The 140168-nt window shown below is 38.0% G+C and overlaps 1 protein-coding gene across 1 annotated transcript; it reads left to right on the top strand.

Annotated features, from left to right (window-relative positions):
* The first annotated feature begins 25313 nt into the window (after nucleotides 1-25313).
* On the top strand, nucleotides 25314-113129 carry PPA2 (inorganic pyrophosphatase 2). Its single transcript, XM_044224363.1, has 12 exons — nucleotides 25314-25526; nucleotides 37951-38015; nucleotides 39848-39892; nucleotides 45428-45481; nucleotides 47359-47478; nucleotides 56568-56654; nucleotides 62771-62897; nucleotides 83392-83519; nucleotides 86349-86434; nucleotides 95778-95847; nucleotides 111626-111662; nucleotides 112925-113129. The coding sequence occupies exons 1-12, from the start codon at nucleotides 25346-25348 to the stop codon at nucleotides 112951-112953; spliced, it is 1029 nt and encodes a 342-aa protein (XP_044080298.1). The 5' UTR covers nucleotides 25314-25345; the 3' UTR covers nucleotides 112954-113129.
* The last annotated feature ends 27039 nt before the right edge of the window (nucleotides 113130-140168 follow it).

Below are 140168 nucleotides of genomic sequence, written 5' to 3' on the forward strand. Positions count from 1 at the left end.
GGGACTAGTACTTTCATTGCCTAGGCTGCAGGAAGGCAGAAAAAGGGGTTCACTTCTCAGCAACTGCAAGATGACTTCCAGGACAACACTTTTGTTTCCATCTCATTGGCCAGAACTTCATCATATGGCTAAGCCTTGCTATGGGGGAGGCTGGAAAATGATTCATTCAGCTGGACATGTGCAACTATGAATAAATCTGGGGTTTTGTTATTAACAAAGAACTGGAAATGGTTATTATGTAGGTAGTTACAAGCCTCTACCACCAGAAACTAGTTAAATAATCCAGAAAAATAAACTAGATAACGAGGGCCTGAGAATGGTTAGGAAAAGTGATAGATGATGGATATTGTGAGAGATGGACAGGGCTAGATGTTAATGGTGGAAAGGGACCTCCTAGTATCCTCTTTATTTCACAGTATTTGACTTAGATTCCTTCTGATTTAATAAAATATTATTTCTCTAAATATAGAACTTTCTAAAAGCTATTTGTTGAGGGCTTCTGGAGAAAACAACCAGGAAAATCAAAACCATGATGAGGTATCGCTTCACAGCTGTTTGAATGGTAGTCACATAGTTTAGTGATACAATAATAAAAGAAAAGAAATAGGGGCACTTGGGTGGCTCAGTGGCTTAAAGCCTCTGCCTTCAGCTCAGGTCGTGATCCCAGGGGCCTGGGATAGAGGCCCGCATCTGGCTCCCTGCTCAGCGGGGATTTGGTTTCCAAATTAGAGCCCCATCCAGCTTCCTAACCTTATTTCCATTTTATTTTTAATTTACTCTTCCTCAGCTTCACAGTTCTTCTTAATTCCTTTCCCACCTCCATACCTAGCCTTCCTTGTCCTTCTCTTTCCTCTTAGACTCTATCTCTCTGCGTGCTGGACTTGTTCTTTCACCTCCTCCCTGGAAAGCATTTGCTATCTCGGTTTCTCTACTTTTCCTACTAACCCCACGACCACAAGACAGCCATCTGTTTTCTATCATTTTTTGTGGCCGCTCCCAATGATCTGTTTGTATCTTGTTTAGAATGTAAATACTTATTTTCTTCTCACAGGCAGTCCTTCCTGAGAAACAAAAATCAAAGGACTGTTCAGTTTTCTGAGGAGAAAAGTGCTTATCCCATTAGTTTTGTTTCTGGTGATGTTCTGGTGTTCAGTCCGTTCAGGCTGCTATAACAAAATACAACAGACTGGGTAGTTTATAAACAACAGATTTTTATTTCTCAGTTCTGGCAGCTGGGAACTTCAAGACGAGGTGTTAGCATGGTCACATTCCGGTGAAAGCCTGCTTCCTGGATCATAGGTGGCACCTTCTCACACTGTCTTCACATGGAGGAAAGGGCTAGCAAGCTCTCTGGGGCTTCTTTTATAAAGGCACTAATCCCAATCATGAGGTCTTCCCCCTTATGACCTAAGCACCTCCCAAAGTTCTAACCTCCAAATACCATCACATCAGGCATTAGGATTTCAACATATGACTTTTGGAGCAATACAAACATTCAGTCTGTAGTGACCAGTGTCTCTTGAAAGAGTGCACACCATCATGAGAACTCTTCCAAACAATTAAATCACTAAGCAAAGAAATGGTGAAAGAGCTGAAATGAAGAATAATTTCAATCCTATGAGGGAAAAAGAGAACTCAGTAGACAAATCATTCTCCTCTTCTGAAATAAGGAGCTGATTATAGACAGGGGCCCTTAGGATTCATGTTAACTTACCCAGTGCAAGGTGGTTACATGTGGGAGGGTGATCCCAGATTTCACTGATGGTGACAGAGGTTTGGCAAGATTCAAGGTTTGGGGCTCTGAATACACTAAACTCTCTGTTTGTTTGAATCAGAGGAAGCTAGTTGCTGTCTAGGGAGTTAGGACTCTTGGTTGCAAGAAATGCAACAACAGAAATGCAACTGAAATGTGAACAATAAAAAGGGTTTGTTGACAGGGTACCGGTGAATCTCCCAGAGCCAGTGCAAGATTTAAGCAACCCCCTCTCGGAAAGACAAGGATTAGTGCAGCTCCAGAAATTCCAGTAACTGGAACTAAAGATTTGAAAGCCATCAGCTCTCCCTCCGTGCTTCCTGTTCTTTCTGCTTCTCACTGCTGCAGACAGTGTTTTCTTCATATTGTAGAGCAGTGGGGGCATGGCTCTAGATTCATATATTTATTTATTATGTACTACTCCAGTTTTGACAATCCCGGGGAATGTCTTTGACTGGCCCAGCTTGAGTGGTGGGCCCATGTTTAGCCTTCCCAAGCCATGGAGACAGGACCACACAGCTTCCTTTAGACCATATGCTAGAGTGGGAGGGGGCACAGAACAATCAGTCCTTAGAGAAGCGGAATATCAAAGGATCAAAGGATCAAAGACTGACGACTTGGGAGATCCCTGTAAGCCAAGTGATCATAACAGTTACTGTCTACTGCATCTATTTCCTGAAGAACCTCCAAATTTTTTCTGACTGGAGGAACCTCACCATTCCAGACTGAGATAAATCTATAGTCAAGAAGGAGGGGTGGGAAACTCTTTCATGGTTCTAAAGAAATAGCTGAAAATAAGATTTTCAATAAAATTTCAATAAAATTCAGCTGATTTTCAATAAAATCAGCTGAATTTTAGACTATCCCAAATGGTCCCATCCAACTCAGAGTGAAAGGAGAAAGGCAGGAGAGTTGGGTCCTGGCTGAGCCACTGGCAACCTAAAGAGTACAGTATCTGCTCTTCACCCACCTCTTAGAGAGAAGCAGCCAGAGTGACAAATATTTCCTCAGAGGAAGATCAGGAAATTCTGTTTGTTATTTATAACATTTACTGCTTTCCTAAGAGGGGACGAGGAGTAGGTGTGGAGTCTGATAGCTTGATGTTGCTTTCATGGTTGTTGCTTTCATGGTTGAAAATGTAGGACTTTATCACTTGGGAACTTTCCTCACAATTTTTGTAAAGGAAAAGGCAAGTTTCTTTATTTTTTTAAAGTGTGTTTATGTGGGGAGATCCATCTTTTAGGACACAGTCCGTTTTCTTGCAATGTGTATAACTTTTCCTCTGTAAAGTGGAAACAATGTGCACCAGCAGCTTAGTGTGGTTTAAATACAATAGAGAGAAGACACCACATGATAGTTTCATTTGTTTCTGTGACAAAATGGGCTGCAAGCTGGTATTAGTGAGGATTCTCCAGAGAAACAGAACCAGTAGGATATATACAGATAGAGAGAGATTTATTATGACAGATTTGTCCATACAATAACAGAGGCAAAGTAGTCCCATGAGAGCATCTCTGTGCAAGCTGGGTGCAGGAAATAGGATGGCGTGGTTCTAGTCCAAAGGTGTGAGATCCAGGTGGCCAATGGTATGAATCTTGGTCTGAGTCTAATGTCCAGGGGCAGGAGAAGATGATGCTCAAACAGAGGGGGTAAATTCACCCTTCCTCTGGCTGTTGGTTCTACTCAAGCCCTCAACAGTTTGGATGATGCCCACCCATGTTGGTGAGGGCATCTTCTTTACGCAGTCTACTCGTCCAAATGCTAATATCTTTGGAAACATCCTCACAGACACATCCAGGTATAATGTTTTACCAACTATCTAGACATCCATTAGCCCAGTTAAGTTGACACATAATATTAGCCATCACAAGGCCTATAAAGGGGATTTTGATTAAAGATGTCTCAGAAAAGGGAGAGAACTCCCAAGAATTCACTGACTTGTCAAATCATATATTACCAAGGAAGGTCTATTAACGTGCTTAAAGCTGAAGGTGAATGTCAGTAGAAACTTACATTAAACTGCTCTGCAAAAATGGGTTATAAATTAGGCATACAGATATTAGATAATGTCTCAGTGATGATTACTGACAATTTGGGGGTCAGTCAAAAGATACTAATACATGCTGTGCCTTCACCATAAACTAGCCACTATACTAAATGATTGATGTGTATAATGGTCATCTGGGGAACTGTTTTATCATACTCCTACCTGTTAGTGCCCTTCCCAATGCAATCTACTATCTTCCTCTCTCTGACAAATGGTATATACAAGAGCTGCCACCTCACAGACCATGTCCCTGTCCACATTTGGTTGATTCAAGGTAGGTAACTTGACCTAAGAATGGCCAATTAGAGCCCATTACTAAGAATTTTGAATGTAAGGCCAGAGAGAATATGGTGGTAGGAATGTCAGACTTGGGAGCAGTTAGCAGCCTGCTCACCTTACCTGCTTTACTGAGGAAGCTGTTAAGGAAGAATAATAAATGATATGCCAAGAGAAATAGGTAAAATACCTGAGGAAAGAAAGTGAAAAGGAGACCTGAAGTCACTTAAAGACCTGGGTTTCAATTATTTTTAAGGACCAGCTGTGTTCTTGTGGTTCCGTTGCTCAATACTTCCTTCAGTTCTATGCAATATCTTGTCAGCTAATGGCCATTTTTTTTCTAGATTAGTTTAGGTTGTATTCCTATCACCTATAACAAAAGCATAGAACTAACACCATGGATTATCTCATTCAATTCTTTCAGAAGTCTTGTGGTAGGTTCTACTTCCTTTATACAAATGAAGAAACCAAGTTTAGAGAGGTTCCAGTCGTGCCCCGATTAGCAGCTTGTGAATAGTAAAGAGAGGAGTCACATCCCAGTTAACCTCAGCCGTACCTTCCAAAACAGAGGATTAGTGAATTATGACTATAAGATAAAGAATAAATTTTCAAAGAACAAATTAGGACTTATGCATAGTAATAAGTTGGTTTTTTTTGCTTGTCTAAAGAGGATATACATTTTTAAAAAGAAGGCCAATGTATCGGTTAACTGTTTTGCAAAACAAATCATCCCCAAATTCAATGGCTTGAAAAAAAATTCATTATTTTTCATGCATCTGCAGATGTGCTAAGGATCAGCTGATCTAGGCTGGACTCAGTTAAGGTAGTTCTAGATCACACGTCATTTGGCTTCCTCAGACCAGTGGACTGGCCATAACCAAGGTATAGTCTTCTCATGTTGATGGCAGAGACAGAGAATAGACCCAAATATGTAAGCTCTTTTTATGCCTCTACTTGTGTAATATTTACTCATATCTTGTAAGCCAAAAGAAATCACATCGCTGAACTGACAGGCAGGGAGGAGGCGAGATATGCTCTGCCTCCAAGAGCTACAAAGATACATGGGAAGGGCATGGAGACAGGAAGGGATGAAGAATTTGGAGCCAATAATGCCATCTACCACATAGACAGTTATCACAGATGATTTTTCTTAGTGACAGTGTTCTGGTTAATGATCACTGTAGATTAGAAGCTCCAAAAAGGCTCACCTAATGGTTCTGGCTCATGCAGGTTCTCAAATAGCTGCAGTCCAGTGATGGCTGGGGTTGGTACAGAAGGAATGCTGAAGCAGATGGCTGCTGCTGGGCTTCTTGCTCTCAGAGCCTTATCATGGGGTCTTTTATTTATTTATTTTTCCCATGGGGTCTTTTGACATGGGTTAGTTTGTGCTTCCTTATGACAGGCTGACCTTAGGAACTTTTAAAACAAGATTTAAGAACAAGTAGTCTAGCTCATGAAGTCAAAGCAAGCCTTGGAATTTTCTGTAGCTTCACTTCCGCCACTGTATTCTATTAGTTACACGTGCATCCCAGCACGCCCAGGTGAAGGGAGGCATAAGACTCCGCTTCTTGATAGAGGTGTGACAAACTTCTAAAGCATATGGAATGAGAGATTTTAGTTTAGAAAATATAATCTGCCACAGGCAGTTTAGTAGAGCAGAAGATTGTACCTGTGTCCTAGTTCTGGTTTGCTGCCTACTAGTCATGTAACTTTAGACATTATCTGATCTGATATTTACCATATAAATATCAAATGAATGAATGATTGGCATAGAATGACTTCTTCAGGCTTCAGTTTCTTCCCCTGGGACTAATAATACCTAAGGAAAGTCAGGAAGAATCAATCAGATGAAAGGCTTGAAGATGTTTTTGAAAATTCGAAAGGGCAAATTTCTAGGGGTATTATCTTTTTTTTTTTTTCTTTCTTTTTCAGAGCCTTCTGCATTCTTTTTGGGATATTCTCAGTAATGTCATATCTTTGTCCTCTGAATAATTTGGTTTTTGGAAAGATGTGAAGGTCATTTGGAGCAGGAAAAGGACATATGATTTCACTGGGTAATAACATTTTGGAGTCTAAAATGAGATATCATTATAATATGATGAGACTGGTATTTTTTAAAGTGGCTGATAACCTGGTCTGGATGACATTTCCAAGGAAAGATTACTGAAAGTGTTTTGAGAGAAGGCTGGGGGAATTGAAATAACCGTATGACAGCTGCAAATGCAGGATAAATACTCATTTGAATGTTTAAGAATGGGATTAAATGCTTTATCATCTCTCTTGCCCAGTGTCTGAGGAAAGACTCATGCTTCATTTCTAGGATGGGGAAATTTGAATTTTGCTGGTGATCAGTTAAAAGAAAAGCCAACAGGGATTAAGTGAGATAATTATATTGATAGCTAAGGACCAGATGTAGGTTTCTAAAAGTCACGAGAAAAGCACTTTCAATTGTCACTTCTATATTTATCTTTTAGGGTTCAATTACCTAGATATTATTTTTTACTTACACATTTTTTTTTCTTTTTGTAATCCTGGAGACAGCTGATGGGAAGTTATTTTTTTACTTTCTTTGAAGTTTTATTTTAAAAAAATAAATGGTTTCTCAGTCATTGAAACAAAAATAATTAAAAAGAAGGAAAGTGATTTCAGCAAATGGAGATAATCAGTACCAGCATTTTCCTTCTTAAAGGCATATGGTAGTGGTTGTTTTTCTCTAGGGAAACCTCATGTGATAAAGTAGATGGCACTGTGACATCAAAGCCAGCAAAAAACAGTCTTAGCAGACTAGTTAGGTAATTTTGATATTTATTTTCATTTGGGGTAAAGCGTAGGGGTAAAAGTGATTTAAAGGAGAAAATGTAAAATAATAAGAAAAAGAGTGAAATTATATATAATCAATAATATTCCACATAAGCTATATAAGTATACATACTAGTATTAGATGAGAGCTTTCATCAGTATATATACTAGAATTATGCCATGGACTAACATTCTAGCTGATTGCACACTCTCCTAAAAAGATTACTAAAGACCATTATATACCCACTCAATTCTTGTCATACCCAAAGGCAGTGAATAGCTACCACAGATACTTGGGCGGCTTATGGTCTCCTTGACTTTGTGGGCAAGACCTCCACCTTTTTTCTGTTGCCCATTCCCCTTTTCCCTTCTTCAGATGGGGCAAGACTCAGTCCTAGACAGTTCAGACAGCCCACATGTCACTGCTCATTGAGAGGCTGGTTCCTCAGACAGATGATAAAAAAGATCTTGTTGGCAGCAGCCTAATAGACAGTTTTGAGCCCTGCTCTGTCTTTTACAAGAAGGGCTGGTGGGTGAACACAGGATCAACGAATCACTCTGATAACCAAAGCTGGTTTCCATAGCATGAATAGGATATGTAATTGCTGCTTCCTTGTTCCAGGTCCTTCGAGACTACACATCGTAAACTCTAGGACACCGCTCCTTGGGGGCCTTTTAACCCGAGAGCCAGACAGGTCTGAGGAGAGTTATTTATTACATAAAATTTCTGTCTCCAATTATGATTACTGCCATGAAAGTCTTTTGATTCAAAGTATGTTAATTAAGGCATACTTCTTCCTGGTGAACATATTACTGTTTATCTCACTTGCTGTAGAAAAGTCCCTTATCGTAAAGAATATAATATTGCCTCTATAGGAAAATATTTTAGAAAGTAGCTTAGAAGGTAAGTCAAAAAAGACACAATAAACTAACTTCAGAAGTGTTGTCCTAAGTACAAAGTTTGTTCAAACGTGATGAAGCACACCAGGCACCACTGAGCATGTGGGTTACGTTATTTTGAGATTTTATAATAAAAGAGAAATTCTTCAACGAAAGGGAAATAAATGAAGCATGCGTAAATATGGTGGCAGATATTCATTTTCCTAATAAAAAATTTAAAAAGATACAATATTTAGTTGTTTTGAAAGTACATAAACATTTTAATGTTGCCTTAATTGGTGCTTAAAGGAAACTGTTTCATGGTTTCCAGATTACAGCCCCATCCAGCTTCCTAACCTTATTTCCACTTTACTTTTAATTTACTCTTCCTCAGCTTCACGGTTCTTCTTAATTCCTTTCCCACCTCCATACCTAGCCTTCTTTGTCCTTCTCCTTCCTCTTAGACTCTACCTTCCCCCCTGCTGGACTTGTTCTTTCATCTCCTCCCTGGAAATCATTTACTATCTTGGTTTCTCTACTTTTCCTATTAACCCCATGATCACAGGAGAGTCATCTGTTTTCTATCTTTTATTTATTTATTTATTTATTTGACAGACAGACATCACAAGTAGGCAGAGAGGCAGGCAGAGAGAGAGAGGAGGAAGCAGGCTCTCTGCTGAGCAGAGAGCCCGATGCGGGACTCGATCCCAGGAACCCTGAGATCATGACCCGAGCCAAAGGCAGCGGCCCAACCCACTGGGCCACCCAGGCACCCCTCTATCATGTTTTTGTGGCCACTCCCAATGCTTCGGTTGTATCTTGCTTAAATTCTTTCCATGGCCTCCTAATCAGACCCCTAGATGATATACTTGCTCTCCTCCAGTTAATTTGCCATGCTCCAATTAAGATGGTAGCTATATAACAAAAATTGAATCGCAGCATTCTGTACTTCAAATCTCTTATTGGGGTCCCATTGCACATAGGCTAAATTCCAAAATCTTTTAAATCTCCCATAAGGCTCTATGTGACTCGTCTACTACTCTCCCTTGTTACTTACTGTGATCCACCCAGTGGGGCTGTTTCCCCTCCCTCCTCATCTTCCTTCCTTCTTTTTTTCTGTTTAAACTTATTTATTTATTTATTTATAAAGGGGGAGAGGGTCAGAGTGGTAGTGATTCTTAATGAATGGACATTGGTTGGAAGGGTTGGATGAAGCTCTGAAAATGATTAGCTATATTGGAAAGCATCACTTTTGCTCGAAGATCAGCTAAAGCCTTTTTAAAAAACCAAAATAATGGGGTGCCTGGATAGCTCAGTGGTTTAAAGCCTCTGCCTTCAGCTCAGATCATGATCTGAGGGTCTCAGGGTCCTGGGATAGAGCCCCGCATCATGGGGCTCTCTGCTCAGTGGGGAGACTGTTTCCCTTCCTCTCTCTCTCTGCCTACTTGTGATCTCTGTCTGTCGAATAAATAAATAAAACCTTAAAAAAAAAAAACCCAAAATAATACATGCTGATTGTAACAATAATAAAAAACCATTCAGAAACAAGCTTCAAAGATGTCCTTCCAGATGTCTCCCTGCATTTATTAGCATATATGTCAACACAAGTAAGTTCTGTTTTTGGACAAACAAAAAAACAAAAATTATAATTCTTCTCCCAGAAATAACTGAGCCACAGGAAAGAAGTCTAGAACAAGAAACAACAGATGTTGGTGAGGATGTGGGAAGAAAGTAACACTTTTGCACTGTTGGTGGGGATGCAAACTGTTGAAGCCACTGTGGAAGACAGTAGGAAAGTTCCTCAGAAAATTAAAAATATAACTACCATATGATCCAGTAATTCCACTACTTGATATTTATCCTAAGAATATAAAACCACTAATTCAAATGGATGTATGTACCCGAATGTTTATTACAGCATTATTTACAGTAGCCAAATTATAGAAACAGCCCAAGTGTCTGTTGATCCATTGATGAATGAATGGATAAAGAAGATTTGTGTGTGTGTGTGTGTGTGTATGTTTGTGGGTGTATAAGATGGAATATTACTCAGCCACAAAAAGAATGATATCTTGCCATTTGCAACGACAAGGAGAGAGCTAGAGAGCACAATGCTAAGTGAAAAAAGTCAGAGAAAGACAAATACCATATGATCTCACTTGTGTGTGGAATTTAAGAAACAAAACAGATAAATAAAGGAAAAAAGAGACAGAGCAAGAAACAGACTCTTAACTCTAGAGAACAAACTGATGGTTACCAGAGGGGAGTTGGGTGGAGGGATGGAGGAAATAGATGGTGGGTATTAAAGAGTATACTTATACTGTGATGAGAAGTGAGTAATGTATAGAATTGTTGAATCACTATATTGTACACCTGAAACTAATATAACACTGTTTTTTAAGTTTTGTGGAATTAAAATAGGTAACTTAATTTAAAAAATGTGGGAGCCCTGATTGCAAAGGGAAGCCAACTGAAAGCTCTGGAAGAGGGGAAAAGACTATCGACATCAGCAAAGCTGTGTCTAAAAGGCAACTCCATCTGGAGGATTTACTTAAGATAATCTGATTTAAAGGAAATACATTGTTGGCATCTTTTGTAAGCCCCTTGTATTATTTTTTTTAAGATTTTATTTATTCATTTAACAGACAGAGATCACAAGTAGGCAGAGAGGCAGGCAGAGAGAGGAAGGGAAGCAGGCTCCCTGCTGAGCAGAGAGCCCGATGGGGGGCTGAATCCCAGGACCCTGAGATCATGACGTGAGCTGAAGGCAGAGGCTTTAGCCCACTGAGCCACCCAGGCGCCCAGCCCCTCATATTATTAAGACAAAACTTTGAAATTGGAAAAAAAAAAGAATAGGTAGCTGGAAATGGAGGCACATTTTTGACGAAACCCTGTAGAATGTTGTTTGCTTTTCCAGCAGACTATGGAGACAGTCACATGAACCTGTCCATTTAAAAATTAATTTTATCTCCCTCCCGTTTGCCCAGTGTGGAAACTCATCTTCATTACTGAAAACTTTGATACACTATCTAACCAGGATGCTCCTTCCCCAAGGGAACTACATCACATTGAGAGGAACCATTGTCCAGGAACCCCAGGATGAGCAGCAGCGTAAATATACCTCCAATGACTGTGGGTATTATCAGTCATTAAATTTTTGCCAATGTAAGTCACAAGAGAGCTCAAGGCTTCTCATTCCAGTTTGTATTTTTCTTATTGATAACAGTGGTTGAACATCTTTTTATGTGCTTATTGATAACTTGTGATTTTTCTGTGAATTGCCTACTTTTGTCTTTCACTGTTTTTTCTTGGGATATTTTTCTTTTTATTGATTTGTAAAACTTCACATAAAATTGCATATTGTGATATTCATGGAGAGGTGCCGCTCAGATCCCCTTCAAAGGAGGGACTTGTTTCCCAGCTGTTAGGAGCACTGTTAGCAGAAAGCCATCAACTGTTAGTCTCTTCAGGGATGGCAGGAGCTGCAGAACTATAATGGCTAACATCCAATGACTGATGTAATAGGGGAAAGGCTATAATGGTCCAGCCATTCTGGCCCATTAGACGACAATACTGAGAGGCCATTTTACCTCCAGAACTCCCTGTGTGGTTTGCTAAGGCTGCTGTTTGGGTCTGCATTATATCTGGACCTTTCCCTCAGACAAATCTTGAGTCCTTCCCCTGCCTTCCACAGGAATTGATCCCAGGGATACTTCCTAAAAAAATATTCTGTCTCAGATTTTGCTTCCTGGAGAATCCAATCTGTGAAAAATATATATTTTACATTGTAGCAAATATTTTCTTAGGAAATTTTCTCAGGCAAGTACTGCCTCAGGACCTTTGCACATTCTTTCCCCTATGCTATTTCCCCCTTGGCTCTCTCCTACTTCCTTAGGTATCAGCTAAGTTGTCATATCCTTACCAAGGCCTCCCCTGATCCTCAACCTAAATCAAGTCTTCCTATTATTTTCTGTCATGGCTTCTTATATATATATATATTTTTTTTTTTCATAGCTCTTATCTCAGATTTTAATCTTATCAATAGATTTATGTGATTATTTGTTGAATCCCCAAATCCTTTACCAGACTATAAACACTATGAGGGTAGATATGTTTAAAAATATTTTTCATCATTCTATTTTCAGTTACTGTCATAGTTCCTGAAGTATAATACATTTTTAGTAAATTTTAGTTCAGTGAATGAAGGGATGAATAAAGGGGTGAATGCAAGAATGAGTTATCTTTCTAAAAGCATGATTTTCAAGCAAGGCAAACTCCTCAGTTCCTGAGTGTCTAACACAAACATGACCAACTGACATTATGAAACCATTCTTCATTCTTTTTTGGGGTCCTGAAATTCTTTTGTGGTGTGGGCCTGAGGTTTGGTTATAAATTAATCCTGTCCATATTTTCTTACAATGGGTTACTTGAAATTTATTTCAAGGGATTGCCTTTGGAACCCAGGGTTCTTTTGAATCCAATTTTAAAAGCATTATTCTGTGTAATTAGACAATTATAAATGAGGGAAAAAAATAGGAGTTCTATGGTTAAACCATTTAAAAACAAAATTAATTCCCACTGCTCAAGGCCTAAAGGGAAAATCTAGAAAGTGGGCAGAGAAAATGGGTTGTCTCATTAGATTTTGTTCAGGACCTATTATTACCAATTTAGTAGCTCACCCTTGAATTGGATTAGAGTATTACCATGATTACTATATTTATAATATTACAAGGGATTTATAATATGTCATTTGCAGCTGAAATTTCTCATGATTATTTTAGCCTAGAAGCAGTAATAATACTTAATCAAGCAAAACTTTCTATTTTTTTATGCCACTTAACAATGTGTAGTTAAATCACATGTGATTCTTGTATGATGGATGAATTTTATTACATTCAATTTAGTAACTAGCCAGAAAGACTGAGAGCTTAATACCAAATGTATTCTGCATATTATTGGGACTTGGTTAAAAACAACTCGATCTTCCTCTTTTCTTCTTGTAAAAGATATATGGGCCTCAGAACATGGACTTGTGGTCACATATATACCTATTATCATTCAGAAAAGAATTTCTACATGCTAAAATAACTTTTTCCCCCCAAAATAAGGGGGAATAAAACTAATTTCTCATCTTTTGACCAATCATCTCTCTGTTGGGTGAGCCTGTTTCTTGGGCCATTTGTTTAATCAAAACTTGGATCAAAATATCTTTTAAAATAGGGAAGAAAAATATTTTGTAAAATAAGTAGAGGACAAACAGATCTCTTACCTGTTCTTTAATCGCGACAGTTTTTTTTTTTTAAAGATTTTATTTATTTATTTGTCAGAAAGAGAGAGTGAGAGAGAAAGAATGAAAGAGAGAGAGAGAACAAGCACGGGGAATGGCAGGCAGAGGGAGAAGCAGGCTCCCTGCTTGAGCAGAAAGCCTCAGGTGGAGTTTGATCCTGGGACCTGAGAGGAAGGCAGGTATTTAACCTTTTGAGTGTGCCACAATCATGACACATGCCACAATCATGACAGCTTCCCCCCCCCCTAATTTTATTTGAGAGAGAGAAAGGCAGAGATAGTGCAGGAGTGGGGAGGAGAAGGAGAAGTAGGTTCCCTGCTGAGCAGGGAGCCTGACTTGGGCTTGATCCAAGAACCCTGGAATCATGACCTGAGCTGAAGGTAGCCACCCAGGCGCCCCCAATCATTATAGTCTTAAAGAGAAATCTAGAACATCAACATATTTTTTTCTTTGTCCTCTAGTCTGCTATTCAGCTCTTAGCCATCCACCAAAGTACCTCTAAGGATAATAGGGAAAGAATACACACCCCTTCCCTTTGGTAGGTGTTTACCACTGGAGGCTCAGAGGGAGAATTTAGGAGATCAGTAAACTAGCATTTATAGAAAAAGGGGGGGGAAGACTGCATCTTTATTTTCACTTACTTCTAACTAACATTTAGCATTGATAAATGTAGGCAACAAACCCTACAGTAGCATGAGTACTATCTACACTTTTTTCCTCCAGGAGAAATGATATATAATTGTTATTTCATTTTCCCAATGTTACAGGTGTCTCTGTCATTTATAGTGATCATGACTTCAAAATGATGATAGTTACTAGATCTGCTGCTGGATCTAGTTGCTTAATGCCTCAGTGAAGAACCAAGTGTGTTATCAGATCACAACATTTTTTTCCCAAAGTATTTTTGCAGATATATTTTAATATAATTGGTTTGCTCTTTAACAGTGTATTTCAAGTATTTACAAACATTACTTTGAGAAGCATTTTGTAGGCTTCATAAGGCTGCGAAATGGGTCCATAGAATAGAAATGGTCAAGAACTCCTAACAGTTATTTTCCGAGTTATTAGACTTAACTTTCCCCTTCTTTCAGAATTGAGGAGAAATTCATATAACATACAATTAACGATTTTAGAGTGCACAATTCAGTGGCATCTAATGCAGTCGCGATATTGTGTAATAACCACCTCTGTAGTTTCAAAACATTTTCATCGCCCCAGAAAGAAACCCCATATCCTTTATGTAATCAATCCCCATTCCTCCCTCCCTACATCCTTCTGACAACTGCTAGTTTTTTTCCTATCTTTACTGATTTACCTAGTCTGGATATATCATATACAAGAAATCATACAACATGTGACTTTTTATGTCTAGTATCTTTTGCTTCATATTAATGCTTTTGATATACATCTAAGAATGTATCAGAACTTCATTTCTTATTATGGGTGAATGGATAAACTAATATTTTCTTTTAATAAGAAGTATTTTGTAAAAGTGTCTTTATGCTCTTGAAATTAATAGATAATAAAATCTACTATACATAATTTCAAAAAATCAATGTAATGAATAACTATCTTATAAAACACAAAAAGAAAAATAATTTGTAATAAAATCATGTGTATTTTAATATGAAAATGTTCAGGCACTAGTACTAAAAACATATTAAATAGTCATATGCTTGCATCCTTATACAGAATCACCATGAATTAAGAGCTAGAAATGTAGACCAGTACAGTGTATAGTATCAGAGTCTCAAATACCATGCACATATCTTAAAACAAAGCAAAAAATTCTCTGTGTTATATATGAAATCTCATTAGCTTTTAGGCTGACATAATTTTTTAGAAAACAGATTAGACACTTGCACTGATGTCTGTTGGGACATTTCAGAGCAATGAAGAACACAGGACAACACTTCCTTGTGTAGGGCTATCTTACGTGCTGGAGCATGTACAGCATCACTAAATAGCAGTAATGTTCCTCAGTCACTGTGACATTGGAAAACACCCTGGAAATTTCAAAAGGGCCTCTCTGGGGGCAGTAGTGACCCACAGAGAACAAGTGACCCGAAGTTTACTCCCTGAATCTTGACATTTCTCTGAAGACTCCGTGTTTTATCTCTAGCATTAAATGCATATCTATGTTCTGTGATACAGTGAAGTGTTCCTGGTTTGTTTGTTTGTTTGTTTGTTTTAAAGATTTTATTTATTTATTTGACAGAGAGAGAGATCACAAGTAGGCAGAGAGGCTGGCAGAGAGAGAGAGGAGGAAACAGGCTCCCCGCGGAGCAGAGAGCCCCAGGAAGGGCTCCATCCCAGGACCCTGGGACCATGACCTGAACCGAAGGCAGAGGCTTTAACCCACTGAGCCACCCAAGCACCCTGGAAGTGTTCCTGTTTGAATAGATATGTAACTCTGACGTATCTGAATTGCGTGGGGGCCAGTCCGAGTACCCTGCATCTTTCTAAGCGCAAGTCTAACTCCAGCAGCCTTCACAGTGGCATAGATGTCCCTGTGAGCTTCAAAGAATGTCTTGGAAAAGTGTTACACCTACAGCAAAACTTCATTACAATTCATTTTAAATCTCTGCTCCTTCTACAAAGTCCCTCTCTTTCCCCACCCAAATATCTATCCTTTAGCTTTTCCAGCCAGACTGGCTTTAGATCTTTCCACAATTCTCTCTAAATCTTATCCCTTAGCATGCTCCACCGAACAGAACAAACATTACCCATAAAATCCTGTGATCAAGTTTCCTGGTCCCTCCCTCTGGAGGGGCGTAGACTTTTCAAGAAACTATCTTGATAATTGTTTCCTTTTGTTGTTTCCCGGTAGAACAAGGTGTTTGGGCACCTGGGATTTCATTTTTGAGGCTTCTGGGCTTTAGGAACAGACTTTAGGAACACATGGGCCCTGGAATCTGCCCTCTGCAGCCCAGCCCCTGGCTTGTTCTGATGTGCAAGCTGCTGTGGTGTTGACCACCGCCCCCTCCCTCCGCCCCCCCCCAACCCCGCAGAGCTTTTCTTCAAATATCTGCTTAAAATTTGCTTTAAAACAAACAGATTTGTTCTCAGGGACTCTTCTGATGGTGGAAAGTCAGGTAAAGAACTTTGAAACAATGGCACTTCAGGGAAAAAAAAAAAAAAAAAAGGACAATTTACTGTTAGGCATTCTCAAGGCTGAACCCAAGACTGAGGTCACAGAGGTGTCAGACCTATTGGGAATTTCTTTTGCACTTGCATTAAATATATAGTATACTTTCTTGATTCAAGGTACTAGAGCTATGTCCCAATATTTGAGTTGAACAATCTTCTTGAGAATTTTCCTAAAAACATCTGCTGAACTACATACAGGCATGGTTCTGGCAGATATTTGTGAAATATGAAGAGGAAAATGATTACCAGTGAACTATTGCCTCATTCAGAAGCCCAACCTATCTATATTAAGAAGCCTTCAAAGTGGGAGCTAAAATTAGTTGCTCTTTAATAGCTGTATGTGTCGGAAACATGTATATTTCAAAGTAGGTGTTCAGTAAATCTTCAGAAAAGGACCTCTGAGCATTTAGGCTTTTCTATTAAGATATTGGAGTTGGGGGTGGTGGAAGAGGTGGGTAAAATTGTTTAAGGTTAAAATTAGATAGGACACTTGCTTAAAAATAAAGTGATACAAAAATTTTCAATAATAATAAAAAAGGATATGCTAGAATCTCCAGCAGAGCAAAATTGTCCATGGAATGCCCACAGGTGAACCTACTTCCTCCTGACATAAAATGATTAATGATTTTGCAGACAGCCTACATATATACCATTTTATGCCCACGCTAAAGCAACAGCAATTCAAGTTAAGAGCAAATGTTATATGCAAACAATGAATCATGGAACACTCCATCAAAAACTAATGATGTACTGTATGGTGACTAACATAACATAATTAAAAAATAAATAAATATTTTTTTTAAAAGAGCAAACATTACAAATCCTAAGGTAGTAATGACACTCTTATAGGCATTATTAGGAAGTTGAAATAAAACATGATTTTTATTAGATGATAAAGAAAAATAGTTAATAACAAAAAATTTTATATTTTCATGGTTTAAATTACCATACTTGATATTGTTTCCAAAGTTTTTGAAATGTTCAGTCTCTTGGAGTCATTTTTATCTTGTAGAGCGGTTTTTTTTTTTTAATATTTTATTTTATTTATTTGACAGAGAGAGATCACAAGTAGGCAGAGAGGCAGGCAGAGAGAGAGAGAGGAGGAAGCAGGCTCCCTGCTGAGCAGAGAGCCCGATGCGGGACTCGATCCCAGGACCCTGAGATCATGACCTGAGCCGAAGGCAGCAGCTTAACCCACTGAGCCACCCAGGCGCCCCTCTTGTAGAGCAGTTTTAGGTTCACAGCAAAACTGAGAAGAAGGTACAGAGGCTTCCCTTTTATCCCCTACCCCACACACATGCACAGTATTCCCCACTATCAATAATCCTCATCAGAGTGGTAGTACTTATATTACAATCAAACCCACATTGATGCATTATTGCCACCTAAATTCCTTAGTTTACATTGGTATTCATTCTTGGCCTTGATATTCTATGCATCTTGAGAAGTGGTTAATTGTTATGGAAACCCAAGTTCAGCTAGCTGCCTGTCGCTCAAAAAGACAGTATTTAAGAGATGAGTTTTGATCAGAAAGCAATATGGGCTTTATTTAAGATGCTGGCCATCTAGGGAGAAGACAGGCTCTGTCCAATGGCCAACTCTGAAGGTTCTGCCTGGCCCAGGCAGTTTTAAGGAATTTAGGGCAGTTAACATTTGTAGAGACTAAATAGTACCAGCTACCGACATTATCTCAGTGCTTGGAGGCTGTGCCACAGGGTTTGATTTCTGCTTTGTGTTGTGCAGAAGGGCTCTATTCTTTCTAGGAAAGAATGCATGATCTATAGATGTACAAAGAAAGGTTAGTTAATCACTCCGGTTAAGGGGCTTGTTAAGGCTGAAGTCTACTAGGTTCTAGGCTAGAAGGGCCAAGGTGACTTCATAGTGACATGTATCCATCATTATGGAATCATAGGCCAGTTTCACTGCCCTAAAAATCCTCTGGGCTCTACTTGTTCATTGTCCCCCCATTCCCAACCTCCGGCAACCACTGATCTTTTTACTGTCTCTGTAGTTGTGGCTTTTCCAGGATTTATACATTTGGAATCATACAGTATATAGCCTTTTCAGATTGGCTTCAATCACTTAGTAACATGCATTTAAAGTTTCTGCATGTCTTTTCACGTTTAATAGCTCATTTCCTTTTTAGCACTGTCTGGATGGACCACATTTATTATTATTATTATTATTATTACTATTATTATTATTATTTTGGACCACAGTTTATTTACAGTTTATTTACATCTTGGTTGCTTTCCAGTTTGAGCAATTACGAATAAAGCTGCTATAAACATCATGTGCAGGTTTTTTTGTGGACATACGTTTTCAGTTCATTTTGATAAATACCAAAAAGCCACGACTATTGGGCTACATGGTAAGAGTATGTTTAGTTTTCTAAAAAACTGCTCAACTGTCTTCTAAATTTGCTGTAGCATTTTCCGTTTGCATTAACAATTAATGGGAGTTCCTGTTGCTCCACATCTTGGAAGCATTTGGTGTTGTCAGTGTCTTGGATGTTAGCCATTCTGAGTATAGTTGATATCTCATTGTCGCTTTAATTTGCATCTCTCCAATGACAAATGACATGCAGTATCTTTTCATACTCTAATTTCCCATCTGTAGCTCTTCTATGGTTAGGTATCTCTTTGGAGCTCTTCCCTGTTTTTTAGTTGGGTCATTTATTTTCTTGTTGTTGAGTTTTTAGAGTTCTTTCAGGATATTTTGGATACTGGTTCTTTATTAGATATGAGTTATGCAAAGATTTCCTACCTTAAGTTTCAACTAAAATTCCCTTTTAATACCATTTCAGTTGGTTTTTAGAGTTGAACTTATATTTTTCTTTCTGATACAAGTAACTTAATTGAAGTACTTCCTAAGTAACAGTTCATGTAATACTTTTACAACATTTTGAATAAAATTATACAGGTAATAAAGAGGGGAGTTCTCAGTGAGAATTTCTCCTAACATATTTTCTATGCTAGAAGAAGAAAATGAAGATTAGAATTAAATTCAGCTGGGAGAGAAAACAGAAACAAACAAAAAAAGAATATTGGTGGCTAAATAAGATAGATAATTCTATCTCTTTCATGTAAAAGTTCCATGTATGTATTCTGGAGCTATTTGGACCCTCTGGTCCACAAAGTCCTCTGGCATGCAAACTTCTTTCAGCTCAGAGCTCCATTCGTCCAGCACATGGCCCTTATCTTCATGGACAAGGTAGAATGTAAGAAATGATGAAGAGGAAGAGGTAAAGGATGAGCTAACTGCCTCCCTCTCTTCCCCACCCCAGCTTTATTGAAATATAATTTAAGACCGTGTAAGTTTAAGGTGTACAGTGTGATGACTTGATGCATGTAATATTGCAAAATCATTACCAAAATAATGTTATTCGATAGCTTTATCACCTGACATGATTATCTTTTTTGTATGTATTTGTGGTTAGAATATCTAAGATCTATTCTCTTAGCATGACTATAGTTACCATGGTGTACGGTACATCCCTGGAACTTACAACTGGAAACTTGTACCTTTTGACCAACATCTCCCTATTTCTTCTAACTCCCAGTCCCTGGCAACTACTATTCTCTATTTCTATGAATTCAACTTTTCTTTCTTTCTTTCTTCTTTTTTTTTTTCAATATTCCACATTTAAGTGAGATCATGCAGTATTTGTCTTTCTCTGTCTGACTTATTTCACTTAGCCTAATGCCCTCAAGTTCCCTCCATGCTCATGACAGAATAATATTCCATTGTGTGTGGAATATACATGTATGTATATATACACACCAGATTTTTCTAGGGAATGTTCCTAGATGTTCCATTGGTGGACTGGAGTTACATGGTCACACCTATTGTAAGGAAAGCTGGAGAGTATAATTTTTATCTGGAGAAGTAAAAAATTCTTCTGCTGTAAATGAAGGGGAGGGCTGATGTTGGGGGACAACTGACAGGCTCTGTTACCCATAAACTTATTTAACCAATCTCTCACTGTTTTGTTCTTTCTTTTACCAATTTAAAAAAATAGGTTGTTTGTTTTTCTATTTTTCATTTTTAAGAGTTGTTTGTATAGTTTGGTAATAGTCCTTTATCAGATATATCATTTGCAAATATTCTCTCCCATCATCTTCTCTCATTCTCTTGAGGTATCTTGTCTTTTATAAAAATAGCTATATAAGAACACAACAGCACTTAATATAATATATTTAGAGATCTAAAGTTCACAGACAAAAATCATTTTGTTTTGTTGCATTGTCATGATAATAACTTTGCTCCTCAGTAGAATAAAAGTCAATATTTAAGTGAGAAATGATCTGGAACTTTGACCTGTATTTAGAAGAAGAAAAATGTGGATCACAAATAGAGGATGAATAGGAGCTCTAGGTAACATTTAGAAATACTTTTGCAACATTTTATGATAATATGACAAATGTTTTAAATGTTTGGTAACATGAAAATATTTTCAAAGTTGCCCTTTAGATAAAGTGTTCAAAAGACCAGTGAAATATTGTGTGTCCCTAAACAGATAAAGTAGAAAGTGTTCAAAATTGTTTTAAAATTCTCCTTTTATTGGCAAGGGAAGCAAGGGCAAAAATGAACTATTGGGATTTCATCAAGATCAAAAGCTTTTGCACAGCAAAGGAAACAGTTGACAAAATCAAAAGACAACTGACAGAATGGGAGAAGATATTTGCAAACTACATATCAGATAAAGGACTAGTGTCCAAAATCTATAAAGAACTTAGCAAACTCAACACCCAAAGAACAAATAATCCAATCAAGAAATGGGCAGAGGACATGAACAGACATTTCTGCAAAGAAGACATCCAGATGGCCAACAGACACATGAAAAAGTGCTCCATATCACTCGGCATCAGGGAAATACAAATCAAAACCACAATGAGATATCACCTCACACCAGTCAGAATGGCTAAAATCAACAAGTCAGGAAATGACAGATGCTGGCGAGGATGTGGAGAAAGGGGAACCCTCCTACACTGTTGGTGGGAATGCAAGCTGGTGCAACCACTCTGGAAAACAGCATGGAGGTTCCTCAAAATGTTGAAAATAGAACTGCCCTATGACCCAGCAATTGCACTACTGGGTATTTACCCTAAAGATACAAACGTAGTGATCCGAAGGGGCACGTGCACCCGAATGTTTATAGCAGCAATGTCCACAATAGCCAAACTATGGAAAGAACCTAGATGTCCATCAACAGATGAATGGATCAAGAAGAAGTGGTATATATACACAATGGAATACTATGCAGCCATCAAAAGAAATGAAATCTTGCCATTTGCGACAACATGGATGGAACTAGAGCGTATCATGCTTAGTGAAATAAGTCAAGCGGAGAAAGACAACTATCATATGATCTCTCTGATATGAGGAAGTGGTGATGCAACATGGGGGCTTAAGTGGGTAGGAGAAGAATAAATGGAACAAGATGGGATTGGGAGGGAGACAAACCATAAGTGACTCTTAATCTCACAAAACAAACTGAGGGTTGTTGGGGGGAGGGGGCTTGGGAGAAGGGGGGGTGGGGTTATGAACATTGGGGGGGGTGTGCTTTGGTGAGTGCTGTGGGGTGTGTGGACCTGGCGATTCACGGACCTGTACCCCTGGGGATAAAAATATATGTTTATAAAAAATTAAAAATTAAAAAAAAATGTGTATTTTACCGTAAAAAAAAATTCTCCTTTTATTAAATCCTACTATAGTATACATATTATATTACATCCTACCCATCCCTGAAGTTAACCATTGGCTAGCAAGCATAAGCAATGGCAATTAGCAGATTTTAAAATTTGTTTACTTATCGTGATATATAGGTAAGGATCACAATTAATTTTAGAGACATATGCTGCTTTTACAAAATATCACACATAAATGACTACTCCACAATTCCAAAATTCTTTCATTTTCTAGCAGGATAATCCAGCATTTCAGAAAATGACAACTCTATCCAAGTTAGATTTTATATTATACTTACCAATGCTAAAAGCAGAAACAGAATTTGGATTCACTGATAACCTAATTTTTCTCTAGCTCCAACTCCTATCTCTACCACAGTTTCCTAGCTTTGGGAGAGGCTAGTTTTGTGCCACCTTTAACGAAAGACTTTGCTTTAGTCGTCAGCCTCCTCAGGGCTGGCCTTTGCTGCCTTTTCCACATCATGCCCTTTCTAGGGAAGCCCTTATCCAATCAGTGGGGTTATAAAGGCCTAGTGATTTTGGCCTTACACTGGACAACTCTAGCCCCTTAAGTTCTAGAATATTCTGCTGGGTTTGGCCTTATTCTAAGAATCTATGGATCAAATAAAAAAATTAAAAAGTTAAAAAAAAGAATCTATAGATCATTAGAAATTAGCCTATAACATTGTCTCAGTAGGGTTTATCTTGTTGAAACATCTGAACTTCAAAGGTTAAGAAAAAAATTAAGCTTTTTTATTCTACTTGATGAAACAAAATTATATAGCCACTATGATACATGCACAAAAGTAAATCTCCCCTCCCCACACTTTATGGGAGAGTCTCCCTTACAGTTTAGCCTAATCAAGCTTACATATTACAAAGCCACCACTGTTGACAAAAACATTTTAAGATCTTTTTTTCTTTCTTTCTTTCCTTCTAGGTGAAATGAGGGTGTGATGATTGGAGCTGTAACAGCCATTTTGAGCTAGGAGGGGGATTTTAGTAATGGAAATTAAACACATTAAGACCAACAAGACAGAAATAACTTGTTTCTCTTACATGGGAAACCCTGTATCATCTACCTTCAGACATTTATGTTGATTAAAAATCCTAACCACTATCTAGATATAAGTACTATTATCTCTATATAAAGTTATATGATGGATATAGAACCATCTTGGTGAAATTTCTGCTTGCACATTTTTGTAAGTAAAGGTTTGTTTCAACCCATTTTTTAAAATCTTGTCTATCTTGTTAAAATTAAGAACCAGAGGATATAATTTGTAGCTATGGAACAGAGGGAGAAACTAGTTTAGACTAGAATCAGATCCATAATCAGACTTAATTAATATAAATTAATATAATCTTGGCAAAGATGTTTGTCTTATGCTATAAGAGCTAGGATTCTAAGTTAGAATTCTCTTTTTCATGAATTTACGTATTCATTGTGCATAGTAACTTAGAACCCGATTTTTATTACAGTACTTAAGGAGATAATTTTAAAAAGGCTTTCTCTTTTTTTTCAGTTAGTTTTTGCAGAGCATAAGTGCACCTTTTTTTGCCTCTTTCTGTAAAATTGCTACTATTTTTGTTTTCACTTTTGGATTGAATAACAGATACTGAAAGGTATAATAATGGGTCCATGATTAAAGGAGCGAGACTGATAAAAAGCGAAGGTCAAGCAAAGCTTTATTTCACACCAAGTATCAAGAATCAAACTGAACGTTCAGGGCTGCGCCTCTTACAGAGAGGGTGACCTCTCTCTGCTTCACAGATTAGCTTTCAAGGGCAAAGGCCACGTGGTTGGGCCTGGCCATGCACAGATGGCCAATGAAATTGTAACACACAGAGAAAGCTGCACAGTCATGTTAGGTCACACATTAAGTGACTAATTGAATTACAATTTACCCTAGTAGATATTTGAACCAGCCTATCACCTTGGTCAGAATTGGTGCCCAAAAGGTGCTCAAAGGGTGGGGCCCATATTCCTTGGTATCTACGGAGACAGTATGTGCCCCCTCCACCCCCCTATCGGATGTCTCCCCCTGGCCTGACCCACCCTTGTATTTGGGCTTTGTTACCTGGGACTGGTTTCCAGGACTTGTTTTTAAGTAAGTCCCCTGGGGGAAGGGAGGCAGGGACTGTTTAAGTTTTAAACAACAAAATTATTGTTTAACCAGATGGACACGCTCTAGCTAAATAGGTCCTTACAATACTTAATTTTCTTTAAAAGTTTTCATGAGAAAATCTTTTTTACTGCTTTCTTCTGGATTCTCTCATTCTGATTTATTGTGAGAATTGAACTTCCTATTGACTGGAGGTCACTGGTGATCTTGAGAAGGCGGAGGAAGGTCATCTGAATTGAAATGGGGAGAAGTGGAGATAATGCCTATGGAAAATTGTTTCTGCAAGTTTTCCTGGAAAGTGGATAACCAGAATTTCATATACTAATAAAAAGATCTGGTAAAAGGGACTCCCAGGAACAACTTAACTCCACAACAAAAGAGCCATTATTATGGCTGGGCATGCTGCTACACCCTGCCAAGGATACTAAATCTTAATTCCAGAGTGTTTGGCTCATTAACAAAACAGTGGGTTGATTCGGGTGAAATAGAAAGAAAACAGGACAGGTTCACAAACATATAGGTCTGGTACCAAGTGCCATTGTAGAAGTGAAAATGTAAGAAAAAGAAAGGATAAATCATCTCTAGTTGGGTTAAATAGGAAAGGCCTCACGGAAGAGGTAACCATTTGAAGAAGTTACCTTCACAAGGTTACCTGACAAGTCACCTGTCAAATCTTTTTTTTATTTTTTTTTTAAGATTTTTTATTTATTTATTTTTTATTTATTTGAGAGAGAGAGACAGTGAGAGAGAGCATGAGCGAGGAGAAGGTCAGAGGGAGAAGCAGACTCCCCATGGAGCTGGGAGCCCGATATGGGACTCGATCCCGGGACTCCAGGATCACGCCCTGAGCCGGAGGCAGTCGTTTAACCAACTGCGCCACCCAGGCGTCCCTCACCTGTCAAATCTTCACAAGGATGTCTGATCATGTCTCACCATGGTGTTTTTGTGTGTGCAATGCTTGCCATCTACATTGGACGGGATCTAGAGACGTGCCTGGCACAGAATAATCACTCAATTTTTATCACTGTAATAAAAATATTATGAGAGTAAATATTGAGTGGATGAGTGAAGGAATAAATGCATATACGCATTAATAAGTGGCTGTGAGCTCCTCAGGGGTGGTGGATGTTATTTTGCTCGTCTTTGCCTTGCTCTGGACACAGCGTACACACTGCGCGCGTCACTGGCAATTTACTGGGCGCTGTTTGCTCCCATCGAAGTCTCCAGGCCCAAGCCCCGGGCGGGAGGGATGGCTACAGCCAGTAGGGGGCACCGGCGCGCGGCTGGGCCGGGATCCCCCAGCGCTGCCCTGCGCGGAGCCCGACTGCCGTCAACGCCATGCGCGCGCTGCTGCCGCTCCTGCGCACGGGCTGGGGCTGGCGCGCGGGACCCCCCGTCGCCGCCCGCTTGTCCCGGGGAAAGAGTGCAGGGTCTGGGCCGCACGGCGCCATGGCCCAGGCCTTCTACCGCACGGAGGAGCGCGGCCAGCTCTACTCCCCCGATTACCGCCTCTTCTTCAGTAAGTAGCTCGAGAGGCCCCCGGCGGGCGGCGCAGCAGGGGAGGCTCGGGGTGGGGCCTGTGCGGCCCACGCGGCCTCCTCCCTCCTCCCTTCGGGCTTGCGGTGGTGGCCGAGCAGCCCAGGCCACCTCCCCGCATGCAGGGGCCCGCGCCGAGCCACGGGAGCTGTCGGCGAGGGGGGCGGCGCCGTGAGTCCCCAAACGCGGAACGCAGACACGCAGGGTGGTGGGCGGCCGGTGGCGCCGCGCTGAGTCGCCCCGGGCGCGGCCAACCGCCTTCCTCCAGCCGCGGGCCGAGCGCAGGGGCCCCGCGGTCACCGCGCCGCGGCCCCGAAGCCTTAGGCACGGCCCCGCAGCGGCTCAGGCTTCCGGTAATTTAGTTGTGCAAGGGCAGGGCAGAGTCCGCCAGCAGACCGGCCCTCTCGGTGGGCGTAACCGCGCTCCTCCTAGTGAGGGCTTCCTGCAATTGGAAAGACGGTCGGAACTTCGGAGATGCTTAGGCCAGTGGGTCTTTTTGGGGGGTGGGGATGGAGTTGGGGGAGACTTTGGCGAAGCATCTCCCAGAAGCACGATTTTATATTCACAAATTTGCACTTTGAATGCGGTGCTCGACCAAGAGCTTAGTTGGCTCCCGGCCAGCCCTACCTTCTCACAGTGAACAAGCCGCAGAGGGCAAAGCGAGTTGCAGGGCACTGAGCGGACTAGCTAAGTCAGGAAACGACCCAGGTCCCGGTTATTTATTCTTATTTTTCTTTGCACCCACGTATTTCCCTGTGGCGTGAAGATAGGGAGGTTGGTTGAGTTGCCTTCATGCCTAATGACTCCGAGCCCTGAGAGAGGTAGTAACTTTTTTTTGTAAAGTCGGCCTTGCCTTATAAGCCCATTTCATAGGAGCACTAGCTTTGGGGGCTTTCGGATCTGAGCTGGAATCCTGGGTTTTTCAGCTCTTCGCTCTGTGACCCCGCATGAGTTTCTTTACCTGCTCTGCTTTTTGTTTTCTTAACCTGCAAAACAGGGCTGTAAGAATTTCATGATAAAGTGTGTATTAAAGTGATTAGTGAGAGCGTCTACAATATAAATTATTAGAAATAATACCTGTGATTATTGCTGTCTGTAATTTATAAAATATTTACACTATCTTACGTGAACTTAGGGTCTAAGAGTATTTTTTTTTTTTAAGATTTTATTTATTTATTTGAGAGAGAGAGACAGTGAGAGAGAGCATGAGAGGGGAGAAGGTCAGAGAGCGAAGCAGACTCCCCATGGAGCTGGGAGCCCGACGTGGGACTCGATCCCGGGACTCCAGGATCCCGGGACTCCAGGATCCCGGGACTCCAGGATCCCGGGACTCCAGCCCGACGTGGGACTCGATCCCGGGACTCCAGGATCACTTCGACCCTGAGCCGAAGGCAGTCGTCCAACCAACTGAGCCACCCAGGCGTCCCGGGTCTAAGAGTATTTTATGGGAGAGAAAACAGTATACTTTATGGATTATGATGCAACCATTATTAAAATATCTTCAAAATTGGTTGCTCTTCCCCCCGCTCCATGCTACATATCCTTTCCCATCCTTGTTTAGTCAATCAAGACTCCTCAGGTGGAGAGGAACCCTTAACAAGAACTCCCAAATTTCTGAGCGGCTTGTGTTCCAGAAGGTTATGTATGATGTGTTAATTTGGGGCACAGAGCGTTATGAAATGGCAGTTAGGTTTTTGAGTAGATTAAAGCTTGTCTAAACGCATAACATGGTGAAAATATTCTAGATTTGCAATAAGTACAGTAATAATAGACCAAGAAAGTCAATAAGTGTTTACCAAGTGTGCTAGACACAGTTAGACATGGCACTGAGAAGATTTTAGTTACGGGCCCTGCTCTTCAGAGAGAGTCATGATGTCAGTATAGGTAATTAAGGAAAAAATATAAAAACACTAAAAACTATTTTACTTGAATGTTAACAGCAAAAAGTCTCGAGGAGCCTGGGTCTTACGGGGTAGTTGACAGAGCATTGGCTTTTGAAATGGCAACTCCTAGGCCTTCACCCTGTGCCTTCCATGAGCTCTCACTGTTATTTGGGCAGGTGATTCCTTCATTTCTTACAGGGTGTTTTTTTTAGCTGTGAAATAATGCAGTTGACCTAGCAGTGATCTTCAGGGTCCTTTTTGGTGTGGATCTTCTCTGAAGGCACTGGATAAATATTAGATATTTTAACATACTCTGTTGGACAGGGTCTCTTTGAGGGCATTTCCAAGGCTGTATTGACTTTACACTGTGGTTTGTTTTTTTTAGCTACAGTGTATTCACCTCATGATTTTTCTGTAACTTGAATGCCAAAAATGTTCACTGAGTTAGGGTAAATGATAGGAAGAGAAAAGGCAAGAACTGGAGGGGTGTGGTTTGGGGAAGGGGCCAGGTGGTGAGAAACTGAGTGGAAGGTATGTCAGGTTAAACAGTTCCTGGTCTAAAACGCCAGGTGGCATCCTTGGCCCAGGATGTTTCCTGCATGCTGGCAAGGGTAGGACAAAGTGAAAAGAAGCCCCTTTAGGGTAAGGGAGGCAGTGGAAAACAGTGAACAAATTGCTTCTTATAAAGATGATCTCAAATTAGGTATTTTGAGCGTTGACAGTGTCTACATGAAGTACATGAAGTACGAGTATGTAGTTGTACATAACTTCAAAGAAAAACAAGAGTGTAGCACTACTTGGCTGAAAAGTGTTACTCAGCGTTATTGCAGTGGAGTCATTTCCAAATATATTCCTGTTCTCTAAAATACTGCACTGGGAGGTAGACCATTTTTGAGCTTTATTTCTGTAAATGGTTTCTCTGTACTGCCATTTAGGAGAATCCGAATAAATGATGGCTTTATTACTTTTTTTTCCCTTTTAATTAGCACTGGACTTTGTAGAAACAGTACTGAAGTGAGATGGGATGATATAGGGGGAAAGAGCATCCTGGCAGGAATCATCAGGTCTCCTTGGTACTAGCCTTGGCCTTTTATTAACTTTCTGTGTGGCCTTGACTGAGTCATTTAACTTAACTGTATCTCAATTTTATTAAACCATGGAAAGAGGAGATTGAACTAGATTGTCATTTTTCCAAACTGTGCTGAGTTGAACACAGACATACCATAGTTTATTATTAGATTTTCTTTATACAAAGCACTTCATGGTTTAATAAATGAGCAGAACACTTCCCATTTTATCACCTTGGAGAGTCACAGTGTGCATATTAAAGATCTGGGAAATTCTGATATAAAGTAATTTGTAAAGATTTGAACCCCAGAGCCCATATTTCTTAGAACATTGTTAACATTTTAATGATCCTGGAGTTTTCATGGAATTCAGTTGGGGAGGCGCTGGGTGAGGTGATAACTGAAACTTCCAAAAGCAAGTGTGTCAGAGAAACAGTTTTAGACTAGTAATCAAAGCACTTAGATTGTAGGCCTAGTTGGACTATCTTGGGCATTGGTTGACATCCCTCAGCTCAATTTCTCCATCTGCAAAATACGGATAGTACTAATGATATTATCAAATTGCTTGTGACAGTTAAATGAGATCACGTGTGTAAGATTATCAGTGTCTCACGCATGGTGCATGGTAAATATTTAATATTATCATTTCTTTTTTCCTTTTGACTTCAAGATGTAAGACCAAAATTCTTGTCATATTTTGTGAAGGGTGAAAAAAGTAACGGAGAGAAGCAGATTCCCTGCTGAGTGTGGAGCCCTAGGCAGGGCTCAGTCTCACAAACCTGAGATTATGACCTGAGCCAAAATTAACCTCAACCAACTGAGCCACCCATGCACCCCCCCCAAGTCTTGGTTTTCATGGATATTGTCCTGCAGTCTTTTGAATTGTGAAATCATAATGAAGTTAGACTTGTTTATATGGGACCAAAGAGAGTGCTGCCTGTCAATATTCCTTTGATAGCCTGCAGGTCTGTCTTTGTTTTGTTAATAACTTGAAAATTCATGGAGTACCTGGGTGGCTCACTTTGTTGAGCCTCTGACTCGATATCATTGATAACTGTTTAGGTCATGATCTCAGTCAGGATCTTGAGATGGAGCCCTGGTTAAGATTGTCTCTTGTCTCTCTGCCCTTCCCCCTGCTCACACACTCTCACAAAAAAGGAAAAAAAAAAAATCATTCTTTTTTTTTTTTTTTTTTTCTTTTAACATTTTCTCAAAGATGAGTAGAAGCTATGCTTTCCATAGTTTGGATTTTTATTACTATGGGTAGGTGACTGATTCACTTTGAGTCGTTGTGCTGTAGGTAATTCATGTTGCTTTTATTTAGAGTAAGAATGAATCATATAGTTCTTTAACAGTGAATTTGTTTTATCATTCATAGTATATGCTTAAGTTGAAATTACTATAGGTTTTCTTTTTTTTAAGCACATCATTTGAGTGGTAGGTGATGGAATCTGCCATTGACTGTACCATAGATTTGTACTTAATAAAATATCCTGTGAATAATCCACACAATATGTGTTTGAGTCTTAAATATATGAGTTCTTAAAACTTTTTTTAAGTTGGTTTGTATCAGAGAATTAGAATTTTATAGACAACATATAGAATATAATGGTTATTGTGTGAATATTGAAAAATTACTCGTATCTATTTGGTATTTGTCATTGCTAAACTTCCAGTAAGAATCTCTATACATGGTTTTTAGTAATAATTTGTAATCGTGTGATGGTACTTGGCATACATGTAGCTGTTTGGTGTATACACATATTATCCAATACAAGTTTTGTACTCCGTTCAATTTTCTCACTTGCTAACACCATTAATAAACTTTCGTCCTACTACAACTTGCTGTTAGGAGAGAAAAACATAGGTAATTTACAAAATAATAGAATAAAATCTCATTCCAGTCTAGTTGAAGGGAAAGTTTTAACACTGTCTGACCGTGTGCAGTATAGATTGATGGGCATGACAGAATTCTTAGTTTATTATTTTTGACAAAGCAAAATACTGAGATAAGATGGCAGTTGTTTGTCTAATCTTCCTCCTAGTGAAAATCCTATTACAGTGATAATAAGTGAATAAAAAAGGATAATCCTAAAACAACAAATAAGAAGGATCCGTCAGAGCTGGAGATTTCAGAATGCATATAGAACATGAAAAATAGTTTGAGGTATTGTTATTGATGAAACAGCATGGAGGAAGTCCCAGTGTAAGTATATGTGCTGTGGGGGGTCTGTAGAGTAAGAAGCCAAACTCTGGTGCAGAACCCCACAGTGGTTGTGCGGAGTTAATGCCCAATAGGAGAGAGAGTGAGAGAGGGATGTGGAGCTTAATGCAGGGGGTCGGTGTAAGTTTTATTATGGAATAGCACATAGATGTTTATCCTGGAGGCTTGGGGCTTGTGGAGTGGGCTGGTTTCTTCTACAGAAATTGAAGACAGTGGAGGGTTGTAGTACGGCCCACCCCTCAGTGTAACAGCCAACTTCTTACCCCTGTGTCTCCACGGGAAGCTGACTTTCAAAAAGGCTTTCTTGGTGTACACATCAGTCTTTCTAGTCTCTTATTAAATATCAACCAAATTGTCAAGGATCACCATCAGTCAGGCTTTCACTCCAGCTGCTGCTATTGCTGCTACTCTACCAAACTCATTGGTCAAAAGGCGACTCGCATGAGGCAAATATAATGATCAATTTTAAGTTCTCATCTCATGTGGATTATCAACAGAACTTGTCGTCATCGATCACTTTGTCTTCCTTGAAACTTTTTTTTTTTTTTTTTTTCATTTTGTCTCTGGGACAACACTTTTTTATTTTGATGGCTTCTCCAGCAGTCTCTTTTGCTGGTCTTTTGAAATGCTCTAGGGCTCAGTACTTGGCCCACATCTCTGTCTGTTCTCTCTCTAGGGCAGGGGTTGGCTGATATTTTCTGTAAAGGGCCCTGATGGTAACTAGTAGGCTTTGCAGAGCATAGGGTCTCTGCCACAACTACTTAACTCCACCTTTCTAGCATATAAGCAACCAGAGAGAGTAAAATATGAATATGGCTTTGCCCGAAAAAACTTTATTTACACAAGTAAAAACGGGCCGTGGGCCAAAGTTTGCTGACTGTAGCTATTGAGCTTTTCAGCCCCACAGTTTTAGATACCATCTATGCCTCCCGGATTTGCAACAGCCTGAATCTCTTTGTGAACTCAAGATTGACAAATCCAGTAAATATATTCTGTTGTCTCCATCTAAATGTCTCAGAGACATCTCAAAGTTACCATGTGTAGTACTCTGGATTCTGGATTCCTCTGCCTGCTTGGTTATTTGTTCTGTCCTCAAATCTGTAACCAGTAACTCAGCAATCATTCTTGGTGCCTTTCTTACTCTTAACCCCACTTCGGATTCAGTAGTTTCTCCCTTCAGCTGTGCTTTTGAAGTGTATCCAGAAGAGAGTTACTTCTCCCCACTTCCCTCTTGCGACTTAATCCATCTTCCACCTGCCAGTTGTAGTAGCCTTCTGATTCTTCTCCTGCTGCCACCTGGTCCCCTCCAGTCTGTTTTCCACACAGAAGTCACCTTGATCCTTTTAATATGTAAGTCAGAGCATGTCCAGGCTCTGCTCAAAACCCCAGTGACTTCTCATTTCGCTCAAAATAAACTTAAAATATTCACCACAGTATACAAGGTTCTGTGTGACTAATACTGGACTTCCTCTCTGAATTCGTCACCTGTCACTCTTCCTTTTGATCAGTGTGTTCCAGCTGTCCTGGCCTCTCTGCAGTGTTCCTCCCTAGATAATCTGCTTGACCTGCTTCCTCACTTTATTTAGGTCTGTGCTGAAGTTATTACCTATCAGTGAGATCTTCCATGTCCTTTCCACTTAAATTTTTATCTCTTCCCTTATTCATTCCTTTCTTGTTGTCATTCTTTTGCTTTTTGATGCGTATTGTACCCAGTATAGTAAGAACATACTCCTATTCATTGCTTCTATACTTGACCCGCACGCCCCCCCCAGGACAGAAATTCCATAAGAGGAGGGAATTTGTATACCCAGGACTTATGTATTCAGTAAATATTGAATGAATGAATTTAAGGAAATCTTATAAATTAAATACAAAAGAAAAAGTAGAAGAGAATTTGATTTTTAAAAAGTCCAATAAATGTCCTCTGAGATTTTAGAAACTCTTGTATATATTAAAAAGGAAGAGGACGCTATGAAGAAAACATAATTACAGACCTTTCCAAAAATTGTAAAGACAAAGAACTCAATAGGTGGTGTAGTGGGACAAAAGGTGATCTGTTGTTTTAAGCCACCAGGTTTCTGATCATCTGTTATGGCAGTCCCGGAAAACTAATAGAGAAAAGTTAGAATATAAGGTAGAATATAAGCTAAAAAAATCTACCAGAAAAGTTATAAGGTAAAGAAACCTACAGAAAGTAGAACAAAATGCCAAGGAGATAGAAAAAGGAGGTAGAGGAGACATAAGACTTAATCTGTGAAGTCCAATATTTGACTAATAAGAGTGCCAGAAGGAATGGAGAGGTAATTATCAAAGAGATGGTAGAAGAAATCTAAGAATTTAAGGACCCTAATGTTCTGAGTCCCAGATACATTGCAAAATCTCAGAAAACTGAGACTTTTATAAAGAGGTTCTTGAAAGTCTTCAGGTGTGGGGCCCGGGAGGAAGGGAGAATAGCTCATCTTAGAAGGAGTGAGAGGGGCGCCTGGGTGGCTCAGTGGGTTAGAGCTTCTGCCCTCAGCTCAGGTCGTGATCTCGGGGTCCTGGGATCGGGCCCCGCATCGGGCTCTCTGCTCAGTGGGAAGCCTGCTTCCCCTTTCCCTCTCAGCCTGCCTCTCTGCCTACTTGGGATCTCTCTCTCTCTCTCTCTGACAAATAAATAAATAAAATCTTAAAAAAAAAAAGGAGTGAGAAACTAATATTTGACTTATGAACACAAATGAATGCCTAAAACCTTCAAGATTCTGAGAGAAAATAACTTTCCTCCTAGAATTTACCCAGGCAATCATCAATCTAGGGTGGAGACCAAATAAGGACATTTCAGACATTTAAGGACTTGGGAAATTTACCTCATATGCATCCTTCCTTACAGAATACAAGTTAGGGATATGCTCCTGCAAAACAAGTAAGTAAACCAAAAGAGATGAATGCATGGGATCCAGGAAACAGATCTGAGCTGGAGACCAAAGAAGCAGAGTCTTAGGATGCCAGAAAGTCATCCAGTCTTTATTGCAGCAAGGGGTTAGAGATTTTCAAAGAGAGTTGTTTGTGTGTAGAGAATCCATAGTCTTTGTGGAATCTGTGAGGCATTTGAATAATTTATAGATATGATTATGACTGACGATGGAAAAACATAATTAGAAGCACAAGTCAAAACAAGCTGAACAGGAGAGGAAATTTAATTATAACATTATACTTGGCCAAAAATCAACACATAGACAGTGCTTCTCAAACTTACTTCAGTGTAAGAAGTATCTGTGGGTGTTTGCTAAAATCTATCCAGACTTCTCTTAATATTCTGATTCCCTAGGTATGGGAGATCAAAGACCTGTTTAACAAACACTCCCAAGTTTTTCCTATCTTTAGAGACGTTTTGAAAATATACTAATAGGAAAAGCATAGAAAATTCAGTATGAATATAGAACATTTATCAACCTTGAAATGAATAAATAAAAGTGCAGAAGATAAAAATTAAGAGAAGCATAAAGGGACTGAAATAAAAAACCAGGTAGTACAGTCAAATACTGTGTGTGTCTGGTGGAACAAGGAATAAAGCTGTAAATGTTAAGATTGGTCAGTAGACGGGGCACCTGGGTGGCTCAGTGGGTTAAGCCTCTGCCTTCAGCTCGGGTCATGGTCCCAGGTTCCTGGGATCGAGCCCTGAGTCGGGCTCTCTGCTCAGCCGGGAGCCTGCTTCCCCCCTCTCTCTCTGCCTGTCTCTTTGCCTACTTGTGATCTCTGTCAAATAAATAAATAAAATCTTTTTTTTTTTTTAAGATTTTATTTATTTATTTGACAGACAGAGATCACAAGTAGGCAAAGAGACAGGCAGAGAGAGAGGGGGAAGCAGGCTCCCCGCTGAGCAGAGAGCCTAACGCAGGCCTCCATCTCAGGACCCTGAGATCATGACCTGAGCTGAAAGCAGAGGCTTAACCCACTGAGCCAACCAGGTGCCCCCAAAATAGGTACTTTAAAAAGCAAATTGGCAGCAACAACTTGGTTTCAAATCTAAAGAAACAACCAGACTGAGCTTCAAATACTGAAGTTCTAACTCAGGATTGTCACTGATTGATTCTGAGGCTCTGAGAAGGGACCGTTTATATCCTGTGCTTCAGTTCCGTCATCTTTATGGAGTGGCACACATTGCTGCAACGCTGCACGGACCTCATGTCTCCGTCTATGGCTCCTGTGTAAAGTATGGATTACCCTTTCCATTTTACTGAGGATCAGGATAGATAGCACCTGTTTTTACATCTAGCTTTAGAGAGTCTTAACACTCTGTGCAGCATGCTGGTATACTAATAGCACTGACCCCAGAAAACTTGATGGGGTCTCATCCTCCCTTTCTGCATTAGGTCAGTGATGAGCTTTCTGATTGTGCTAAGAGGACTCCTTTGTCTTTGCACTCACTAAGTGGTGCTGATGGAGATGAGGAAGTACAAGCCCTGGCTTGGCTGTGGGCTTAGCTCACTTTTTAGCACTTGTGTTCTGTATCTAGTGCATTACCTTTTACAAACTAAATTACATATTGCTCAATTGAAAAAAATTGAGAAAATTAAGTTTCAGAGAAATTGAGTGAGTTTATCAAGCTCAGTAACTAGAAGTCAGGTTCTTGGTCTCTGTATTCATTGCTCTGCGTGAGTTTTTGGTATATTTTCCAATCAAAGCATTATCATCTGACATCTAAAGCCATATTTTATTTTTGTTGTTGCAGATATAATTCTATTCTTTTTTCTTCATTACTACATTTTAATCTATACTATTTCGTGGTTCAGATGGCTGCTAGTAGGTATTGGTTTTCTAAGTCAGACCATTCACCCACTAATACTCTTACTTTCCAAGATACAAGTTAGACAACAGCGTAAACCCATGTATTGGCATTATCATAGTCTTTGAATATCATGTTTAGATCCCGATTTGCCTCAGCACACTTCATAAATCTTTAACTTTTAATGATCACAGTCCCATTTTCTCCTCAGGCTTGAGTAGTGTGCTTTCATTCTAAATCATAGTAAGTTTGTTGGGGCTTGTCCTCAGTTAACAGGAGCATTGGAGCTTTAGAGAAATTTAACACCAAGTCAATGTGCTAGAGGTATCATTTATTCTAAATTATAAAGGCAGCCCAACTGGTCTGTCAAATTTCCTATACTTTCTTAATTTTAATAACAAAGTTCCTTGCTTTATGCAGCTGCTTGAAGAGATTATTGTTAATTCCCATCATAGTGATGGGTCCCAAATGTAATGATTGACATAATCTTCCAGAGGATTGTATTTTTCTCAAAACTACCTTATCTTTGTGGCTTAAAGCTAGGAATCACAGATTGGTGACTGTTCATTGGAACAAGAGCTTACATTTGTACTTTTTTTTTTTAAAGATTTTTATTTATTTATTTGACAGAGAGAGATCACAAGTAGACAGAGAGGCAGGCAGAGAGAGAGGAGGAAGCAGGCTCCCCGCTGAGCAGAGAGCCCGATGCGGGACTCGATCCCAGGACCCTGAGATCATGACCCGAGCCGAAGGCAGCGGCCCAACCCACTGAGCCACCCAATACTTGCTTTTCTTAACCTATTTTTTTATTATTTATTTTTGAAATTATATATAGTAAAATTGAGTCTTTTTTGGGGAACAGTTAAGAGTTTTGATAGAATATAGATTCGTTTAAACACCATCACGATCAAGACATAGAACACTCCATTGCGCCTGAACAGTTTCCATGTGGTCTCTCTTGAGTCACCTTCACCCTCTGTCCTCAACTCCTGGCAATCACTGATCTGCTCTTTATGCCTGTAGTTTTGCCCTTTCCAGAATGTCGTCCAAATGATACTGTTTGAGTCTAACTTTTTTCACTTGGCATGATAACATTTTAGATTTATGCATTTTGTTGTGTGTATCAATAGTTCATTCTTCTTTATCAGGTACTAATACATCATTGAGCAAAATACCATTATATGGATGTAGCAGAGGATATTTATCCATTTACTGTTTTTAACTAATGAAAAATAACTTTGTAGATAATAACAAGATTGTATATACTTTGCCATTGTGTGCGCTTCTTTATCCTACCCTGTGAATGGGTCCTCAGGAGTTACCCTATTACTAAAGTGGGAAATATTAATAGAGATGTATTTATTGAATGCCAGCTAAGTGCTAGGCACTTCCTGGATGCTGGGGACCCAGTGGAGAGTGTAGCAGAACAAACAAAAGCAAACAACAAGAACTATTAAGCCCAGCTTTTGGAAACAGGTGTGTTCCAATATAAGTGTGTATTAAGTTCTCGTATTTTATTTAAATAATATATACTTTTAAAAGTATTTAAAATACTCATTTCAGTGTGCAGTGAAGATAAGATAGTTTCTGTGACTAAAGTTCATTTTTGTTTTAAGCTTACCTTGATATAAGCATCCTATCACTGAGTGGGACACAGTGATTTGTTTTTCTTTTAATTGGGTAGGACCTTTACATCTTTGTTCATGTGCATTGTAGACAGACACTGGGAATTCTCTTGTTAGGTTTGTCCTAGGGAAATTGACATCAGTTTTAATCCAGTCACTTACTAGAGAATCTCTTTTCAGAAGTGAGGTTTTTCATATTTGGGTGATAGTCAGTTTTAAACATTTTTCTACTTTGGATGTTTTAAGCTACAGAGAAAAGTACAGTTGACTTGAACAAGAGAGGGTTAGGGGCGCGTCGTGTGCCCACCACATAGTCAAAGATCTGTGTACAACTTCTGACTCCCTAAAAACTTAACTACTAATAGCTTATGTTAAACAGGAGCCTTACAATAGCAAAAACAGTTGATTAACACACATTTGTATATGTTTATGTATTATGTACTGTATTCTTACAATGAAGTAAGCTAGAGAAAAGAAAATGTTATTAAGAAAATTGGAAGGGAGAGAAAATACATTTACAGTACTATATTGTATCTAAAAAAAATCTGGGTATAAGTGGACCTGTGCATTTCAAACTTACACTGTTCAAAGGTCAACTGTAGACTATTTTGGCAAACCAAGATTTGGTTTATTTGGTATGTATTCCCTTTGGTCATCATATTGAGATAAATTTTAAAAGTTGAAATAAACTTTAAATTCAGAGTTAAGGTTAATTTGAAAAATCTTTGAACACATTTTTAAAAAGTTTAAAAGTAGATAAGGATGTAATTGTTCTGAAGAACAGGATAATCTGTTGCTTTAATTCTGTATTTTTATTTTTGTTTTTGTTTTTTCCCTTTGCAGAGAATGTAGCTGGTCACTACATTTCCCCCTTTCATGATATTCCTCTCAAGGTGGACTCAACGGAGGTATTGTTTTAACTTGCTTTTGGGGGGAATATATATTTCTAATATCACAAAATGCTTTTTGGAGGCATCTCGAAAGAATAAGATTGGAAGTCAAGAAGGACAGCAGAGTTGCTGTAACAGGATTGTAAGCCTCCTTCATGCATTAGAGAACAGGATCCTTCAGGAGGAAGATTATGGAACACTGATGTGTGATTTGTGCTTCCTCCAGGCCTTCAGAGGACTGGACTGTCAATAGGATGGCAAGAGGGAGAATAAAAGTGAAGATTTATTGACTGCTTGTAGTGCTTATCCACACTGTGCTCAGAACGTGACTTGCATTATCTGAGTACTGCTAGGTCTACTGTTACTATCCTTTCTTTGTTAATGAGATTCAGTGCTTTGCCCACGGTTGCAAATCTGTTGTCCATTGTGAGAGGTGGGATATGAATTTAGGTGCTCTAGCTCCAGAGGTTGCAATCTTAATTGCTCTTGTGTAATCTTTCCAGCTCTTTGCTTCTAAGTAGTATTCAGCTATAGTACAGGAAATCGTACAATTTGGAGAGAGAAGGAAGCCACAGACAGGAAGGAAGAACTCCCGTTTTACTGTGTGTGTATGTGTGTCCATGTGTTTTGTTTTGGCCAGTGAACAGTCCATCCTGAATATCTTGTCTCCCAACACCCTCCTTGCTTTTGGCCAAAAGTGCATGATTTCATTTGTTTATTTATTAATTAATTATTCTTTGAGTAAATAGTCATTGTGGCATTATGAGCTTGCCGGCATTCTAGGCACTAGACCTGCAGTGGTGAATAAGATAGAGTGAGATCTAGTTTGCACTTGATTGGAGAAGACAGACAACCAGGAAACAAGTCAGTCAGTCATGTTAAGTGCTATAAAACTAGAATAGGGTAATGAAAGAAAAACGGTCAGTGCTTCTTCATGTGGGGGTGTATCACGACAAAATCTGTTTACTTAGCAAAAGAATAATATTTGGGGGAATCATGGAGTAGGTAGGAGTGGAGCTAGAAAAAGAGTGGACTAGAAATAACCCAGTGGGCATGGTATTCTGCCTAAGAAGATGGGGTTTGGGGAATATGAAATTGAGAATGGGGCAGGGCAAAATACAACAGGCTAACCCAGTGAATTCTGGGCATGTGGAGATTGGTACACACGATGGTTGTGTGGATGGGTTTCCCCCATCCTCAGCTCTAATGTTTGCACCTCGTGCTTTGGAATGTGGTATTTTAGGAACAGATAATGTTTTAGGACCTACTTGGAATAATCATTTTTCTGTTTTGTTTCCTTCATTACTGGTTTTTTTGGTGTGTAAAAGTTATATAGAAGTGTGAGCATTTGTGAATGGCGTAATTTTTCCTCCCAACGCATCACATACTCTGTTTTAATTTGGAAGTGCTTGATGGAGGCATAGTAATCACACCTTGGTGGAATTTACAGGCAGGAAGGTGCAGCTGAGTACTTTCATGGCTTGTTAGTCATGCTCCCTAGAGTTTCATTTCAATAATGAAATGACTCTTTCAAGTGTAATCACTGGAAACTGACAGTCTTTCCTTAAAGACCGAACACAGCCTTTGCTTATTTTATAAAAACTAGGAAATATACTTGAAAGAGACTTAGCTTTTCTGATAAAATATTTTATGAAACACTAATGCTCCTGCACTGGGGATGCAAAGCTGAGAGAAGAGGAACTGGGCATTTGGTCGCTTCTCCGTGAGTCATGGTTCTGGACAGCCTCTGTAGGGAATGTTTCTGTGGTAGGCTGACTTCAGTGCTTTATAATGCAGCCGTATTCTTTGCTGAAATATTAAAATTATAAATACCATCTTTTCTTTTATAGGAAAATGGCATTCCTACAAAGAGAGCACGAAATGATGAACATGAGGTATATCTCTAAAGGTTTTTTTTTGTGAGCCATTTCTATTATCTGTTAAGGACCTTGATGATAGTTTGCGTTTGTAAAATCCTTCTAAAGTTACCCCCTTACAAGATTTTGGTGTGCATACAGATTTTTTTTTTTTCTTCTAGTACCTGTTTAAGGCAGCTAGGGATGATCTTAGTGTTTCACTTTTTTCTCTTGTGTTAAAATACACATAAAATAAAATTTAGCATTTATTGCACAGTTTTTAAAGTGTACAGTTCCGTGTAATTAAGCACGTTTCACATGTGCAGCCATCACCCCCATTCTTTGTTTCAGAACGTCTTTGTCTTCCCAGACTGAAACTACCCAGTAAACACTAACTCTCCATTCCCTGCTCCACCCAGCCCCTGGTAACTACTATTCTACTTTCTGCTTATGAATCTGACTATTCTAGGAACGTCCTTACCATTTCATTTTGTAACTGCAGAACCAGAGAGAATCAGGAAATAAACCCAGAGAGAATCAGGAAATGAACCCATGATAAATAAAAGTTATTTATTACAATAGATAGTCTAAAGTAAAGGTACTTTATGAAAATTGGTCCGTTTACCATTTTTTTTATTCTAAGGGAAAAAGGTGGTCTGAGAGGCTGTTTTAGAATTCAGAAACAAGTCTTTTGGGGATAACGAAGAAAAAAAGTTACACCAATTATACGCTAATAAATGTCTTCTGAATATATCTTAAATATGTGACTGTCAAACCTTTAATAGTTCTTGATTTAGGACCAGAACATTTGATTGATGCCTGTCATCCCGTCTCATGCTGTTGATGCCTTTTTGTCTTGCTGATGTCAGACAGTTTTTCCTGCCACCTTCCTCAGCCTCCTTTTCCCTTAAACCTTATTTCCATTTTTCTCTACTTCAGCTGAAATTTATGACCCCAGCCTTTGAATCTACTTCCAGAAATAGCCGTGAGTGCAGTTTAGTCCCAGCCCCTTTGCCTGCCATCCATATTGTATTTTCTTAAATTGGTGTCTGTTAAAATGGCCCTTAAACCATCTATGTTGGAATAACAAAGAACACTTGTTAGAATTTCAGATTCTAGGGTTTATTCCATATCTACTAAATCAGAATCTGCTTGATGGGGACTGGTTAGTCCACCTATGTAACAGGTGTTTCAGGACATTCTGTACACACTGAAGTTTGAGAACCTCTGCCCTAGATGGCGGTGAATAGATATTAAGGACTTTAAGGCTTTATAGATTCCTGAGGACTTGATGTATTCACCTGGAAATAGTTGTTTTTTGGTATTTGGTTTTTTTTTCCCAGTGGGAAAAATGTATTCTGAGTCCATATAGCCAACTTAAAATTTAATTCTTAGAACATGGTTCATACGTCAGAGAGCGACTAATTTGAGTCTGTAGTTTATGTGTTTGTTTATTTATAACTCTCTCCCATTTTTTCCAAGCCCTTGGCAATGACTTTTCTGTTCTGTTTCTATGAGTTTGGTCCTTCTTTCCTCCCCCCTTCCTTCCTTCCTAGAATTCCACGTATAAGTGGTACAATGCAGTAGTTGTCTTTCTCTGTCTGGCTTATTTCAGTGAGAATAATGCCCTAATGGTCCACCCATGTTGTCACAAATGGCAGGTTTCCTTCTTTCTCATGGCTGAATACTATTGCATTGTATATATTAAGCACATCTTCTTTATCTTTTCATCCATTGACAGACATTTAGATTGTTTGTATATCTGAGCTATTGTGAATAATGCTGTAGTGAGCATCAAAATGCAGATATCTCTTCAATATTCTGTTTTCATTGCCTTTTTTAAAAAGATTTTATTTATTCATTTGTCAGAGAGCACAAGCAGGGGGAACAATAGGCAGAGGGAGAAGGAGAATGAGAAGCAGACTCCCTGTGGAGCAGGGAGCCCCATGTAGGACTTGATCCCAGGACCCTGCATGACCTGAGCCGAAGCTAGCCGCTTAGTTTTCTTTGGATAAATATCCAGAAGTGGGATTGCTGGATCATATGATAGCTTTGTTTTTATTTTTTATTTTTATTTTTTTAAGGATTTTATTTATTTATTTGACAGAGAGAGGGAGATCACAAGCAGGCAGAGAGGCAGGCAGAGAGAGAGGATGAAGCAGGTTCCCTGCTGAGCAGAGAGTCAGATGCAGAGCTTGACCCCTAGACCCTGAGATCATGACCTGAGCTGAAGGCAGAGGCTTAACCCGCTGAGCCACCCAGGCACCCCTGTTTTTATTTTTTTAAAAAACTGCCACACTGTTTTCTGTAGCAATTTACATTCCCACCAACAATGCACAAGCATTCTCCTTTTTTCACAATCATACCAGCACTTGTTATTTCTTTTTTGATGATGACAGCCAGTCTAACAGGTGTGAGGTGATATCTCATTGTGGTTTTGATTTGCATTTCTCTGCCAGTTGTGATGTTGAGTACCTTTTCATGTACATTTTGACTGTCTCTTGGAAAATCGTGGTGGGAGGGGCAGAAGGAGAGAGTCCCAAGCAGACTCCCTCCTGAGTGCAGAGCCTGCCCACTGGGCTCAGTCTCGGGACCCATGAGATCATGACCTGAGCGGAAATCATGACCTGAGCAGAAACCAAGTCAAACCAAGTTAGCCGCTTAACCAACTGAGCCACCCAGGTGACCCCTGCCCATTTCTTAATCAGATTCTTTTTTTTTCTATTGAGTCACATGAGTTCTTTGAGTTTGGGATACTAATCTTTATTTGATATGTGACTTAAAATATTTTTTTCCCATTTATAGTTTACCTTTTTTACGTTGTTAATTGTTTCCTTTGCTGAGCCGAAGGTTTTTAGTCTGATGGTCTTACTTGTTTATTTTTGCTACATGTTGCCTTTGCTTTTAGTATCAAATCCAAAGTTTATTTGATCTTTTTAAGAGTTGGAGGAACTAAGGGTGATATCCTCCCATTTTTTTCCAAAGTATATAAAATTTACTTTCTTCATGTATTATGAGTTTTTCTTTTTGGTTTTTGCAATAAAAATAGAAAGGAAAAGTAGAGAGACAGAAAACACCTGAAGAAGGAGGTAAATGGTTCTTGCTCATATCCAACTTTCTCACATGAAATGTGTCCCCTCGTATCTTTCCTATTTTCTGGTAAATTTCAGCAGACCATTACTGGTTTATAGTTAATAGTAATCTTAGGATAACCAGACTAACATTGGCTTTAAAACATTACAAGTAATACGTATTTTAGCTGGAGGGAAGAAAATCAGGCTGGGGATTCAGTCTTCAGAGTCAGTAACAAGTGATGAAGGAGAGATGGTTTGCACACTTAAAATTCAAACCTTGTCTTTTGTTCTTTTGGCCTATTTCAAGTTTCTGTGAGTGGTTTTGGTAGGTGTCATTGTGTAAAACAGTTGTGACTGGCCTGGGTCTTCCTGTCACCTCTGAGGATTCATCTGTATGCATTTGTTCTCTTATAGCCAGGCTTTCAGGGATGAATAAATTATGTGAACATCTGCCATTTACTTAGGTCTTTCTTTTTAACAGCTACTTGAGACATATTTAAACAGGTGCTGGGGTACCTCATAAAAGAGCATAGAAAATGAAACATAACAGCAAGACTGTGTATAAAGTTGCAAGATAGGTATGAGACATACTTCTAAGAAGCAGTTGTGAATTCATTCTTGGCTTTGTTCTTTATCTCATTATGGTTTTGCATTTCTGTCATTGGTAAACTTTAGTCTTAACTAGAAAAGCTTAACAACCATCATTACTTTGGTGGCTCAAATGGCATTCTTTGAATTAATAGCATCCGTGTTTCACTAAGCCCCCGTGTATTGCTTAGCAGTGCTGTAAGCCAGAGGTTTGCAACTCTGGATGAGTATTAAAATTTGCTTGCAGAGCTTTTAAAAATAAGCAGTGCCCTGCCTCCATCCCCAAGCTATTGAATTCAAATATGTGGGAGGTGGGCTCTAGGAAACCTTTTTTTAAAAAAATTGATTAAAGCTCTCCTGGTGATTTTGATGCGTGGCACAATGGAGAATAAGTGTATTTAATCACTGCTTTCTCAAATGGTCTGTGCTAAGGAATTATTTTTTGGTTTATTTCTGATCTGTTGTGAACAGACACTTCAAAAAATAATAATAAAAATGAATTATTAGAAAAGTGTAATTCAAGGTTCAACAGACCTAAAAATGACTCCATCAAATTGCCATTAACGTGTCTAAATGAGCCAGTAACAATCAGCTTGCAGATGAGCTCTGGTTCTTGGCCATACTTGTAGCACTGTTTTCACATGGCTTTCCATGGTCAGTTGTTAGTTACTGATAACAAAATGGCATGCAAGTTGACTTTAAACTTGAGACTTTATTTTTGTAAGGCCCAAACTATGGAAAATTACAGATTTGTATACCTAAGTACTGTAGGCAGGTATTTTTACCCACCATTGACCTAGAGTCTTTTTTGTTTTAAATGCTCTGTAAAGTTCAAAAATGATAAAAAGAAGCTGGTTCTTTTATAACTTAAGGGTATCAGAAATCCTAGATAAGCAAGCTAAGTGTAGAAAGGTGTCAGTCTGACTTTTTAAACTTAATACCTATGCCAAAAGCCTTAATTTTACATGGTGATCATAATGACTTGTCTTTAAATATTGCATTGGTTTGGGAGTTGTTTTTTTAAGATTTTATTTATTTATTTGAGAGAGAGAGAATGCACGTGAGAGGGAACACAAGCAGGGGGAGTGGGAAAGGGAGAAGCAGGCTTCTCGCTGAGCAGGGAGCCGGATGCAGGCCTCTATCCCAGCACCCTGGGATCATGACCTGAGCTGAAGGCAGATGCTTAACAACTGAGCCACCCAGGCGCCCCTAAATATTGCTTTGTGATTTTCAAAATATTTTACTTTTTAATTTTTTTATGTATTTTCATTTAAATTATGTAATTGATCTGTGTTACAACCTTGTGTGGTGAATAGGACAGAGATCATTACACTTATATTACAGATTGGAAAAGTGAGACTTTAGTTTACATGATGGACCCTGTCTCTCACTTCTGTTTTAATTGGAAAATAAAAATTGAAACACGTTTCCATTCTAGTTCTGTCACTATACTGTGAAGGTAAAATATAGCAAGTTTTAGTGTTGCAGCATCATGTGACATGATGGCTTAAATCCTGCTGTGTTTTAGACAACAACTTTAATTTTTCAGAAGAAATTTAAGGCATGCAGATGTATGATGTAGTCTCCACACATTTTTGTTGGGAAAAAAATTACCGTATTCTTGCACAAGAGACAAGTGATACAAAGGATAAGTAAAAATTTAAAAATTAACTGGGTTGGGACGCCTGGGTGGCGCAGTTGGTTGGACGACTGACTTCGGCTCAGGGCGTGATCCTGGAGTCCCGGGATCGAGTCCCACATCGGGCTCCCAGCTCCATGGGGAGTCTGCTTCGCTCTCTGACCTTCTCCTCGCTCATGCTCTCTCTCACACTCTCTCTCTCTCAAATAAATAAATAAAATCTTTAAAAAAAAAAATTAACTGGGTTTTTTTTTTGTTTTTTTTTACCTGCAGAATTTGTTTAATATGGTTGTAGAAGTACCTCGGTGGACAAATGCTAAAATGGAGGTATGGCTATGTTCTTTCAATATCAAGTGGAAATTACAATTAAGACTTAAAAACTTTATTTCAAGTTGTCTGGCAGTATTTTGAATTTGGGATGGTTGACAAACTTCTTTTTGATAAAAACAATAGAAAACATTTTCGTGAACTTGAAATGTAATTTTCAAATAGCAAAATATTATTCAAAGCTGAATTTACACTTTAAAGAGTATGTTTTCCACTTTTGTCTCTCTGGTTTGTTATACACATATTTATTTAATTTTCTTTGACTCCTATGTCTTTGAAAAATAACAACCATATTCAAGGTTTATTTAAATAGATTCAGAGATGTATTTTGTTCACAGATAAAATTGAGACATATTTATTTGGGACTGATGGCAAGTTTCTAAAGACAAACTGTCCTTTAGATTTTTGTATCAGAAATGAAAACATTTTCCTGGCCAACTCTTGATTTATAAGTGCTATCCAGGATATCTGCTATCCCCTGGCTACCTTTTTTTCCCCTTTTTTAAATGAGACATGAAAGAACTTCCCTTTTGAGACATGAAAGAACTTCCCTTTTGCCCTTCAGAATTTTCTTGTTCCATCTTCAGTTAGGTAAGATTCCTTAAACTTCTGAGTGAAATTTAATTTATGGCACTTAGTTTCTTTAGTTATTTAAGTCTTGTCCTACTGCTTTGGATGTGATAGCAAGTATTATTTCAAGTATTTTTTTAAAAGATCTTATTTAGGTATTTATTTGAGAGAGAAAATGTGCAAGTACATGTGTACATGCATACAAGAGAGCCCATGTGAGCGGGATGAGGGGCAGAGGGAGAGAAGAGAATCTCAAGCAGGCTCTATAAGGGGCTCAGTCTCCGGAAACTGAGATCATGACCTGAGCCGAAAGCAAGAGTTGGGCACTTAACTGACTGAGCCCTCCAGATGCCCCCTCAAGTATTTTAATTAAGGATTGTTATATAGGTGTATGTTTTTTGGAATTTATAGTTAGTGAATTGCCAGTAATTTCACCAAGTCCTAGTAGCATTGTTTTGGTTAATAATTTAATAGGTAAGAGTAAAAATTTTTAAAAATGGATTCTTTTTTTGGTTTTCCTTCAGAATATTTGAGCATTCTGGCTACTTTCTATCTCAGTTAGGTATAGAATCAAGAATCTGTGAGATCCTACCTAATTTAAGCAGTATTTATTCATTCAAAAATGGCTTCAAGTTATTCTTTATAGGATAGTGGGTTTTTTGGTTGTTTTTTTGGCAACTCAGTTTGAGTATATTTGATAGAAAGTTAACTGAAATGAAATTACTTGGTGAAAATCTTTAAGTTAACCTTATTTTCATAAGATTGATGGTAAGACACCCAAAATTAGTATCAAAAAGCAAGTAGGTTAATCTTTATCCTTTTGCCCTTTCAGTAATTCTGTTATTTTTGTTAGAAATGAGTGCATATATAATAGAGTAACTAAGTATATAATCTGATGTTTCCTTTTTAGACATTCTTTCTTACCTAAAACTATAAAGTAGAAATAAGAGTTAATTTATTTTAAAGTATCTTTGATCAGTAAGTTGTAATATAAATATTTAGCCTCATAGTAGCAGACAGATTTAAAATATACAATTTGTGGGCGCCTGGGTGGCTCAGTGGGCTAAGCCACTGCCTTCGGCTCAGGTCATGATCTCAGGGTCCTGGGATCGAGTCCCGCATCGGGCTCTCTGCTCAGCGGGGGGCCTGCTTCCCTTCCTCTCTATCTGCCTGCTTCTCTGCCTACTTGTGATCTCTGTCTGTCAAATAAATAAATAAAATCTTTAAAAAAAAATAAAATATACAATTTGAATATAGGATTAATCATTTCTCATCCTCCTCTCTCCTTTTTTCCATGATCTTCATAGATTGCCACAAAGGAGCCATTGAATCCCATTAAACAAGATATAAAGAATGGCAAGCTACGCTATGTGGCAAATATCTTTCCTCACAAGGGTTATATCTGGAATTATGGTGCCCTCCCACAGGTAACATTTTTGTTATAATGGTAAAACTTCTCTGTCTTCTGAAAAAATTGCCTTGTAAATCCTGTGAACTACTTGAATTTAAATTGGTTCTTAGGGCATGTCAGTTTGCGAGATTTGTAAATTTAAAATTTTTTAATGTGGAGTTTTATTGTATCAATAAATTTTTTTCAAACTATATATATGTCTTTACTTAAGTTCTTGGAGTTAGGCACATAGAACACTTACATTTGGCATTTGAACACATTTCTTTCTATGGGCTTGGCAGTTAAGAGTCAGTGAAAAATGTTTTACCCACTTTATCTTCACTCGTTTCTTTGATGCGTTTATATACAGTCATATATGATAGCATCCTATCTTATCCCTTTTTGTTTTCTTCCCATGTTTCCTCACCCTTGGAAAATGGTATCTCCTTCTGATCAAATGGTGTCTCCCACTGATCAAATTATTTAGTGAGTAAAACTCGGAGTATGCAATCAGAAGTCTGGGTTTAGGAGACATAGAGAAGCATCTGTTTTTATGATTATAAAAGCCATCTATATTCGACTATCTATCTGGATATTTAAGTTTTATATTTTTTTTATTTATTTTAACATTTTGCGTGAAATTCCAAAATGCTTTTGGGGAAGTAACTGAGAAAAAGGAGTCTGGCTTTATCCCACTCAAAAAACCAGCTGCCCATTTAGAATATTTACAGAAAAAGAAGAGAGAAAATTGTTTTCTAAGGGATCAGCTGCCTTTGATGCTTTTAGACCACCCACATGGATACATTCTTGGTTAAAACAAGCACTTCTAAAATGATGTTACTAAGAATGAGAATGTCCGTTGAAAAAGTGAAGGCAGGTGTTCTGACTCCCCACATGCCTAAGTAGACATTCTGTTTGACCTGTCAGTAAAAGGGTAAAAAAAAAATATTTTTTAAGCTTAGGGGATACTCTTTGTAGGAGAGGATATATGAATGAGGAGAAGGCCAAAGAAGCAGTTGGATTGGAGAAAGACAAAAACAGAGACATATAAAGTAGAGAAGGCAGGGGACAAACAAAAATTCATATATTTGTTTATTTCATGAAACATTTATTAAAAATGTGCTAGTCAGTGTATAGATGGTGGGTATACAAAGAAAACTGATTCACAAGACAGCACATAAGTGACTGAGAATGTGGGTTTTGGAGCAGATGGCACTTACTAGTAATGTGACCTTGGGTAAGTTAGTTTGTCCTTCTGTGCCTCACTTTCTTCATCTGTTAAATAGAGATGATAAAGTATGTAGTGCATATGGTCTTATTGAAGTTAAATCAATTATTACACGGTGATCTTAGAAGAGTGCCAAGAGTATAGTGATCACATTATTATAGGTACTGGTATTTTTATTTATGGTCTTCCCTCTAAAGAAATTCATAGGGGGTGGTCAACAACTAAACCACTGGTTACCATGGAGCATAATAAGTTTTACTAATTCATCTACTAGTTCTCAACTTTTACAGTTTTTCTACCTAAAGTCCTGACGAGTTTTTGTACTCATCTAGATGTGTTTGAATTTTCAAGATGCCCCTACCTATATTATAGTAGTCTGTTAGGTACAGTAGTTTTACTGTAGACGCTAGCAGTCTCTTAATGCATTCTGAACTGTTGCCTACTGACATTTAATACTGTCTAGCATCCAAAATAGCATTTTTTTAAAAAGATTTTATTTATTTATTTGGCAGAGAGAGAGATCACAAGCAGGCAGAGAGGCAGGCAGAGAGAGAGAGAAGGAAGCAGGCTCCCGGCTGAGCAGAGAGCCCGATGCGGGGCTCGATCCCAGGATCCTGGGATCATGACCTGAGCTGAAGGCAGTGGCCTAACCCACTGAGCCACCCAGGCGCCCCCCAAAATAGCATTTTAAAGACTTAAATCTCCTAATGTTTTGCTCACATGAGAACCTTTTTAGTGGTTTCCTATTGCCTCAAGAATAAAATACAAAATTCTTTTTTTTTTTTTTTTTAAGATTTTATTTATTTGAGAGGGAGAGAGAGCATACAAGCGGAGGCAGTGCGGAGGGGGTGTGGAGAGGGAGAAACAGACAACCTGCTGAGCAGGCAGCCTGATGTGGGGCCTGATCCCAGACCTTGGGATCATGACTATGCTGAAGGCAGATGCTTAACTGACTGAGCCACCCAGGTACCCCAGAAAACAATGTTCTTAGCATGGTTCCTGAACCCTGCCTGATCTGCCCTCTGCTTCCTGCTCCAATCTCCTTTTACAACATTTGTCTTTCCTCATTTCCATTCCACCACAATGAGTGCTTTAGTGTTTCTAATTTCCCTTTTTTCTATACCAAGACTGCACAGAGCTATTCCTTAGTAGATATGAGAGCAGTGCCTGATGTTTGCCAGGCAATGCTGTAAGTACTGGAGGTAAAGCAGTGATAAGAATGACAAAAATCCTTCTGGGTCTTTTATTCTGGACAGAGTGACCGACAACAACCAAAAAGGAGTAATAAAAGGTATAGTGTGTCAAATGGCAGTAAGCATGTTGGCGAACAATAAGGCAGGGAATGAGACTAGGATATATTGGGAATGTTGTAATTTTGATTAAGGAGAAGGCCTCCACAAGAAGGGGTTATTTGAGTTGAGGACCTCCAGGAAGTGAGGGGCCAAGTAGCATGTACATCTGGGGGATAATGCAACAAGAAACCGGACGTATAAAGGTCCCGAGGTGGAGGCAGGCCTAGTGTGTTTGAGTAACAGAAAGACCAGTGTGGCTAGAATGGTCATGAGGAGGAGGAAATAGACCTGTAGTCTCTCTGCCATTTTTAACCAGAGATCTTTACCATCTTCTTAAACCTGCACCCAAAAGTGTGTGTGTGAGTGTGTGTGTGTGTGTGTGTTAGTTTTCAGCAAAAGAATACATGAGGTTGCAGAGAACTTATTTACCAAACAGTAAGTGAGCTGATGAATGTTTATGAAAAATTGAAATTAGACCAGTTGTTTATGGGAAAAGATAATTGTACCTAATATCTTTTTGCTTCCTTGTCAGTATCAAGACAGAATGAGTCTGGTAAAATGATAGCTAGCCCCTCGTCCTATTTATATTTTTTATTTCGTCTCCAGTTTCTCATTCTTTTTTTTTTTTTTTAAAGATTTTATTTATTTATTTGAGAGAGAGACAGTGCAAGAGAACATAAGAGGGGAGAAAGTCAGAGGGAGAAGCACACTCTCCAAGGAGCAGGGAGCCTGATGTGGGACTCGATCCCAGGACCCTGGGATCATGACCTGAGCTGAAGGCAGTCGCTTAACCCACTGAGCCACCCAGGCGCCCCTTCTCATTCTTCTTTGCTCCCTCACTCCCACGCTGGCCTTCTCATGATTCCTCTTGTTCTCCAGGCACACTCATGGAGCAGGTTTCATCTTTATTGTGTCTTCCAGCTAGGAATGGTTTTTGCCAGAAATTCACATGGCTCACCTCCTTAAATGTTTGGTCATAAATCACCTTCTTCGTGATGTCTGCCCTGAAAATCCTTTAGAATATAACCTTGTCTCTTGCTTCCCTACTTTATTTTTCCCCTTTTCTGTAGACTCTACCAACTTCTAACATGTTCCGTAATTCGGTTGTTTATTATGTTTATTGTGAATTTTTTCCAGCTAGAATGCAGACTCCAGGAAGACAGGGATTCTGTCTTTATTGTTCATTGAGGTCTTCCAACTAACTACTTAGATTAGTGCCTGACACCTAGTAGGTGATTAATAAATATTTGGGGAATGAATAATGAATGCATTGTGTGTATTACATTTGTTTCGTATGTGTCTGTGGGTATTAGATTTTGCTGTTTTCTTATGATTTGTCCTGTAACAGAAGGAGATTTGTTCAGAACCGTTACCAAGCCAACCATGCTTGGAAGAACAGTAAGCAGCAGCATTTTGCTTAAGTAGCAGCCTCTTCCTCAGCTTGTGATTCGTCCGCGTGCTGTCATTCTTTCAGATCTCTAGATGTCTAGACTGGTGAACCTTAATTAATAACTTCCCCCTCACTAGCAGTAATGCCTTCCCCAAAGTTTGGGTTTGGCCTGAGCAAAAATTTTCTTTTGTTTGCTTTCCCCAAGTTGCATTTCCATGTATAATGGGTTATTCAGTGTTACAGCTTCTGAGTGAATATTTGGAAGACCCATTATGTTAATGGATTGGATAATGTTAAAGGACTAGAATCACAAAATTTAAGATTTCTTTAATTTTTTTTTGTAGTGCAACAATTCTTTTTTTTTTTTTTATAGATTTTATTTATTTATTTGACAGACAGAGTCACAAGAGAGGGAGGCAGAGAGAGAGGGGGAAGTAGGCTCCCTGCCGAGCAGAGAGCCCAATGTGGAGCTTGATCCCAGGACTCTGGGATCATGACCTGAGACGAAGGCAGAGGCTTTAACCCACTGAGCCACCCAGGTGCCCCGCAGCCCCGCAACAATTCTTTTTTAATTGAAGTATAGTTGACACACAGTGTTACATTACTTTCAGCTGTACACCATAGTGATTGGACAGCTCTGTAGTTTATGTTACACTCACTTCAAGTATAGCTACCATCTCGCCATACAACGCTATTACAATACTGTTGACTCTATTCCTGTGCTGTACTTTTATTCCTGTGACTTACTCATTCTGTAATTGGAAGCCTATCCTTCCCACTCCCCTTCTCCCATTTTGCCAACCCTCTACAAACCCCCCACTAAGACTTCTTCAGTCTTAATGGAATATTGTGTTTTTATTTTGAACTTCATTATGAGTCTGGTTCATTGACCCCAAGTAACATTTAGTACCACTTACTAGGTTTGTAACCTGGGATCAGTGGCTAAATCTCTCTAGGTCTATTTCTACATCTACATCATTATACCACCTCCCCCACAAGGTTGTTGTCAATACTGAATGAAATAATCAAACAAACTGTTTAGGCTGGAGGGAGTTCCTCAGTAATATTTCTCGATGATGACACTGTTCTCACTGATAAAAGCTGCTGTTAGTGAGACAACTGGCAGTGGCTTTTGCTTCAAATTGAATCTGTTCAAGTACAGGTGCATCCTCCTTCCCTTGAGCTTGTTATAGGAATCCTGATTAACCAGGAAGTAGTTCTCAAGAAGCACTTATATAGAGAGCTCTGTACAATTCAATGATTTTTTTGACATAAGGACCAGAGCATGGTGATTATAAATGTATTTATTAATATTTGTAGCTTGTAAGGTAATGATCTCAGACATCTACACAAGGATGAGAAAGATTTGTTCTAGGCTAGATCAGTAATCTGTTTTCTGATTTATTTTCTTAGCTTTATAGCCATTGTTTGCACCAACATTATTTGTATTTCCATTGATAGTTTCTCTTTTTATTTATGCTTTTCCTGGGTTCATGCTAAAATTTTTCTATATATGTAGCATATATAGGTATGTACTGATAGGTGTATACCTATGAGTCAGATTGCTTAATTGTGAGTGACACACTTCTGTAACTCTACTAGGTATTTCCAAATTCCTTACAAAAGAAATTGTAACAATACTCACTCCTACCAGCAGTGCATAGTGTGCTAGGTGCCTTACCTCCCTACCAGTACAGTTGACCCTGGATCATGAGTGTGAACTGCATGGGTTTGAATCTACTTATATAGAGATTTTTATGGTATAGTACTGTAAATGTATTTTCTCTTTATGACTTTTTTTTTTTTTTAAGATTTTTATTTATTTATTTCTCAGAGACACGGCAAGAGAGGGAATACAAGCAGGGGAAATGGGAGAGAGAGAAGCAGGCTTCCAGCTGAGCCCAGAGCCTGATGCAGGGCTTGATCCCAGGACCCTGGGATCATGACCTGATCTGAAGTCAGACACTTAACGACTGAGCCACCCAGGCGCCCCTCTTTATGATTTTCTTGATAACATTTTCTCTAGCTTATTTTAAGAATATAGTATATAATATATGTAACATAAAAATATGTGCTGTTTATGTCATTGATAAGGCTTCCTGTTAGCAGTAGGCTGTTAGTAGTTAAGTTTTTGTGGAGTCAAAATTTATATTCAGATTTTCAACTGTGCAGGGGTTCAGCATCCCTAACCCTGAGTTATTTGAGGGTCAGCTTTATTTGGCATTATCATATTTTTAGGTTTTTGACATAGTGTCTCACTATACTTTTACTTTTTATTTTTCTATTTCTCTATTTTATATTTCTATTTCTCATTATACAATTTACTTTTTATTTTTCTAATCAGACTAGCTATCTTTTCATATATTTATAAGTCATTCATGTTTTCTCTTTGAATGACCTGTTCTTGTCTTTGGCCCATTTTGTATTGGGTTACCCTTTTTCTTACTTAGTTGTTGAAGTTATTTCTAAAATTTGGATGCTAATTTTTTTTTTTTTTTTTTTTTTTACTTTTGTGAAGCAAATATTAAGATTTGGAATTTCCTCTTGTGGACATTGAGCTTTTTAAGTTGTTTCTCTGCCTAGCTATACAGTTAAAGCTCCACAAGGGGGCATAGTCAAATTTTTACTTTTGTCAAGATTTCCTCTCCTGGTGCTTGCTTAAAATTATACTATATTTTCAAGTTAAGTTGGAAGTCACTTACTGTGAATCTCTTTTGTAATCACAATGGAGGCCTGTTTATAAAGTATGAAAAGCAGGACTAAAACTAGAACCAGTCACTTGTTTTTGTGGTAAGGGAAATCATGAAGAACATGCCTTAAAAGTATCAAGATTGTGTAGCTTAAGAATTTTGTACTTATGTACTTACTTCCTTGACAGGAGGAATAAATTGATAAATAATATTGAAAGTGGAGTTCTGAGACCAATTAATAAATGGGAAGCACCCACCAAAACCAAATGAAGTATAGCATGTATGAAGACTGTTCTTGTCTCAGGTCAAGGAAGGAATTTCTTAAAATTACTGCTGATCCAAGTGGACTAAGTTATCTCATGAAGCTTCCTCTTGACTGATAGTATTCATGTGGATAATGAATGACCACCAACAGTCCTAGCACTCAGGGCCTGGGACACATCTAGCAATTGTCTTACAGAGGCCATTTTTTAATAGGTGAGGAAACAGAGATCTGGATGTTTGGGCCAAGGTAGTTTGTGACGGAAGTAGACCTAGAGTCTAGGCAACTTCCTTTATGTCAGAGTGACCTTAGCTATCACATTTGTCCCCTTCTGAGGGTGGGAGGAAAGTTAAGGGAAGTTTAAGAGAGGGTTCTTATATAAGGAAGGAAGACCCTCTCAGATATTTTCTGCTTCTAGGTTCTCTGATTTCAGTCTTATCTCAGTCCCATCTTAGTTTCTTTAGCACATCAAGATTAATTTTGTAGCCTTTGTGACAAATGCTGTACCATATATTAACTTGACATTCTTCAGGGTATTGACTATGTCCTCTGCATCTCTATTCCTAACTTCCCACCCTGATTGGTACTCAATAAATATTTGCAATGTGAATGGATACCTACTTAGGAGATTCTGTGAGTGAGAGAAGGTATTAAAAAGAAGAGAATCGGGCGCCTGGGTGGCTCAGTGGGTTAAGCCGCTGCCTTCGGCTCAGGTCATGATCTCAGGGTCCTGGGATTGAGTCCCGCATCGGGCTCTCTGCTCAGCGGGGAGCCTGCTTCCTCCTCTCTCTCTGCCTGCCTCTCTGCCTATTTCTGTCTGTGAAATAAATAAATAAAATCTTTAAAAAAAAAAAAGAAGAAGAGAATCATGAAGAAGAATAAGGTTATATCTGAAAGTAATTCTCACTCAGTTGCTGTTGTTATCTAAACTTGGGCATTGTGATAGGATTAATACCTTGAGTTCTCATCCCATTGCCACCATTTAGAAAATGTGAGCATTGGGCAATTTATATTCTGTGTGCTTCAGTTTATTTGTCTATAAAATCGGTCAACAGTAGTACCTTCTCCATGGGTGTGTGTGTGTGTGTGTGTGTAGTTGTGTGTATCATTTAGAATATGTCTCTCCCCTATAATCAGTATGTAAGGTTAACAATAAGTTTATTCTTCCTATGTTTTATTTTTAATATTAGTATTTGAGGTAGTGAATGTTGTTTTACTGAATTTTTTTGTTTTTTTGCAAGGTGGGGTTCAGTTTACTCCTAAATATATTATAATTTGGGCCAGAAGGAAAATATTGGAGTTTAGCTAGGATTTAGCTGTAAAGAAGAGTATACTTTTAAAATTATCAATATAAAATTAGAGGAGCCAAGCTTGGATAATCTAAAATTGTCTCTGGATAACAGTCTTGAGGTGACACAGTCTCTGCACATCTTGTAATGTATATCTAAGGAAAATGATGATTTTAGGGAACTTCTGTAGTTCCATTTAGAATCAAGTAATTATGAGGCTTTTGGGGAAGGATGGTCCCTAAGGGATATTTAAATTTGATAACAAATTTCTCTTATGCTTTTCATTTATAGAAATGCTCATGTGCGTATTTTGTAACCAGAAGAGTATAATCTTTTTAGAAAACTTAAGGGTTGACATCTTTTCAGGCTTTTGTCAAGGTTTTGAGATTCAATGGCAAGGTAGAGAATTTTTTAAGTGGAAATGAAATGAGACAAAAATAGATTCTTCTTTTATTTGGTGTAGATTCTGTCTTGTTCTTTATGAAGGGAAAACTAGGTTTCTTCTAGTAGGAGTGATTTAAAGAATAGAAAGTTAATTTTCAAACACAGAGCGCCAGACCTGATGCTGTTACCATGTCAAAGGAAGCAGTGAATGATGGAAGCAACAGTTTCCGCAGCCCCTGGAAGCGGCGCAGATGGTGGGAACCTCTGAACTGAAACTTGAAAAGACAGCACGAATTTACATGCCGACTTAGCTTGGAAAAAGAGTATGTTTGGAAATACTGCCCACTTTCAGATGTGATTATACAGAAAAATGAGAGATGGAAGGAGGAAATACTATAAATCCGTCTTAATTATTGTGATGTTTAGGGTTGTACTGGCATGTTGGCTCAGAGCCTGTGTAATTTCTGAGGCTTTTCCGCTTTGGGTTACTACTACCTGTAAAGCTTAGTGCTCATGTGGAAAGATTAAGATCTATAATATAAAGAGTATTAACCACATTTCTGCTTCCTCTCTCCCCCTTTTCTTTTTTAGACTTGGGAAGATCCCCATCAAAAAGATAAGAGTACAGACTGCTGTGGAGATAATGATCCTATTGATGTTTGTGAAATAGGCTCAAAGGTTTGTTTTCTAGACTGTGTTATTCTATGTGTTTTAGTCTGTTCATGCTGTAAAATCTCCGTTCTCTTTGGGAGGCACCAGTTCTCCAGGTCTCCCCGGGCCTGGCCTATCGATTCCTCTGATACGAGTCCCTTTTTGTATCTTTCTTTCCTTCTCTTACGCTAGGGGTTGGTAAACTGCAGCCCAAGGCAAGTGAAGTATAGTGCACCATCTGTGTCTGTCAGTGACACGGTTATGCCCACGCACTTATGTATTGTCTGTGGCTGCTTTGGTCCCGAGGTTGAGAAGTGGCAGCAGAGACTGTACCATCTGCGAAGTCTAACATAACTACTGTCTGACTTTTTATAGAAAAACTTTGCTGAGTCCTGTCTTCAGCTTCGTTAGCCATTACCCAGACAGGATATTCAATACTGAATAAAGCCAACTCGGACTCTTGATATTTTTTGTTTTGTTTTTTTCATTTTGTTTTGCTTTGCTTTATTTTCCTTCACAGATACTGGTTGTTGCTTTGTTGTTTTGTTTTTTTTTAATAAAGTTTGTGGCAACCCTAAATTGAATAGTTCTGTTGGCACCATTTTTCCAACATCTGCTCACTTTGTGTCCCTGAGTCACATTTCGATTTTTTTTTTTTTTTTTTAATGTTCAGTTAGCCACATACAATGCTAGGGAGGGCTTGTGTTGTGATGAGCACTGGGTGTTGTATGCACTCTTGATTTTGTGTCTGCTTCCAGGTTGCCAAGACCTACTCGGGAAGAACAAAACCTACAAGTTCATAGGTTGCTGCTACTTAGAGAATTCTTTGTGTTTTGGGTCCATTTTTCTATTTTCTGCTGCATTTATTACTAATATTTGTTGTTCCCTGCAGACATTCGACTCCTGGCACTTCGTTTTCACTTAAGAGCAGAACATTTTGTCTTTAAATTTTGTTGAGCCCATAGGAACCAACAGATAAGAGCTCCCTCATCTCTTCTTTTTGGACTACCAAACTACCAGGATTTACAAACATTATTTCTTCCTTCCTTCCTTTCTTTCTTCCTTCCTTCCTTCCTTCCTTCCTTCCTTTCTTCCTTTCTTTCTTTCTTTTTTTAAAAAGATTTTATTTATTTATTTGACAGACAGAGATCACAGATAGGCAGAGAGAGAGGAGGAAGCAGAGAGCCTGATGCTGGGCTCGATCCCAGGACCCTGGGATCATGACCTGAGCTGAAGGCAGAGGCTTAACCCACTGAGCCACCCAGGCGCCCCTCTTGCCTTTCTTCTCTTATTGTGAGAACTGTCTTTCTTAGGTAAGACCTGGGCTTCTACCTGTGCTCTAGATCTTGTCCCTTCCTGACTCATGAAACACAGGATTTTCTCATCCTTTCCCTGTTCTCTATTCATTTCTCTTTCTTTATTGGCCTCCTCCCCTGTGCCTTCTTTCCCTTCACCTGAAGACTCATAAAAAGAGTTTTCAACACTCATCTGCATCTCCTTCTTTCCACTTAATGTTCAACCCGTTTCAAAATTGTTTACATGCCCCCAGTATTTCCATGAACTGCTTTCAAGAAAGGTCCCTGCTAACTTTTTTTTAGCCAAATCCTTCAGGCTTATTTCATAGACTTTGTCTAACTTGAACTTACCATGACATTTTATACTGTTCGGTCTGTCTTTCTTCTTGAAACAGTCTCCTCACTTGACTTTGCTTACATCATACTATCTTGGTTGTCCTCTAATTCTCCTTCTTTCTGGTTTGCTTTTAAGTCCTTCTCTCTAATTCTCAACTATTGTTTGGCTTGAGGGTTGTGCATTTGTTCAGCTCTTCTCTAATTGTATTTCCCTTGATTTTTCTTCCCTGGGAACAGGTTTTCTTATTTTTGCCTACTTTCGTTTTTATCTTTGACCCAAATTCAATATTTAGGACTTTTTTCTTTCTCTCAGTAATATTTATTGTTCAAGAAAAGTGTAGTTATATTATGGAAATAAAATCAAGCATAAAACCCTCATAATCCTCCTATCCCAATAAATCATACAGTTTTTTTAAAAGGTTTTATTTAGTTATTTGACAGAGAACACAGGCAGGGGGAGCAACAGGGAGAGAGAGAGGGGGAAGCAGGCTCCCCACTGAGCAGGGAGCCAGATGTGGGGCTCAATCTCAGGACCCTGGGATCATGACCTGAGTCAAAGGCAGATGCTTAGCTGAGCCACCCGGGCTTCTAATCATACAGTTTTTATCTTTCCATGCTTTCTTCTTCTTGGGGTAAATATGTAAATATTTTTATTTTGTTGGACATTTTTTTCCAGTTTATTTTCTGTTATACAGTTAATATAGTTAAAGGTTTTCCTGAATATAGCTTTTCCTTTTTAATTTCTTTTGGTAGAACTTGATATGGGAGGCAGGGTTTCTAGAATGGCCTCAAAGATGTCTGCCCTAATCCTGGAATCGATGAATATGGTAATATCTCATTCTCTTGGTTATATTATTTTACATAGCAGTTTAAAGAAGTATTCTCCTGGATTTTCCATGCAAATCCAGTGTAATTAAATGAGCCCTTAAAAGTAAGGAGCTTAGTCTTACTGCTGGCAGAAGAGGAACTTGGAGGTTCAAAGTATGAGAAGGACTGATATTCCATTGCTGGTTTGAAGATGGAGAAGGGGATGTATGAAAAGGAATGCAGTTGGTTTCTAGTTGACTAGAGCAGTCCCTAGTTGACAGCCAGCAAGTTAATGGGGACCTCAGTCCTACAGGTACAAGGAACCAAATTTAGGTGGATTCATTTTTAGAACCTTTAGATCAGATTCCAGCCTCTACAACACCTTGATTTTGGTCTTGTCAGGTAGTAAGCAGAGAATGTAGCCATGTTGTGCTTGGATTTTAGAAGACCCATGGAAACTATGAGATAGTAAATTTACATTGTTTTAAGGCTGTAGGTTTGTCATAGTTCATGACAGTAGATATATGGTATAACAGGCTTTAAGCGGTTTACTTTCCATGGTTTCCTTATATTGTTTGGGTCCAGCTGAAGTTTTAGCTCATTCAAATTGAAAATCGGCTTAGAACTTTTATTGTTGACCACTGTTCTCTTCTGCTCGTACCAGGCCCCTGAGAAGTTAGCGGTTGACTGGTGTGATCTGATAAATACATGTAGAGCCCAGAGAGAAAAAAATAATAATATTTGTAGGAGACCTTTTATGTTCTAGTTTATGTATGTGTTATAGCCTTTGCTCTTCACTTCAAGGAATAAGTGATATAATCTCCATTTCACTGTTGAGAAACCAAGTTCTAACATAATGGTGGGGAATCATTTGCCTAATATCACCTTTAGAAATGGTGAATAAAGAATTCAGCTTCATAATATTTAAGACTTAAAAATCCTCTCTTTTGAAATCTTTACATAATAGCTAGAAAAGTGGTAAGAACCCTAGTCTGATGCTGCCTAAAACCTTTGAGGCACACCTACATTGTTTTAGAATCTCAACTCATTTTTCAGTGGTAGACCCTGCTGGACACAGTAGTTTCCTGGGAAGGGTAGATTGGTAGTTTTATAATTAAACTGGAAAAGTAGATTTCATCTTATAGCCAATATAGTTTATTCCTTTAGTTAATGAGACCTGAAGTACCATTAAGTAAATATGAAGTAAGTGTTAATCACCATCTAAAGAACAGTTTGGTTGTTGTTGGTACAGTGTTCCTTTTTTTGTGTCTGACTGTATGAAGAGTCCTTAAATCATCTGTAAGGAACATAATGGGAGAAAGTGTCTTTGAACACTATGTTGTAAATGGACAGAGGGAAGGGAGCAAAGTCTTGAAAGTTGATAATTGAGTTAGAACCACATATGTAGAAATTTTTAAGGTTGTTGAAATTCCTTGAGGGATTATGTGTTATTCAGTTGGTGGTCTAACACTTTGTGTTCTGCCTACATTTGTTGAATTGATTTAGAGTAAATTGTAGAAAGTTCATAAGAATTTTACCATTTGTTCTTAAGTTCTTATTCTCAGTTTTTGGTTTGCCTGAGAGTTTCCTTTCCAGTCTTTAAAGGTGTTATAGCAAGACAGTGGTTTGTCTAATCCTTTTCTGTTGTTTATGAGATCCCAGCGCTTGTATCATTCTGATAAAACTTGGTAACCCCCAGACATGCTTTCTATTTGCCCTTGTAACTATAAACATCTCAAATCTGTTCTTATGTTGTATGAAGTTTCAAAATAAATTATTAATTTTTGTGAATAAAAATAAAACAATTTGGGGCGCCTGGGTGGCTCAGTGGGTTAAGCCGCTGCCTTCGGCTCAGGTCATGATCTCAGGGTCCTGGGACCGAGTCCCGCGTCGGACTCTCTGCTCAGCGGGGAGCCTGATTCCTCCTCTCTCTCTGCCTGCCTCTCTGCCTACTTGTGATCTCTCTGTCAAATAAATAAATAAAATCTTTAAAAAAAAAAACAATTTGCATTGTACTTTTAAAAACTATACATAATTCTTTAGAATTCTTTTTTTTTTTTTTAAGATTTTATTTATTTATTTGACAGAGAGATCACAAGTAGGCAGAGAGGCAGGCAGAGAGAGAGGAGGAATCAGGCTCCCCGCTGAGCAGAGAGTCCGACGCGGGACTCGGTCCCAGGACCCTGAGATCATGACCTGAGCCGAAGGCAGCGGCTTAACCCACTGAGCCACCCAGGCGCCCCAATTCTTTAGAATTCTGATACGACACCCCTACCACCAAAGTCTTCTGTAGGGTCTTCATTGGACCTGTTGACATTTTGGATGGATAATTCTTTTATAGGAGATGGTTCTGTTCGGCATCCTTGGCCTCTTCCCACTAGATGCTAGTAATACCTCCCCATTTTTGACAATCAAAAATGATTCCGGACATTGCCAGATAGTCTGTAGAGGGCAGAAATTGCCTCTGGTTGGGAACCAGTGATCTAGTTTATCGCTGAGTTATCCATTGTGTCCAGCCTTACACTGGTAATTATGTAGAAACTTCAGATTTGAACATTTTTGTTTTATAAAGGATCTCCTGGCATGAGGTGTGTAAGTCTCCCTAGTAAGACTTGAAACCTTTGAGAACAGGCTTCTTTCTTTTTACTGAATAGTGTTTAAATGGTGGTGAGTAGTAGAGTGTAAACATGTCAGTCTGGTTAATATAATTGTGCATATTTCCCTAAAAGTAAGATTTTACTTTATAAAGTCACACTAATCTTTTGTGTAATTAGTTACTACTAATTACAGATTCATGTAGATTTATATTAATATTTTAGATTCATTTTGCAAATGTTCTGAAAGGATTTATTTGACTTCATGGTTTCAGATCTGTTTTTTTTTTTCTTTTTCCTCTCAAATTTCAAGACACAAAAGTGACTTTTCTTTTGCATACCTTGCTTTCCAAATGTAAAAGCTGCTTTTTGAGTCATGAAGGAATTTGTTCCAAAGCATGTGTTCAAATTTTGGCTTGCAGTAAATTCTGTAGAGCAAACCAAACCTTTAAAAATAAAAGGATATAGAAAGGATGCATGCATATAAACCTGTCATTGGCAACTTGAGGGAACCACTGAAATAACTTTCTTTAACACATGGAACATCTGCTTCAACATCATGCAGTTTCTTGATTTCCTTTAAAATCTTTTTAAAGCATTTTGTGAAACCTTTGTTATCGGTATTTTAACTTGTTAATTCTTTCACTGCCATTCATCATCTTCTTAAGGCTGTATTCTAATATGTTAAAAATTTACTTTTCACTAGTAACTGATAAATGTGGTTTGCAAAAAAGCAATTTAGGAGGATTTTCAGGTCTCTTTTTTATCCCCAAGCAGCAAAAGCAAGCTTTAAAGTATGTAATGATATACATGGCTTTATTTTCTGTTTAGGATGAGTTTCTACGCCTAGTACATTAAATTTCAAGATATATAAATAACTTCAGTTTCCAAAAAGGGATCAAGGAACTTAATTCTAAAAGGGAATTCTATCCTGAAAGATAGAATGTTTATGACTTTTTAACAATCTTTATGACTGTTTTAAAATTATCTTTAATTTTTAAAGCTTATTAAATTTCAGTCTATAGTGTTTTTAATCTTTCACATGGGCTTTTATAATGTATGAGTAAATTTCCAAAACCTTGCAAATGCTGAATTTCTTTTTTCTTTAAAGGTTCTTTCTTGTGGAGAGGTTATTCATGTGAAGATCCTTGGAATTTTGGCTCTTATTGATCAGGGTGAAACAGATTGGAAAATAATTGCTATCAATGTGAATGATCCCGAAGCCTCAAAGTTTCATGGTAAGTCTGTAACTTTCCAGAAGTAGAAGTAAATTAGTATGTCATTGGAATTCTTAGATTTTAAAAGGGTCTCATCTGAAATACAATGTATATATTTGGGAATTAAATTTGTGTGTTTTATTTTGTTATTCAGTCTCCATACAGGTGGTACTTCAGACTAAGAAAGTACATACTACGGGATTCCTTTCTCCTTCCCTCTATTCCCTCCATTCCTTCCCTCCTCCCTCCCTCCCTCCCTCCCTCCCTCCCTCCCTTCCTTTCCCATCCTCCTCCTCCTTCCCCCTGCCCCTTAAATCTCTGTTTTGTGCACTTGGGTAACAGGAAGAAAACTAAGGGAGTAGTGTTGATCAAGGATATAATCTGTGCAAAAATGGGGGAAAAGGTAACTGCTCTTTGACAAAATTTTGATGTCCCAGAAATAGCTTGGTATGATAAAGAGTTGACTTTCTTTGGAGTTGGACAGACCTCAATTTGAGTTCTTTGCTACTTCCTGCCTGAGTGACTTTGGGTAGATCATTTAACCCCTTTCAAATTCAGGTTTGTTCTACCTCCTTGTGAGCTTATTGACAGTAAGAGGTGATTTACTAAAAGCATCTGACTGTCATGTATCGACTGTTAAAAATATGGCCACTATTATTATTCTTTGACTCTTTCCCCCCTATTTATCTACCTTTTTTTCTTTCAGTTTCATTCTTTTTCAGGTTCCTGGTTCCCTTTAGACTTCAGTTCTTATCTGGAAAATACATCATTTCTGAATTGACTGAAACTCATTGACACTTAATGTGTAACCTCTCTTAATTTTTGTGCATTTAAAAACCTTTCCTCGTGCATGGAACAGCCAGAGATTTTACGCCATTCTTGCATGTAATTGAGAAAAGAAAGGGTCTGGTAAGGTGAAGTACAAGTAACCTCAGGGGCAATACTAAAGCAGAAAAACTACAATTAAAATAGGAGACTTGAGTCCATAACCATATATATTTCTTGTCCGTCTTACTACTTTACCTGGGTTTCTTTATTGCCATATTTCTCATGTATACGTATGTGAGAAGAGGAAAATACAGTTAACATTTTTTTAATAGGTTAACTGCTGCTCAGTTGAGAACTGGTAATATAATGGTGCAACAGCACAGCCAAAACAAACCCACTAACTAATCAATTTGTGATTTGACACCCTGAAGTCATGAAACTGCTAAGAGATTCCCCCTTGAAACTGGAGAGGCTGAAAGCCTGAATGAAATTATTTGTTAGGTGGAATACACTCTTCTTTAGCCCAGTCTTGTTGTGGATACAATTTAACTTTTTAAGCTCTCCTCTTATGCAAAGCATTGTACCTGTTCTAGTGCATATTACTATTCTTAATCTAAAAGGTGCTCCAGGGATTTAAATAATTTGCCCAAGTTTGCACATCCATTAAATAGTAGAACCATGATTTGAACTCATTTCTGATTATAGTGTCCATTGTCTACCTCTAGTACTATATGAAGCAGTTCATACTTGATTATAGTAATACGGGTTTTCTAACTAGCAGGATTGAAACCAGATTACATAAGGCTAAGTACCTTACCTCCTTCTTGAATTCCCCAAGAATTAGAATGAAAAATTTTAACTCTCTTTTAACTTTAATTCTGCTTGTATCTTGAATGGAGATGACTTTGCACTTTGGCATCTTCTGAATTTTTTTAGTGTATGCTTATACAAAAAGACATGCAGAAATACTGAAACTTACTTAGGTTGAGCTGACATCAGACTAGAATAATTACAAGAACTGGTTTTGAAAGAAAAAAGGACTTTTTTCCATTCCACTAGGAGAAACACATATCCTCATCAAAAAAATAGAAGCGCTTCTTCAAAATACATTTTAAAAATCCTAAAATTAAAAGATTAGATGAGGGCTATTGACATACTTTGCTCTGAAATGGTATGCTTACATTTGTTTTGTATTTATTTCCTGAAGGAGTAAGGTATACAGAGGGAAAATGGGTATTACTTACTTGAAGGATATTTGTATAGTGTTCACTCTGGATAGTACCTGAAGTAATAACTCTTCTATATCTAGAGTTTGTAAAGTAAGTTTTGTAGTTTTAGGAGTTGTGTTTTCTTCTATTACTTCTCATTCTTTTTACCTTCACATTATTGTAATGGATTCTACATATCTTTTTTGAATTTTCTTTCTTATTTTATAGTGACCCAAGGAATAGATGCAGGTACAAAGTAAAAGGCTGAAAAAACTGTAGTATAAATTTTTTTTAAAATAATGAATCATGGAATACTGGATACCCTACAGAGGAGCCTTTATTTTTAATTCAAACTCAAGTTTTGATTTGTATTTACTATGTCTCCAAACATTATCCAATGTTCTCTCAATTATTTCGGACAAAAGAAGAGTTGTCCTGCTGCTTAAGCAAATGTTAATGGACAGATACCCTTTTTTTTTTTTTTTTTTTTAAGATTTTATGTATTTGACAGAGAGAGAGAAATCACAAGTAGGCAGAGAGGCAGGCAGAGAGAGAGAGGGGAGGAAGCATGCTCCCTGCAGAGCAGAGAGCCCGATCTGGGGCTTGTGGGGCTCGATCCCAGGACCTTGGGATCGTGACCTGAGCCAAAGGCAGAGGCTTTAACCCACTGAGCCACCCAGGCGCCCCTGGACAGAAACCATTCTTAAGCTTAACTTTTTTCTTTATTACTTAGCCTGGTGTTGTCTGTGTTTTCATTAACACCTATTAAAGGGGGATGGGCATTAGAGGGGATGAGAATGGAGAGATGCTCAGGAATTGAAGACGTTGAAAGCTTTCTAAATTTGTGAAGGAATTTTTTAGAAGATCAGTTTATGTGATTTAATTATACTGTTTAATAGCTTTCTCTTATAACAATCTATCTTCTATAATTCAACAGGAGCTTAAATATTATAAGCACATAACTTATTTTATATGATGTTACAGGTTAAAAATAGAACTTCTGCAGGGGAGGGGGGACCCTAGCATTTCTTGATTTTGAGATGAGATGAAATGCCTATTGTAACAACCTATGATCTTATTACAGTAAGATAAAAATGTATATTTGGTGTCATGATTAAATATTAACTAGCAAAAATATTAGCTAACAGATATTAAAAATTGTTGCTGTTCTGTCTCTACATATTTGAAAATTAACAATATATAATCTTCAATTTGGCAATATTTTTAAAAATTTTTGATGTGTCCCTTTTAAAATTAAAGGATTGTGGATGGTATTTTTAATTATAAAAATAATCATATACTTTGAAATAAAACTCAGAAGTATAAAAGAAAGGTATATGAAATAAAAAGTAAAATTCTCCTTCCCACTTCTCATCCCCTGTCTGACTTCTCATCTCTTCCTCCCCATGTTTTTAGTTCTCCTGAGTGGTTGCTTCTCTACTCAAAGCATTGTACTTACACCTCTCTTTCTTAATTTATGTTTTTTCCCTTTTGACTCCAGTTGCTCCTTTGAAAACCAAAGGAATTTAACTTCTTAAACATTTGAATTTTGTTACCATATTTTGTCTTCGATTATCTTAATAACTCTAAGCATTATGCGTTAAGCTCTATTTATTGCTTCATTAATTTTGAACAGTAACATGTGGTTGCTGTATAGAACTAGGGCATTGAGGTTTCTGTGTTATTTCTTTCTTTTTTACAGACCAGCTTCTCTGTATTTAGACATACAGCGCTAGACATACATAGCGCTGTATGTCTAAATTTATAATGTTTAAATTCTGTTCTTTAACTGTTTTTTTATGTTTGACATCTTGAATCTGAAAATTGAAAAATAACAACTAGCATTTACAGTCTTCATGTGAATATTAGTTACCTCCTCTTATTGAAAGACTAGTTACGGACATGAGAGAACAGCTTGCCACACAGCAATCATCACGGGGCTTCTTTCAACTGCCCTGGCTTAATAGTTCTGTTTTTTCTTAGATTCTTTCATGTCCTCTTTTTTTGTTTTCCATTTTTATTGTTGGCCAGTATACATTTCCCAGAATTCTTTAAAGAAAATGCATGGAAGATTGATTCTGAGTCCATACATGTTAGAAATGTCTTTTTTGGTCACCTTCTCCTTAAATAACTTTGATATATAATGCAGTAACTTTAAATATAAATTAGTATATATGAATTGATATTTTTAATCACAAAGGAGTAAATGATTTTATGACAGTTCAAATATTTGCTGTCTGTATACTTCTTGGCATTTTTTTTTTTTTCCTTCTTGGCATTTTTATTAGATGGATCAACAGGAGAGATTAAAACCATGTAGGAAAGAGTAACTATCTGGAATTTTTAAAATTCTTTAGTTTTCTGAGGATTTGTGTAATGCAGAAATTGATAGAGAATTTTTAAATTACCTTTTACACACTTTCATTGTTACTTAGACATTTATAAAAATAAATCCTTATTAATTTTCACTACTTTCAGAAAAAGAAGCTGTTTTGACATGATCAGGGCCTATTTTTTCTTTTTTGAAAACAGAGAAGTCTGTTTTAATTTATAGACAGTATGTCCTTCCACATTTTCATATATATTTTAAAAATTAATTTATTTTTTGCTTTATTAATTTGTTGAATTATGATTCTGCCAGGACGTTTTAGGGTGGTTTTATTATGAAGGAACTTTTTTGATCCAAATGAATATATGTACAAACTTTGGTAGACTACAGTAGCCTCTTCTAATATTTATAGTTTTTAATTTTGACATGACTAATTTGAAACTAGCCTTTGCATCAGAGAACGTATTTCAATTAGAAAGAAGCTGTGGTTGCTGGCTATAGTTCTGTAACTTTACTTATTATTTGAATCTTCCAAGTTTTGCCTTCTGAAACTGGAGTAGCCACTGTGAAAATCTAAAAATAGTCTAAATAACATTTAAAAAACAAATTCTTTGTACTCCCTGATAGAAAATTGCTCACTTTGGCTAGCTCATTAACACCTGAAGAGCACTAAGGCCATTTAATACACTGTAATTAGGTTCCAGGCTCTAATGCTCATAATGGTACCTTAATGGCCTGAAAGAGTTAGAAAGACTCCCAGGGCTCCTAAATTGTTACTAGAGAATGCCTTGGCCATTAGAGATAATAGCGCTTGGTTATGAAATAAACAAGTTCGGAGCTTTTTAAAAAGATTGAAATGCTAGGGCATGTGTAATTTCTCTTTTGGTTAAATTAACCACCTTCTGTAATGTAGAGCTTCACATATTCTCCAAACAGTTGTTTGAGCCTCTTCAGACCTGCCAGTGATGCCTGAGGACCTTATGTCAGGTGAAGTAACATATTAGGAGTTAATATAGGCCCAGAAGCCACTTCAACTTTCAGAGTGTTAAATAAATGAAAACTATTGTTAGTTCTCCTCTTTATTTAAGTGTTGCTCATGCAGTGATATTGCAGTTTTATAAAATGAAAAATTAGAAAAATAATTGAAATCAGAACAACTGTGTTGATATAGATACATTCTGGAATTAATAAACTGCATGAGTGAAAAAGGGATTATTTAAAATGAGGCAGTTGAGAATTTTTCAAAGGCAGGCATCATACTTGTCTTAGAATTATCATAATGTATATGTATTCGATATATGTACAGTTTCAGCTTACATGTAGAAAAATTTAAAAGTCAGGGCGCCTGGGTGGCTCAGTTGGTTAAGCAACTGCCTTTGGCTAAGGTCATGATCCCGGAGTCCCGCATTGGGCTCCCTGCTCAGCAAGGAGTCTGCTTCTCCCTCTGACCTTCTCCCCTCTCATGCTCTCTCTCTTTCTGTCAAATAAATAAATAAAATCTTCTAAAAAAAGAAAAAAATTTTAAAGTCAAATAAATACATAGTTCCCTTTATGTCTTTCAAGACAGTAATAAACATGTGAAAACCAAATCTGTTTGGCTCAAATTTTCATTTTCTAAATGAACTTCTAGTGTCCCTGCAATTATTATTTTAAAAATAAGCAAATTAACATGGTGTTTGATTTCATTACTTTCTAAAACACAATTTAATACTGTTATTAGGGGAGAAATAGAGAATAGCATAGAAATCTTAAAGGAGAATATTTGTGTTAACCTTTATAACCAGAAAGAATAGAGTTCAGTTTGCTTTTCTCTGCATGTACTCTTTGGTACAAAAGAGGACTAGCATGTCACCGTTGTCATCCCCAAAACTCTAATATTTCTGCAACAATTCCTGCATGTTTAGTAACTATGCTGAGTTCTTCTCTGGACTATCTGTCTGATGTTTACACAATCTCAAGCAAAATGTGATAGTGTCCCCTCCCCCCTTTGTTTTTCAGAGTAAGAAGCTGAAGCACTGCTGTGGGGTTGGGGGTGGTTTGTAACTTGTCTAACATCATACAGGGAGCCACTGGAAACCATTTGGTTTCCAGAGCCCATGCTCTTTACTACATCTCACCACCCCTCTGAAAATTACTGGGGTAATCAGATGTATCCCTAGCCTTGGACAGTGTTGCTTTCTGGGAGTACTGACCATTGGCTCTTAAATAATTTTGGCATCAGTGGGATACTTGTGATTAGAGGTCCCGGGAAAAAGATGGCTTTTTTTGATCTTCATTCCTCGGATTTCATTAATTGGCATACCTTAATAGGCATGGGTATATAAGGATGGGGTTGGGAGGGGGCAGTTTGAGGAACGGGGATGAATTGAGTGAAATGTACTATAATTAAGAATAGAATTAAATTACTGGGAACCTCTTACTTCTTTTTGAAATCTTGATGACTTCCAGTGCTTTTTAAGTTTCAGTCATATTCCTGTGATGTGTTGGAAGAGTAGGGGAGGCCTAAATTTTAAAATCCTCTCTTGTGTAAGTTACTGACCTTGGAAACATCGTGTAACTCCTGGAAGCTTTAGTTTCTTTATCTCTAAAAGTGCAGGATTGATTCTCTAATGGGAAAAACCCTAGGGATCATTTACCAATCTCTAAATTTTGGTTGTTCTAGGAAATATTTTTCATTCATTATTTTCAGCCTCTTTTAAAGTAGAAACACCTAAATAAATTATTTTCAAAGATAATGGTGTAGGAAACAGTTTAAATTAAAGGATTGCGAGGTAGATCTCTTCGGGACATTGACACTTTTTTTTTTTTTTTAAAATATTTTATTTGTTTATTTGAAAGAGAGAGAGCACATGCCAAGCAGGGGGCAGAGCAGTGGGAGAAGGAGAAGCAGACTGTGCACTGAGCAGGGAGCTTCAATCCCAGGACCCTGAGATCAGGACCTCAGCTGAAGGCAGACACTTAACCCACTGAGCCACCCAGGTGCCTGGCAAATCTTACGCTAAGGTAACTTTTAGATGATGGAGCTGGAACTTCATTGGAGGGCTTTGCAACCCAAAACCTGAGTATTTAGCCACTTTGTTATATGCTTCAAATTAAAATTAGATTAGAAAAAATTTGAATTTCTGCTATGTACAAGGCACCTAGATAGTTTTTATTTTACTGATCATACAAAGTTGTGAAATGGCAATGAATATTTATATTTTCGGGAAAAAGATCTACCAGCTCTTTTCCAGGAGGTTTTTCTGATACAGTACAAATAGGCCTCTGTGTAGAATTACCTTGTTTGGTATGGCTTTTTTTGATGTATGTTAATTTCCATTATTTTACTTGATATTAATATATTCTAGTACAGGTGTTGATAAGAGTAGAATTGGTAGAAAAGGGTAACGGAGAAGGAAAAGCCAACAAAACGAGGGTTGCTGCCTCAGTCTGTGCTATGAAGCCTGGATGCATAGAGGAGTGTGAAAAAAAAGTCTGAATCAGAGATCTGAGTCAGATCTAACAGAAACTATTCAGACTATTAATTCACTGAGCTCTAGCTCAGTTTGTGATAGTTAGTAGATAGTAGTTAGAGGCTAGAGTTTCTAACCTCTGTTTGTGATGCAGAAAATGCAGTACGTGTTATGGAATGGAACTGTTGTTTCTTGTGAATGTTTCTAAGAAATCATTAGAAACATATGTTCTTGCTTCCCACGGATTTTGTTTAGAGGCCACTTGTGCACATGCTAAGCTCTGTGAGTGCAGCAGCTCTAGAATTGGAAGGAGAGCTTTGTGCATTTGCATCATTTCCTTTGGTAAAGTCCCATAGAATTGGAAACTCTTTTTTCTTTCTTTCTTTCTTCCTCTCTCTCTTTTTTTTTTAAATCCTCCCTGGACAAAATTTCAAGCATGTGACCATTTCCTAATGTTTTTTCTCTTTTAAATAATGTGAACAAAGAGATATGGCATTACATTTGTGTTACTGGTTTTTATCTAAAAATAAAAACAAAAAAATCCTCAGCTGATTTTATGCTTCCTTCCCTTCATGGTTTGGTTTGGTGGAAATAAACCAGATAAAACCAGCATTTTAATTTTTTTTCTCTAGATGTTCTTCATGGAAGTACAGGTGATTCTTAGTTTGGGGATGTGGATAGGAAGTAAGAAATGTGCATCTGTATGTGTAGTTTGATAAAGCTCCTTGGGTGATCTTCTAGATTTATCCAAGTAGAGAATCATTCTATTAGCTGATCCTCTGCTGGTTGGATATTCAGGTCTTGAAATCTAGAATAATTGATAGTAGATTTGATATACATTTAAGTAGGAGATGTAATCACCTAATCAAATTTGGGGCTATCCCTCCCCTGCCACACACACCTACAGCTGTTACCCTAGATTAAAAGCTGTTGAGTTACTCTGTCCTTTGAGATCCTGAGCAGATTTTGTAACCCCAGTTTCCTAATTTGTATGAAGGACATAAATAATACCTAATCTACAAATTTTGAAACTTCAATGACAAACTATTACCAAGCATTTAAAAAATTTGTTTTGCCAATCTGATGGATGAAAAATGGTATCTTCATTTAACTTTGCATTATTCTACTTAGTGCTGGGATAGAAGTCTTTTTCATTTATTTATTAGCTATTATTTGTATCTTCCTTTCTGTGAATTGCTTATGCATATTGCTCACCATTTTTCTGTTTTCGTTTTTTTCTAATTTTTAAATTTTTTAATTAACATATAATGTATTATTAGACCCAGGGGCACAGGTCTGTGAATCGCCAGGTTTACACAGTTCACAGCACTCACCTTAGCACATACCTTCCCCAATATCCATAACCCTGCCACCCTTTCCCTACTCTCTTCCCCCCGGCAGCCCTCAGTTTGTTTTGTGAGATTAGGAGTCTCTTATGGTTTGTCTCCCTACCGATCCCGTCTTGTTTCATTTATTCCTTTCCTACCCCATAAGCCTCCCACGTTGCCTCTCAACTTTCTCAGGTCATATGATAATTGTCTTTCTCTGATTGACTTATTTCGCTAATCATAATACCCTCTAGTTCCATCCACATGGTCACAAATGGCAAGATTTCATTTCTTTTGATAGCTGCATAGTATTCCATTGTGTGTGTGCGTGTGTGTGTGTGTGTATATGTGTGTATATACACACACACATATATATACACACACATATACATATATATATACACACACACATACACACACACCACATCTTCTTTATCCATTCATCTTTAATGGACATCTAGGTTCTTTCCATAGTTTGGCTATCGTGGACATTGCTGCTATAAACATTTGGGTGCATGAGCCCCTTTGGATCACTGCATTTGTATCTTTAGGGTAAATACCCAGTAGTGCAACTGCTGGGTGGTAGGATAGCTCCATTTTCAACTTTTTGAGGAGCCTCCATGCTGTTTTCCAGAGTGGCTGCACCGACTTGCATTCCCACCAACAGTGTGGGAGGGTTCCCCTTTCTCCACATCCTCACCAGCATCTGTCATTTCCTGACTTGTTAATTTTAGCCATTCTGACTGGTGTGAGGTGGTATCTCACTGTGATTTTGATTTGTATTTCTCTGATGCCAAGAGATGTGGAGCACTTTTTCATGTGTCCGTTGGCCATCTGGATGTCTTCTTTGCAGAAATGTCTGTTCATGTCCTCTGCCCATTTCATGATTGGATTATTTGTTCTTTGGGTGTTGAGTTTGATAAGTTCTTTATAGATTTTGGATACTAGCCCTTTTTCTGATACGTTGTTTGGAAATATCTTCTCCCATTCTGTCAGTTGTCTTTTGGTTTAGTTAACTGTTTACTTTGCTGTGCAAAAGCTTTTGATCTTGATGAAGTCCCAATAGTTCATTGCCCTTGCTTCCCTTGCCTTTGACGATGTTCCTAGGAAGAAGCCGCTGCAGCTGAGGTCGAAGAGGTTGCTGCCTGTGTTCTCCTCAAGGATTTTAGTGGATACCTTTCTCACATGGAGGTCCTTCATCTATTTGGAGTCTATTTTCGTGTGTGGTGTAAGGAAATGGTCCAGTTTCATTTTTCTGCATGTGGCTGTTCAGTTTTCCCAACACCATTTGTTGAAGACGCTGTCTTTTTTCCATTGGACATTCTTTCCTGCTTTATCGAAGATTAGTTGACCATAGAGTTGAGGGTCCATTTCTGGGCTCTCTATTCTGTTCCATTGATCTATGTGTCTGTTTTTATGCCTGAACCATACTGTCTTGATAATGACAGCTTTGTTATAAGCTTGAAATCTGGAATTGTAATGCCACTGACTTTGGCTTTCTTTTTCAACATTCCTCTGGCTATTCAGGGTCTTTTCTGGTTCCACATAGATTTTAGGATTATTTGTTCCATTTCCTTGAAAAAAATTCATGCTATTTTGATAGGGATTGCATTAAACGTGTAGATTGCTTTAGGTAGCATAGACATTTTCACAGTATTTGTTCTTCCAATCCATGAGCATGGAACGCTTTTCCATTTCTTTATGTCTTCCTCCATTTCTTTCATGAGTACTTTCTACTTTTCTGAATACAGATTCTTTGCCTTTTTGGTTAGGTTTATTCCTAGGTATCTTATGGTTTTGGGTGCAATTATAAATGGGATTGACTCCTTAACTTCTCTTTCTTCTGTCTTATTGTTGGTGTATAGAAATGCAGCTGACATCTGTGCATTGATTTTGTATCCTGACACTACTGAATTCCTGTACAAGTTCTAGCAGATTTGGAGTGGAATCTTTTGGGTTTTCCACATAAAGTATCATATCATCTGCAAAGAGTGAGAGTTTGACTTCGTCTTTGCCCATTTGGATGCCTTTAATTTCTTTTTGTTGTCTGATTCCTGAGGCTAGGACTTCTAGTACTATGTTGAATAGCAGTGGTGATAATGGACATCCCTGCCATGTTCCTGACCTTAGCGGAAAAGTTCTCAGTTTTTCCCCATGGAGAATGATATTCACTGTCATTTTTCATAGATGGCTTTGATGATACTGAGGTATGTATCCTCTATCCCTACACTTTGAAGAGTTTTGATCAAGAAAGGACGCTGTACTTTGTCAAATGCATTTTCAGCATCTGTTGAGAGTGTCATGTGGTTCTTGTTCTTTCTTTTATTAATGTATTGTATCACCTTGATTGATTTGTGGATGTAGAGCCAACCTTGCAGCCCAGGAATAAATCCCACTTGGTCATGGTGAATAACTCTTTTAATGTACTGTTGGATCCTGTTGGCTAGTATTTTGGTGCTCACCACTTTTCTGCTGAGATGATATATTCTATTGATATATGGAAATTCCTTGTATATTTTGGTAGTTAATTCTTTATCATTTAGGCTGCAAATATTTTCTCCCCATCTTCAGAGAAACTGTGGCCTTTTGGCTTCTAGAGATTTCAATTTTGATATATTCTTTTTGTCCATCATTTTTATACATGATTTCAACATTTTGTTTCTTAAGGATTTCTTACTTAGTCAAAAAGGTGTTTTTCTTTTCGTTTCCTCTTTGTTCTTTTATATATTTTTTTTAACAATTGGATCTTTAGTCTATGTGGAATTTTATTTTTTCCATATGTATGATTTTTCCAACACCGCTTATCAGAAAAAGCTGTTTTCTTCCCACTGTTTTGAAATGTCTCCTTTATCATATATTGCATTCTTATTTATACCAAGAGTCTGTTTCTGGATTCTGTTTAGTGTCAGTGATCTATTCTTGAGCCAGTGCCATATTATTTAATTACTATAGCCTCATAATAAAACATTTGCAAGACACATCTTTCTCTTTTAGTTTTACTTTTTCAGACTTATCTTGGTTTTTCTTGTGCTTTACTCTGTGCAAATTTTGGGATCAAATTGTCAAGGATTTATGCTATCATTAATAAATGTTTGCATCAATGAATGTATTTATATATTTTGTCATTTATTCAGGAGTTCTATTATTTCTTTTATTAAAGTACTTGTAGATTATTGTGAAGATCTTGTTACATTTTATGTTAGATTTGTGTCTAGGTATTTAGCAGTAATTTTTCCAGTACAAGGCTTGTTATAGTGCCTGGCATGTTATAGGTGCTCAATAGATTTTTAAAATTGATGAATAAGTGAATATGCATGTAGTTATTGATAAATAGATAGATGAGTATATTGAGCAAAATCTGAAAATAATAAATCCAAAATAGGTGAATTTTCACTTATTTTAAAGGAGAAGATATTTATACTTAAAATTCTGACTTTTCTTTTTTGGCACTGTCATTACTTTATTGATGCTGATGCCTGTAATTTGCAAATTTTGAGGGACCATTATGCTGAATTGCATCTATCTCTCAAACACAAATTGATTTGTGAAATTTGGGAAACCAGAAGAAACACATACACACACACACACACACACACATACACACATACACACACATACACACACAATTTTTTACATTTACCCAAATATTTGCCATGTCCATACCTATATATTTTGTTAAAGAAAATGAAAAGAAGCTGAAGATCTGTAGTTTCCATTTGTTGTCATTTATCTTCAACACGAAGAGTTCAGCATTTTTTTGTAGCGCAGTTCTGCTGGTGATGAATTCTCTCCATTTCATTGATCTGATACTGTTCTTTCTTGCCTTTGTTTTGAAAGTATAATTTCAATGGATATAGAATTTTGAGTTAAAGAGATTTTTGTAAAGGTGTTCCATTTTCTTTTATTCTCCACTGTTTCTGATAATAAATCAACAGTTAATGTATTATTATCCAGTATATAATGTTTTCCTCAGACTGTTTTTATGATTTTCTCTATTTTTAGATTTCAGCAGTTTTTCTGTAATATGCTAAGCTGTCCTTTCCATTATATTTATCCTGCTTAGGATATATGAACTTTGCAGATCTTCATGTTCATGTTTTTACCACATTTGGGTAATCTTTTTTACCCCATTCTCTCACCTTCATTCTGAGACTCCTAATACACATATTTTAGACCGCTTTCTATTGTCTCACTGGTTACTAAAGCTCTCTATGTCTTTACGGTCTTTATTCCTTACTCTTCTTCAGACAGGATAATTTTGATTGTTTTTGTCTTCTACTTCTGTGGTTTTTTTTTTTTGGTCAAGTCCCAAGTTCTGCTATTAAGCGCATCTGATTTTTCTTTTCATATACTCCCTCATATGGTTCTTTTTTCTGACAATTGTATAATTTTTCCTCCTTAACTAAAATTTCCACATGTTCAATGCTTCATATCGTTTTTTTTTTAATATCCTTGACTGTGTTTGTAATAAGTACTTTAAAATCCTCATTTGCATGGATCATCTCAGGATTGGTTTCTTTTGGCTGTTTTTTTTTCTCTTGATTAAGAGTCCCAGAAATATTCTAGTATGTGCAATAAATCTTATGGTCCTCTTGCTTTTACCTTACAGGTATTTTTGTTCCATATTGAGTCTCCATGGTGCTTATCTTGTTTTTGAGTATTTTTGGCTTTCTGTTTTTAAGTTTTCTATCTTGGTATAGGTAAACCTGAGGGAGTTTGTTGAAACATGAATTCACTGCCTCATTTTTGTCAGAGGTTTCTGTTCTCTATAAAGCGAAGTGCTTCAGAGAGTAGGGCATTGCTTTTAATTGATAGATAATGTGTTTAGTGTACTTGAACTGACTGAGTCTCACTTTAGAAATAAAGAAATTTTATTTATATATTTTCCTCTCTGTTCCAGATGTTTTAAAAAATGGTTGTTTAGATTTAACTTAAACATGGTAGAAATGAAAAAACTTTACAAGAACTAAACTGCAGTAATACTAGAAATAAAGGTAAATGTGTTCATCATTAAATAAGAAATTACAAATTCATTTGAGGCCTGAACTTTATCATAAGAAAAAGTATGTCTGTAGAAAAATGTTATGATTAAGTGTGCATGTGTTTATGTGTGTGTATGTCCCGATGCCTTTCCTGTTATTTTTATTGCTTGTTTACAGTGCTTATATCAACGCCTATCTTCAATTTCTTAGTAGTCATACACATTAAACATCAAATAACTTTTAATATTAATGAAAATTTGTTCAGTAATTTTCTTAATTATAGTTCATATTTATTTATTTTTGAGATGTAAGACTAGGTTTGCCTGTGAATATAACTATGTCTAACATTACATGGAAAAGGCTTTAGGGGATTGGAAGAATTATAATTCTTAAGAATTATCCCTTTTTTTTATTAAATGATTTTTAATTTGTTATTTAATCTTCACAACAACCTTGATTTTGTACATTTTGTGATTGAGGAAGCACACAGACTAAGATGATGCACTCTGTGAGTGCCAGAACTGAAGTTTGAACTTAGTGACATTCCAAATGGGATATTTTTCATAGTTTACCTTATTTCTTCTTGTAAACTTTGAGTGTTCTTATTTTTGTTATTTTCTGAATATTCTTAAGTTTTTATTTCCTTTTGGATCAAAAAAGGTTTTCATTAAGTAAATAACAAAGAGTATATTTTCCTTTTTTTGTTTTCAATATCCAATTTTTAGTTATACAAAAAGTTGAGGGGACTGGGTGTGATTCTTTTTTGGTAGGCAGGAGAGTTATTTAAAATCTTTTATTGTTGATTTTTAGGTTTTTTGTATTGTTTACTGGATTTGTTGTCCTCATTTTCTCATGCTTAAAATTTCTTTATGTTCTGTTTATTTTTAATACATAATTTAATATATCTTCATTTTTAAAGTTATTATTGCTTTACTCTATCTATAGATTAAAAGATCTCATAGTTCAGGTATTTCTCATTCTTGATGAGCTCTCTGTATGAAATTAACCTTATCAGCTCAACTTTTCACCTCTTTTACATCATTTGTTTCTGAAATCTAGGTAAAATTGAAGTCTAGGCAAGTACATATGACTAGAAACTCTCCCTTGTGTGAGAGTGTACTTTTAGTAAAAAAGAACAGAAGAAACTTCAATTTACAAACCACTTTTTTTTCTTTTTGCTTAGTAGATCACAATTTGTGACTTTTTTTAGGTTTTAGAAACAAGTGAATTGGTATATACTGAAAAGAAACCAGATTACAGGAAAATATACCAATATCTCTGATAACGGAAAATGATAAGTCACAAAAATTTCTTTTAAAAAATGTGAAGTATTATGATCCTTTATTGTCTACAGGCAGAATGATGGGTTTTGACTAAGATATTTTAGATTAATTTCTTTGCTTTTATAAATTTCTAAATCAAAATTAGTTAAGAAAAACTAAATTAAACTGGAGATTGCTAAATTTGGAAAAGGCAAATTGAGCTTTAAAATTTGTTATTGTATTGCATCATCATTTTTTGTTTTGCCTTACAGCTAGCATTTAATAAAGAAATTTATAAATATTCCAATGGATTTCTATAGAACTATGATTACTTATAAATTACATATCTTTAGTTTTAATATAAAAATTCTCTTAAGAAAACTCCATTTAATCTTTGTTAATTAAACTTTCAAGTTTGGAAACAGATTTGTTATAAAGTAAATAATGGCTGTATACTACTTGTAGGAAGTATGACACCTTTTATGGAGCTTTAAAAAATAAACTAGGGTGATAAATATTTAGGTAACTGCTTTTAATTGTACTATAATTTAAATTGTTACTTAATATTGTCAATTATTCCTTTTTAGTTCTTTGAAACTTTAAATTTTATGTAAGTCTGATCTTTAGTGGTTTTTGTTTTAAATTTTTTCTTTCTTTGGTAATCCCCTCGGTCTGCTTTCTAAAAATACCCCAATTGACCATATGTCACCACCTCCACAAAACAGCCATTTATCTAGGCCCTAATCATATTTAATCTGTGTAGCTTCTCTGTATAGCTTATTGCTTGATTTCCTTCTGCTTCTCCCTTTCCACAGTCTTTTTTACCTACACAGCAAAAAGAGCGAGTTTCCTAAAACCCATACTCCTTTGCCCAGAACCCACTACTGGCTTCTCATCTCAAAAAGGATGGCCCTTAGTGTCCTTTGTGACTGGCCTGTGGCTGCTCCTCTCATTGCCTCTCCTTACACTCTTTCTTCACTCTGCTCTGAACATAGGGCTTTCTTACTGCCTTCCTTAAACGTGTGAAGCACACTCATACTTGAGAATATTGGTACTTCCTGTCTTCCTCTCAGGACTCCTCTTCTAAATATTTGAGTAAGTTGTTCCTACACTTCATCCAAGAATTTGCTAAAATACATTTTATCAGAGGCTGGCCCTGATCTTTCATATCTAAAATCATTTTTGCAGAGATAGATACATAATTGTAGATTTTTATGTCTTTTTCTCATCTTTAAGTATTTTTTTACTCAGGCCTAATTTGACAACAGGTATTTTTTGCAACACACTTTATTGAATTCTTTCAAAACATTCAAATTACTTTTGCAGAAACAGAATCTTTTTTGTACTGTCAAAATCATTGCCTTATGTAATATTTTATTGATTCTCAAGATTTTAACTACTGCTACAGCTGGCATGAATATTTTGGGCATAAACACACCTGATGCATGATAAAGCTAAAACATACCTGGTACAAGGAAAGTGTGGACTTCATTCCAGAGTTGTCTACCAGACTCAACATACATACCACTATGGACATCAATCAAGAGTATTTTATAGAAGTGTGAAGTCTTCGTTAATAATCCACAGAGCTGTTCAAGTAGATCTCAATTAAAAGAGTTTGATTCGTAATTAAAAACAAACTGAAATGTTTGGCTTGATTATGTAAAAGAACTCTTCTGGATTATTCTGATTTTATTGTTCTGTTAGTTCATCTTGAAAATAGGTTGTGTAATTGTATGGGGTGCCTGGGTGGCTCAGTGGGTCAAGCCTCTGCCTTTGGCTCAGGTCATGATCCCAGGGTCCTGGGATTGAGCCCCCCATCGGCCTCTCTGCTCGGCGGGAAGCCTGCTTCTTTCTCTCTCTCTGCCTGCCTTTCTGCCTACTTGTGATCTATGTCAAATAAATAAATAAGGGGCGCCTGGGTGGCTCAGTGGGTTAAGCCGCTGCCTTCGGCTCAGGTCATGATCTCAGGGTCCTGGGATCGAGTCCCACATCAGACTCTCTGCTCAGCAGGGGCCTTGCTTCCCTTCCTCTCTCTCTGCCTGCCTCTCTGCCTATTTGTGATCTCTTTCTGTCAAATAAATAAATAAAATCTTTAAAATAAATAAATAAATAAATAAATAAAATCTTTAAAAAAAAAACTTTTATTTGATGTTAACTCCAAGATTAGTAATAAATGACTTCTAGAGAATTACTGTTTTTCTTAACATATATAGTAAAAAAATGACATCTAATGAAAAATTCTGCAAGTGTGTGAAAGTAATGGTTACACAATATTGTGGTGTGCTCAATAGTAAATTTTATATTGTGTATATTTTACCACAATAAAACTAAAAAGAACATCTACACTTGCATTCTTTTAACATAAGGAAAACCTGTGACAATGTAACTCTACAGTATAGAAGAAAAAGCAGAATTCATGGAATTAGAAGACTTGTATAATTCTAATTATGCCATGATTGTACTGGACAAAGTTTGGCAATTCTTTTGCATTTTCTTAGCTGTAGTTTTCTTATATTTAATATGAATGTACTTCTTAGTTTTATGAAGAACAAATGAAGTTGTTCAGCTTATGATGGACAAATGATCCCTTTTTAAAATTATAAATCAGTTTACGGATTGTAGGTATAATTTTTCATATTTTCAGAAGAGTAATTGATCTGGCTATTGGTATTAGATATAAGATTTTTGGCTTGAGGCATTTGCTGTTGAGGTTTCTGTGTATTTTGAATTGTGTGTGTGTGTGAAAATGCATCTTTTCCTAGGTTATAATTAATTGAGAATGGAAGTGTTTTGTTGGCATTATTGTCAAGGTTTCTGTTATTATTATCTTTGCCTAACAAGCCTTCATAATGTCTGAAGAGAAAGCTGCCTAAGCCAAGTTACATATTGGATAACTTAGCTTTTCCTTTCTTATTTGAAGTAACTTGGTTAAAAAGCATTTATTAAAAAAAAAAAAATTTACCGTGGGATAGAGAACAATAGATTGGGTAAGGTACAATGATAAAGTAATAAATCAAATTTAAATAATAGAAAATTATTTATTTTGAACCATTGATTAAATTGTATTGCATTTCTGCATTAAGTTCAGTGAATTTACATATTTATTTATTTTAAAAGATTTTATTTATTTATTTATTTGACAGAGATCACAAGTAGGCAGAGAGGCAGGCAGAGAGAGAGAGGAGGAAGCAGGCTCCCCACTGAGCAGAGAGCCTGATGCAGGGCTCGATCCCAGGACCCCGAGATCATGACCTAAGCTGAAGGCAGAGGCTTTAACCACTGAGCCACCCAGGCACCCCAAGTTCAGTGAATTTAAAAGATTGTTTTTCCCTCTAAGAAAACAATGAGTGGGGGGAACTCATCAGTCAATTTAAGAGATATTGTTGCAAAAATACAGTATATGGGAAAGTGATTAATAGAAAGCTCACTTTAGCAAGAAGCACCTTCTATACAGCAAGAAGAAAATCAGAATTTGAAGAGGAAACAATGAGTATTAGATGAAATATATATTGAGTGTTCAGATTTTGGACATGACAAAGAACTCTATGACATAAGATACAACATATAATACTAGGAAGTTCTTAATCTTTTTAGAATTCCCTATCTTTAACATCTTCCATTACTTAGAAGTATGTATTGGAAAGAAGTATGTATTGACTGTGATTAATAGAGTAAGTGTGCCCTGTATTCAGTTTCAAGTAATTGTTTTTTTCCCTTAGTTGTAGTATTTCTGCTGTTTGCCCCAGAATTACTTGAGATAGACGTGTGGCCCACTGATGTATTTAAAAATGTTAAATTTGATTGCCTTAAGGTAGCATACTCAGGCTTTCATTTGCTGTGGTTTCTGCCATTCTTACGCTGTCTGCCTTACCGCACTCATTTCACTTACATGAAACATCTGGCTTCTGGAGACATAATGTAACTATTACAAAACCTTGATGAAACAGGCAAAAGGCAAGCACAGCAAACAAAAGCATAATTCCTAACTCATGCCTGCAAAATGCTTGCCTTTCCCTATCATGCCTGTGAATGGAGATTCCCACGAGACTTGGATGAGCAGGTCTGAAACCAGTGGTCTTTGAATCATCCCAGTGCATTGTGTCATCTATATTTAGTAATAAGTTTCTCATTTTTCAAATGCTGTCATGGCTGTTATAGTGTGCATAAAGGGCTATGATAAATTTCCCCTAAGTCAAAGTCTGGTGGAGAGTACAGATTGCTAGTTTTACCTAGTTATTCCTCATATTTTATTTAATTGATATTTATTGGGAAGGATACATTCTTTGGAGACCTCTTTTGGAGAAGGGTCTGTTATTAATACAGTAATATTTCCAATTATTTAAATGAATGTCCTCAAAATGTGATGGTTGAGCTGTTCTTATGGTAATAGAACTTAAATCCTGGAAATCATTACAGAATTTGAAATGAAAAAAACTGAACCATCCAGATATCACTCTGTTTAAAATTGCCATATGCATTCTCTTTTGTACTCTGCTTTATTTTTTCTTCATCAGACTTGTACCACTAAGCATTGTATATTTGTCTCTCTGTTTGTTGTCTGTCTCTTCCTACTATATAAACCATGAGTGTAGGGACTTAATTCTGTTTACTCTTCTACTTTACTGCTTAGAACAATGTCTGACACGGAATGAGAAACTTAAGTATTTGGTGTGTAAGTGTGTAAAACCCTTCTCATCTCACTTTAGTGTAGCCTTTTCCGGGGACTGCCCTCTGCATTTTATCTTCAGTTGTCCTTTAGCTTAATATTTCCAAAACACAGATCCTGATGTAAATGATCTTACTCTTAAGCCCTTTTGCCTACAAAATGACATCAGTCCTTAAGCATATCTCACTCACTACATTGCTGTTAGTTCTCTCTTTGCTTTAATTAGACCTCTGAGCTCCTTGAGGAAAAAAACTTTGTTGTCTTCATGTCTTCATCTGCTTATCCCCCCCCCACCCCGTGCCTGCCGTACTATCTGAAGGTGCTTAAGAAATGTTGTAGAATGAAGGAGCAATGTTTTACATGTGAAAAGAATCTCCAGTCCAGAGGTAGTATGGTACATGTTAATGATTATGCTGAAAGTTAGCCCCAGAGGTAGATTCCCTTAGTCCAGTGTTTTACCACTAATGAGAATGGGTTTCAGCTTTTAACAAAAAGCATTTTGTTTCTTCACTTGCAGATATTGATGATGTTAAGAAATACAAACCAGGTTACTTGGAAGCTACGCTTAATTGGTTTAAATTTTATAAGGTGCCAGAAGGAAAACCTGAAAACCAGTTTGCTTTTAATGGAGAATTCAAAAACAAGGTGAAAATGATAATTTTTATTTGAAAACGGACCTTGCGATACTTGTACAATACTTCTTTCAGTTTGGGGCGTTTCTTATGTGAATATTTTTATGTAACATGGTAACAAAAGTGCTTTATATTGACTTCAATATTTAAGGACATTTTAACATATATATTTAAGAGGATTTTTTTTTCAGGAGATCTAAGTGAATTAATAAGCTTTGATACATATATATATTCATCTCTTTATCTGTTGACAACTCCCTCATCTCAGAAAATGAAGGATTTCCATGGTTATTCTAACTCTGCAAACTGTGTATGAAGAAGCTTCCATTTCCTATCCCGGAGAGGAGAAAGTTATTTACTTTACTTACTGTAAATCCAAAGGGGCTTCCCCCTTAAGAGTTCAGTCTACCATGACTGACTTTTGAATTATTTTACTGTCATAGGATTTTTCTGTTAGAATACCACAGAGTTACCATGAAGTTTGTCTGATACGACACAAATGGAGAAAATGAACCAAAGACATGAAGTCTTAAGTCATGGAATATTTTTTTAAAGTTATTACCATTATTTAAATTACACATACACCAGCACTTATGTGGGTACTAATGAGTAAAGTATATGTAAAATAAACAATGTGAATGGAAACTTAAAAATTATAATAAATGTCTTGCTATATAAGAATTTATTGCTTGACCTAGTATTTTTGAAGAGGTTCATTCAAAGAATCCTTAAGATCTTGAGCACTTTGTCTAAGACTTAGTAAATGTAGATATAAAATCTGTTTTCAAATACTGTCTTTTTTTTTTTTTAATATTTTATTTATTTATTTGACAGAGATCACAAGTAGGCAGAGAGGCAGGCAGAGAGAGAGGGGGAAGCAGCAAGCAGAGAGCCCAATGCGGGGCTGGATCCCATGACCTGAGCAGAAGGCAGAGGCTTATCACTAAGCCACCTAGGTGCCCTGATACTCCTTCTTAAAAAAAAAAAAAAAATATATATATATATATATATATATATATATGTATTAAAAATTTATAAGATCAATTATTTTTTTGTTTTTTTTTTCTGTAAAAAATTTTTTATTTTATATTTTTCATTTGAACTTTTGTGGCTCCTTATTGCCTCAGGGTAAAATTGCTAAATCATGAATTTATAGAATGAGGTAATTTGGGGTGGGTTTTTTTGGTTGTTGTTTTGTCTTACTTTGTTTTCTTTTGCTTGATTTTGATAAATACTGATTTTTTTCTGAGTGAAGACTAGGTCAATTATACAACCTGATTTTGGAGCATAATATCTTATTCATTGCTTTTTACCACTTCTGTTTAAAATATAGTGCCTAACTCAGGAAAATTAAATTGTATCTCTTCACCATGTTTTTTTTACTATTATGTTATGTTAGTCACCATACAGTACTTAATAGCTCCCCATATAGTTTTCCATGATTCATTGTTTGCCTGTAACACCCAGTGCTCATTGTAATATGTGCCCTCCTTAATCCCCATCACTAGGCTAACCCATCCTTCTAGCCCCCTTCTGTCTGAAACCCTCAATTTGTTTCCCAAGTCCAGAGTCTCTCATGGCTTATCTCCCCCTCCAATTCCCCCCCTTCATTTTTCCCTTCTGATGTCCTCTATGCTATTTGTGTCCCACATAGAAGTGAAACCATATTTGAAAAGATGACACCATGTTTGAAAAAGATTTTTCCTGCCAACTCCTTTAAGCAGGTGGAAAAGTGATTCTGAATAATCATAATTATCTGAATGATTTAGTTAAAAATTTTTCTTTGTATTATCTGGACAGTAAATTGGCTTTTTTGGCCCAGATCTTAAGTGGAACTCCCCAGTACCGTCTCCTTGGGCCATACTCCTGTATCTCAGGCAACAATAGAGCTGAAAGAATTTTTTTTTTCCCCCCAGAAGTACATTTCTCATTATTACATCTTGGATCCCAAGATTTTTTATTTTCTTCATTTCTTCCCATAATGTGTTTAGTTGTCATAGAAAGAAAAAGGAGGTAGTATGAATTAGTTAATATATAAGGACCCTCCTTAGGGAAAATTAGCAACATTAGGAGGAGAAAAATGAAATTTGCTGCTTTGGAATAACAAAGCAAGTGTTCCTTTAGATAGTCTTCTAGATACGGATCTAGCAAGAGGTATATATTGTTGGTTTTGCATTTTGGGCCACAGTAGGAATTTATACTAAGAAAAAATTTGAGAATGTTTAAGAGGCTTACTACTTTTAGACAGTGGATATTCCAAAATGATTATACAGTTCGACTGCAGTTTTGATGGCGATGGAATTAATAGGTATATGCTTACTTACAGGCAAGGGGCTAGACTAAGCACTTTGCATACAACTTGTTTATCCTTTCAGCAGCTGGTTAATTTAAATCAGGTGTTGGCAACTTTTTCTGTAAAGCACCAGGTAGTAAATATTTTAGATTTTGTAGGCTATATGGTTTCTGTTGCAACTTCTCACCTCTGCCATTGTGGTGCTAAAGCAGTCATAGGCCATGTCACAAATGAATGGGCATGACTATGTTCACTAAAACTTTATTTTCAAAAACCCGTGGTGAGCTAGATTTGGCCTGTTTGGGCCTAGTTTACCAACCCCCAAATTACATTATCTCCATTACCTTCTACTTAACAGATGAAGAAGTTGAGAGTTAGATAAAGTAACTTGCTCAAAAGTCACACAGCTGATAAATAAGGATGCCAGAACTTATACTCAGGTTTGCCTGACTCCAGAGCTCGTATTCTTAAAAATAAGCTGTCATAGTGAGAATAGTTCCATGTTAGTAGAGTGATGTGATCTTTATGTCTGTTTTTGGTTTGAAATAGGCTTTTGCTCTTGAAGTTATTAAATCTACTCATGAATGTTGGAAAACATTGCTTATGAAGAAGTGTGATGGAGGGGCTATAAGTTGGTAAGAATTCATCTTTTCTATGTAATGTTATTTTATTAATGGTACTAAACAGCTATATTATACTAGTCAGATAAAAAAGGAGAGTTGGATTTTCTTTTTTTTTTTCATTTAAAAAATGCTTATGGAACACCCATTTGGAAAGCAGTACCAAGTGCTGGACACTATGAAAGTAGGAATTGACATGGTCCCTTTTTCTCAGATTTATAGTTTAGGGGGGGATTCTGTTGAGTAAATAGGCATTTTAATTATAATATGTTGTGATGTATGTAAAGATGGGATTAAAAAATAGTGATTTTTCAGTATGCAAATAGTTATTTTGTTTATGTGTGACTACTACATCATTTCTTGGTGAAATAGTAATAAGACTTTTTATCCAACATGATCTGGGTCACTAGCTGATTGATGAAAGGGAATCAAACGATAGTAACATACATAACTCATTTTTTCCTATTTTAAAACATTTAAACGTACATTTGTTTATTCCTCTTTGGATTTAGGGCTAAGACCTTTTCTGTATATGTTCCAAATAAGTTATATATATTCTAACATAATATAGAATAGAAAACCACGATAAGATCCTCTAATCCTTAAACTCTTTACAGTTAAAAACTCTTAAAGATTCTTAGGTTCTGTTTCCTAAACCTTTTTTTACAGTTTTCATACCCACACTACTTTGACACCAGTTATTATAGTGAGTTACCTTTATTGAGGCTTTTTAGCCTTTGTAGTTCTAGAGCCTGCTTAGTGTTCATAGAATCTGTTCTTTTTCCATACTCCCTTCTTTGATGAGCATAATTACCACTTAAATTATGAAATAGTAACAAGGGCAACTCACATCAACAGGTTTAGAAAAAAAAAACAGTGGGCTCTTGATAAGTCTAACTGTAGGAAACAAACAGATAGTCATTTTAGAGAGTAGAGTGGCACCCAACTTCATTGTCCCCTTCTCGGAATCAGGAGAAATTCAGAAGTTATTCACTCTTCAACAAATACTGATTTGAAGGTCTTCTGCCAGGGACTCTGCTGATACTAGGATTATTGGTGTGACTATAATAAAAAGAATCCCTGCCCTTTGGAGCATGAAGTCTGGGAATCAATAGAAGTGTTAAAGCTATCATTATAATGGGTGCCTGGGTAGCTTAGTCGGTTCAGTGTACAATTCTTAATTTCACGTCAGGTCATGATCTTAGGGTTGTGAGATCAAACCCCTTGTCAGGCTCTGTGCTGAGCATGGAGCATCCTTGAGACTCTCTGTCTCCCTCTCCCCCTATTCCCTGCTCACATACTCTTTCTCTTAAAAAAAAAAAAAAAAAAGATGAACTCATTAGAGTAATCAGATGGAATAAATAATTAGTCTAAAGAAGTCATTTATCCATGTCATAGAGAGACTCATCTTGCCTATAACACAAATGCATGGGCATTATACTTCTCTTGTAAGTTCAAGTAACACTGTCAGTTCACTAATCTCCTTATCTCCTTTCTTTTTATGTCTTATGCAGACCACTCTTTTTTAGCATAATCTTAAAATTGACTTGATTGTTTCTAATTTAATTAATACAGTTTATTAACAAAACTGGGTATAACTGAAAGCCTTCTGGTCCTGACTATCCTAGTAATTAGTAGACCTAGGTATCCTTCATGATATTCTGAGATATTCTAAGTGAGATGTTCATGTGGTGAGCTCCTCTAAAAAGGAGTCTCTCAGTGTCCAGAGAAGTATTTGCTTGCTGTTTGCTTTCATCTCCTTCCTTAATGGTACTTTCTGAAAAGCTTTTGCAGTCCTTGAAGGGTTTATATGTTTTCCAGGTTCCTCAGCTACACAGCTAGAGACTGTTGATTTGGTTAGCTTTTCTATAGCTTGATGTCATTCCTTCCATGCTGAGTGTAATTCTCTTTACTCTGAGGGTAACTTGATTTGTACTCTCTGTGGAGTCATTTTTCTGTAGTCTCCTAGGTAATGATAAGGATTATGTTAACAGTAAGAATTGTCATTTATTGAACTTTGTACTATTTTTTGGGTTCAAAGTGTTTAGTATGTGTTATCTTAATTAATAGTCAACAAGAATTCTGTAAGATATGTATCATTGTCTCCATTTTACTCATGAGGAAATTGACAGCAGAGAGATTAAGTGATCTAAGGTCACACTGAGTAGTAGATCCGGGTTTTAAGCCAGATTCCAAATGTACTCTTACCTCTGTCTTTTCAAGGAAATACAACTAAATAATTTTTTAGCTTAAGAATTTTCAGGACATAAATTTCTGGGCATAAATTTTATGCATCTAGATACTGTAAAGTCAGAATCTTCAAATTTTAACTCGTTTTGTCCATTATTATTTTTATCACTACTTGATTTGTAAAATATATTCACAATAGTAAAGTTTTTATTCCCTTTGTCTTAGTAAATTTCTTCTTTCTCTTTATTCCTTAAAATATACACTGTTACTGATTAGTGACCCCCCCCAACCATTCCTTTTTAGTCTATTTTTCCTACTCAGTTGAGTTTAGGTCCACATTTTTTTTTTTTTTAATCACAACATTTCTCTCAAATCACATATAGTGTGTTATATTTACCTAGGAAAACTGGAAAATTCAGGTGCACTGTCTCCTTCTTTAAACCCAGTGAATTAGGCTGAGGAGTAGGGTCTAAGCATCTGTGTTTTAAAGCTTCATACGTAAGTGCTTCTGATAAGCCTCTCTGCTCAAGAACCAAAAAGTCCCAACTTCTCAGAGAAGAATAAACAAGACCTTCTAGGATTTGGCCCCTGCTACCTGTCTGGCCTCATTTTCCATCACTTCTGACCTTGTCATGTTGCAACAACGTAGAACACTTGTTACTCCACAAACACCATGCTCTGATTGACCTCCAGTCCATTCATGCTGTTTCCTTTGCCACTATTTTCTTCTCATTTCTTTCTCTTTTTTTTAAAATTAACATATAATGTATTATTTGCTTCAGGGGTACAGGTCTGTGAATTATCAGTCTTAAACAATTCACAACACTCACCATAGCACATACCCTCCCCAATGTCAATAACCCAGTCACCCTATCCCTCTCCCTCCACCTCCCAGCAACCCTCAATTTGTTTGCTGAGATTTGGTTCGTCTCCCTCCCCAGTACCATTTTGTTTCAATTTTACCCTCCCTACCCTCCACAACCCCTGCCCTGCCTCTCAAATTCCTTATATCAGGGAGATCAAATGATAATTATCTTTCTCTGTTTGACTTATTTCACTTACCTTCTAGTTCCATCCATCTCATTGCAAATGGCAAGATTTTGTGGGTTTTTGGATGGCTGCATAGTATTCCACTGCCAATATATACATACATCTTATTTATCCATTTATCTGTTAGTGGACATTTAGGTTCTTTCCATAGTGTGGCTATTGTGGAGATTGCTGCTATAAACATTTGGATGCACATGTCCCTTGGGATCACTACGTTTGTATCTTTAGGGTAAATACCCAGTAGTGTGATTGCTGGGTTATAGGGTAGCCCTATTTTCAACTTTTTGAGGAACCTCCATACTGTTTCCCAGAGTGGCTGCCCAGCTTGCATTCCCACCAACAGTGTAGGAGGGGTCCCCTTTCTCCACATCCTCACCAACACCTGTAATTTTTAGCCATTTTGACTGGTGTGAGGTGGTGTCTCACTGTGGTTTTGATTGGTATTTCCCTGATGCTGAGTGATATTGAGCACTTTTTCATGTGTCGTTGACCATTTGGATGTCTTCTTTGCAGAAATGTCTGTTCATGTCTTCTGCCCATTTCTTGATTGGATTATTTGTTCTTTTCGTGTTAAGTTTAGTAAGTTCCTTGTAGATTTTGGATACTAGCCCTTTACCTGATATGTCATTTGCAAATATCTTCTCCCATTCTTGTCAGTTGTCTTTTGGCTTTGTTGACTGTTTCCTTTGCTGTGCAAAAGGTTTTGATCTTGATGAAGTCTCAGTAGTTCATTTTTGTCCTTGCTTCCCTTACATCTGGCAGTGTTTCTAGGAAGAAGTAGCTGCAGCTGAGGTCAAAGAGGTTGCTGTTTGTGTTCTCCTCAAGGATTTTGATGGATTCCTTTCTCACATTGAGGTCCTTCAACCATTTTGAGTCTGTTTTTGTGTGTGGTGTAAGGAAATGGTTCAGTTTCATTCTTCTGCATGTGGCTGTCTAATTTTCCCAACACCATTTGTTGAAGAGACTGTCTTTTTTCCATTGGACATTCTTTCCTGCTTTGTCGAAGATTAGATGACCATAGAGTTGAAGGTTTTTTTCTGGGCTCTCTATTCTGTTCCATTGATCTATGTATCTGTTTTTATGCCTGTACCATACTGTCTTGATAATGACAGCTTTGTAATAGAGCTTGAAGTCCGGGATTGGGATGCTACCAACTTTGGTTTTCTTTTTTAACATTCCTCTGGCCATTTGGGGTCTTTCCTGGTTCCACATAGATTTTAGGATTATTTGTTCCATTTCTTTGAAAAACATTGATGGTATTTTGATAAGGATTGCATTAAACGTGTAGATTGCTTTAGGTAGCATAGATATTGTCACAATATTTGTGCTTCCCATCCATGAGCATGGAACGTTTTTCCATTTCTTTGTGTCTTCCTCCATTTATTTCATGAGTACTTACTAGTTTTCTGAGTACAGATTCTTTGCCTCTTTGGTTAGGTTTATTCCTAGGTATCTTACAGTTTGGGGTGCACTTGTAAATGGGATTGACTCCTTAATTTCTCTTTCTTCTGTCTTGCTGTTGGTGTATAGAAATGCAACTGATGTCTGTGCATTGATTTTATATCCTAACACTTCACTGAATTCTACGAGTTCTAGCAGTTTTGGAGTGGAGTCTTTTGAATTTTCCACATAAAGTATCATATCATCTGCAAAGAGTGAGAGATTGACTTCTTGGCCGATTCGGATTCTCATTTCTTGAACTAGCTAACTTACTCCTCTTTTTGAGACTTGGTTTTGACTTTTTACTTTCTATAGGAAGCGTTCCTTCAGATGAGCTGGCATTTGAGGACACTACATTCCTTGCTCCCTGTGAGCTTCTGTCATTGCATTTATAGTTACTGCTTGGTTTATGAATTTGTCTCCTCTTCTGGAACATAAGGTCCTCAAAAGCAGATAAATAAAGATACCTTATTCATCTTTATGTTCCTTATGACTGACATGTAATACCTGTTGGAGTAAATTGTTTACTGATATTTTAAAACCAACAGGTAGTTGTTGTTCAAATCTAGTACGACTCTTCTGCTTCCAGGATCCCTGCATGTATTAAATTCTGTAACTGATACTTTGAATAGTCTTCTTTGTGTTGTTTTATTCTTTTTTTCCATTGCTTAGTATTTACTACTAAGAAAGCTACATATTCTTTTACTACTTTTTCTACTTTCCTACTTTATACTACTACTTTTACTACTATTCTTTACTACTGAGAAAGCTACATATTCTTTTAACAGAGATAATTTGATTATTTTTATTCTTCCATAAAGTAACTTTCTACTGTGTTGTAGGAGAAATAGAGTTTTGCCATTTGAGCTTTACTCTTCAGCCCCTCTTAGTCTTTCTTCCACCATGGCTTATTTATCTAATTTTTAAGAAATCAGAGATGTACTGTTTATTTTGCCAGTTTATTTTATTTCACCATTATTTATCCTGACCCATCTATTTTCCAGATTTTTCAATTTTTTCATGTTTTGATTCCCAGATGCACTTCTAGAGCATCTGAATTTTTTTAATTTAATTTTTAATTCAGTTTTACTTAAATTCAGTTACTTATCATTTATTCATAAGTTGTTTTATGTTACTTTATATTACAACTACTTTCTTATTTAATGTACTCTATATAGTACTGTCAGAATTATCTTTGACAGATACACATGTGATTGTCATTTTTTTGCTTAAAAACTTCTTGTGGCTTCCTTTGATCTTGAATATAATCCAGCTCTTCTATATATTAAACAGCAGGTCCAGACCTACTTTTCCAGCCTCATGTTCTGTCCCCTCCTATCTCATTGTCTTTCCTCCATGAATGTGTGCTCATTCTTCAAGAAGCAGTTCTGCAATGAACTTTTATTTCTTTTGGGCAGATTACCTGTGCTCTCAGGTCATTGCTATACACTCCTCTGTGTAGAACTTGGTATGTTTTATTATTTTTTTCAAAGATTTTATTTATTTATTTGATAGAGATCACAAGTAGGCAGAGAGGCAGGCAGAGAGAGAGGGGGAAGCAGGCTCCCTTCTGAGCAGAGAGCCCCATGTGGGGCTCGATCCCAGGATCCCAGGGCATCCCTTGGGATCCCAGGATCCCAAGGCAGAGGCTTCACCCACTGAGCCACTCAGGCACACCTGTTTTATTATTTTTTTTTTATGCTTTGAGTTTGTATCTCAGCACTTAGTGACAGGACTTGACACATAGTAGGTAGTTTACACATGCTTAGTGAATAACTCTTAAGAATTACAAATATACAGATATGTTCTTCCAAATTGTGTAGGTCTTAAAATTGTTTCTTTTTACCTTTCTAGAGGAAGGTGTATTTGATCTATGTATGTAGAGCTCGAGTTCTTTTAGCTTTCTATAGATTTACTTCGGTGTCAGTTTTCTTCTGTAAACTCTTGAGGTTATGGTCCAAAATCATTATCATTCTTAGCTCTTTAAATTTTTTCTCTTCATTTTTCTTGACTACTTTGCTTTAGAATGAAAAGTCTTGGCAAATCTGTGTCCTGGACACTGTCTTTGAGGATTCTAATGAGTGTGAGCCTTTGTCTGTTTTGAGATTGTGTGGAAGAAAGTAATTTTCTCTTTACTAAAATGTTCCATATTGCTTGCCTTGTAAATTTCATCTTCTATATGTCTATTTATTATTTGCAGGTATCTTTTTATATAGTCAGTCATTTTGTACTATTATGTATCTATTAACGCACCTTTTTACTATTTTTGATTGAAGTTTGGTTTGTCATCCGCAGCATTTTTGGTGTTGCTAATCATCTGATGTCATGTCTGCTTATTTTGGTTAGCAAGATTGTGTATAGACTATATAATGTTTGTAAATTTAGAACAAAATATTTAATATCATATTATAAAAAGGAAAGCAGCAGTCTCCTTAGTCCTTATTTTAAATCTCATTTATTATAGACACCTTCATCTGAGTCATTCCTTCCTTTAAAAGATTACACTGCTTCTTCTTTTGCAGGCCATAATTGTAGTTTAAGACTAAAGAGAATGCCTAAGTATTATAAACTCCACAGGGGTTCAGTGGTTCAGTATTATATCCCCAGCATCTAAACATGTCCCTAACATTTAGTATAAGAATAATTTTTGAACAGTAAATATGAATCAGTACTAGCTATTTTTACATAAGGGCCAATTTACAGAAAATAAAAATGTTTCTGATAACATGCCTTCAAACATTCAAAGTACATTAAATCCGGAGGGAAATATATTACAACCCAAATTGTATACTTTATTAACTAAAAGGATGTCAGTGAGGAAGTTGGCACTGTTTTTCGCTAATGGTAGTAGAAGAGCCTATTGGAGAAAAAATAACAGGCTTCGTGATCCCTCATCTTTATATTGGTGTACCTTGTAAGAATCTCTTAAGTCTATTTGTATATACCTTCCATTTCATTCTTGAAACAGCCGTACACATAATTTGTCCAACATGAAAATGGTAGAGTCTCTTGGCTTTCCTCAGTTCCATTGGTTACTTGTCAAGATATTTTACTGGGGATATTAAAAAGTCACTCAGAATTTTAAAAATTTACATTGTTGGCTTTAATATTGACTCTTTTCTACCATTTCTGTTGATGGTTTGCTTTGTTGTAGCAGCAGAGGGTTACTTCAGAAATAGGTTATCAGATTTAACATAAAATCCTGGATATCCAGTTAAATCTAAATTTTAGAGCAATACATCTTTTAAAAATAAATGTCTCATGCAATATTTGAGACATACTAAAAAATAGTTTGATCTTATTTGAAATTCAAATTTAATTGGGTATTCTGGATTTTATCTGGCAGCCCTATTTAGAGAAGATTCCCCTGTTTCTTACCATCATTTTCCCAGAATTTCCAAGGTATGTTTTACTTAGGTTTAGTTGTAACGTTAAAAACATTGTAACTAGCATATTTAGCATACACCGTGCTTTCTTCAGAGGACTAGGACTTAAGACTTCACAGTGTCTAGTTTTTTGCCCTGTTCTTTTAAAATGTAGTTTTGACATTCTTTAGGAAACATCTGACTTATAAGGCCTTACCTTTTTCAGTTTTTAGCGTACTTAAGTATGGGCTGTGGAGAAGAGAATACAAAATCGTCTTAAAGATAATGCCAACTTGCATCAGATTTTATTCATGCCAAGAATGAAAATAAATCCCACATTGTGAGTCTGGATAGAAAGCAGAACAGCCACTTAACAGTAATTGCTGTATACCCAATGTCTGATTACAGACAGATGTAATTAAAAAGATAAATAACTAGACAGATCTTTTTATCCATATATCCCAAAATTTCACAAAAACCATTATGAAAGTGCATTTGATAATATATATCTCTCAGGTCCACTTGGAGGGCAAGTATGTGTGTGTGTTTCATCTTCTTTAGGGATCAGCTAATTACATTCCCTTTGGTTTTAACTCCTTCACTGCCTCTTTCTGTATCCATTTTAATCTAATTTCTTTGATGAAATTTTTAAAAATTATTCTTAGTATCTTTGGGAGGAATGATGCCTCTGCTTCCCTCCAGGAAATAGGAAATACATAGTGGGCGACATGCTTACGGGGATAGCCTGCCATTCCCCGTCATGTGGGAAGGCCTTGACCATGGATGGAGCTCCTCTCTATGCCTCCCTGAGCTTCGCTCCCCGGAAGAAGACTGAATTTTCATATTCATGTGCCTTCCTCTCACCACCCTTAGCTTAGCTTAGCCTTCCATACCTAGCTGAGGGATTCCATAGCATCTTTCACTGGCCAGTTGTAGTGTTTATCACCTCACCTAGATGAAGATTCTTCCTTATAGTCATCATTCCATGTGTCAGGTTTGGTTTTCCTCACTAAAGTCCAAGTATAGTTCTGTTGTACAGTCTTTTATATACCAGGAGATTATTTAGATTTGTATACTATTATTTAAATTTTTTAAAAAATTTAGAATGCGTAGTGCTATGGCACACTATGTTTATAACTGCCTGAAAGAATGTACAAATATCTCAGTTTATATTCATTAGGTCCTTTTTCACTGGCTGGAAATAAATTACTGGAGTTCTGCATTCATTGTAGAGTATTTGGAATTGGTTTTCTTTTTTAGTAATTGCTTCTTTTTTATCCCAATTAATAATAACATTGTCTTTTCCTCTCCAGCACAAATGTGCAGGTATGTGACAGCCCTTTCCATTGCACTCAAGAGGAAGCAAGATCAATAGTTGAACTGGTAAGGGGCAAATACTCAGAGCATCCTTTAACTTTACAAACTTCATGGGGAAATCTAGCAGAAATTCTGAAAAAATCTGAAAATCTGAAGAAATTCTGAAAAATGAAATGTACCAAGTATTTTGAGAAGGATAGTTAAAAAACATTAGAATCTATTCTTTTTTAATCTGGAGAATTGAAAATCTTTTAGTTGAATTTTTAAATTCTGTTTTCTGAAGTACATTAACCACATTGGGGCACCTGGGTGGCTCAGGCAGTTTAAGTGTCTGACTCTTGCCTTCAGCTCAGGTCATGATCTCCTGGTCGTGGCTCTGTGCTCAGCGGGGAGTCTGCTTGAGGATTCTCTCTCCCTCTGCCCATCCCCACACTCATGTTCTCTCTTTCTTTCTGTCAAAAAAAATTTAAAAAATAAGGTACATTAACTACTTATTTCATATGAAGCTACTTTTCTTAATATCACCAATTCATTGTTTATATGCATTTACTCTCCTGGTACTGTCCTGTTCCCATGAGTGACCTACCATCCAGTGTCTAAATTATGATTGGTTGCTGGTGCATGTGCATTTTGGCTCAAGAAAAAAGAAAGAAAACTATTTCTCCTTTTTTTTCCCCATTTAGTTGGGCTGTCTAGCAAGCTTTCCTGCTAGCTAATGATATTCTTCGATTTTTATATATCTTAGTGATAAGGCTGCCCGGAGGCAACTGAATTTTTTAGGAAATTAATGCTTGATTTGGAAACCACTAAATAAGAAAATTCATATTCAGATAACCAGGTAATGTTGCTATATAAAGTGTGTTCAGGAGTCGTCATAGGCTAGAAATCCCATTTATAAATTGTTTCTTTTTAATCTTAAACTGATTATGAGATTGAAGCTAGTGAATTTAGATCTTTACTTCAGGAACAATAAAAGTGTTTTCGCACTATGGCTGCTTTGAATTTCTTCCCCCACTAATTCACCAGCTGTTGAATTAGTACCTGCTGGGTTTGGTAAGATTCTAGGTATTAGGGATGCAGTATTAAAGAAAAGACAAGAAAAACCTCTGCCCTTATGTAGTTAACATTGTAGTTGGGGAAATGGATAATAAATAAATACATGGAAAATATATACAGCTGACCCTGAACAATGCAGGGGGTGTGGGTTGCTAATTCCCCTGCATAGTCGAAAATCCATGTATAACTTTTGATTCCCCAAAAACTCAACTACTAACATCCTACTACTGACCGGAATAACACAAATAGTTAACACATGCTTTTTATGTTATATGAATTATATATTGTGTTATTACAATAAAATAATCTAGGGAAAAGAAAGAGTTACTAAGAAAATCATATGGAAAATACATTTATGGTATTGTACTATATTTATTGAAAAAAATCCACTTATAAGTGGACTTGTTCAAACCCCTATTGTTCAAGGATGAACTGTAGTGTGTCTGAGTGCAGTAAATGCTAGTATGAAAAATGAGCAGGGCAGAGGGGATGAAGTGCCAGGAGTGGGATTAAAGTTGTAGTTATTAAAAAGGGGTTAAGGGTAGCCTCACTAGGAGAAGACTGACATGAGTCAAGATTTGTAGAAGGTAAAAGTATTAGCCAAGTAGCCATCTGGAGGAAAAGCATCCCAGGCCACAGTCCGAAAGGCCGTGAGACAAGAGGATGCCTGACATTTCAAGAAATACCCCAGGTATCACAGTGATGGGTAGAGTAGAAGGAGACTAGGGGAGACAGGAGGAGGTAAGATCAGAAATGTTTGGATCTGGATGTGGAAGCTGTGGCAAATTATTATGAAAGCCCTTGTAAAATAGTCTGTAAAGACCGTCTTAAGAAATTTGTTTCTTATTCTGAATGAGATATGGGACCACTGGCTAGTTTTAAGTGGAGGAATAATGTGAATTGACAGATTTTTCAAGATCACTCTGGCTTCATTGGTGAAGGCAGATTATAGGAGGTAGGGAAGATCAGGGAAGCCATTATTAGTAATGCAGGGTACAGTATCAGTTTATTTTCCCCACGTTTTCAGTTTTGTATATATATGTAGGTTATATTCTGAACTTAGTTCTCATCCACATTTATAATTACTTCCTTAAGGAGAAAAATAAAGGAAAACAAAAAACTTTTTATCTTTGTCCAAGTAGTCTCTCTCTCAAATTAAGATTTTTAGTTTGGGATTTATAAATAATAGTTATAGTAGCTTCATGTCTTAAATTTAACTAGAAGATTCAAGTTTCTATCTTATATCCTGTTTTTTATTTGTCTCCTATCATGTTGGTAGGAAAATAATCCTCTTGGAAAAAAGAATAATTGGAGGCTATGGATGTGATTTAGGTAGATCTGAGTAATAAGATTAGAGCAGAAACCCTAACATCCAGGCTTAATTACATGGTATGGTAACTTTGTTGTGCTTCATAATGAAGAAGGTGCTAAACTGGATTTTCACTGAGAATACCACAGAAAATCCAAATGCAGAGAAATCAGTCTGCCTTCACTACTTCTAATGGAGCATATTGTATATGGGATTTCAGCATTAAAAATGTGTAAGTCAGAGAACTGATCTTTTAGCATCTAGTGATTCGAACCCAGCTTAGGTACTACTTTCTTGGGAAAATTTTATTAACTTGTCATAACAGAATTCTTTGTACTTGGAGTATTCTGACTCGGCATTTCATCTTTTCAGAACCACACTGAGATGTTTGAATCAAAACTATTCTGGTCTATATTCCCAGATCTCCCTGTTTTGCTGTATACTGAGCATTTCATTGATGTCAAAGTACTATTAGTTTTTGTTTGTCCTTTGGTTACTCAAAATAACTTAAGACATTGAAGTTACCTATCAGACTTGTTCACATTCTGACCACGTCAATCCTGGGATTATGTGGAATCAAATTACCACCTCAGAGTTTATTAGTGGGCTTATTAGAATGACTGAACACATTCTAACAAGTTTAATCAACAAGATCTATATTGATAGAATGCTCAGGACGAGTTGATTAGGTGAGATTTTTGGATAAATTAACTGCTTCGGCGAATGGATACTTTCAAATACAAAAAGAAAAGACATGGATTAATTAATAGAACTGTTGCAGGAAGCTTATATTCCTGAATCTGTATTGATCAAAGCACAATTAGGTCTAAGTAGCACTGAGATAAAAAATCATTAAACAATTACCTGACAATATGTACAGGTCAAGTAGGAAGAATATTGTCATTATAACCAAGACAAAATAAAAGCCAACAACCTGATGAGTATTATTTGGAAGTATTTGAGAAAGAAAACAGAAAATAGCTACAGAAGTGATTTGTCATGCATAGGTCAGATCTTAAAAAGGATAGTAGATCTGAAGAAGATAAGGAGAATCGAAATGATCAAAAGAATTAGGAGAATTTGTTTATGAATATAGATGTTTGATTATTTGTCGTCATGAAAGGCAAGGCTGTGTCAAAAGCAAGACTTGTGCAGATCTCTACACACTGGGGACCCACAGAGGCAGAGAACACTGCCCCTTTACCCTGGGAGTCTGGGCACAGCATATGTCTCTGGCAACAGGAGTTAACCGTCTGTAATAGTTCAGCCATGGGACCGCCCAGTTTCATGTTTGGAGATACTGTGTCTTTCTTTTAACCTTTATGTAAGTTTATAGCCAAAAAAATATGAGACTTTGGCAGTTTTTGAGGATGGTGTGACTATAAATTGGAGTTTTATTTCCAGGAACAAGATTCAGAGCATTTATAGGGAACAAAGACCGTTCGTGTATATATGTGCACACATCATGTGATTTGCCTTCCAGATCTAATATTAGCTGCTATTGATGGCAATTTATTTGACTGCTGGGATTTAGGATGCTACTTTGAGGATCCTTTACTGTATGTAAATATTGTTTGAAAATATGCTGAGTTGATTGAAATGAAGTTTACAAGTTAATCTAATAGACATAAAATTAGAGAATGCATAGTTTTTTTTCTACTACATGTGGACATGTCCAAAAATTGAGTATTCATCCACAAAAAGAGTTGCAAAAAAAAAAAAAAATGCCAGAGTTGATGTCATGTAGACAACATTCTCTTGTCTATATATAATGAAGTTACTAATCATTTATGAAAACATTAAAAGAAAAAACCCAAACCATATGTTTGGAAACTAACAACACTTCTGGATATGTTATACCTCAAAAAAAAAAAAAAATGTAAGGAATCATTAAATACTTAAAATTGAATGATAGCTGAATCACTATATGTCAAAACCTGCACAATACAGCAAAAACAGTTTTTGAAAGCAGTAAAATGATATAGCAGAAATAAAAATAGAGAGGTCAAATACTGAACTCAATAATTACTCTGTTCTTTTTTTTATCTTTTAACATAAAATAGAAAATTGCAAAGAGTAGAGCCTTTTGTTTGTTTGATTTTTAGTTTGGGGAAGGAGAGAATCTTAAGCAGGTTCCATGCCCAACATAGAGCCTGGCATACTGTTCAGTCTCATGGCCCTGAGACCAATAAAATTGCTACATACTTTAGTCAGAATGATCGAGAGTTGAACGCTTAACCAGCTGAGCCACCCACACACCCCTACAGCAAATGTTTAATGAAAGAAAACGTAATAGGGCACCTGGGTGGCTCAGTGGGTTAAGCTTCTGCCTTCGGCTCAGGTCATGATCTCAGGGTCCTGAGATAGAGCCCCATATCTGGCTCTCTGCTCGGCAGGGAGCCTGCTTCCTCCTCTCTCTCTCTGCCTGCTTGTAATCTCTCTCTCTCTTTGTTGAGTAAATAAATAAAATCTTTAAAAAAAAAAAAAAAAAAAGGGCGCCTGGGTGGCTCAGTGGGTTAAGCCGCTGCCTTCAGCTCAGGTCATGATCTCAGGGTCCTGGGATCGAGTCCCGCATCGGGCTCTCTGCTTGGCAGGGAGCCTGCTTCCTCCTCTCTCTCTCTGCCTGCCTCTCTGCCTACTTATGATCTCTCTCTGTCAAATAAATAAATAAAATCTTTAAAAAATAAAAATAAAAAATAAAAAAATAAAATAAATAAAATAAAATAAAAATAAAAAAATAAAAAGAAAGAAAACATAATGGCAAGGATCAATTAAAACAAAAGCTGGGTTTCTTTTTTTAAGAATAATACTATAGACAAAACTCTATAGGAAGTATGATGAAAGAAAGTACAAATAAAAATACCAAGAATTAAAATAAAGACATAAATATGGGCATAGGAGATATTTAAATAATCAAGGGAATACTATGATATGCTTTTGTCAATACCTTTCTAAACACAGATGAACTGACAATTTTTAATTGAACTTGACAAGATGATCCTAAAATTTATATGGAGTATAAAGGGCCCGGAATAACCTAGAAAGAATTGATAAATTTAAATGAAGTTTAAAAAAAAAAACACCCTGTAAACAGTTACAAGACACGATAAACTGAGTCAAAACACAAGCCTTTGATTGGGGGAAGATATTTGCATGTAAATGGCAAGATTTAACAGCTTATTCAGATCAACAAGAAAAGGATAATCTAGTAGGGAAAAAATGGGCAAACAATACAAATGGACAGTTCACGAAAAAGGATACTTATAAATGGCCAGTAAACGTGAAAATTTGCTTTATCTCACCAATAATCAGTGAGCTCAAGCTCAGACACAATATAAATTCATAATTACCAGGTTTGCAAATGTGTGAAAGTCTGATTTTTCCAGGTGTTTTCAAGCAAGTGAGGAAAGGCGACCTCTCATACTTGTTGATATGTTTGATGGGAGTGTAAATTGGTACAACTACTTTGAAGAGCAATTAAGTAATTATAAGTAAAGTTAAAGATACTTATAATCCACTACTCTGAAATTGCTCTTCTAAGTATACATTCTACAGAGGCACTAATATGTGTGTTTATGTGATCAGACATGGCAAAACTGGAAACTGAATAAATGTCTATGGTAAGAGCTGCGGGAATAAACTATGGTATATTACGGTGGAGTGTTATGCTACAGGGAAATGGGAACTACGTGACTCTACATGGATAAAACCTGAAAGTGCGGTGTGGGGCAGAAAAAGCTTTTGCAGCAAGACATACTGCATAGTATGCAAAACACCCAAAGCAGTACTATATATATATATTTTTTTAAGATTTTATTTATTTATTTGACAGATAGAGATCACAAGTAGGCAGAGAGGCAGGCAGAGAGAGAGAGGAGGAAGCAGGCTCCCTGATGAGCAGAGAGCCCCATGCGGGGCTCTATCCCTGAGCCGAAGGCAGGGGCTTTAACCCACTGAGCCCCCCAGGCACCCCAGTACCATATATTTTTATGGGTACAAACTGATAGAGTGTTCACATTTTAGAAACATAAATAAGAACAGTAAACACCAGCATTAGAATGGTGGTTACAAGTTACTTCTGAGAAGGGAAATAAATATGATTTTTATTTCGGATGAGTAGGGAGAAAAAAAGAGACTTCAGTTGTAAAGTTTCTGAAATAAGGTTAACTCTTTTAAAAGTGTAGGCAGTTAGGTAGGTGTTACAATAGTCTCTGCATTTTCTGCATGTTTCAAGTATTAATAATTTTAAAAATTTGAACACCTAGGAAAACAGTAGAGAAAATTGGTAAAAGCAAAAGCTAGGTTTTTTGAAATGGTCAATAAAATTGCTACATCTTTAGCCAGAATGATCAGGAAAGGAAAGAAAGACAGATTTTTTGCATCAGCAATCAAGTGACTTGCTGCTGGCTCTACAGCTGTTAGGAGAACAATAGGAAAATATTGTGAAAAACTTTATTAAAGTAAATTTGACAACTTGTATGAAATGGACAGATTCCTTGTGATATGTAAATTACCAGACTTCACTGAAGAAGAAATAGGCATAAACAAATTAAATCTGTACTTAAAGTCTTTCCATAAACACAACGCTTGGCTGAGCTAGCTCTCTCTACTTTTATTCAGCTTTGTAGGTTCTACCCAGTGCAATAAGAAGGAAAGGAAAGGACATTCATCTTACAAAGGAAGATACATGAAAGTCTATGTAGAATATTCAGTAAAATCTACCTGAAAGCTACCAGAATAAGTGATTTTAATGTTTGTTGCAGATACAGGATCAAAATTCAAAAAAACAAGTTTATTTTAATAGGCTAGCAGTAAACAGTTGGAAACTAAAAATAAATATGGTATTTGTAATGGCATCAAAAGTGTGAAACACCTAGGGATAAATCTGAAAAAAATATGGGAAGAGCCTTTAAACTATAAAGCATTGCCAGCAGAAATCAGAGAACTAAATTAATAGATATATTTGTAAATGTAAATATATTGTGTTTGTAGGTTGGAAGACTCAGATAATGATGTTATCAAATTGATCTATAGATTTAGTGTAATGCCAATCAAATTCTAATACACAGTTTTATAGAAATTAGCAAACTCATGTATATAGAGACCTAGAATAAACTAAACGACTTTATAAAGAAGGAAGTTAGAATAGTAACTTCCTGATTTCGGGACATTTTATAAAACATTTTATAAACATTTTATAAAAAGTAATCAAGATACTTTAATAATGGTGTAAAACTAGACAAACCAATGAAATCAAATCCAGAAATAGACCTACATATATGTGGACAACTGATTTTCAAAGTGATAATCTTTTCAACAAGTAGTACTTGAACAGTTGGTTATTATTCCATATGGTACCAAAGAAACCTCACTTCATTCCAAACCTTGCACAGTATATATGATAATTTTCCAACATGTATCCTAGGCCAAAGCTTAAAACATAAAACTGTAACCCTATTTTGACCATGGGTTAGATGGGCAAAGTTTTTTAGATATGGCACTAAAAGCATAACTTAATTTTAAAAATGATCAATTGAATTTCATCCAAATTAAAAATTTCTATAAAAATACTCTTTAGAGAATGAATAGCCACATTCAGTAAGAAGATATTTGAAAATCATGCCCCTGACAAAGGGACTTGTACTAGAATATATAAAGAACTCTGACAATTTGTTAAATAAAACATCCCCTAACCCCCAAAGGAAATGCACAAAATACTTCGGTGGTCACTTTGCCACAGCAGACGTAATGAAGACATGTGAGATGATGCTCAATTTGAGTAGTCTTTGAGAAAATATAAATTAAAAACCACAGTGACATGCTTATGCACACTTTTTAGAATAGCTAAAAATGTAAAAGATTGGCCATTGTTGGTAGGAATGTGGAGGAACTGGTAGTTCCATAGCCTGCTGGTTGGGATGAAAAATGATATAACCATTGTGGGAAAAAAAAAACAATTTGGCATTGTCTTGAAAAGTTAAGCATATACCTACCATATGATCTAGCCATTCCGGTTTTAGATACTTATCCCAAAAAAATGGAAGTATATGTCCGTACAAAGACTTGTACACCAGTGTTTATCTCAGCTTTCTTTGTAATAGGCAAAGTGAAAACAGCCCAAATGGCCACCAACAGATGAATGGATAAATTGCGGTATATTCAGATTGTGTGTTCAGTGTGGGTATACTGCTCAGCAATAAAAAATGACTGACACATGCTGTAACATGGCTGCATTGAAAAATATATTGAGTGAGAAAAGGCAGACATACATATTATATCATACCATTTATATAAAATTTCAGGAAAGGCAGATGTTCACATATAGCAACACAAAACATCATTGGTTGGAAAGTTTGGGAGAGAGCCAGCAAGGAACGGTTTCATAATTTCTTCTATAAAGACTGGAGGAAATTGGGGATAGTGGTGAATATGTTTATTATCTTGATTGTGATAATGATATTACAAGTGTGTATATTTGTCAAAACTTAGCGATACTATAAATACAGTGTGCACCATTTATTTTATGTCAGTGTTAGTCCAGTGAGTTTCTTTATGTAAAAAAAATTTTTCTTCCAGAGTCAGACTGTCTAGGTCCAAATATCAGGTCTTTCATTCATAGCTTAAGGCAAATTATTTAACTTATCTATGCCTGGTTTCTTTCTTTATAAAATGGACCTAAGAATAATATCTTCCTTGTAAGAGTTAATGTAGAGCACTGAATGATACAATCCAGGTAAAATGTGAAACAGCTAGAAAGTATTCAATACACCTTGGGTTTTATCATCACTATTGACATTAATGTTGTTGAATTAAATTGACCATAGAGGGGAAAAAATCCCTTCTATTCCAGCTTCTTGAATACTTCTGGTGATGAGAATATCACTCCTTCATGAGGTAGCCCATCCCATTGTTGGAGATTGGAAAAGTCATTGTGACTAATTTAGATTATTCAGTGAGAATCCATCCTATATTCAGAGACTTAAACAGGAAGAAAGAGAAGAAGTTAGTTTCCACAACATAACAACTTACTCTAATACATAACCACTTTTCCCATCTGGGAATTTTTTCCCCAGAATTTTCCCACATGCTTCTATTTAAGCACTTTCCTTGTATTCTGCTCTCTGAGGAAACGGAAAACCTCTAGGCATCATGCGAAGTTAGGGAAAGTTTGAATTAGGTAATTTGTGGGGTTTTTTTAGTATTTGGTGACTGTAGTCATTTTACTGGAGGGGAAGAAAAAAGAATTGACCTTTGTGAGGTTGCGCACACACACTCAGTGCATGCAGGACTGAGGAAGTACCACACTCATTGCTAAAGAAATTCCCAGACTTTCCTAAGGCCTTACACAGCCTGGTAGCCACAGGGATTAAAATTCCTAGAATTTAGGATCCAGGGCAAAGAGAATAAGTTAAGCACACTCCTGCTCAGTTCAAGGACCCAATCTCATTATACTGTGAACCTTTAGCTCACAGGAATGCTGGAAAGCACTAGAAACTTATGGAACTGTGAGGAGAGAATACCTCCTAGGGAAGTCTCAGCAGCGGCAGTCTGACTTTATGCCTTCCCTTGGCAGCCTCAGGAAAACCTGGAGCACCCAGCGCTCAGAGACAGCCATGATGACAGTTCACAGGTTCATGAGCAGTGCGTTGAAGGAGAAGAATAAGGGGGAAATTTCTACTTTAATTAAAAATGTACTGACTATATTTGGTAGACTTTATTTCTTTAGTAAAGCATTGATATTCACAGTGTTGTATGAAATTTGGGACAGTGATTTTGTGTTTGATGTCAGGACTCCTCAGCTGAATCTTAGAGAACAGTGCACTAGAACCAGATCCTGATTTATCAAGAAAGGACATTTTTAAAAGTTTTAATAATGAATTACCATAAAGATGTTCCTTTTTTTTTTTAAGATTTTATTTATTTATTTGACAGAGATCACAATTAGGCAGAGAGGCAGGCAGAGAGAGAGGGAGGGAAGCAGGCTCTCTCCTGAGCAGAGAGCCCGATGTGGGGCTTGATCCCAGGACCCTGGGACCATGACCTGAGCCAAAGGCAGAGGCTTTAACCCACTGAGCCACCCAGGTGCCCAAGATTTTCCTTTTTGACTTGAGAGCTCATTCTGCATCACTACTCAAAGGGGAATAAAACAAATGAAAATAAGGTCAATCATTTTGTTTGATTCTAGCCAATTATATACATTATTGAAAAGGAAGTAGATTAAACTTACATAACCTAAAATATTCTACATTTTTGCCTGTGGATAACTAAGAACTGGTCATATTTTGTTGGATTTCTAAAGCAAAAATCAGAAAAGAAATGTAAAAGTAAAACTAATGTACAGCAAATGCCTTATGACCTTTATGAATTGGGACAGAGGCTAGAGTAAGCTTTCTTTGGTGGGTAAAAGAAAGAGGAATACTTTGGTAATGCAAACTCTAGATTAATTGGAAAGAAAAATATGAATATTCATGAGAAGTATTTTTGGAGTGGGAAAAGGAAAGAAGATAGCATTTTTAGAATAAGAGTATAAAATAGTACTGTTTTGCAGAGAATTTATATTAGTTGATTCAAGGGTGCCCAGTTTTTCCCAGTAAGTAACTGAAAATGGTTTCTTCGTTTCTTGCCATGAAAACGTCGTGGTGGTGACTCCTGACAGAGTTGGGATTGGGTCATTTCTAGGTGCTCTGTGCTGCTCTTAGTTCTTCCACTTTTTATTAGCAGGTATGGTTTGCTGTTACTTCAGAATCAGGAAGCCATTGACTGTAGGTGAAGAACTGAAGAGCAAATGTGTCTCATGAACCCTTTGTTGTTTACGGATTAAATGTTGGTTTCTCTTTTGGGATTCTCTTTGGCATTCTTTTGGCATTCTCATTTGGCATAATATGGAGAAATGTTTAAAAAAAAAAGACCTCCAAACCATGAGTTCTTATCTCTGCAGGTTCGACTTATTGGTGATGTTTGTTTTCTTTTTTATAAGGCTTTTTACATACTGGATATATTCTAACCAAGAAATATATTTTACGAGACCAGTGCTCTAACCCCTGAGCTACGGAGCCCAAGAAATATATTTTAAGATTGGAGAAATAAGGGGGTATCTGGCTGGCTCAGTTGGTAGAGCACATGACTGGTTTTTGTTTTTGTTTTTGTTTTTTTGGTAAAGATTTTATTCATCTATTTGACAGCGAGAGAGGGAATACAAGCAGGGGGAGTGGGAGAGGGAGGAGCAGGCTCCCCGCAGAGTTGGGAACCTGATGCGGGTCTGGATTGCAGGATCCTGGGATCATGACCTGAGCCAAAGGCAGATGCTTCAGGACTGAGTCACCCAGGTGCCCTGAGCACATGACTCTTGATCTTGGGGTTGAGAGTTTGAGCCCCATGTTGGGTGTGGAAATTACTTAAAAATAAAAATAATCTTAGAAGAAAAAAATGAAGAAATAACATTCTGGAAAAAAATTAAGATTTTATTTATTTGAGAGGGAGAGGCAGAGGGGGAGATAGCATTAGCAGTGGGTGGGGAGGGGCAGAGGGAGAGGGAGAAGCAGCTCCTCACTGAGCAGAGAGCCCAATGCGGGACTCCATCCCAGGACCCTGGGATCATGACCTGAGTCAAAGGCAGATGCTTAACGGACTGAACCCCCCAGGTGCCCCCTGAGAATTATTTTTTAAATGAAATGTTAACGATAAATGTTTCAGCTAGAGTAGTTTTTCATTTCTGTCCTTTTATACTTTTTAGGTTAATGAGAAATTGGTCAGTTACCCTATTTTATACAGGCATACCTCATTTTATTGCTGTTCACTTTGTTGTGCCTCTCAGATGCTGCACTGTATACATACTGAGGTTTGTGGTAACTGTGTTAAGCAAGTCTGTTGGCTCTATGCCACTTTTCTAAAAGCATTTGCTCACTTTGTGTTTCTGTCATGTTTTGGTAATTCTCACAATATTTCAAACTTTTTTATTACCATATTTGTTATGGTGATCTTTGATCAGGGAGCTTTGATGTTACTGTTGTAATTGTTTTGGGCTACCACAAACCACATTCATAAAAGACCGTGAACGTAGTGGACAAACATTATGTGTTCTGACTGTTCCACTGTCTGGCTATTCCCCATCTGGCTCAGAGAGGCTTTCCTATTGCCTGAGACACAAAATATTGACTAGGCCAGTTAATAACCCTACAGTGGCCTCTGAATGTTCAGGTAAGAAAGAGTCCCATGTCTTTCATTTTAAGTCAAAAGCTAAAAACAACTAAGAGCCTTCATGGAGAAGGCACATGTCAAAAGCTGGGATGGGACCAAATACTAGGGCACTTCATAAAATTAGCCAGACTGTGAATGCAAAGAAAAGTTCTTGACTGCTGCAGTGAACACCCAACTGATAAGAAAACAAAACAGCCTTACTGCTGCTATGGATAAAGTTTGAGTGGTCTGGACCGCTCATACCAGCCACAGCATTCCCTTAAGCCAAAGCCTAATCCAGAACTTTTCTCAGTTCTGTGAAGGCGGAGAGAGGTGAGGAAGCTGCAGAAGAGGAGCTGGAAGCCAGCAGAGGCTGGTTCATGTGGTTTTAGGAAAGAAGCTGTCTCCGTAGCACAGAAGTTCAAGGTGAAGCAGCAGGTGCTAATGGAGAAGGAGCTGCAACAAGTCAGCAGAAAGTCTAGCTAAGATAATTAATGAGCGGCAACACCAAACAGTGGATTTTCAGTGTAGATGAAACAGCCTTCTGTTGGAAGAAGATACTATCTACAACTTTCAAAGCTAGAGAGGAGAAGTCAGTGCTTGGCTTCCAAAGCTTCAAAGGACAAGCCAGCTTGTCAGGGGCTCATGTAGCTGGTGACTTCATTGCCATGCAGCAAATCCTTGGACTCAAGAATTCTGCTACCTTTACTCTGTGCTCTGTAAATGGAACAGCAAAACCTATATGACAGCACATCTGTTTACAACATGGTTTACGGAATATTTTAAGCCTACTGTTTGAGACCTACTGCTTAGGAAAAAAAGACTCACTGAACGCTCAGGTGATGGTTAGCATTTTTTAGCAATAATTTTTATATTAAGGTGTGTACACTGTTATTTTAGATATAACGCTTTGGACACTTAACAGACTAGAGTGTATACGTAGCCTTTAGGAAATCAAAAATTCATTTGACTCACTTTATTGCAATATTTGCATTATGGCAGTGGCAGAACCAAAGTCACAGTCTCTTTGATGTATGCCTGTATACTATATCTTCCTTTCCTCTGAAATGTTTGGCAGCTCCAGCAAGAAGCAGCTGCTCATTTTAAACAGGAACTCTAAACAGCTAACTTTCCAACAAACTTTGTTATAGATGTTTTGCACAATTGAAAGAGCATACTAATTTCAAAGAATAAATAATTTACTCTGTCTTGTTCTCTGTGTGGTTAAACAGCCATCAGATCCCAGAGGCCTACTCTGAATGAGTATAATTTTTATACTATGATGTTACTTTCACACCCAGGTTTGCATAAGTTACATCTTCCTCCAAACCAATCATCGTTAACCATTTTCTCTGTGCTAGGAAGCTGAATAGAATTTTTTCTTGTTTTGAAGTACTTGGGAATCTCAAAGATGTTTTACATAGAATTCATACAGAGCTTGCTTTATTTACATTGTTACATCATGCTTCTGTGACAGAACATGAAGTATATTTGATTAGCCTTTTCTTAAAGAATAGAAAGAAAAATAACTTTAAACTGTTTATGATTCAGAGGAATATATTAGGGTTCTCCAAAGAAACAGTAGGATGTATAGATACATGTAAACAGTGATCTTGCAGGCTTAGTGAGTCCAGAATCTGCTAAGTAGGTCAGGAGCTAGAGATAGAGGGAAGCCAGGGCTGCAGATGAAGTCCAAAGGCAGTTTGCTAGAAAATCTCCTCTTGCTTGGAGAGGCTGGTCTTTTTGTTTGTGCCTTCACCTGGTTGGTTGAGGCCCACCCACATTATGGAGGGTAGTCTGCTTTTCTGAGAGTAAAGCCTATTTAAATGTTAATCTCAACTACGAACACCCTCCAAGTTGACACATTAACTGTCACAGGGACTATTTTAATGTTGTTGAAATTTTAAGTTTTTCTTCCTGCTTACTTGTTCTTACTCAGTACTGCCCTTGGACCTAAGCAAGGAAGGCCCTACTTTGCTTTGGCCTTCATCAGTTATATCCATCCCCACAAGGCAAGACCAAAGGACCAAAGCTGTGCCTTCATCAGGAGCCAAGCCCCCGATTCCATACCACCCTCTCGCTACTCAGAATCCTGGTATTCTTTGTCCAAATAGCTGCAGGTGTGTTTCCAGGATCTTATGGGCATCTCCCGAAGTCCATGCTCATTCCTTTGTGAATGGTGTGCTCACTGTTACTTCTTCAGGGACCACTGGGAGGCTCTTCAGAGGTAGGGAGTTCATAGATATATGGGCTGGAACTGGAGCCTGCAGATGGGACCTAAGAGCTGCAGGATGAGAGCCATGTGCCTTTTTTCCTTACTTGGCTGTATTCAGGCCCTCTCGGGTGTCTAGAATGCTAAACGAGGGCTTCCAAGTCATTACAAAAGTACATTTCTCAAGATAGGAAGATGGAACTTACTCTAAAGTCCACTCATCACTTTTCCTGGCTTGGTTTATAACTCTTAAGTATTCACACGTATGGTATGCAGTCTTCCATTTTGTACCTTTGCACCAGACCTCAAAGGTTGGAAGCAGATTTTTCCTATTGTGGGCAAGCAAAATCAGAGAATTAAAAGTTGATTAATCAGTTTGAATCTCATATGTGTCCTAAAATCAGGGTAGTGGTTTCCTGAGGAGAGAAAACATTATGACTGGGGAAGGGCCTGGCCTGTTCCATTTCTCAACTTCGGTGGTGATTAGTAGATGTTTATTCTTGGGCTTTGTGCATTCCTCTCCATGGATGAGGGATCTCTAAATTAAGAGTTTAAAAAAAAAAAAAAAACTAAAAAATATTGTTTTTAATTAGGAAAAAAAAAACCCTGGTATCTCAGAAAAGCCTTTCTTTCAAACTTGTCTGTCACGGATTATACTACGTTTGTTCTAAAAATCTTGGCCCAGTCATGGAAATAAACAGAAAAATTAATTTAAATGCTCTAGATGGCAGCTAAATAAATTGTGTGTGTGTGTGTGTGTGTGTGTGTGTGTATAGGGTGTGTGTTGGATTTTTGTCTTCTAGTCCTCAGCCAGGGAGGCAACCAGAAAACCTCCCTGTCCTCTTTGCATTCTCAGTATCCTGTGGGTTAATGAAAAAAATATTTTTAAGCATGCTTTTTTTATTTGACTCAAAGTCTGTGGTTTGTTTATCCAAAAGAAGCAATGATAATTAAAGGCAAAGAGGAGTACTTATTTTTCTCAGGTTCTAGTTTGTTCTATAGTTTCATGAAAAAACAAAAAACAATTGTGGATGTGGTATCCACATCCAGATACTGATAACAAGGGTCTCTTCTCTGCTTTTATCTTTCAGGTGTCATCATCACCAAATAAGGGAAGTAAGGAAGAAGGTATGGTGTTTGGTTCTTAAAGAGCCTACATGTATAAATTTGATTATAGTGGGGGAAACCAGAAAAAGTATAATAGGTTATTTTAAACATTATATAAACCAGGTAAAATACTTTTTTAAAATAGTCATTAAATTTTTCAGATGAAATCAGTTTTTTTCTAATTTCAGAAAATGAGAAGGAGCAAATATATTACTTTTAGGCTAGAAAATAGTTTGTGTGACTTTTTTGGTGAAGTACTGAGAGGTTTCAGGTAGTTCTAATAAAAATTTTTTTTTAAAGATTTTATTTATTTATTTGACAGACAGAGATCGCAAGTAGGCAGAGAGGCAGGCAGAGAGAGAGGAGGAAGCAGGCTCTCTGCGGAGCAGAGAGCCCAATGCGGGACTCAATCCCAGGACTCTGGGATCATGACCTGAGCCGAAGGCAGAGGCCTTAACCCACTGAGCCACCCAGGCACCCAGTTCTGACAAATTTAATGGACTCCATATATCTGCATTTGGGAGATTTTTCTTTATTATCTAACCATTTTAAATATCCTAAAATCAAAATTTATAGTAAGTTTGAAAATACTGTATTTTTTGTTACCATTATTTGAAGCTGTTGTGAAAAACAAGTAAAAATGTGTAGTAAAAATTTCAGAATATAAGAATAGGCACAAAGCATTCATCTTTGAAACTTCGCAAGATTTTTGGCCCTTTGTTTTAATATAAAACATTAGAAGAGCATTCAACTTGCAAAACTGGAGGAAAAATGAGAACTATTTACTGTGTCACATTCTGCGACGTGTAGAAAAGAACAGATCTGCAGACATTCCATGGGAAAGCAAGTTATATTCCTTATATGGGAAACTAACAGACTGTTTCTTTGCAATACTATCCCATTTTGGATATTTGACAGGCAGTCAGATTTTACAGTACAAGATTTTCCTAGACCTTCCAATCTGTAGCTAGGACACTAACCTCTGTGTTATTAGTAGAGACTAAAATGATCCAAAAAAAATGTAGGGAATAAAATGGGAAGGCTCTGGAGTTTTTAAGCACAGTTTTATATAAGGCTTGAGCCAAATGAGAGAACTTAGGATGAGAGTTTAAAGGGGAGTAACTTGAAATAGGGAAATGTGTCGTACCAAACTTATGATTGTTTTTCTCTGCCTAAATACTTCCTCAAGGTCTAAATTAAATTTGTCTTCCTTCTTCCCTCTTTCCCTCCCTCCCTCACTCTTTACCCTTTCCCCAACACCCTCTTTCCCATTTCAAACACAGAGCAAGTGTGGCACTTCCTTGGCAAGTGATTTGAACATGTGAAGTTCTGCCATGAAGACTCCAATCTCCAAGGACTCCACAACTCCCTCTCCCCGAGTTCTAGCAACAGGCAGATCTATGAGAATTTACTGACTTCCTGTTGAAACTTTTCCCCCCAGCCTTATTCGAGATATACAATATGTAAATAAAGACCAATATTTTTAAATTGTTTGGATATTTATTGATATGAAAAGATTTAAATTTCATAGCAGAAATTTAGAAGCATTGAGTTTTGACCAGTTCTAATTTCTGTGGCTGAAGGAACCCATCAGTTTTATTAGCTTTTATTTCTATAGGTTAATAAAGAAATTACAAATTTTATAAGTTAATTGGATTGTTATAGATAACTACTCTCATTTTCATACCATATTATCTTCTCCAGGTTGCTGATGGAAACTTTCTTAAGTCAAACTCTGTCCTCTTACTAGGACTGTGTAAATGTGTTTACATTTATTAAGGCTTTTTCCTAGAATTTATTATTTTAGAGGGCCTAAACTCTCTGATTCTCTCTGATTCCCCTTCGTCTCAATTCTCATCTCTCTGGCGTGATGCTGAAGTCTTCATAAGCAGCCCAGCTCTCTCACCTGAGGTCTGTCTCTTGGCTGTCTCTTGGACGTCTGCAGCCCCTCTGGTCCAGAACTGAACTCTCTTTTCTTTCTTCATTCTTCAGCAGTGGAATTCACATTCTCCTAGACCCCCACTCAAACCCTTGAAATCACATCGAGCCTTCCCTTCCATCCCCACCATGCTGGTTCCCCCCCGATTTCACTTGGATGCTTGGACCAGCCTCCCAGATCCAGCCCTCCACCTCAGCCCCATTGTTCTTGCTCCATTGCTTATCCTCTTATCTCCTGAGCGAGTTACTCTGTGTCTGCTTCTCTCCCTTTTCATGTCATCCTCCACTTTGCCCGTCATTTTCTTGAAGCAAAGGTCTTGCCTTGTAATATTTTTATTCAGAATACCTCCAGTGGCTTTCCATGTTCTGGAGAATAAGAATCATACCCTCTGATTTGCTCAGGAGCCCCACCCTCCAGCCGTGCCACGCTGCTCACTCCTCTCCAAGCACATCTTGTCTGCTTATGCTTCCCTTACTGAGCTTCTTAGGCCAGTTCTGTTCACATCTTTTCTTCTTTGTTATCATTATAGAATGTTCTATTTGCATAATCTGTTTTGAAGTTGTGGTAGCTGTTACAATAGCTGCCATTTCTTGAGCTCATCTATCGCGTAGTAGGTTTTAGATGCCACGCGTGCATATGCCGTATAAGGTAGAGATTGTCCACTTCATGTTGAGCTCTGAGAAGTTCTATAACTTGCCTTAGGTCACGCAGTAACTTTCAGAACCAGAATTAGACCTCTTGACAGTATGGCTCAAAATCCTGTGTTTTTCCACCCTGCTATGCATTCTGCTTCCCACATACAGCCTCATTGTGATGTAGGCAGAGCTGAGAGTATGCCTAGTTTACAGGAGGAGACAGGCACAGAGGGTTGGAGTGATAAGCCCAAGTGACATAGTAAGTAATTTTCACTCAAGACGGTTTTGGGAATGTGGAAACTTTTTTGGAGGACATCTAAGAATGTGAGGAGAGTAATTGTTGTTTTTCAGTTTATTGATATGTTGAATTTTTTTATGTTGTGGGAATAAAGCATAGAGAAAATAAGGAACAACCATTATTGCAGTAGTTGTAAACAATAAACTGAATTATCAAAGGACAAATTAGTGGGCTTATGGCATGTCGTGTATTAATCTCCCGAGACTTGGGAGAGAGAGGCCATGTCTGATGGGGCAACTCACACCTGTTTACTCTCCTTCTAGAAGTCAGTAGTACTTAGATGCTACTAGTTAGGAAGCCTTCCTCATGACAGTAGGGTTAGTCAAAATTTGCAGAATATGATTTTGCATAGTTAAAATCTTAATATGTAATTTTGAATATTAATGTTTCTCTTCCAGGCATCTTTCTTTGTTGCTACATGGCCATCATGATAATGGTGACAGTTATATTGAATTGTATGGCTATTTCATGATTGTTTAATAGTGTCTTCCAGACTAGCTGATCTGATCTATGTCATCCTTTTCCCATGGAACAATTAAATTGAATAGATTTTATACTACATAGTTACAAAGGAAAACTCCTCAAAAAAGTAGAGTAAATCGTTGTTTAAATTGCCTACAACAAATCAGGAAACCAAAAGTGAACCATGGATGGATTTAGGTGACACGTACTAGAGCCAGTAACCGTGGATGTGAAAAAGCAAAGGGGTAGACTATTGACGATTCATTTTTCCCAAACTTGCTGTTATTATAAGTGTCTGAAATTTTTTTTATTTTTATTTTTCACATACAGAATCATTTCATACATGGCACATTGAATTTCACTCCATTATTTTGCAGAAGGAACTCATTGAATTTCATAAAATCCTTTTCTCCATCAAGGACTACATGTATTTTTAGCTGTTTGTGTACTCATTAACAGCAACATTTGATTTATTCCCAGAAGAGGGATCATTACATTGTCATAGATAAAGATATATCTTGTGACTGTTCATTTATCTTTATTACTTACTACTATCCTATTATAGAGTGGATCACATCTACAGATTCTGGGTAGTGCCTTTTTTCATCCTCCTTGTACATTCTATCCAAGCTGTGTATCAGGGTTTGCCTATGGGGTCTTTGAAACACCAGCTTCAGAATCACTTAGAATGCTTCTTAAAAGTCTTTCCAGCTTTCCCTAAAAATCTGTTAAATCAGGATCTTGGCAGAGGGAGCCCCAAACATGTTTCCCCCTCATCCCCATAACGTCTTATGTATTAAAGTTTTAAATCCATTGGTTTAGATAATCAAGGGCTAGATCATTCTGGGAATTTCTCAGTTGATGTTCTGTTTGAGACTGTTTCCCTAAAAGGAGGAGAATAAAACCAGATGTCTGTCTTTGTATTGGGCTCGTGCACAGAATATTAGCGTTGCCTCCTCCTAGGAAGAAGAAAACCAAAAGGGAATAAAGTTACTACCAAATTTAGTGTTAAATATTAACTGTCTTTTCGGCTTCAAATCAGAAAAATTTATATCCAACGAGAATAACTTTTGCTTTCTAAGTTATCAAACTGGATAAAGTAACTGAGCCCCCAAGAACCCGCCACCCCACCATCTGGCACCTGGCACCCTAAGGCAAAGTGACAGAGAAGCCTCTCCTGATGGGACGGCCTTGGAGGAGTCGCAGCAGTGAGGTGCTCGGCTGTGCTCTGACAGGAGCAGGAGAAGACCAGGGCGGCCATGAGACGTGAGAGCTTTGTAAAATGTGTGAGGCCAGCTGCCTGTCAGGGCTTCTGCCAGTTTGCCCTATTTGAATGACCTGTGCGAACAAACTCGACTTCTCAGATTCTTTCCCAACTTAAAGGGAGCCAGGAGGAAAGGCATAAGCTGTTCTTTATTGAGTTCTCTGTGTCAGAACCAACAACACATCTATCGGTCATACCCTGATGCCACGACTCTGGAGGTATCCTGGTGCACCCCAAGGGGAAAGCTGTCAGTGCATCTTTTCTCTGTTAAGAATACCCGATACATCAAGGACTCTCCTCTTTCCAAGTACCCAGTTGCAGAGGGTTGAAGCAAGCAGAAACATTAGGGGGCTTTTTAACTACATCAGTCCTGAATGCATCTTGGTTGCAGGGATTTTAATTAGCCAACCCTGTGTCTAGAAATGCTTCTTTTTTGCTCTTTTAAAATTCAGTTATTTATTGAGTGAGTAGCTATATGTATGCCAGGTGTTTTCCAAGTCCTTTGGCTATGTCAGTGCAAAACATACAAAAAAGTCCCTGCCTTTGTAGACTTTGCACTTGTGTGGGGAAGACGGATCGTGAACATCGTAGGTAATTTGTACAGTATGTAGAAGAACAAGAACAGGGTAAGGTGAACATGGGCATTCCAGCCTGTGTTCAAGGGTAGGAGTGTGGACTGAGGTTCTAAATGCAGTAGGTCAGACAACAGCCAGGCAAAGGGTTGAAGACAAGCAGGAGTGGGCCCACGTGGGTCTCTGGGGGAAGACCACTGAGGCAGAGGGAATATCAAGAACAAAGGGCCCTTAAGCAGGGGTGTGGCTGGCTTGCAGGAGGAGCAGCAGGGGTCGCAGACACGAGGTCCCACAGGTAACAGGGAGAGAGGGGAAGCAGCCTTGTAGGCCAATGCAAGGATTTGGCCTCACACACTGATAAAATCAGGAGCCGTGGAGGGTTCTAAGCAGAAGAGTGGGGCACTCTGCTTGCTGTGATGAAAACAGACTGCTTGAAGTGAGGGATTGGGGGCAGTGTAGGGCAAGGATAGAAACAGGAAGATCACTGGGGATGTCCACAGTGATCCCGGACACTGGAAAACAGATTTGCTTTGTTTGAGATCATTTTCTTAGTGTAAGTTCCATAAGATGTACTCCTAGAATAAGAACACTTTAGGACCAAAAAGATCTTGACAAGGGTTGTTCCGTATTATATTGGCACAACAATACATGAAATTTCTAGTTTCTTTTTTCCTACCCTTCCTGTAACAGGATATTTTGTTATTGTTATTCATAGTAGGCTTAAATTTTTTCCTGCATCTTGTCTAGTAATAGTGTCTTATAATGTTCTGTTTTCTTTATTTACCCACTGGGTCTGAATGTTTTTATCAATGTGTATGATATCCTTAGTCTTCGGTGCAAAAATTGGATCCTCAAAACTGCATCCAAGTTGAAAGAAGCCCACATTCAAATACAAACATCCAAATCTGGATCCTGAAAATATTTATGCTGAGCTAACTGTGGAAACGGGGGCATAATAGGCTAATTTTCCTTGTTTCAAGCAGGACTAAATATAGGACTATATTATGTTACTGCTTTCTGATGTCTGTCAAAAGTTAAACATGAAAAGTAAGATAAATTTTTAAGACTCACACTCTAAGTTAAAATGGACAAAATCTAGTGGAACTAGTACAGTTTTAAGAGAAACATGAAAGAGTAGCAAACAGTGAGGCTTCTCCAGTCAAAGCAGCTGAAACCAGATGGCAGAACAGCATCTGCGGTCGTCCAGCTAGCAGAACTTGGCAGCTGGCAAAATCAGGGATGACCATCCTTCGGCAAGGGTTCTCCCCACTTGGGAAGTAGAACACACACACTGGGATTCCAGCCAGAATCTCTTAACGTCAGGAGCCCTTCCGTGCACAGGTGGGTAAGAACAGCTGAGTCCACAGTTAAAGCCACGTACACGTTGCTGCTCCTTCCCGCCTAAACTGACAGCCATGTGGGCAAAGGCACGCCCTCAGAGGCCCCTCTGTGCCGGAGCTGCGTCCAAGTTCGGTGCCTGGGCAGGCAGAAGTAGAATAGAGCTCAGGTTGTTGACTCCATTGTGATGATGTCCTTTCCACTGTATCCAGATGCTTCTTGAGCTCTCTTCCTCACAGCCCAACTCAAATGCTGCGGTTCTGTGAACCCTTCCCCAGGCCTCCTGTTGAAATCAATCATTTTCTCCTCTGTGAGGGCGGAATGGCACAATTGATTTATTCCTCCTTCCCAGGATTTGGGTCATTCTGGCTTCTATTAGAATTGTTCATATGGTCCCTATTACTGGGTTATAAACTTAGTGAGAGCAGAGATTGGATAATGACAATTTAGGCATTTTTGTTTTTACACATTAACAATTCATGTCTGTTGTCCTATACTGATACAACATCCTGTGGGGAAGACAGATACTCTTTCCATTATACTTATCACACTAAGTAAATTTAGAAGTTCCAGATGTCTGGAAATCACAGGCCTTCAGCATCTGCAGTTGGTGTTTATTACTGCAACGAAAGCATTTTGAGGGCTATCTCTGCTGTTTTCTGAAAGCCCATGTAATATCTTTGAAATAGAAAAATCTATTCCTGGGCCACGTGGGTGGTTCAGTCGTTAGACAGATCTTTGGCTCAGGTCATGATCGCAGGACGCTGGGATCAAGTCCCACGTCAGGCTCTCTGCTTAGCGGGAAGCCTGCTTCTCCCTCTCCCACTCCCCATGCTTGTGTCCCCTCTCTCTCAGTGTCTCTCTCTGTCAAATAAATTTAAAAGTCTTTAAAAAAAGAAAGAAAAAAAATCTATCCCTTTTAAGGATCTCCAAAAGAGGAGATTTAACATACCTAATATAACTACTTTTAATTTAGCTTATTTTATTTTAAATATATATGGACCTGATCACTGTACTCCGAGAATTCCTCATAAGTCTCAGGCATAAAATTAAGTATTAAATTTTTTCCCCAAGTTCTGTAATTCCTAGTTCCTCAAAGTGTACTCTTCATTGAGAATTTTCTTGAAATCCTTTCCAAATTATTTTGTTATCTTTTATATCCCCCTGTGGAGCCCCCAAATGAATAAACATCTGCCCTGTGTTTAAAAAAAAAAAAAAAAAGATGAAAAAGAAGAAAACTGATCCTTCATTTTTTTAATGCATTCCACATACCTTTTTAATGCAGCCTAGAAAATTTTGTCCTTTCTGAAACAATGACTGGTGTGACCTGTTTTTTTTTTTTTTTCTCCTTGTAAGTGAGTAAAGGGTATCCAGAAAGATAAGGATCTTATCTCTGCATTTTGAGAATTTTGAAAAGGATCTTATCTCTTATTAGTATTTAAGGCATTTTGAGAATTTTTACATAAGATTTCTTAACACTTGGGAAGAAAAGTTTAACTTACATAAAAACAATACCTTAATTGTGAAAATATTAAGAGTGATCATCACATGTTTACTGCTACTCTTTTTGAGGATCATGGGACAAAAATAAACATGAAACACTTAAAAATAGGCTCAGGGCCCAAAGGCTAAACTTCTTGTTCCAGAGTGCCTTTCTACATGGGTTTCAGTGTAATTGTTAGCAAAATAACTTCCATGTTTGAAACTTGATCTCCCAAACTTGAAAGTATGAAATAACACATTTTTGGTTTTCAAATTAGAAATACTGTGAGTAGCACAGTGCTAGAAGACCTAAATAATCTTGAGAGAGGGACAGAACAAATGAGAATAATATATAGTGAGAAATCAGAAAAATGCAACCCATGTGGATCTCATATAAATAGTTTAGCTGAGGAACTCTCATGAAAAAATAGTTTTAAAGGGCATCTATTGCTCTTAAAATTCCACTTACTCTAAGCTGTATGTCAGAGAACAATTTTCTCACAGAAAATTTTAGTTTTCCTACTTCTTTCTGCAATATCAAATGCTCCTCTGAATTCTCCTTTAGTTTTTTATAGCAATTTAAAATTGCTAATTCATTCATGAAGACTTAAAAAGTCCCTGGTAAGTTCTCAAATCATAATTCAATTTTTTTTAAAGATTTTATTGATTTATTTGACAGACAGAGATCACAAGTAGGCAGAGAGGCAGGCAGAGAGAGGGGAGGGGGTGAAGCAGGCCCCCTGCTGAGCAGAGAGCCTGACGTGGGGGTTGATCCCAGGACCCTGGGATCATGACCTGAGCTGAAGGCAGAGGCCTAACCCACTGAGCCACCCAGGCGCCCCACCATAATTCAATTTTTACCAATACCCACCCCAGCCTCTCTTCTCCTGTCCTTCAAAACAAGTACTACAAATGTAGTTTTCATTAGTAGCAGCGTCATCTCTAGAATATCCTTAACCACTTACAAATAGATTTTATGTAATTCAGCAATCTGCCAAAAGCACAATAGCTATAGGCTATGAGTTGCTTTTCTGAATCTAAAGGAAGGTTTAGAACATAGAACGTTCTGAAAAGGAAAGACTCTTGCATGTTAGATGAGGTGAGTAGAGCCCAGAGAGGTCGGTTGCCGAGAGCTATCAAGCAAACAAGTAGGGAAGACTGACCAGAAAGTAGATTTTCTGAATCCAAGCCTAGAGTTTTGGTTTTGCTCTTGTTTTTTGTCTTGCTTTCCTGTGGACTTTGCCACCTTGAAAGTAGAAGGGTAATCGTTTATCTGTTTGTGAGGATGTGTTTAAAAATCACTGTGCTGGAATACCTAGGGGTCTCCGTCAGCTGAACGTCCAACTCTTGATTTTGGCTCCTGTCATGATCTCCAGGTCCTTGGACGAAGCTCCCAGTCAAGCTCTCTGCTCAGCGGGGAGTACGCTTGAGGATTTTCTCTTGCTCCCTGGCCTCCTGCCCCTCCCCTGCTCATGCTTGCTCTCTTTCTAAAACAAATAAATAAATCTTTTTTGTTGTTTCAAACTGCATTGTCATGACTGTGGAAATGAAGAGAGGCAACATTTTGCCATTCTTCGCTATAAATTTCTTCCCAACTTAAAGTTATCTGAAATGTCTGTGGCTTTCTTTATATGGAGCTTTTTCATCTTAAGAACTTCCGGGTAGGCTCTCAAACCCTCCTCTGAGTTTTACCACAGCACAAATTTTTATTGACTATTGGAAAATAGTACTCGTGAGTGACTTACAGCCACTTTTTCAGGCAAAATTATGTTCAATCTTTGTGTGTGAGTCTGACAATAAGCTCATCTCTGGTGGCCTGTTTTAGTCTGTGGCTCCCAGTATCCCATACTGGGAATGGGAAAGAAAGGAATGCAAATCCGTGGCTCTTTTCCCCTTCACATTTACACTGGGCCATGAAACTGTGGACCAGTCTTGAGTTTTTCACAATGTGTCAGTACTCGGAGCAAATGGCAGGAACATAAACCAGCCACGCTATCAAAAAAAAGTTAGTCTTTATACTAACATCAGTTTGGGTGGATGTATTCCCATGATGTAAAACAAAAAGTGCAACAAATTAGGTTTGCCACTCCTTACTGCATTTTTCCAATGTGCAGTGAATGAAAGATTTAAAACAGAACTTCAGGGCGCCTGGGTGGCTCAGTGGGTTAAAGCCTCTGCCTTCGGCTCAGGTCATGATCCCAGGATCCTGGGATCTAGTCCCGCATCGGGCTCTCTGCTCAGCGGGGAGCCTGCTTCCCCCTCTCTCTCTCTGCCTGCCTCTCTGCCTACTTCTGATCTCTGTCTGTCAGATAAATAAATAAAATCTTTAAAAACAAACAAACAAACAAACAAACAAAAAAACCCAACAGAACTTCAGAGGAAACAGGTGGCATGGGAGCTGGAATTAATGCTGGCCAAATACTCCAAGGCACAGATTCATCCTTTCTAACCAATTGTCTGTCTATCCCATGAAAGCCCTTTGTGATTTATTACACGAAACATATTATGTGAGGAATGTTAAGGGCTGGCCTCAGGGCTGGATACTTGGGAGGATTGTGACAAACAGATACTTGCTGCTACTGATAGGCACATGAGAGTGTCCAGCTTAGAATGCAATTTTAATTTAGATTAGTAGATTAGTACAAATTTCTTGGAGAGAGATACTTTTTACATGCAAATGGCAATTGGTTTCTTGCCCCCCTTTCTCCCCTGGCAAACATTATTATAACATATGGTATTACAACATATATTTGACCATCTTGGTGTGGGTACCCATATGTATGATGTCAGGTGGTGCCTCTCAGAGGAAAAAGGGGAGAAACAATGAATCCTTGTTTATTTTTTTCATGAACAAAAATTTGGCTATTGCTCTAATGGGACATAAACCTTTGATGACACAAACAGTAAAAATTCTGCTCCTGAGAACACTGTTCACAAAAGCAATTATCTTCCTGTGATTTGTGAGAATAGGAGTCCGGAAACTTCACATGTAAGGAACGAATGTTAATGTCAGGTAGGGAGGGGTGCCCCTTTTTGCTCTTCACCATGGCAGAGAACATGGTCATTAATGCCAGTGTTTTGACAGCATCTTAAGAAGGGGTTGGTAATTTTAATTTCTTCATGACAACTGATAATTTGATTATTTGGCGGTAACTCGGGGATTGATGTTGGAGTCATTATCAGAGCTTAAAGAGAATTTCCCCTGATATTCTCATTTATTCAAGACCTCAGAACTAATATGTGCTATTTTATATATTGAAATTTAAATCACCATTGTGTGGGATTCAGGCAAAAGAATATTACATCAAAAGTTTGGTGTAGAAAGGGGTGCCTGGTGGCTTAGTCGGTTTAACATCTGCTTTCAGCTCAGATCATGATCTCAGTGTCCTGGGATCGAGCCCTGCATCAGGCTCCCTGCTCAAGGGGGAGTCTGCTTCTCCCTCTCCCTCTGCTCCTCCTTCCCCTGCTCATGTCTCCCTGCCCCCCACCAAATAAATAAATAAAATCTTAAAAAAAAAAAAAGAGGAGAGAAGAAAAACACTGTTGTAGAAAGAATGTTAGCCAAGTGATCATTAGTGGAAGTCTATTGAAAGACGTCCATATGAGAACAATTATCTGATTATCTTTAGACTGAGGTGTCCCATGATTATGTTGGAAGTGTGCTTGCTCCCATTTCCAAATGGTGGAGCATGACAAAGGAAACATAGGCTCAGTTTTGCATTTGCCTCCTTCTCTGTTTCTAGCACAGTATACTGAGCGCCATAGACTAATAACACTCTAAGAATGAAATAAACAGCCCTGTTGTCTTAATTAGGTGAAAGTTAAACGGTTATTAAAAAACTGACTTTTGGGGGGGCACCTGGGTGGCTCAGTGGGTTAAAGCCTCTGCCTTCGACTCAGGTCATGGTCTCAGGGTCCTGGGATCAAGCCCCACATCGGGCTCTCTGCTCAGCAGGGAGCCTGCTTCCCCCTCTCTCTCTGCCTGCCTCTCTGCCTACTTGTGATCTCTCTCTCTGTGTCAAATAAATAAGTAAAATATATTTTTTTAAAAAGCTGACTTTTTGAATTTTGTTACTTTGTTCTGCATAATAAACTATCATAGCGTTTGGCAGACTATAACTCATCTCCGTTTCTGTGGGTCACAGTTGCTATGGGTCAGAAACACAGGCAGGGCTTAACTAGGTCCTCTAGCTTGGGGTTATCTTAAGGCTTGACTGTGGAAGGATTTTCTACTATGCTCACATGTTTGTTAGAAGGATTCAGTTTCTTGCCAGCTATTGGCTAGAGGTCACCCTTAGACCTCTGCCATGGAGACCTCTCCAGCATGGCAGCTTGCTTTTCCTGGGCAAGCCAAGAAGGAAATAGTGCCCCAGCAAGATGGCCATCACCATCTTTTGTAACCTAATCATGGAAGTGACATCACATCACCAATCCTTATCCTATTGGTTAGAAGCAAGTCACTGGGTTCAGCCTACACTTGAGAGAGGGGACTAAACCAAGGAGTAGATAGCAGGAGGCAAGCATCACTGGGCACCATTAAATTCTGCTTACCACAACCACCAACTATAACCAATAGAAATTCAACACAGGCCAGTAGAAGGTGGTGCGTGATAGGTGGTCAATGCTGCCATATTCCTGGGGAAAATGACTCTGGCAGAGAATTCGTGAGGTTTAGCTGAGTTGAATGCCAAGGAAAAAAGTATTATTCTAGAAAACTAAGGCTCATTATGAGAAAAGATTTTCCTAGAAATAGTAACAGGCGTCTGTAAGGGAGGGACATCCAGCCAAGGAAAAGGTGAAGTCTGTTCCGAAGGTCAGCAATCAGTAACGTGCAACTGAAGAACTGTATGCTTGAGATTTTTGCAAGGTGCCCGGTGAGTCATGAAAAACATAGGCAATACAGAGGAATGAATCATTTAAGGGAAGATAGAACAAGCTAATACATTTAATTGCTTTTAAAAAAAAAAACCCCAAACTTTAAACAACTATTAGAGATTTTAACACACAAGTGTCAAGGAACATAACACCATGACCACTGAGGGTCTGGGTGTCACACTTAACTCCAGGTTCCCAGGGGAGTTTCAGAATTCTTAGTGGCTTTAGGGAAATGGCAGTGCCAAGGTTATTCCAGTAGATGCACAAGGTGATTGGAGAGGAATTTGTAGGATATGAGACATCAGAAATATTAAGTAACAAGCATGTTTCAGAAGCAATAAGATAGTATGGCATGATTGTTAAAAGCTTTGGTTATGAAATGAAACATTTAAAATTGCTTGTTAGCACCATTACTTAGTGGCTGTGTGACCTTGGGCAAGTTGTTAATTTTTTTTAGCCTCAGTCTCCTTTAACTATAATGGCTTCATCAACAGTATCTACCTTTTGGGTTTGTTTTGAGAATTAAATGCAATAATGTACACACTATTTAGTGGCACACAGTAAAGCCCACTGAATATTAGCTATTGCTATTATGTAAACTGATGTCTGCATCAGAGAGGAAAGAGAAGGAGATGAGCCATGATGAGTCAAGGCTTTGGGCAGGGATGTGGGAAGTGCTGTTCACTGATGAAGAGTAAAGGCGGGGGTGAGGTTGGCATATGATTTGGATGAGAAAGGAGGAGGTCAGTTTCAGGCTTGTGAAATCTGAAGTGTTAGAATGTGACAATATCCAGCAATTCTTTGTTTACGTACGAGGTTAAGTCTGGAGGTGAGGAATTTGTAGGATGCCATGTTAGACTTGGTATCCTACAACTGTTAGACCATGTTACAATTAGAGATACCATGTTCTTCTGCCCATTGGGTAATAGTGGCACCAACCAAAGTAAGCACGTGACCCTCTCCCATTTTGGCACCCCCCCAAGTTAAAATGGATTTATTCAAGACATACCCCAAGCTGAGCTAGTCAATATCTTTTCTTAAAGATTTGGAACTGAGACCAAGACATTACAGTCCAGGCTTTCTAGTCTTATTATCAAAACAGATATAAATTCAGACTGCACAAAGATGGAAACTGCCAGACGGAAAAAGAAAACAAAAGAGGTAAGAAAGGTTACATGTTTTGAGTCCCTGATCTGAGGTGTTTCTGAGGCTCAACTTTAATTTTGCCTAGGATCCCTTAGTTAAATATTTTTTAAATTTTTATGCTGGTTCAAGTTAGGTTGTTTTTCCTTGCAACTCCCAGCCAATACCAAGAAGCCATATATTGGTGATAACTGCAGGTATTTTGAGTGAATGAACTCCCTGAAGGAATAGGAAGTGCCGGGAAGGGAGCAGAGAAGATGCGACGAGACTGAGAATGGGTACAAAATTGAGCCAGTGGGGGGTGGGGGGAGCAGAGAATTGAGGCCAGACTGGAGGGACAGGTGGCTGGCCACCCAAATGCAGGAGTGGCCAGTGAGAATGAGGTCGAAAGAAAGCCCAATGAACTTAGTTTTTAATTTTAATTAAAGCTTTTAATTACATTTAGTTCTTTTGACATTACCACTGGTAATTTTCAAGATACCTACCATCCTCAACAGATAAGCTTTAATGAAATCTCTTTATAAAACTTTTTGGAACTTGGCAAACAGTGTTCCCTCTTTTATGTCATCATAGCATATATGTTTGATGTATCTGTGTTTAATTCAGAATTGTTGGGTAAAGGTATTGATTGCATTAAATCTACATTGGTCATGGCTCAAATAATCCGATCTTTTAATGGTGAGTTTACTCATCTGGGCTGAGTCACTGAGCCTTGAGCTTAGGAACCAATTCAGAAACAGCGGGGAGGAACATCATGGTGGCCACTACAAAAGGCAGGAGAAGATGGGTATTTCAGGCTGCTAGGAGGACTAGAATGGAGACCTTTGGGGAAAGAAGTGGCCCTGGCCAGAACAAAGTATGACCCAGAAGAATGGAGCTGATGGTAGGCTTCTATGAGGATCAAGAAAGATTCAGAACAGGTGAGTGAGTACATTGTACAATGTACATTGTAGCTCATGGCAACCGAGTAATAAAGTAGCAAAGCATCTGGCTTCGTAAACACTGAGATTTGATGTAATATAAGAGTGAATCGCCTTGCAGAAGTAATGCTGAGTGACAGTCCTCATATGTACATGAAGGAACATAGGATACTTTCTACTCCTCCTGCCCCCTTTTTTGTTGTATGGTTCCATGTATTTGTGTTTGAAGAGGAAATGAACTGATTTGTTTTGAAAAGTGTGTGTGTGTGTGTGTGTGTGTGTGTGTGTGTGTTAGGATAAATAGTAGGCTTTTTCTTGCCCAGGTTTATATTTCTCCAGGCTTAAATCACTGTGTCTTCTACTAGCCAAAAGAGGCACACAGGCTTCCAGAGGAAGCACTGACTGAGGGTTTAGATGAGAAACACACAAAGCTGTCCACTAATAGTACTAGAGAAGCCTCAAGTCCTTCTGAGTCTCAGCTGGGATCAGAAGGGAGATTTCTCTGTAAAGTATCTGGGACATATTTGGACAGAAGATGGAGGCACATAACTTTAAGTGCTCATAGAAAACATGAATTTCAATTAGGACTGCATGTCCCTGGCTGAACTGCCTTGCCCTTAGGATAAAAGGCATCATTGCCATTATCCCCAGTTTCTTTTTCTGTTGCTTTTGGACCCTAAGTTAATTATGAAGAAAACTCTCAAAATCTGCCAAGATTCCTGCCAAGGAAGTGATAGACCAGGCTTTACCCCCTACCAGGCAAATGATTAACTGAGAAGTTCCTGAGACTAACTCCCCTGTTGCTAGTCTGGCCTCCTTTTGCACTTGGCCAGTGCTGGTCCATGCTCATGGTAAGGGGCAGAGGGTGACGATGCGCTTGTCATCTAAAAGGCTAAGTGGTTACCAGATTTAGACTTGCTTGAAGAAGTAACTGGAGGGGCGCCTGGGTGGCTCAGTGGGTAAAGCCGCTGCCTTCGGCTCAGGTCATGATCTCAGGGTCCTGGGATCGAGTCCCGCATCGGGCTCTCTGCTCAGCGGGGAGCCTGCTTCTCTCTCTCTCTCTGTCTGCCTCTCGGTCTACTTGTGATTTCTCTCTGTCAAAAAATAAATAAAAAAAAAAAAAAAAAAAAAGAAGTAACTGGAAACACACAGAGATTAACATCTAACATTGGTGGGTGTAGCCACTCAGTGATAATTTCAAAAATTAGCACTACCTTCCTGACCAGTTTGGTGAAGGGAAGGTAAATACAAAGTAGCACCTGTTATGGTTAAAAGTGGATAAAAGTATACATTTATACAAACAGCACACAAAAGAATGTAGATGCACTGAAGAAGGTGATTTATTAGAGTGGTGGGCATCTGGATAATTTTTAAAAATGCTCATTGATGTTATAGTATTATGAGTGTAACAAATTTAAAGTAACCACAGTTGATGGATTTACAGCAAGTGATGGTTTTTTGCTTGAACTACAATAAAAACATCTTAACCTAAACCATGCACATAATCACTGAATCAGAGTGGCCCAAGTCCAGATTTTGTGAGCCAAGCAGTTATATGGGGTGATAGATTGGTGAGGCCTCACATCCTAGGATGAGAGCCAAGAGAGCTCAGAAGGGGTAACAGGATCACTTAAGTGAGCTTTCTTTCTCCATAAAGGAGAGCTAATAGCTCAACTCTAAAGCTGGGCTGTTCAGAAGCTCTGTGAGTTACTGAGTTTGCAGCTAGTTACAAAAAGAGAAAAAATGTATGTCAGTTTCTTCTGGGAAATAGTCCATGAAGATAAACAATAAGGATGGTCTAGTGATGATAAATTGTGCATAGAAAATTGACCAGAAGAAAATGAAATTTGTTCACGGGAGGAGATCGGTCTAACTTACTAGAGGTATATATGTGCTGCAAAAGCAATTAGAACTGGAGTCCTTGAAAGAAGGCCAACTCAGCTAGAAAGCAGGAAGTTTCACTTCCCTCAACGTAATGATGTAGATAAAAATATGGACGCTCTTTGCCTATCTGTTTCCAATGAACATTTGTTTTGCATATTAACTTCAAGAAGACACAGCAATAACTTCTGAAAATCACAATGCCTCTCGTTTAGTAGATCCAGACGGCTTTAGCAGTCCTTAATGTATGCTAAAATTTTGAGATCTAAATTAATCTAGTGGTGAAAAGCCCAGACTTAGGAGTCCTATAGACTTGGGCCTGTATTCTACTTGTCACTATCTGCCTGATCGTGGGCAACGTGCTTAAATTCTCGGAGTCTCTTTCCTCATCAGTAGAGTTGGGGTAAGAATACTCTCTTGGAGACCACTGTGCTGTATTAAATGAAATCTTCTCAAGTTAACTTAAGAAAAAAGGAGAAACGCTTGTAAGGATATGGGTGTCTTATGAGCCCCCGAGGGCAGGAAGAATAGTGGGCCTCATAAGCAAATGAATCTGGTAACCGAAATGCAGTCTGGCGCCAGTGTGACTTAAGGCCAAATGGTCTGTGTATCATTCTTCATTCTCTCCAAAGACTTGTAAATTGGTCCAACATGGCCTCACCAGTAGAACATTTATTGGTTCTAACGTTCAATGGAGACGAACCTCGTTATCTATACACAGCTGTAAATTCTTACCAGTATGAATGTGATTGGCACAGTTTACCTGATGTCAGGTGTCCACCTCTGGTCTCAGCAGTTGTGACCTGGTGAATTAGGATCTTGTCATATGAAGGTCAACCCTTCCTGGAGTGTAACATTAAAGGTGTGGGAGCAAAGAGAAAAAGATAGGCTTCTCAATAACTGAAACTTGACTTGCTAAGGATCAACTGAGATAATGTATGTGAACTATCTAGAATGGTGCCCGGCATGTAGGTCAATAAATGTGTGGCAACTGTGAAATAACACAGCTGGTAGGCACGGGCCATAGAATCTCATCCACTTAAGCTTTGAAATCGTGTTTTCCCGCACTTGTCATCAGAGAAGGAGGCTCACAGAAATATTATCAAGTGATGTCTCTGAAAATTTCTTTCTTGACCGAAGTGGCCACTATGAAAAGGTGCTACCTCAGCAGCTTTTGTTACTGGGATCAAGTTCTGCCATCTTTCCTTCCCTCTCCGCGGTCTCGTCAGTGCTTCCCATGGATGTTTGCTGTTAAGTAGATGGCTATTTGAAAAACTGGCTAACAGAATGACTAAATTATTTGGATATTGTCCTTGAGTTTGTGTAAAAGTCATGTGGCTATTGACTATCATTTTTTGTGACATAACCTTCTCTTCCTTCATTGATTTTGGTGAGTATAGAGTACCAGGAGCAAGACGTGCTGTCCAAGTGAAAGCTCCTTGTTTTTTGTTTGTTTGTTTGTTTGTTTTTTGTTTTTAAAGATTTTATTTATTTATTTGACACAGAGAGAGAGAGAGACAGTGAGAGAGGGAACACAACCATAGGGGAGTGGGAGAGGAAGAAACAGGCTTCCTGCTGAGTAGGGAGTCTGATGAGGGACTCCATTGCAGGACCCAGGGGTCGTGACCTGAACTGAAGGCAGATGATTAACAACTGAGCCACCCAGGTGCCCCCAAATCTCCTTGTTTGAACACTGAAGTAGTATTTACCCTTCATGATCTCCTTTTTGGCTGTGAGAAAGTATTCCTCAAGCAGAAAGAAGCAGTCAGTCTCCCCTCAAAGCTGAGCTCGACTGAAACACAAACTACGACCCAAGATGTGCTATTTAATTTCTGCTTGAAGCGGTTGTCTATTTTTAGAATTTAAATATCCCTTTTCATTAAAGAGACATTATGGAATAGGGATGAATGCACTTTTTCTCCCACACCTGCAGCAGCTGGATTTTCTAGGTGGGTGCTGTCTATAAAAGAAAAATTATCCCGATAAACTTGCATTCTATAATTGATATTGTAGAGTAGGTAACTTTTCGAAAAATTCAAAAATCCAAACACACTGAATCATTTTTCTTTGAGATGATTTGAATGTATCATTGTACCAAATGAAAGAAGGGCCTTCACTTGTTGGACTATCAGCTTTTAACTACTGAAAAATATAAATGAGGGCAAAACATTTAACTTTTCTCTGAAATATTTTTTAATTATTTCATAGTGGGAGACATGACCTAATACACTTCCTTCTTTTCTCACTTGCAACTTTCCAGACTTTACCCTTCAGGGCTAGGTTCTACTTTAGTCTAAGACCAATATTTATTTTAGAAGCAAGGGTAGAAATGCACTTGTCAGAAGACATCCTAGAAAACCAGGATGCACAAGGTCTGAGAAAAAACCTATGTCTTGCGTGTGTCGGTGAAGTGCCTGTGGCTACCTCTGGTTTTAGGTGGAGAACTTGGGGGAGAAGTCCAGTCTTCAGCCTGGCTTAGGATAATATCAATAATTTATATTTGCCCCAGTTCACCCTGGTGCAGACTTCCTGCAGCTGCCCCCAAAGGCCTTGATCGAGTGGACTTAGAAGGCCCTCTCCTGCTAGGGAGTAAAGCTGTGGTTTTGTGGTGGGTACATTACACCTCGCTGACACGTTCGGGATTGCATCGACATTATGGAGAACATCAGAGGTGCCCTTGTTATTAAATGACTAGGACTGAGAACAGATGGATTGAAGGGACCAGTCCTTAATGCCGATGCCGGGGGAGGCTGCTCTCGGCCTTGCATCAGGGACCCACTATCTTGTCAGCTCAAACTTCTGTCCTGAGCCTGACCGGTTGTGTCTAACAGCTTTTTAGGTAACTCTAGTTGGAAAATCCACAGGCATCGGCATGTCCATAAATTGAAGTCATGGTTTTTCTTTCCAAATTATATACCTCCATTCATGGATGGGTTTCAGCGTCTGTCCCCATGACTAATCCAGAAATCCAGGAGTTACTCGCAGCAATTCCCCTTCCATTGGCTTCCACATTTCGTTTCACTCAGTCGTCAGTTCTGCCTTCCAGTAAACCTATGACTTGGTGGTTTGCACTATTCCTGGGCTATTTTTAAAGTCCATCATCTAGAGTAATCTCTTCTTTTAATTAAGGGATGGTTCCTTTCCTAAAAGTGAATCATTTAAAAAAAAATACAAATGAGGGGGCACCTGGGTGACTCAGTCAGTTAAACATCTGCCTTCGGCTGAGGTCATGATCCCAAGGTCCTGGGATGGAGCTCCCTGCTCCCATCAGACTCCCTGCTCCCATCAGACTCCCTGCTCAGCGGGGAACCTGCTTCTTCCTCTTTCTCTGCCCCTCCCCCTGCTTGTGCTCTCTCTCTCTCTTGCTCTCTCTGGCTCAAGTAACTAAATAAAAATTTAAAAAATAAAAATGAATTTTCTGTTAAAAAAGCGGCAGCATCAGAGGTATATATTCAAGTAAGTTAGAATAGTCATATTGTAGTTATGTAAATAACAGAAAGTTTATAGAAAAATGAATGTACCAAGGTTTTTTTTTTTGTTTGTTTTTGTTTTTTTCCATTAAAAAACATGTTAATGACAGTGCCCCCAACAAAGCACTGATTCAAGCTTGGCTATCTGCAAATGCTAATGCGCTTACAAGTCCCCTGGAGATCTTGATAAAATGTTGATTCTGATCAAGTTGGTCTGGGATAGGGACTGAGTCTGAGCTCCGCAGTGATGCTCATGTTGCTGGCTAGAAGACCATGCTTACAGTAGCAGGACCTTAGCCTCTCCACCCAAAGTCATGTTCATTTGCATTTCAAGGAATTCTTGCTCCATATCATCTCCATCTTACTGGGTGAAGTTTCAGGCTTGGCTCTTCTATATCCGCAATGCTGTGCCGATGCATCCTCTCTGGTGAAGGGAGTCCTTCAGAGAAATGACCCCTTCACATTTTTCCATGGTGGAGGATAACCTCTATTTTTATACCAGAGGTAAAAAGCTTCAACTTGCATGAATTCCAGTGACATTTTATATTACATTGTACAGACATGTAAACTCTTACAAGATTAAAAAATAAGGAATAAAAACACCATTCTGGGAATACACGTGTTCGCACACTGTGAACCTAGAAGCTTCTCAAGGGCAACTGAGATGTCACTTTCCGGTGTCCTTAGCCACTGTCAGTGCAAGAGCTTCCGTTGCCAGCAAAAGACTCCAAAAATGTCACCAGGCAATATAAGCCATCTTATCCTGGAAATAACACGGGAGTATTTTCCCTAAAACAATTGTGAAGTTTTTCATCACCTTATTCTGAAATTACAAGGAGATACTTTTTTTTTTTTTTAAAGATTTTATTTATTTATTTGAGAGAGAGAGCAAGAGAGAGCATGAGTGGGATGCAGGGGAGGGAGCAAAGGCAGAGGGAGAGAGAGAAGCAGGCTCCCCGCTGAGCAAAGAGCCCCGTGTAGGGCTCGAATCCCAGGACCCTGAGATCATAACCTGAGCAGAAGGCAGATGCTTAATGACTGACCCACCCAGGCACCACAAAGATACTTTAAGAGTTGTAAAACTTGATACTTCCCTGAGACAAAATTTTTATATATTTTTTTACACAGAGAAGATCCTGTTGTATGTGCCATCAGCTTGAACTTTTTTCACTTACTGATGATTTTGGGCATCTATGTGTACAAGTACATACGGTTTTTAGCATCTGCTTTTTGATACCTGAGCAATACTTTCTTTTGCATATTTGTCTGTATTCTGAAATTGTAGTTAAAATCCTTTTGGCCTGAGGTAGAGGGTTAATACTCATTAATTGAAAACAATTAATTAGTTGTAGACTTTGAATTGGATTATATTGCCAACACTTTCTGAATGCTATACCAGATACCACACCAACTGCTTTACAAGCATTATTGCATTGCATTCTTTTTTAAACAAATTTTTATTTTAATTTATTTTTAAATATCTTTACTGTTATGTTAGTCACCATACAGTCGATCATTATTTTTTGATGTAGTGCCCCATGATTCATTGTTTGCATATGTCACACAATGCTCCATGCAATCTGTGCCCTCCTTAACCCATCACCGGGGGCTCCCATCCTCCCACCCCATCCCTTCTAAAACCCTCATTTTGTTTCCCAGAGTCCATAGTCTCTCATGGTTCATCTCCCCCTCTGATTCTCCAGTCTTCATTCTTCCCTTCCTTCTCCTAATGTCCTCCATGCTATTCTTTATGTCCCACATATAAGTGAAACCGCATGATAATTGACTTTCTCTATTTGACTGACTTCACTCAGCATAATCTTCTCCAGTCCCATCCAAGTTGATCCAAAAGTTGGGTGTTCATCCTTTCTGGTGGCTGAGTAATATTCCATTCTGAGACAAAATTTAAGGTAGGATCTTGTCAGACTAATATGTAGGAGCAGATCACTGAGCAATCTGCCCAAACCACCTTGCCTTCAACTTTGTGTTTCCTTATTTGTTCTAGTATCTACAGTGACAAAAGAAAAACTTTACTTCATATGACCTATGATCCTAGTTAGAACTTAATACTTAACTACTTATTGCTAATGACGAAAATGAAGAGAAAGATAAGACAATCTAAAGGAAATCATTTGGATAGATGAATCAGTAGAGTGTCCTATATGGCAATGGTTCAGGTCAGCACCATAACCAACTTCATCATTGTGAAGGAAATTCAGTGAGTTTTCCTTTGAAGTGCAAGACTACTCAAGTGGAAGAGCAGGAGTTAATGAAAAATTAAAAATTAATTAATTACAGGATAGGAAGCCTTAAGTGGAAATGGAAAGTTATGTGGAAGAAAGCCAGGCACTTGTGTAGACACTGCCATGGTCATCAGATGGGGCACTAACAAGGGCCAATCTCTTGTGAATATCAGAGACCTGCTGTACCAGATCTTCTGAACTGGTCTTCTCTCTGTCCCCTCTGGCACTAATCTAGTTCAAGTTTTTGTAATTCTCATCTGGGTGGTTACAGGAAACGCCCATTTGCTCTCGCTGCCAACCCCCCCAATTCATTTCCCGCACTAGTGACAGACCACCTTGGAAAATGCAGATCTGACTTCCTCTACAAATCCTTCAGGGTTGCTGCATCAAAGATGGTGATTGAAGTCTCAGTACCTTTCTTGGCACTTGAGTTCTCCACAGATTGGCCTCTCTTTGCTTTTCACTCCCTCCCTCTGTCCTAACCCTTAACTCTATGCTCCAGAAATACCATGTTACATTCATTTCCCCACAATATTCTAGGCTACCTCATTCCTCGGGGACCATTGCATCTGCCACTTTTTTCATCTGGAATCTCTGGCCACTGTGGGCGTCTTGAATGCATGTATCATCTATTTCGCTTACTTCTTATTCTCAGAACCTAGCATGGCACTTACGTTATGGGTGAAATAAATGTCCTTTTATTTCCTCTCCAACCTTCGCTGTGTGAATGAACTATTAAACCTAGAACATACCTCAGGTCATGTAATTTTTGTTCATCATATTGCAATTTTTTATATCCTTGTCTTCTTACACCACGACAGTGAAGGGATTTAAGTTTGTAACTGAAGGAATTTCCCATTCATCTTTGTGAAGTAGGCATTTAGGACAGAACCAGAGCCCATTGTTTTTTGGCTTGTTTGTTTAGACATGAATTTCAGTATATGACTATTTCTTCTATATAGTTATTCATTTTCAGACACATTCTTTGAGGTGGGATCTCTCGGCCAAAAGGTACAAACATATTTTTAGTTCTTAATACATATGACCAGATTGCTCTCAGGGTGTCACCAGTTAAGTTTTTTATTACTTGGGAATGCCAGCAGTACCATATTGAATGCGCTCAATGTTACCACAACTTCATCTATATCCATTGGATGGTTTTAATATTTATTATTTTAAAAAATAATCTAGTAGGATTATGTGCATGGCAAATGGCATGGCAGATTGTTTTTAGAGAGATTTCCTTCAGCTTTTCTAAGCTGCTTACTTCAAAAAGAAAAGGCAGGCTCTGGAAGTGTGCAGAGGAGGAGGGAGCTCCAGGGTGTGCTGGGATTGCCTCCAGGAATTTCAGCACATTTCTCTGCAGTGCTCCCCACTTCCATCACATTGGCTTGTTTCAAGAGTTTAAAAGTCCAACCGGAGGCATGCATCGAACAGGTTACTATTCCAAAATGAGCTGAACTTTTGTTACAGAGGAGATTAATCTAGAGAACAAGTTATTCTATATTAGGATGAGTAATTGAGGCAAAACCTCTTTTTCCACTTTCCCAGCTCTCACTAGGCAGCTTTCCAGTGTTTTCTCACGTTCGTGGATGATTTCCGACTTTTAGACATTTTAGTTCGCTGGAGCAACGTTCATTTGGTAATATGTAAGTCCTCTGGGTCTCTCTTCCTCATCCTCGTCTTCTACTTTGTGAACCCTTTGGGGTAGGAAATACCTCTGAGCGACAGTCTTGCACATGCACCGAAAACGTACCTACTAGGTGACTGATTGAGGTTCGTACCTTTCTGACGCGGCAGAATCTGCGGCAGAGCCTCCTGCTGTTCACGTGCACACCGATCACGGATCACGGGATGGGAATTCAGCGTGCAGGAGGTGGGTGGAAAAAGAGAAGTCCCAAGGAGGGGAAAAGGAAGCACACATGGCCCCTACTGCTGTCCTCATCAGACTTTCTGTTTGGATAGCACATCGCATTTGGCTGGGGCTGAAAAGCAAAATTCTGTATTTAATGAGCCAGTAAAATGCCTGGAGCACCAGTGGGCTTGGGGAGGCTTGACTTTCCACGAAGCTAAAAGCCGATAATTGAGCCGGTGCGCCAGCTGGGACCTGGAGGTTTCTACTCAAAGAGCCGTGGCTTGAACATCTTTTTTTTCTTCTTCCCCTCTCATGTGCAGCCAGCTTCTGATGAGGACTCCGATTCTCCCGAGAGTTAACTGCTATCACCTCAATTATTTTGATTAACCCTTAACTCTGAGAGTCTCAATTTACTGACATGCCACATTAACGGCAATCCTCCCGCGTAAATGCCTGCCGGGGGTGGGGGGAGGGGCGCGTGATAAACCAGGTCCGCTGCCAGGAGGAGGAGGTTGAGCCTTTTTCTTTTTTTTTTTTTAAGCTCAAAATAGAATTGTAATTGTTTCTGCCTCAGAAACACATAAGGGAGATGAAAAGCAGGAAAATCCATTTTATATCATTTTAAGCTAAACTTCCCCTTCAAGGGACAGTTTTAGTTGTGAGATTGCTTTCTGGGGATCTTTTTAAAAACAAATGGAAGGGCGCCCACTCTTCCATCGTGTGCTTCAACAATTTGCACGGCATGTTTGACCCCTCATTCCCAAAGTCTTCACTACTTATGCCCTGAGTCAGAGTTGATTCTGTAGGGAGTCTCACACAAACACTTTGGGGAGATTTGGGGGCTGGTGGTGGAGGATTGTCTTGGGTATTTAGGAAACATAAACAACAACCAAACAAAACATTATTGTCCTAGTCCACGCTGGCTGCTGTAACAGAATGCCACAGACTGGGTGCCTCCAAACAACAGAGATTTATTTCAGAGTTCTGGAGGCTGGCAAGTCCAGATCAAGTCACCAGCATGGTAAGCGTCTGGCGGGGGGCCAGACTCCTGGTTCATAGAGGACTGTCTTCTTCTGCCCTCACATTTGGGATCTCTTTTATAAGGGTACTAATCCCATTCACGGGGGTCCTATCCTTGTGAGCCAATCACTTCCCAAAGACTCCACCTCCTAATGTCATGAAGATGGGCATTAGGGATTAATATAGGAATGTTGGGGGTACCTAGACCTTCAGTCTCCAGCAATTCTGATAGACTAGCTTAACCGCACTCATGGACTTAGAAGGCTAATGTCGTGGCCTTTGAGCTTGATCCAGTACCTGGATCCTAGGGTGTGAGAGAGGATAAAAGATGAAAGATAAAAGAAGCAATTGTATGTCCAAAATCCACTGAGGTTTTGGTTGATTTCTCAAGGTGTATGGAAAGAAGTTCAAGGAAATGTTCTATAATGATTTATATGTCAAGTTTAATACATACTATGATTTCACACTCCCAAACTTGAGAGACAATGGGCAAGTTTAAGTGAAGATGAGTCATTACAATTTAGGGAAGTAGATTCTGTTACAGGCGAGAGCAGCTATGCCAATCTTTGGCCATTTCATTTGCAAAGATGTTTCAAGCCACATTATTCTTCTTTCATTTAAAAATGTCTTTAGAGCATGTAATATAACTTTAGGGTAGTTATATAGGATAAAAGGTCTGTTTAGCTTATTTTAGTCGGGAAATAATTGCCTTCTGGCCTACATTTGCAAACTGTCTGTACACACAATCCTTGGGAAACCAACTTGTAGATTCATTTTCTTTCTTTGTTTTTTTTTAAAAGATTTTATTTCTTTATTTGAGTGAGGATGAGAATGAGCTGTGAGGAAAAGCAGAGGCCTAGAGAGAAGCAGACTCCTTGCTGAACAGGGAGCCCAGTGCAGGGCTTGATCCCAGGACTCAGGGATCACAACCTGAGCCGAAGGCTGATGCTTAACCCACTGAGCCACCCAGGCGCCCCAAGACACTCATTTTCTAGAAACAACTTTTGTCTTCTTTTTGTTTTTGTTTTAGAGGGAGGGGTGCGGCAGAGGGAGAGGGAGAGAGAGGATGCCGAACAGGTTCCACATCCCACACAGAGCCCAGTGCAGGACTCAGTCTCACAACCCTGACATCATAACCTGAGCTGAATTCAAGTGTGGGGCATTAACCGACTGAGCCATCCAGGTGTCCTGCTTTTGTTTTCCTCCTATTGTCTCTTGGTGCTACCCCTCGGAACAATTTGTTACTTAAACTGTAACCCCTGGAGGATTTTACTAGTTACCAAGCACATTTAGATATGGCCTTAAGAAATACATATACTGGCAACAGGTCTTTGGGGAGGAGGACGATGTACGATCGTGAAGGTGGGCAGCTGCGGATGCCCGGCTTGCTCAGGGCGGAACGCTGCCCCTTCACCAAAGCCGGGCAGCAGGGAACAGCGGAACACCGCCTGCTTCAGGGAAGCGGAGCACCCAGGACCACCCGGTCAGCTCAGGGTGGAATGAAAACCGCCTGCTTCCCTTTTCCGTCATCGCTCCTTTCTCTTCCCAGAAGTGCCCGTTGTTAGTTAGATGAGTCCTTTGAATGTGCTTGTTTAACTATAAACTTTATCCTCCTCCTTGCTTGCCTGCAAGACGTGACTAACATCTTCAATCCTTCTGTTGGCTATTGTTTTCTATCCATTAAAAGTGAGACTGTGGAGGTGCTCGGGGCAGCAGTCCTTTTCGACTGTTGTCCCTGCTCCCAGTCTCTTGCAGGGAGTTTGTTTGTGCCTAATTCTTCTCCCTTCACCAACTGGAAGCGGCAGTCTCTTGTACCCCAGTTCTTCTGCATTAATCTCACTTCAATTTGAGAATTAGAATTGAGATTTCAGAGGAATCTAAGAAGAAATAAGAAAAAATTGCAAATCAAGGAGGTAAATAACGAATAAGTGGTGAGTCTATGCCTGAAAGTCCTGCTCAGATGCCACCCCCCCAACTAAACAGAGTAAAAGGGGTTTCTAGACTCCTGTATGCAGTTTCTCATGTGTTCTTAATTACATACCATCCTCATGCTTAAGACTTTCCTCCATAAACCAGACTCTTTCAAGAACGTACATACACAGAAAACTTCTTTGCTTGGGGAAGTAAAAATTTCATTTGTATCAATTAATACTTAAATTGGAATCCGTCACCATTGAGTAAAACTGAAATCATAAATAGCTGATAAAATTAATATGTCCATACACTAATTTATTAAAGTATGTTCCAGAGATTCACTTTAAAATTGAGAACAGATTTCTTTGGCTTTAAGTTTTGAAATCAAACCAGATGCTTTAACCCTTCCACTTATCTCAATTGTTCTCAAATGTTGGCGTGCATGAATCAGAAGCAGTTGAAGGGCTCGTTAAACCCAGACTGGTGGACCCCACTCTGAGAGTCATGATTCAGGAAGGCTAGGTTAGAGCCAGAGAATTTGAATTCCTAAAAGCTCCCAGGTGTGATGGCAAAACTCTTAAAGACATCCCACCAGGAATCCCATCCCCTGGTTATACAATCAAATACCAGTCTGGGAAATGCTGTGAAGTGTCTTTGCAGATGGGATTCAGGTTGTTAATCAACTGACTGCAAAATAGATTATCTAGGTTTATCTGGGTGGACCCCGTGTAATCACAGGAGCCTTTACAAGTGAAAGGGTAGGTCAGAGAGAGATCAAGCTTGGGAAGCATTCACTCCGTCCTTCCTGGCTTTGGAAATGGAGGAAGGGGGCTGCAAGCCAAGGATGTGGTTGGCTCTTGGAAACTGAGAAGAGCTTCAAACACCTTAATGGAACAGAGACTTCAGTCCTACGTGGAACTGAATTCTGACAACACGAATGAGCTAGAAAGTGGATTCATTCCCAGAACTTCTAGAAAGGAGTGCAGGCCTGATGACTCCTCGATTTCAGACTTGTGAAACTAAACAGAGAACTAGCTGAGCCACGCTATGCCCAGAACTCTGACCTACAGAAACTGTGAGATAATACATTTCTGCTCTTTTCATCATTAAATTGTTGATAGTACGTTGCAGTGGCAATAGCAGATTCACACACGTGGTAATACTGATGTTGCTGGTTCCAGGAACACAACTGGAGAATCACTGGCTTTTCTTTCGT

This window comes from Neovison vison, chromosome 11 (genome assembly GCF_020171115.1).
Source record: "Neovison vison isolate M4711 chromosome 11, ASM_NN_V1, whole genome shotgun sequence".
Classification (NCBI taxonomy): Eukaryota; Metazoa; Chordata; class Mammalia; order Carnivora; family Mustelidae; genus Neogale; species Neogale vison.

Excerpts from the sequence above, each read along its gene's own strand:
- PPA2 (XM_044224363.1), top strand. The coding sequence starts at position 25,346 with ATGCGCGCGCTGCTGCCGCTCCTGCGCACGGGCTGGGGCTGGCGCGCG. Across the intron at positions 38,016-39,847 it reads TCAAGGTGGACTCAACGGAG|GAAAATGGCATTCCTACAAA; the intron begins GTATTGTTTTAA and ends TTTCTTTTATAG. Across the intron at positions 95,848-111,625 it reads CAAGATCAATAGTTGAACTG|GTGTCATCATCACCAAATAA; the intron begins GTAAGGGGCAAA and ends TTTATCTTTCAG.